This window comes from Caloenas nicobarica, chromosome 1 (assembly GCF_036013445.1).
Source record: "Caloenas nicobarica isolate bCalNic1 chromosome 1, bCalNic1.hap1, whole genome shotgun sequence".
In the NCBI taxonomy this organism is placed as follows: domain Eukaryota; kingdom Metazoa; phylum Chordata; class Aves; order Columbiformes; family Columbidae; genus Caloenas; species Caloenas nicobarica.
In genome coordinates this window covers 142,331,921-142,453,816 of record NC_088245.1, presented here as the reverse complement: position 1 = coordinate 142,453,816, position 121,896 = coordinate 142,331,921, and the positions used below count along the sequence as shown (strand labels likewise).

Sequence of the window (121,896 nt, the reverse complement as noted above, 5' to 3'; positions counted from 1 at the left end):
ACAGCCGGACAGCTGACTCCAGCTGACCCAAGGGATATTCCAGACCGTATGACATTATGCTCAGTGAGAAAAACTCAGAGAAAGGAGGAGGAAGAAGGGGGGATGTTCAGAGTTACAGTGTTTGTCTCCCCAAGTAACTGTTAGGTGTGCCAAGGCTCTGCTTGCCAGCAAGCGGCTGAACACCTGCGTGCCCATGGGAAGCAGTGAATGAACTCCTTACTTTGCTTTGCTTGCACATGCAGCTTTGCTTCATTTATTAAACTGCCTTTATATCAACCCAAGGTTTGTTCTTTTTTTTCTTTTTCCCTTTCAGTTCTCTCCCCCAGCCTGCTAGGGGGGAACGAACAACTGATTGGATGGGGGCTTGGCTGCCAGCAGGGCTCAACCCACCACAGTCCTTTTTGGTGCCCAACATGGGGCAGCAGGACTTCGAGATTAAAACATCTGATCAGAGTATGCTAGGCAGAGCTTTTAACTGCTAAGCTGTTAACTGTCAGAGTCATGTGCTTGCTTGCCTTACTGTGTATTAAAGTCTAGTGCTTGTTAGCGGCTGTTTTGGACTTTTGCTGTTTATTGTAGCACTTATCATCTTGCTCCACTGTGCCAGGGAACATTTTGTTAATGGCAATGGCCACATGCCCCCGCTGGCATAGGGCCCAGGCACTGCTGCTTTTCCTGTACTAGACATACTGGAATACCAGTATTATGGAGTTAATTTTCATCCAAGCAGCCCAGAGGGTGCTGTGGTTTGGATTTGTGGTTTAACTCTTAGTGTTTGCACAGCATCAAGGCCTTTTCTGTTTCCCACTCTGCCCCCGCAGTGAGCAGGCTGGGGTGGAGGAGAGGTTGGGAGAGGATGCACCAGGGCAGCTGACCCCAGCTGACCAAAGTCCTATCCATTAGCAAGCAGAAGCAGAATCTCCAACTTGTAAAATTGATGCAGATGTATTGAGCCATGCTCCTGCAATCAATTTTGCAGTTTTCTAACCTTTACACAGAATCACATACAGATATAATAAACTAGTTACTTACACAGAACCTTTAAAATCATGGCCTTCTTAAACATAAATTGATTAGCACTTATCACACAAAGCTGTGGTTCTGCTGAAGTCAGTGAACATTTATTATCTATTTTCTAGGCTAAAACCTGACTCCAAAGTTCACATTTTTTTTCTTTTTTTCAGTGAATAGGGCTTGTATTGCAACTTCATGGCTACAGCAAACAAAAATAAACTAAGCACCATTACAAAATATGAAGAAATTGATCTTTTAAGACGAAGCAATCATTCATATAATTTCACCATTTGAAATTAATTCTGATTAGCACTGAAAATTCCCATCAAACTGAAAATTTTACTTTCATAATGCAAAACTTTGCTAATTATTGCCAAAGAGGTACTACTGTTAAGGCAAATATACAAAATAGAGTGTCAATGTTTTTCATGCTACAATGTCTTTATTTTCCAGTGAAAAATGACAACAGTTTGTGACACAGTAAAAAAAAAAAAAGAAATTATTTGCTTAGTTTTTATACTTTTTTCACTCCCATTCTATACCTTCATTTTGAAATGCATGGTCCATTAGATATAAGAACTGAAAAACTACTGAAATAACTTGGATAACACCATATGACGTTCTACTTTGAAGAGTCCATCCTGCTTACGGATGCCTAGTATGAGAAGTGGAAGTACTGCAATTAAAAATGTACATGATAGAAGACAAAGACACTACTGAAAGCTTAGCTAAAGGTCTCCTAGAATAATGGGTTCACAGACTGTGTACATATCTTCAGTAGATTTAGTCATCCTGGGAAAAATACATGTATGCTCTATGCACAAGAGTAGTTCCATTAGTGAAAACACTGTGAGAGCTAAATGTTAAAGAAGATGCTGATGCTTCTGTTACCCAGTTTCATCTAACTCTCCTCTGCCACCACCAGGTTGTATTCTCACTGAACAGCTACAGTTCTCAATACCTTCCCCTTCAAGTGAGCTCCCCCTCCCCATAGTCCGAAAGTTTGTATGGGATTGAACGTCAGGAGTTCTGGATTCTCACTTTGGTTCTACTGTTGCTATTCTGTGACCTATCACAATCCAGGTTAAATCACTTCCCTCCTCATTTCTGGGAAATAAAGGTATTGCTGATCCCCTCTCCCCTTGCTGGGGCACTGAAGGTGAATTGTTATGGGAAATCCACAGCATTTCAGGTGTGCTGGGTATGTAAGAACCAAATCAGTAATGCGAAGCCACAATCTCCGAGACAGGGTTGCATATGCCTCAATGCTGGGATGCATTCTGCCTTTGTCATAGTGTAGATGAAAGATGTGTGGAGGCGAGGCCACCCCTACAATTATTTCTGACCAAGGTACTGCTGGAATGCAGCACCACAGCTCCATCTGTATCTGCACTGGTTCTCCCTCTCAGCCCTATGTATGGAGAACATCCAGCTGTAGCCTCCTCTTCCTCCTCTGTGCTGCAGAAGCATTATCAAATGGAAATAATTAGGGTTTAGGATTAAGGCCAGAATCTCCACCCCCAGGGATTTAGAACTTAAAATTAAGTAAAAACTAAGACAGAATAGCAGCTAGAATGAAGAAGTGACATGCAAATCAAAAGGGACTTCTGTTTCTTCCCAGAGAAAAGAAGCTGCTTTCTAAAGTGTGTATTCGTAGGAACAAAACATCTGCCAGAGAAATCTCTTTCAATTCTTGCTGGCAAAACATTAAGGTCCTTTGAGGAAGCACACATCCAAACTACTAAGTATGATTGTGAGTTTTTTTGTGTTGTTGTTTTTTTTGGGTTTTTTTTGTTTTTTGGGTTTTTTTTTAAATGTCGTTCTGCATGACAATTGCCAATAGGTTAAGAGCTCCCAGGCTTGTCAGTCCTTTTCACAGCCAGGTCCCCACCAAAATCACAGCCGTAGAGTTCTACCCGAAGGGCAATACCATTATACCATGTTCTTGGAACAATGCGGATAAACCTGGACAGGATGGGTGGATTAAAGAAATGCTTGACGTGCCCACTGCTGTTTTCATTACCCAAGAAAACCTGCAAGTATACAAACACACAGTTAAAAGGCAACACTTTAAAAAAAACCCCTGCTGCTTCCTTTTTAAATGGTTCCAAACTGTTGCATTAGCCATCCAGGGTAGATGGACTGGCTCATTTCTGATTTAACATAAGGCCACATCCAGTCTCTTCCTAAAATACTGAGCAAAGCTAGCTCAGGCCAGCAATATCTGAGTCTGAGTAAATGAAACAGCCTCTGTTTCCATCCACACCATGAAAATTGCTATTCTACTTTGGATGGACTGAAAAAAAACAGACTTCCCTTATTTTACCTGTACTGATAGCCCTTATGGGTAGGTTGGTATAAGGTGATACGTACAACAAATAACAATATAAAGAACTCTGTCCACTCTGTGGGTATCTGGAGCTCCAAAACTGTTCACTAGCATTGATTTTGCTTATAAAATCAAGGCAGAAATTAAAAAAAAAAAAAAAGCTGAGAAGCCGCCTTGGGAAATCCATTATTCTTTCAAATTAAATGTCCTTGTGCATTTGGGTTAAAAGTCCTCCTTTACGAACAGTGTCAGCTCCTTTTATCACAATGTTGACTGCACTCTCTACAGATTTGTTCTTCTTTCCTTTTATTACTGTTAATTACTCTGATCAAAATCGGATGGATATTATGAAATTATCTGTAATAACCCCAGCTCCGTATCATTTTAAAGTCCCATGAGAATATCTCTTTGGCTGGGTATTCTGCCTTTGGGCCTTGACTGTGCTGAGCATCTAAAAATCAAGCAATGATACAATTGTCTGAACCGAAGATGATACCTTTGCCGCCGAGCTTGAACCATCTGTATAGGATTTCCACTCTGAGCCTTGGTCGCTGTATTGAATAACATAGGTTTTCACAAAGTTTTCAGCAGTTATGGACTTAGTCCCCTGGGTAGCAATAGCAGTTATCTTCTTAATTGTGAGAAGGTCAATTTGCAGCCACTGTTGGCTGCTGTTCAACTGTAATAGATAAAAAGGGTTGTCTATTAGCAAACATGTCTATGTCTGTATTTGCCTAAGTGAAAAATCCTGTCTAAAGATAGTTAAAACTGCATCAAAATGCACCAAAACTCTATCAAAGTAGTACAGAAGAGTAAAGCTAAGACAAAAGTTACAAGCATTCTTGGCGGGCCATACAATTAATTTCTTCACTGCAGATGATATAATTGGTACCTTGAGATTTTCACATTAATTTCCAATACATAATGAAAAATACCACAGATTTATCTCTGGTATTAAAATGCAGCACACAATCCTACTACCAAATGCTAATACAGTCACTTCCAGAAAATCTCAAGGTGTTTCGTAAAGAAACGCAACTCAATTTTGAAGACACGAAACTTGCATGCCTTGCTGAAGGTCATCCAGCTACATTATCCATTAAGCTGCACTACCTATAAACCAACTCAGGAAGGGTTTCTTTAACCCCTTGGAGCCAGATATTCAACTTGTATTAATCTCCTGAAATTAAAAGGTCTATTTCTGCAAGGAAGTGATGCAGTCTCTGGCCCAGAGGACACCATCCATTTCTCAAAATATCATTTCATTGCTGTTGCCAGAAGTTCAACAAGTTTTCTACTGGAAGAGTTGAATGGGCTTCTCCTCGAAGGATGGCTAAAGAGCTGTGCAGTAACCCAGTCACTCTTGGCACTGGACACCATGTGCAGGAAGTACAGGAGTACACAGACATCGCAAATTTATTAACAGTAGCTGTCTTGCTGTTGTCCCTATTTTTCACTTGTTACCTTGGCTCGCCAGGCATTAATCTTTCCTTTCTGATTGAGACGAGCAAGTGAAGGGTCCCATGTGTTGAACCAGGATGTCTTAACAGATGAGGCTGTTATCTGGTTATTCTTGATCTCTCCATTTTCCATTCCAAGTGGCAAAGAGCAACCTGTTAAGAGAAGCACCGCATTATCTCCAGTTCATCCAAGTAGCCATAGCCTAAGCAACAATGTTGGAATTGAGAACACCCACAATTTCAACTTCATTTAACATATCAGTTCAAAGACTTGCCAGAAAGGAAGCATCAGCACACAGTCCATTCTTACCATCTACTTCACAGCCCAGAAGCTCCATGCGAAGAGTGGGCTTGTTGTAGGCCTCGGTTGGGTAGACTCTGATGTACCTAGCAATAATTGGGGGATCAATGATGTTCTCTTTTATCCCATAGGCATCAGAGTTACCTTCAAAAATCTGGAACAAAAAAAAAGAAAAATCCACATACAGTTAATTTAATGCAAACACAAGCTTGGATGCTGATGCCTGCCCTGTTACAAAAGCAGTCTTTTATACGCCATTAGCTCCATCCACAGTGATGGAGCGCTCTGTGCTGCAGGGCAACTTGAAATATATTTCATGGTCCCATCTTAGCATATTTGGAAATGCCTGAAGGCCTCATTTCAAATAAACAACCTATTTCTATGCACTATACAAGTCTATAAGATGACATTAGTAAAGAGGCAAAAGGAGATGTAAGAGACAACAGGTTTTCAATTTGAGAGATGTACCATAGGAACCCCGGGGTAAACTGAAGGGAGTGTTAACTGGTAGGGCTAGAGCAGCTGGGCATAAAAATAACCTCTGGCGGGGTACAACCACACTTACTACACAGGCTTTCTGCAGGCAATTCAGACAGTTTAACATTCAACTGTTGTGACAGCAGGAAGTGAGAGACAAGAAGGATCTAATCCCAAATGAAGTAGGGCCTGATTTTTAGTTCAGCTTCCTGTTTGCTTCAAAAAAGCTGACATGGGCTTCGGAAATAGAAGTAGGGAGAGATGCTTGTGAGAAGGCCAGACTCTACACGGTCAAAGTCACAGGGCCAATCTAAACCCCAGCCTAGGAGGTTCTTCACCTTCAAATTTGTCTTCTGGTCTGAATTTCACTAGATTGCAAACGCCCTTTGGGGCCTCAGGCTGTATTATTAAATCTCAGGAGGCAATAATTTTTCCACTATCTCTTAACATAAAACTGTCACCTCACTGCATCATCCAATGACACTAGCTAGGTTGTTGCAACCCCTATGGCATGTACAGACCTTTTGTGCTGGAGAACTGTCTCCTTTGAAGGTGCTCCACTTCCTTTTGTCTTTGCTGTAAACAAGAAAGAACTTCTGGATGTACAAGGACTTAAGAAACTGCTTGGCTCCCTGTGTCTGTATCCCAGTTAACAGAACTTGTCTTTGAAAGTCCACCTAGGAACAGCAAACCGTGTTTATTAAGCCAATAAAGCACAGTGAAATGCATTTCATTCTTTAGCATGTACACAATACCTTTGAGCCTTGGATTGTGAAACCCACAACACTAACACTCTCAGGAGGAAAAGAAGCAGATGCCAGAGTCCAAATTAATGCCGTCTCTCTCACTTCATTTGTGTATTTACTTGTGTGTGCACTAATTTCAGAGGCCATTTTACAGCGTTCTGCACAGAATCACAAAGACACCTCAAAAATATCTGTGTCTCCATGCTAGGCAAAACTCTGCAATCCTCATTTTACAGACAAGCAAAAGGAGTATAGAGAAACTCAAGGCTCACATGTTCATGAGCTGCCTCTAGTTTTGAATACCCAGGCTGAGAAAAGGGATATGGCGTTCTGAAGTGCTGAAAAGACACCACTCCTGCTGATATCAGATCCAAGCACTTAGCACATAAAAAAATCAGGAAGATGTTCCTATCAACAGTGAAACTCGTTCTTCGGGATTTGCCCTCCACATGCTTTACTGCAGTAACCTCAGCTACTCACTACCACACTCCCTATTAAATTCTTTCTCCTCCCAACACTATTTCCAGTTCCACATCAGATCTCCCAACTTTCTTGCCCTACTTCACCTCCACTGACTTACTAGCATGCCAAATGTTGGCAAGCCAGACACAACAGCCACCTGTTGAACTTACATTGAAACACTAGTTTGAGTCTTTTTTCTCCCAACTGCTAATTTTAATGAGATTTGTAAGAAATCAACTATCCTCCTTAAATTTGGGTGCAAATTTGCTGTCTGGTGCAAAAGTGATTGGGATGGAAGAAGTGAGGTGACTGAATGACATAGTGCTTGAAGCCGTAATTATAATCTTAATTTCCCTGTGAAGCCACACTGTGCTGTGTTAAGTTGGACATAGAAGCATCCAAATCAACTAAAACACCACCTGAGGCAATGCTTGGGAGTATTACACATTAAATGATCACCCAACAAACACATACATATAAATAGGTACTGATAGGTAGACAGAAGAAAAAACAAAAAGTAGTAGAAAGAATTACTCCATTTGCCTACAAAATGGTTACAGTCTCAATTGTGAGAGTAATTTTCCAGTCAATGGGCCTCAATAGCAGTAGAGACTGGGTTATTCCAGGGAAGGTAGACAGTTTATGGCATCTCCCAACTTGCTACATCTTTTCAGTTTTTCCCAGCAGTCTTTGCAGTGAGAACAAGAGCAGCCTGACCTGAAAACAAGTTGTAGGAAAATCACAATTCAATGACGGTCAAGCACATGCTGTATCAACCATACCTGGATCCAAGGGAGTTGCTCTTTTTCCATTGTAGTGCTCCAAGCATTGTATGTTCCAGAATTGTTTAATCGGGCTAACTTAGGTTCCCAATAATCTAGACAGAAAATATAAATAAAGCAAGAATTTAAAGAGAAGAAAAATGGAGGCTGTAACTAGCTACAGATGTTGAGTGCTTCAGTTCTTTCCTGATCTGGCTTGGGGAAACAAAAAGAAACCAACCAAGAGATTCTAAAACCATAATCTAGGATAATTTGGACATGGTCAGCAACTGAAAGTCAGCTGTTACTCTGCAAAGTTTTATAGTTGGCAGAATGACTTGAAAAATAACAGCCTTTTGTGCAATGTACCATCTGCTGATTTGGAACCAGGGTCCAGAGTTTGCTAAACACATTTTGGATGCCAGGAGGATCAGACATAAAATGTGCTCTACATTCATGGAAGAGAGCTCCCCTCTGCATGAGGAGGTGTCCATGTTAACAACTGATATGGAATATATGTATAACACCACAGCTTTCAAACCTTCATAACACTGTGGCAGGGTGTCCTGGGTCATTGAGGGGGGTCAACGAGAGGAGGTGGTCTGAGTCAGGTGACCACAAATTGACCAATGGGAGTATTCCATCCCATTCACGACCTCCTGGATTTAAAAGGTGGACCCGAAGGACTCTCTCTCTCTTCTGCTGGGTCTCCTGCTGCTTTGCTTCGTCTCTGCATTTTTCTGCTGTCCCTGCAAGCTGAGGCCTCGTGACAAACTGAATCTAGTTCTGGCTGGCTGAAGGATCCTGCCGAAGCAGCTGCTGGGAATTGCAAGACTGGTTCTATAATATTTGTTCTGCTTTATTTTTCTCTATGTTTATTTAGTAGCGTTAGTAAAATGTTTTCAAATTTTCCAGCTTTCTTCTCTGTTCTTCTTTTCCTTTCCTCTCAAAATCTCCTGTCCTTAGTGAAAAAGGGGGAAGAGAGGGGGGGCGGAAAATGGGAGGGGGGAAGAGGGTTAAGGAAAATACATCTGCCGTGGTTTTTGATTGTCTCCCCACGATCAAACCACGACACAGGAAATGAAAAAAGAAAGTGAAATCCACAGAGAAAAGTGTTTTCCAAAATAAAGAATTTGTTATTTCAAGGGAAAGGATGTGTGTTCCTGCATGAGTGTGTGTAACCTGTATACCCTGATTTGCCACTGTCCATGTAAAAATCCATCAGTTTCTCTAACAAATGATCCCACTTTTATACCAGGAATAGACTTGGTGAATTAAGGACTCTGTCATTGCTCTGGATGCCAGGTTCCCAAATCTTTCATAACAGATATACTTTGTCCTTTCACACCTCATACCACATGCAAATCTCAAAAGGTTTTTTGAATACTTGGTTTTCATTTTCAAGCAGGGAACCCAAAGGACAAAAAGATAAAGTTGGATATGTTCCAGGTCATCCAGCAGGCCACAGACAGACTGGCTCCCAAGCCTGTGATACTGACAGTAGACTTGTGACACTGTTAAAATGCAATGGTGCGAGTTACTTAATACAGCTCACTGTCTCCGCTTGCAGCATTGGAGAACTTTTTAACCTGACAGCTGATTCACTGCTAAAGTGATCTTGTAAGACGTATCATGAGATGCCAAAAGAATGTGGAATTGCTGGTGATATTCAGGAGCATGCCCGGACCTTTTCAAGTATTAACTTACCTACATGATCTGAAGCATCGATTTGCGAATCGAGTATAACTCCACTTGCTAGACCCATCGGAATTCTGCACTCTAAAGAGAGCACATAAGTTTGTTGTTAAAGAAAAGGAGAGTTTTTCCAAAATAGATATATTCTGGTGGAACCTTCTAAGACAACATCACTGAGAACAGTTTTTGTTAACACTGTAACATCACTGCACTCTTCCCAGACAAGGCCAAGTTAATCTCTGCAATTCTCTCAACAGATTAATCCACTGGTCACTGTGAGGAAACGTCAAATTCAAAGCTAGTATGCTAATGGAATAAAGGTAGTACACTAAATAATTCAGAGCTAGTATGCTGTAGGCTAAACTTTTTTTTTTTCTTCTAGAGCAAGTTCTCAGTAATCATTCTACCCCCTGCTTAAATGCACAGAGAATCTGCTTTGGGATTTTGCAGAACAATCTCCCAAATTTATTTTCAGTGATCCTGAAAGTGTAGAGATGACATTGTAGCTTGACCCCCCCAGCCAAAAAACACCTTAGTTCAGTACCTTTCTCTATAACCAAGTAGGATGCCTGCATTCCTGCTTGCTGATATTCCCCCACTTCAGTGTCTAGAAGCCACCAGCCAGGTCTCTGTGGTTTCATTTCAATTGTTCTGAATGAGCCTTGAAAAAAATTGAAGACAAACGTATTTGATATGTTAGCATTATAAGACTGATGTTAGTGAGGCCAGACGTTAAACCAAAGTTCTTCCTATGAGTTAATCCAGAAAAATTAGATAACACATTGCAAAGAGAGCAATAACTACCACCATCTCAATCATTTTTTTTCTTAGCAAGCAAGCTCCAGCTGGAGACTGAGATTGGAATTAACTGACCAGATCAAAATCTAACCTCTGCTGCTGGTGCAAAATACAAAACCTTGGATGCCTGTGTGTAACAACAGCTATCTGCACATAAAGTACAGTGCTGAGCCATGTAATGAACAGTGCCGTTAAGTTTATTACTGAATGTAGGGATGTTAATTTTGTGGTACGGATTATAGTTATTACTCCTGCTGCTCCAGTGTATCGTCCAAGTAATGTTAAGGATGGATGTAAACACGCCAAAAGTAGATGTGGCAGAATCAGATGTATTGGCCCTCCCCTCACTTTCTGCAGGCTCCAGGAGTGCCAAGGATAGAGCAGGAAGCAGATACGGTTTAGGCTGTTTGCTTCACTTCTTAGAAAGCACAGTACACGCTTCATTGCTTTTCTTATATTCCTAGTTAGTGCAGACATGATAATTCTGGTTCCCATTTAAATAAAAACATATGTAGAAGCCAGTGAAAAACATCACCTTAAAAAGCTTAAATAATGAATAAGCCACTTAATGTTCACTAAAATAAACTCCTTTTGTTCCAAGACAAACCCATTATTTTGATCTCCTTGTTGCCTGTTTTGTGTGTGTGCTTTTTTTTTTCCTTTAATCATTTGTAGCTGGCAATACAGGCTTCATAAATGCTATTATTGCACACTCGCCCTGCTGACAGCGATGGGAGAAAGGAGTATATCCTGTGGCCTAATGAATTCTTTTAGCCTATTTCCTTTCTCTCTGGACATAAGAATTCTCCTAGAGCTCACATTTGTTCTTTCTCTTCTGTATCACACTTATCTTGACATTACAGACATAAAACCTCACTATGCTGAGCGAGATACCAATAATATTTCTCAGAAGACGTCAATGAGATTTCAGTGATACTGAAGCCTGGGGACGCAGGAACGGGACTGCTGTGCTACTGCACATGTGTCACATCACAAGGAATTGGTGGCTGACACTATCCCACTGACTTCCAATAGCAACCTCTACTGTTGAACACCTTCCCAAGCCAAACCCAGCACTATAACCTGATTTGCAGATAGGAAGAGAGATGCAATAAAGTAGAGAAACCCACGCATGCTCACGTATCTGGTGAGTGGCAAGGAAAGTGCAAAACAGAAGGCAGTGCTACAGACCATACTGCTATTCATTTTCCATATGTATCCTTTCTCATCTGAGAGAAGACATTTGTCCAAGCACTTACATTTTGTCTGTAACTCTACTCATATTTCCAGTTTTAAAGGACAGCAATGTTATCTTTATCCCACCCTGCCTCCACCCCTAGTGTTAAGTGAGATGCAAAGCGGTCATTTTCCTTCTGACCATCATGGGCAAACGAACGTTTGGTGCTTTCAAACTCTTTATTACTCTGCCCAAAGCCAACTTCTGTTCACCTTCACCATTGGTATGATGATGACAGACTGCAACAATCACCTCTTCCAGACTTATTCTGCACTAACACTTACCTGGAAGGAGTGTGTATGTACCAAGCTGGTGCTTTGGCTCTCCTTGTTCTATGAAGGTCTGTCCATGAAAATGAACAACATGGATGTCTTTTGGCCCACCCATATTCAGCAAATGCCATCGGACCAGTTCGCCTTCATACATCCTCAAGCCTTGCAAATTGTAGGTAATCCCATTAATGGCTGAAAAAAAATATCGTTAGTAAGGAAAACCGCTCACAAAATAGGTCTCAAAGTCCTATAATGTAGTTATTAAAATGAGTAAATTATTAGTGAAGTAATGCATTTGGGAAAACCACAACTTTTCCCAATTCAAAGTGCTATGCAGTGTATTTACATCAATTCAGAAAATCCAGACACATCACCGGAGGATTTGAGCACAGTTTGCTGGCAACACGCAGCAGCCAGGAGAACAAGGAGGTGTAAGAGGTTATATGTTAGATGGCAATATCGAGCCCAAAAGACATGACAGCTATCCAAAACATGTTCTGCAGCTTACATTTCCACAGCCATACAGTTACAACTGACTGCTTTGATTAATAACTGATTTTATTACCAAATTTTCAAAAGGCAGATTCCACTTCTCAACATGCCTTTTTCAAACATGATCACTTGTAGCTTACAAGCATCAGATTGTCAAAGACAGAAATATAAGAGTTTCATTACTAGTCATTATTTCAAAGAGAAAAAAGGGCTACCTTTGAACAGTCAGCCACTTAACTCCACATGACTAAAAATCTCAGTATCCACAAAGAGATATTTGAAGGGCTGTCCTACATTTGCTTCAAATTCCTCAGTAGAACTACTTGGTTTGTCAAATTATGGTAATATTTTTAAATTTATTGCAAAATTTTTCAGGGTATTACCTTCTTACTGAAAAGAGGATGTGTGGGTTTTTTATTTGTTTGTGTTTTGGTGGTGTTTGGTATTTTTTTGGTTTTGTTTTGGTTTTGTTTTGAGTACAGGTTTATATATGAGAGTGTGAGAGAGCAGCTTTCTGTTGAAGGTTTCAGTCTAATATGTGCTTTCTTCGTTTTAATAACAAATTTCCAGTCAGTGCTAATGTTTGCATATAAAACTACGATTATTATAGGTACAATGGAGAACAAGAAAAAAACATGCACATAATTAACATGTAGGATTTAGGCATGTTCAAAGGCACAGTCAGCCGAGATACTCCCCTCAAGATCTTTCTCTGTACCCAAATAAACTGAATACTTGGCAAAAGGAAATAAGTACCATGGAATTTGTGGCACTGCTGCATTTCTTGGGTCTTTTCAGTACAAGACCTTCTGGAACGTTTGTCAAAGTACCAGCTTTTCTCTTCATCAAAGACCATAAAAAGCAAGAAAAAGTCTCGGGTCAATGCTCCGCTGTTGTATGATTTACTGAAGGTTCCTTTTTGACAGATCAGTATTGGCCCAATCAAACCAGAGTGAATATCTTTCTCCTAGAAGGTAATAAACTCACATTAGATGTAGAAGTGGATTTCCCAAAAGCTGTCAAAAACCATAGCATTCTATAGAAGTGCACCAGGCCCTGAAAATTTGAAACAGAGGCCAGAATTGCCATTGCGTTATATCTTTACTTTCCCCTGCTCAGTCTACCAAAGAGCTCCCCAATTTGAACTCTTCAACATCTTATATCCTCTTTTAACTGAGAGTAAGATATTAAATGTCAGATGGCAACGTCAGGCACAAAATAAAGGACAGCTATCCAAAATGTGTTCTGCAGCTTACATTTCTACAGCCATACAGTGTCATCATTTGGAGATATTCAAAACTGGACTGGACACGGTCCTGGACAACCTCTTCTAGCTCACCCTGCTTGAGTTGCAGGGCGGAGTGGAGGGGTGGACTAGATGATCTCTAGTGATTGATCCCTTCTGACAGAAATGTTTCTGTGATTCTGTGATCAACCCCAGCAATGCTACCACTACCATTGTGACTTCCTTACCAGATTTAAATCAGAGTAGTAGATCCAGGACCGACAAGCTGCTCCTGACTGCGCAGGTCCCGATCGCCTGTTTGCATACCATACGTATATATAGCTGTTATTTGGCTGAACTTCATCATCTTCCTTAAACCAAGCAGTAGATTCGTCATCATAAATACTTCCCTCAGAGGACTTTTCATAGAGGAGTCCATGAGCATGGACGGAATATGGTCTGGATGCCATATTCTTAAAATGAACCTAAAAAAAAATTTAAAAAAGAGAAGAGAGAGATTCTGTTCAGCAAAGTCAGGCCTAAACCAAAGTGCCCACACAATACGTTCCCATGACTTCAAACTAGGGTCAAGATTTATAGGATTACAGGCTACATTGTGCATGATAAAGCTGGCAGGGATAGCTTTTGCCACCTCCATGCAGAGTCACCCTCTGATGCAAGCAGTTAATTAAAAAGTAGAAATCATGAGTCTAACTCCCTGTCTCCCACCGAGTCTAGGTCCCTAGGACTTTTACGGCTGCACAGTCACACCTGGGTATGCTTAGTTACAGCAAGCAGGGAGATGGGGAGTGTCTACCTCTTATGCTTTGCTGCACAGTTGCACTGAAGAAGGGCACAAAATAGTAAGACTAGACCTCTGTATGCATCACTCTCACCAAAATCAGTCCTCCTCACTTGTTCCAGAGAAGCATGAGGACAGGGAGATTACATATTTACCTCTCCTTAGACAATGACACTCCCAAGCTAAAATAGCCTCTTTCTTCTCTTACTCATGCTTTTAAAGGTAGCTCAATGTGTTCCTGTTGCACAATACTCGTACTGAAATCAGCAGAAAGCAGTGAGATGTACTCTTCCCATTTAAGTCCATCCCTGTGTTTTGGAAGACTGGATGAAGAAGGATGAGAGAAAGGAAACTCTACAGCACTGTGCTTCCTAATGCAAATATCCCACTGTATCACCAGGCATACAGTTCCTTTCCATCCTTGTTGTTCATAGTAGAACCCATTTACAGCAAAAGTTTTCAAAGGAAAATACACTTTTTGGGCGAATATATATATATACATCTTGAATACAAATGTCCTAACTTCTTCTAAAAAAAAATTAAGAGGCTCCCTTTACATATAAAAAGTAATATTTTCAGTGCAATCTGGGTTTAAAAAACCTTGATTTTTTTTTAAAATGTTAGACTTAAATATCATTTTACATTAGACTGATAAACCAGTGTTTAATGCTAGGAAACAAGAAAAACAGAATTGAATTTACCATGGACAGGAGAGGAAAAGTGCGTTTCAGAGAAACACATCACATTGCTTGTATGTCTGCACTACAATTTCTAGTTATGAAAACTGTTTTCCCATCATCATCCTTTAAAATTTGTGGCATTTTTAGACCCTTTCTATATCACACCATAAGATCGCCATAAGAATCTTATCCTGCACACATATGTAAAATGTTGACCTACTAGGATAACATCGTCCACTTCAGCCCGGATAACTGGCCCCAGGATGCCAAGGTGTTCTGTATATTCATCTTCCTCCTGAAGAGTTGTAAAGGTACTGTCTGTATAGCTTTGGAAAATCACCTTGTACGTGGTGCCATCTTTACAGGTTTTGTCATTCATCATTGTACTGAAAGGAAATCTCCAATTAAAAACCCACACAGTGAATCGGAAATAATAGCTTTGATGAAATCTGAGAACTCATACAGCAGGAACATTTTAGAATATAAAGAATAAGTGCAAAAATAAATGTCAGATGATTCTGAAAATCACAATTGCAATGTTTAAGCAATTCTATTTCTACAGTTGTATATGACATCCTTCAAAGATTTGCTTGGCTATCACTGAAAAACTCCAACTAGTCTCTGAAGACACACCTGAGCTCTATTTTCCTTTTTTACCATTAGCCTCAATAAACTGAATCAGAGCTTAGCTTTGAGTGCAGTGATCCTACCACCTAAACCCTATTGTCTCACAGATGTAGCTTCTCTGGAAAGCTAACAGAATCACATTTTACATTTGATTACATCTGCATTTTGCCACACAGGGCTGGTAGGAAAAAAACCCCAACTTACTAGTCTTCAAATCTTGAATAGAAACATCAAAATGCTATTATTCTGATAAAATATACTGTCATTCCCTATAAGCTTTGCCTCATTATCAGTTCTGAAACAAACAAACAAAAAAAAGAAACTTAACCAAAGTCATCTAGTAGGAAGAAAGGCTGGCTTTCAGCTCTTCAACACACTGAGATGGTATATGCCCTGGGGTCAGTTTAATTTCACTGCAATGATGCACCTCACACCAGTTGAGGATGAACCTCACTGGGAAGATCTATATAGAGTTCTAGGCATAAAGATTTCTCTACTTTGCAAGCGCACAAAGAAATTGACTGTGGTTTCTGCCATTTTTGCGAGTACCATTTACATGGACTGAGACGAGGCAGGAGTAAACCTGAAGAATACTGAAAAAGCGTGTGTGTGTGTAAATATCAGTCAAATGAAATGGAAATTCAATTTGAAAAATAATATAAATGTTTGGAGCTGAATTTTGTATAATGAAAATTTTCTTCCTCCTGTTTTTGCTGCTTTTGCTAAAAACCTGAAGTTGTGGCTGTTTTGGTCTCGTTCATTTCGAGAGCCATAAAGTTCAACTTTTTGATGAAAAGTGATTAGGAACACTCCACACTGTAAGGTGAGCACTGATCCTAATTTGTATTAATCAAGACAATGTATTTTTTAGCACAGAGTTTCTCTCAAGGCAGCAGCCAGTCTTCCCTGTCGAAACATAGGAAAACCCCTCAGCATTAGGGTTTGTGATCTAGTCACCTTCTGATTTCTCTAAACAGTAGGAACAACAATGCAATAATTCATGCAGCTTTATTTTTACTTTAAGACAGTCACCTGTGTGGTTAATCACTTTGCATCTTTCATATACTTTTCAGGGCTGCAGCTTTGTAAGTTGGAAGGTGCTATTATCCCATTTTACAATAGAGAACTGAGACACCAGAACCACTTCTCGCTAGTGCTAGAAACTGTGATTTCATGCTGCCTATAAGCATATCCTGTCTATATTGGATCAGTCAGCACATGAAATTTCTGGAAAGGCTTTGTACAAGGAGGTCTCTATCCTGTCTCTGCTACAGACTCCAAGAACTCAAGGAAGAAGTAAAACAGGTTATTCAAGTATAACAGATCTAACTGGAAGTTTTCCTCTTGACCTCTTACAGTGGGTTTTTCAACTTCTGTTTAAAAGAGTATTTCTAGTGAGTCTACAAAAGACTTGTAGTTGCATTGCTCTTGATTATAATAAACTCTATGACATTCTAGGGGGCGGGTCCCAATCTCCCATGGAAAATTCTGAGGGTTCTGCAACTGAAATGCTGGAAATGACATTGCACAATACAAATGCTCTTAAATGTTTCAGCACATGAATCAAGATTCTGCTAGCGTGTGTAAGAATGGTGTGCAAAATGAAAGCAAATGATTTAGCCAAACCTTTTTTTATATCCTGCATAGTTCCAGCAGACCTCTTGAGCTGCAATATAGTATCTCCTCTCATTCCCTTTGCTACGCAGGTAGTGTTCAGCAATGTCGTCTGGGTTCCGTTGTGTGTTGATATTCACTTTTGGGTCTGTCATGTACGGGTCATCAAAGCTGACATAATGGTATTCGTATTCACTGCCTGACGTTTCCTCGCTGTAATATCCTTCCGTAGCATACTCATAGTCTCCATTTTCTTGGGGAAGCCCAATTGTGATCGATGGCCTAAGCTGTCGTGGCGTGAGTGTGTAATTTAGCGACTCTCCATGCCTGGCTCTACTTGGATCCACTCTATGGTTGGCCTCACTGGGTGCCCTTGTGGTGCAACATGGCAGTGCCGTGATGTTTGTCTCACCTGGAAACAATGTACGGCCGAACCCTGCCATAGAACTGGTGAATTTTTGGGGCTTTTTACTCCTTGGGTTTAGCAAGTGGGTCATTTTTGGATTTTCCTTTTTCCTTCGGATCTTGATGAAGGTTCCAGATGTACTCAAAGTATCATTCTTGTTCCTTTCCTTTCTTTTCAGAGGTGGATGCATGTGGCTCCCTTTCTGTTTTTCTCCCATTAGACGTGAGAACCCTTGATACTTCTTCACATGCTTCCTATTTATGAATTCTGTACCATTTCTGCCATGATGATCTAACTTACCACTAACAGATTTATCTAAATTTGACTCTAATCCAAGAATCCCCTTTGCAGACACCAAATTCCATTCCTCACTTGTCATTTTAGATGAATATTTCCCAGACCTGGGCAACGATACCTCTAGAAAGTTCTTCACTAGTGCAGGGCTGGAATTAGGGCTTATGTTGCCCAATGTATGATGTAAAGAAAAAGTGTCTGCTTGTTTATCTTTGGATAGCTTGGGTTCAGAGAGGGTGGATGCATTAGACCCATCTCCTACAACGAGGTCTGAAGCAAACGTCAAGTTAACTGCATGCACAGTGTTTTCTGTCTTTGTTTCCTCCTCCTCTTCCAGTTCATCATCATATTCATGTGGAAGCTGCCCAGTTCCCACCACGGCTGTATCAGATGTGTTCTCTGAATGATGCACAGAATGAGATGCACTTGTCTTGTCAGAAAATGAGGCATTTTTATTTCGTACATGATTTAAAAGGGCACTCATCTTTTGGATGGAGTAGAACTTCATGGCCAGTGAGTTTCGCTTTTTCCTTTTACTATTAATGTTATAATCTCCTCTTCCAGTGCTTTCCTCTTGATGATTTTCTGAAAAAAAATTACTGTTCTTCCCATCAGTTGGAAGCTCTTCTGCAACATTCGTTTGGCCGTCCCCATTGCTCAGCAAGTGTTCACCTGTGGACTTGTTACCATGATCTATTTCATAATTGCTTTCGTTTCTATTCTCAAATACCAAGTCAGCTTTTCCACCACTTGTGCTAGCTAAAAATAAGTCCTCTTCTGCTGTGACTGACGTGTGGTTTGGCTGGAATGTTTCAGCCTCGATTAGGGGAAGAGGAGTGATGTGAGTTTCTAAGAACTTATAGGTGTTTCTGGATTCACTGCTATTTATAGCTGTCAGACCTGAGCCAGCCGCCACCTCAGAACTCATGGCATTGGCGCCTTCATACTGTTCCCAGGCCAGTGCCGTCAGGTTTTGTTTTTCTTCATTGCCTGTTGCCTTCCTAAGGCTTCGGATGGAGTATAAAGCAGCCAGCTGATCCTGATAATCCAAATCCTCTTGATCTCCTTCTTCTTGTTGTGCATCTTCTTCAACTGAGGCAGAAACAGCCTTTTTATCAGTCTTGGTGTAAGTGAAATCCACAACATCAAACGTGTAATCTTCCTCATAGTCACATCTGGCATCTCTGAATCTCAGTCTCATGCCGTAACTCATCTCTGGGGTACCCCAGGATGCTAAAAGCCAAGTACCTGAAATTGGAAAAAAAGTGGTTTTCTAATAGGCACTAGTTAAGAGAGTGGACACTGTCCATCACATAAGTGGTCAGAGTAAGTTGCTGAGTTTGTTTCTACAGCACCTGCTACAGCAGAGTGCTAATCCTCACCTGGGTTTTCCGTGAGCTCTCATTGCAATGAAACATAATAAATAAATGTAAATAAATAATAGCACATATAAATAAATACATCTAAGAGCTGGAGCTCTTCTCCACAGATTAAGCTGTACCTAGGACCTGAGTACAAACATAACCCATGAAAGAAATGGATATTAAAAAGAAAGAAAGAAACAATTTAAAGGATCCTATGTTTAGATCAGGATCTAAGATTGGGATCTTTTGAGAGAAAGTTTTAATTTTGTCCTGTCCTTAGTGTTGTGTGCATTTCCCTACAGAGCATTCTGAACAAATATGTTCTGAGGCAATGTTGACAAACATCTGAAATACATAGTATTTTAAAAGTTTTTGAATGCAAAGGATGATCTTTAAAATAATGAAATAATTTGAATTTCCAATCTGGATGCAAACTCTTAAGCTGCCGATTTGAGGCATCTTAGATTAAAGCTTTTAAAAATTCCTCCAAAACTTAGTTCTCCATTTTGAAACTAGGATCTGCAGAGAAGAGAATAAAATCATTTTCCCTAAACAGCATCAAATCAAGTTCTTTGCTTGTTACAGCTTGCTTTTGGAACTAGCACATATGACAGAATAGGCAGAATTAACAGATCTTGAGAAAACAAGCCTTTTTTATAAAAAAGGTCATAGATAATTTTTCTGCATTTATCAAAGTTTGAGGTGACCTGCACAACTTGCTTTATTTCTAAACAACAGCAAATTTACAAAAAAACCCATGCCCTAGATGGAAGAACAGGCCACATACCAAAATCAAGCAAAAGTACAACTTCATTACCAGGGAGGTTTCCGTAAAGTCTGATGGAGTACTAATGATTCCCTAGCCTTGAATAATAAAAACCACTTAACATACATTTTTAAGGTCTTGATGCTGTGAAATCACTGAAAACAAGCTTTGAGGATGTAAATAATTTGTTATTTAAATAGATAGAAGATACTGAAAAACAAGGTATTTTAAATAGGAGAAGGATACCTAAACCTTGTGGCATTTTAGGATGATCACTGAATACAGCCTTCAATGAGGAAGAATCTCTATCCTTTTGGAGGTTAATTCTCAAAGTGTGGACTACATGGGTTCTAGTGTCACATTTCAAGATATGGTATTAATCCTAGTTAGATATGGAGATGTATTGATATACTAATGGACCAATGATCTGATTTAGTCAGGCAGACTTTACTGCTGCTAAATGACCACAAGCCCCAAAGGTGAGGTGTAGCCACTTCTAATAATGACTAACAAAATTTCACAGTCTTGGCCCATTTTAGTTAACTCAGGATGGACAAGTATGTGGCAAAATTGGGAATCACACTGTGGAGTTGATACTGGATTGTTTCCAAGAACAATCTTAGAATTGCCTTAAAACCATCACTGCTAACCCCAATACTAATTGCAAAGTGGAAAAAAGGAAGAAAAAAAACCACAACAAAAAACCCCCCTACAACCGACCAAAACCCAACAACACAAAAAACCCAAAACAAACAAATGAACCCCTTCCCCCCAAAAAACCCCAAAACAACAAAAAAAGAGCGCCTCAGCATAGCACAATTATGCTCTGTGCTAATTGTGTGTAGCCAACAAAACTCCACATGCATCAGTCACACTGGGGAAAATGATTCAACATTTTCCAGCACTGTGTTTATCCAAAAAGCTTTCTCTCCTATTTGAGTAAGTCTTTATATACTGGAATAAAAACCCAAAAAAGCAAAAACCCAAAAAAGCAAAAACCCAAAAAAGCAAAGCCTTAGAAGAACTGTCAAACACTATAGTTTCACCACTTACCAACATTGTCCATTTCTACTGTGACTGATTCTCCACTCATTGGGAAAAGGTTCAACACATCTTCATACTTCCTTCGATACAGAAAAGCATGCCCAGAAAGGCGAACAGAAACAATCTCATGAGTGCCAACACTGGAGAAGTGCCACTGAACCACGCTATCTTGGCAAAATCCAAGGATTTCACTGCTGTCAGACACATAGCCATTTATTGCTAAAAATAAAGCAAAATAAAAGTGGTCTCAATATTTTCTGATTAAGACTTTTGAAACTTCCTATTCTTTGATGTCAGTCCTCTGAACTGGACTCACATTTGCACCTGGAAAGAGACTGGCACAGGGCCGAAATCACAATAGCCTTGATGGAGATTCCAGCTCTGGAAATAGTATCTCTAAGGCAGCAGGGTGCTGCGTCAAATTTAAATAACCCTTGCCTTTGCTTAAGGGTCCAGAGTCAGCCTAAAATAGTGCATATATAGTACAATAGTATAGTGCTACCTGGCATGGTTAGAAGTTCACTGACTCTCTAGAGAATTCCCCAATTGCACTACATCTGAGAACAAGCAATCACTGAATGCTCAGGTTTCACATGAGCTTTCATAATACTCAGGTTGATATCCCACTCACTGTGCATTATATTCGAGTTATAGAACTTGGGATCATCCCTTTTAACACTGGCAGGGTTGCTGCAGTAGTCCTTGATGTTATCCTCTATGTACCAGCTCTTATTTTCATCAAACACAGCAAACATTGCCTGCTGCTCCCCATCTGCTTTTTTCTGAAAGACAATCAACACAGCAGTTACATTTTATGAGCAGAGGCACGTATTAGGGATTCAATCCTACAGTTTTTCTTACTTACAATGTAAGCAATATAAGCTTCCCTAGAGTTGTGGTAAGAATGATCCAAGGGCTAGTGAAAGGGAGTAGGGGGTCAAGACTTCAAGGTGACAATCCTACTACTGCAACCAGCCCGTGGTGGAGCACTGAGCAAGCTACTAGCACTGCTGAGACACGGATGGTGTATGACTGGTCTCTCTGTAAAAGGACCAGGCTCCTCGTTTGATCTGAGCACAAGCTTGTGACATTTTTGCAAAGAGAGCCACTCTCCCAGAACTCTCCCACGCTGCTTGGGTTGCTCTGGATTCAGTGATTCCCAAGATTGTCAGACCCTGTTGAATTACATCTGTTATAGAAAGGGACCAGCTCATATCTGAATGTTTTTAGAGTGTGAAGGTATAATAGCAGCAGGAAAGTTCATTATCAAATCTAGAAATAAACTTTCAAGTCAGGCTGACCTTTTGTTGAAACGCTGCTGTTGCTAAGAAAATCAGATTATAATTCCTCTACTGCTGTGGACAGTTAAAGGACTGTTTCTTCAAGTCACTTCTTCAGGACCCTATTGGTTTAATCGCTCTCTATAGGACAACTCTCTAAGGGGAGCACAACCAAATTCACTGTAGATCAAACAACATTATTTGAGCAAAATGTATCTCTAAGACATTGCCAAAGTTGTTACCTGCACACCCTTCTGTGTCAATGCTTCACTTTTACAAATCAGAAGTGGGCCAATCAGTCCAGAGGCTATATCTCTCTCGATATCTACAGCACTATGATATAGCCTTGTAATGCATTGTGCGTCCTGTGCAGTGGGTTGGTCCGTTTTAGCTATTGTCCATTCGTAAGTGTATGTCTTCCCTGGTTCAATTCCTCTACTCTGGGTGTCATTGCCTAAGAAAAAGTGAAGAACAGTAATGACAAAAGCGTAGAGACAGATCTTTATATAACATCAGAATGCACCTTTTAATGAAATTGCTCCAGTTACGCCATTTCAAGCTACCTCTAAGATAACTGAAGTTCAGCATGAACCTTTGTCTCTCTCTAAAATCACAAACGAGAACAGAAAACTAAGACATAACAAATGGTATTCGTCTACGCTTTGCAGGTAATACCTTGGTTCCTCTATAAGGCAACACAACAGGTCAGCAGAGGCAGAGCACAGAATTGAGGTCTCCCAGTCGTGCACATTCCTAGCCACAGCATCTCCTTCAAAGCAATGAAGCCCTCCACAACTGCTAGTGGCATGCGAAATGTAAATTCACAAATTTCTTACTTGTGGGATCCAGAGGATAATCAGCTCCTTCCGCATTCTTTGAAAGTGTGACTCCATGGAAGTAAATGCTGTAGGGTCGACTGGCCTTATTTTTGAATACAATCTATATTGATAGGCAAATGACAAAAAAATAGTTTAGTGTTCAGCAAATCCTTGTCTCACCACATAACAAAGTTTCAACTATAGTAGAATTTGCTCGGTTTCAGTCTGGGAAGCACTGGAAAGGCAAAGGGATGTCTTAAATACTGTCTGAATTTATGTTACTTACTTTGACTTTGTCATTAAGTTGAGCTCTGATAATAGGGCCCAAGATTCCAGTTTCCTTGGGACGAGGATTTTCCAGACGTTTAGTGAAGCTGGCATCGGTATATTGCCTAAAAATAGCCTTTTTATACTTTTTACCTATGAGATTTGCAAAGTTGTCCAAGTGCTGTGCTTTATAGTGTCTTAAAAATAAAGGAAAAAGACAAATGATCAACAAAACAGAATTAGTACTCAAGCAACTGGTAGAAACCACGCTGCTTGAAAAAAAATCCAAACCTTAGACTAACCTAATGCTCTTTACCCCAAATTCTAACGTAAATTAGGTAAGAAGAAGCTTGGAACATTGTTTGTGTTTTACTATTAGATATGACCAGTTTAACAGCTTATATATGGAAGACAGAAACAAACTGAACTAGCGGTTACATTTTCAAGATAAGACAGTAGAAATCCCTCTCCCCCTTTTACAAAGGCATAGTTGAGCAGAGAAAAATCAATTTGCTTACAGTAGCAAAGACTATAGGAGAGACAGAAATAGATAATCTTAATCCCAGTCAAGCACCATACAACACGCAGTGTTACATTCAGGTTTAAAAACATTAGAAGCATTAATGCTGAGAACCAAACTACGATAAATACTAGGAAGTAACACAGAGCAACATGTTTGTCCCAGTCACTTGCATTTCAAAAAGGGTTACTAAGCAGGGATAAACTCTCTAATTTTGAACGGAGAAGGAAAAATCAGAGCACTGAGGCAGTTAAGTAATGCCACATAACTAGTAGGGAAAGATAGAAAATTTTGCTCCATGCAGTCCAAGAGCAAAAAAGAAGGGAAGCAAATCATGCCAAAGAAGGAGGAATACTTAGAATTACGTGAACACTATATTCTAAGGAGGTATATGAAAGTATAACCCCATTTAAGGTAAAGACTTAGTCTTGTTTTGCTTAAATCCTTAAAGTTTCTTATGAACATCAGCTTGTAAAGGCATCAGTACTCTAGCAGTGGGGAACTGACAGACTGCAAATTTAACCTTACAGTGCATTGGCAGCATGGAGTACTATGACCTCATATGTGTTACAGAATTCCTTCTATTTACCTTAGATTGACCAAAATAGCCCAGTATGCTTACTTATCACGACGTTTACTACATCTACATTGGTACATGCAAAGGTCATTTACAGAGACATCTTTCTCCTATTCCCTAAACACTTTATTGCACTAAACTTTTAAAAACTTTTATTCTCCAGAAATATTTCCTCTCTCCCTTCCTCTTAAGGATTGTTTATTTCAGCAGAATTAATGTTGAAAAGTAATTTAGAAAACAGGCTTGTATGCTACTCAGGGCATTTCCTAAGTCATCTTCATATTTTGGGCTCCCTGTTAGAGGCAGAAGAGAAGGTCCACGTTTGGGGTCCTCAGTAAAGAAAGTCCTTGTCACACGGGTGAAAGTCCAGTGGAGGGCCACCACTGTGATTAGGGAACTAAAGCACATGACACAGAAGGCAAAATCTTAGTTTATTCAGTTGTGTGAAGACACAGCTAAGTGATTAACTTACTTTTATTTTCAACTATCAAATGGGAGATTATTGAGAAAACAATCAGATTCTTCTCAGAGTTGCATAGTGAAGAGATGAGACACAAGGTGCAATATGAGAAAATCTGATGAGCTATAAGGAAAAACTTTTTCACTGTGAGGTTGCAAAGGTGCCCAGAGAAGTTGAGGAGTCCTCATCCTTAAAGACAATGAAAACTCAACTGGATAAGGTCCTGTGCAGCTGCATCCAACTTTGCCATTGGATCCCCGCAGGTCCGCTCCACCCTGAATTATTCTGTGATTTCCTGTTAACATTCCATATTATATTGACAAAATATTATTTTACCTATCAAGGCTGGCTGGAATACTTGGGGCATAATCCCAAGTAACTTCTTCTGCAGCAATGAAATATTCCCAGCTTTTGACCATAAGACGTTCTTTAAAGGAGAGACGACTCTTCTTCACATCTTTGTCCCCACAGTCTCTTACAGTGAGGTAACCGTGCATTCCAGCTAATTGAGAAGAAACAGTTCCACAGTGACTTTTCCATTCTATGAACCCTTACCACTTCAACTGCATTTCTCAGGTAAGGCTGGCAGCACATGTTTTTTCATCTCATTGCCATCTTTTCAAGCTTGAAAAGACTGCATCTATGCAGACTATATGTGGGCTGGAGCCTTCCAAGGAGCCCATATTAATCAAATGGAATACAGAAGCTCTCTCAACTAGCCCTCTTTGAAAATACCAGCTGAACAGGTAAAACCTTTCTTTTTCTCTGCTGTTTTTTTTTGCTTGTCTGGCTTTGTTTTAAAATGTGTCTTCCAACTCTTGTGAGACATTTCTCTCATTTTTTAAAACACTATTCTGAGAGAGAGAGATACCCATTTTCAAATGATGAACAGCAAATATTTTCAGAGCAACCCTTAGCTGAAAGTGCTCTGTTTCTCAGGAAACAAGTGGTTCCTTAATCATTTTATAATAGTGCTTATGTGAACAGTGCACAGAGACTTAGATGTTGCAGTACTCATTCACTGTTGCTCTGTGATCTGCACACAGCAATAAAGCTGCAGATAAGAACATCTTTTAGTTCATCATGCATTTCTCCTTCCAGCAGAATGCCCTGTTCTCCAGTAATAGTCATTTCACTAAGAAACCATCTGAAACACAGTAACTGTACCATTGCAAAACAGTAGAAGCCATACTGGACAACTCTACAGGTGCCTAATGAATAGATGTTTCCTTGCCTTGCCGGTGCTTTTGGACAAGAGAAGATATCAGCCACCTTCCTTCCTGACTCACTGTCATGTTTACTGTGGCTGATGCTCCTCCCACTAGGTTAACAGTAGAAACTCGGCGATGTCTTTGCTCCATGGACTGGCCATTGATGTGAATGGAGAAAATTTCTGGCTTGGAACTCATTCCTATCAAATGCCAGCTAATGTTGTCATATGCACAAGCCTCTAAATCTGAAAGAGAAATGGAAGTAGGGTTCAGAATACAGGCCAATCATGCAAGTTCCCTGCGTACACTAGGTTTGAAGTGGATCTTCACTCAAAACGTTAAAGAATTTCTTACTCCCGTGATCAGTGTTTGCAACAATAGGAAGTTTCAGAAGCTTGTAAATGGAACAGATACAAAAATCCTGTACGTCAGTGGATGAGAGGTGTTTAAATCTTACATGCAAGTGACAACCTGACTTATAGTGAGCTAGAGAAGATGGAAGAAAACCAGTAGTCTCTTTTGGAATCTGGTGAGGGGGGAGGGGAAATGGCAAGGATCCAAGCTAAAGCATGAGGTTCTATCTAGTGAAAGTAATTTTTCAATATATGTTTAAAAAAATTCCACCTAAGACAGTCTTTTGTATTTACTCAATGGACTGGACAGAGATATGAAAGTAGTTCCTTAGGGGAACATGGGGAAAACGCTAGCAACAGAACAGCCCCATTACCACCTTCCTAGTCTTCCCACTCCATTGTCTAATTTAATGGTAACTGACTTTCCACTTCCACGATGTTCTGTATGCTGTAAAACCAGCAATTCATATAACCATATCACTCTGTCCCCATCAGCTGAGTCAAAAAAAAAGGAGGAACTTCTTATTTTTTAAGTTAGTAATCCTGTTCTTAGAGCAGAACTCTTCTTAGAAGTAAACTTGTTTTCAGCAATATGGCATGACTTCCTTCTAGCAGCACAGTTTCTCTGATAGAATTTGGATGCGCACAGACATGTTGTAAAAAAGGCTATATCCCACTCTTTCACATTCTTATTCTCTTGCATAAAAAACCAAAAGGTAATATTTAGTCTTCATCAATATTAATTTAATTTCACATAAGCCTGAATAGTACCTGGTAATGTTCCATCAGTATAGCCATTAATTGTGTACTTGAGTGATGCTGATCTTTGCCAACTCTTATTTTCATCAAACACACCAAACATCAGTACATGCTCCTTGTTGAAAAGTTTCTGTGACCCATCCTCATTTAAGCTTCCTGGGAAGAAGAAACAACAGGTCTTAATTTGAAGCAGAAGTGAAGCAGAAGTAAAGCAGTTTTCACACCAATGTAGTGACATTAATGTGTATTTAATGAGCTCGGTTCATCTGTCAGCATGTACTGGCTGAGCCTGACCAAAACAAGGATTTACGAATGCTCAAAGTTATTTTATTTCTGAAAGTACTTTTGGGTTGAGTAACCGCAAAATCAGAAGTCTGTAATATCCCAGAGGAGATTAAAAAACATGCAATGAATTGTCTCAGACAATTCCAGCACAGTGTTGTAAGGATTGCCTTAATGAATGGGAGCACCAAGCAGCCTTCTGTCCAAAATCAGCGCTGGCCTCTCTTTTGAGACTGCAAGACAGGGGGAAGAATGATGGTAGAGCCACCTGCAGTGTGAACGCTGCCTTTTCAAGCACTACACTGAGGTCATCAGCTCCTTTAAAAACCATGAAACCAACCACTCAAAGAACCTTTACATAGAAAAGACTTTGACAAATACTGCTGAATTAGATCAGTCATAAGAAACCATGTAGTTGCGTTTGTGAAATGGGTGCGACTTCTAATCCACAAGTAGAACTCACTCTTGACATGCCACACAGAACTTGTGCAATTCTACTGATTCCTTCTGTAGATCGCTCACAATAAAAACTTCCATTTGCTACTTTCAATACATAATCTAGGACTAAAACAGACATCCCTCTGGACGGCAGGAGCTAAAAATTTGGGAGCTTGCTGATTATTCTACTTAGGAGGAGACACTGGCAGTGGAAACAGTTATCCCTAATGTAATCCCTTTTATTTATGAGAGGCCACAAAGTCCTGTTTTCCTGCACAAAGGAAGTCCCGGATCAAGAGGGGAATTTATCTGCTTGTCACCCAAAGAACATTCAGTCAGTGCTTTAACTCTAAAGTCCATTTTTTACAACCTTCCCAGGTTATACCACCTGTGCTGCTCTTAATGACTCAAACTGTGGCGGGTTGACCCCAGCCAACAGCCAAGCACCCACACGGCCACTTCAATGTTTCCCTTCCCCCCACAGCAGGACAGGAGAGAGAACAGTAAGAAGAAAAGCAAGAAAACTTGTGGGTTGATAAAGATCATTCAACAGGTGAAGGGAAGAGGGGAGAAAACAAACAAACAAGATAAAGTCACTCATCATCTCCCACAAGCAGACTGATGCTCAGCCAGTCTCTCAAGAACAGTCACCTTGGAAGCCACCCCAATATCCCCGCTGTTTCTTCTTCCTCTGCCACCAGTTTTAATTGCTGAGAATGATGTTGCATCACAGGGAATATCCCTTTGGCCAATTCAGTTCAGCTGTCCACCTGTGTCCCCTCCCAGCCTACTTGCTGGGGAGGGCAGAGCGGTAAAAAGAGAAAGCCTTGACGCTGTTCAGCAATATCTAAAACGTGGGTGTATTATCAACACTATTCAGCCAGAAATCCAAAATGCAGCACCATATGAGCTGCTGTGAAGAAACTTTACTCCACACCAGAGAGACCAAGTACACAGGCATTTTCCACACCTACAGTATCTCATCTGACTTCCGTCTTCCTTGCGCATCACCCAGTCAAAGAAGCCTTGTCCAAAAACCTTAAAAATGTGATTAGTTAGCCATTTGTCTTTGCTCTAAGCTAGAAACATGCTCAAATTGTCTTGAAGGTAGTGCTCAAACCAACCCATCTCAAACTCATATGCAACTCAGGCAACAATACACGCATGAATTTAAGAAGCCTAAGAATGAAGAAAATCAAGTAATTCCACAGCATTTGTCCAGAATAACTCCACTAGTATGCCATAAAACGCGCGCATACACATGAACACACAGAAAGAAAACCCAAGAAAAGCAGGAAAACAACAAGTCCTAGATAATATTAAAAGTACTAATTCCCGGAAAACTTCAGGAGGAACATAACTAATATTAATGCTGCTCCTTGGGGGCAACATGAGCAGGTGTGCTCTGGAATTCAACAGATGTCTGTCAGTGAAAAGAGCGCCCTTGTACAACCCACACTGAACTAGCTTTATGTTTACTTTCACGAAAGCTTCAAGGTCCAAGTCCATGCAGTTTGCAGTCTATACAAAATCTTTGACTCAAACTGTCAGGCAAGATGATCAACCTAAATAACACACAGAGCTTTCACTAAAAGAAGGATATATAACTTTGAAAAATTTAGTATTTAAGGTATCAGCAAGTAGTTTAAGTAGCTTGTACAGTGGTATGTTTTTTTAAACTTCCCTTAAATCAGTGGCGTGTTATTTACAAGTCCGACTAGACAACAATTTACACTTAATGGAGATGGAATTCAATGACTCAAGTTGCTAAAATCTCAAGTCCTCGATCGCATGCAAATCAATTTCCAAAGACTTATGATCTGTTCAAATTTGGCCATATTTTCAGATGACTAGCATAAGACACGCTGCTCTGCTATTTCAAATCCTTGTTACAGAAGAGTGCTACAGTCTCTTGATCAGACAGCCTTTAAAAGGCACAAGGAAAATAATTGTTATTTCCTGTCCTACTCTTTGGAATGGCTGAACCATTTTGAATGAAGCTTTAAAACCTGTTTATTCTAAGACAGGAAATTTGAGGTTATATATTTAGCAGTTAAGCAACTGAAAATACAACCAATATAGGCAAGGGTATCTATTAATAGCACTCTATCCATCCTATAATTATAGGATGGATCTGCATAAAAGCTGGCATTTAAAACAACTTTGACATCTAAAAGAAAGTTGTTGAAAATAATTACTTTACACTGCATATAAAGTTGTGAAAAGGAAAATAATATATCTTCCCTCATTATCACACCACCCTAGCTTTATTTTAAAATGAAACTGTATTACTTTATAGTAGTATTAAACATTTCTTTACCTTTCTTGCAGATAAGCAGTGCTCCAATCAGACCAGAGTTAAAATCCATTGCCATGTTCTCATGAGAATAGTATGCATAAGTAAGACAAGGCAGGTCAGCTTCTCTTGGACCAACTTCTTCTGTTATATCCCAAACATAAGTGTAGACCTGGCCTGGAAGTACAGCATCATCTCGTTTTTCTACAGATGATGTTCTGTCATCATACAGGCAGCCTGCCAAGAAAAGTCAGTAGGGTGGCATGAAGACAAAGAGTAATTAAAGCATGTGGAATGTCCTCCTACAATCAACTCCAAAAGTTTGGTTTGTTTCTTGTCTATTTGATACTTAATCTTCAAAGAGATAACTCATGATTTTACTCCGATTGCTGATAGTAATGCAGGTGACATCCGCTATTCCACTGTCCTGTTCCTTACAGATTAAAAATTTCGTAGGACTGTCATCACTGCCAAAAGGTGGGGCTCTTCATCAGTCTGACTAGGGTTAGGAAGGCATGTAGCCTCAGCCTCTGCTCACTGATACTCTGTGGAGGAATACTACCTAATTTGTGAGCTTTCTAAGTGTCTGTCAAAGCTGTAGTGCAGGCTAGCATTGCCTTGCTGCCTTAGACCTTTTGTGCACTGCATACCCAGATGGCAGTGAAGACCCATATCTATGCCTACCATATCCAAGAAATCTGTAACATGACAAAGGGGAGCCAGAGAATCAAAATCCTAGGTGCAAGAGGCACATTAGTAAGACAGTCGGACTGAATTGCCTATCACTTTCAATAACATGTTCTGTCTAACTCCAAGAGATAGGGTTGCAAAACTCCTTTTGTACCCACACAACAAATAAAGCATTGAATAAATCTGTAAACTGCAGGTTGGAGCTCCGGCTCAGCACCCAGGGCACAGCAATTCAAGCAGCATGGGTAACCACCCAAACTCACTTTGCTAGTGCAGGCATTTAATTGTCAATTTGGACACACTCTATGATGTCTTTCTGCTAGTTTCAATAAGGGTTCCAAAACCACCACAAAGCTGAGCATGAAATGCTAAGTATCAGAACATGATCAGCACTTTCAACTGCCTTTACCAATAATGCCTTGATATATGCTATTGTAAGGACTTGTAAATGTGTTTTTGTGGTTTGTTTGTGTGAGGGTTTTTTTGTTTGTGGGGTTTTTTTGTTGTTTGTTTGGGGTTTTTTAACCTGTATTTAAGAATTTAAATGCCCTGACCATGAGCCAACAATGTGCCCTTGTGGCCAAGGCCAACGGTATCCTGGGGTGCATTAGGAAAACTGTGACCAGCACGTCACCAGCAGGTTAAGGTCCTCCCCCTCTACTCTGCCCTGGTGAGGCTGCATCTGAGTACTGCATCCAGTTCTGGGCTCCTCAGTTTATGAAGGACAAGGAATTACTAGAGAGAGTCCAGCAGAGGCTACAAAGATGATTAGGGGTCTGGAGCTTCTTTCTTATAAGGAAAGACTGAGAGAACTGGGTCTGTTCAGCCTGGAGAAGAGAAGGCTGAAAGAAGGCTGTTTATAAACATCTCAAGGGTGGGTGTCAAGAGGATGGGACCAGACTCTTTTCAGTGGTGCCCAACCATAGGATGAGGGGCAATGGGCACAGACTGAAGCACAGGAGGTTCCATCTAAACATGAGGAGAAACTTCTTTACTTTGAGGGTGCCACAGCGCTGGAACAGGCTGCCCAGAGAGGTTGTGGAGTCTCCTTCTCTGGAGACATTCAAAACCCACCTGGACACATTCCTGTGCAATCTGCTCTGGGTGAACCTGCTTTAGCAGGTGCATTGGACTAGATGATCTCCAGAGGTCCTTTCCAACCCCAACCATTCTGTGATTCCGTGAAACAGTATTAGCACACAGACAGCTGGTCAGGAGACTGCGCATATCAGATGACACTCGTATTCCTAATCTGACCCTGATGAACAAGAAAGGAGCTAACTACGGGTGTGAAGTTTTAATCCAGGATCAACAGATATTTGTGGCACACATATGTTCAAACATCAGTCTGGGTCCCTCTCTGTATTTCATGCAGTAGTCTACAAGTAAACAAACAACACATGGAGGTTTTTATAGTATTTACCTTCTGCATTTTTGGTATAAAGTATGCCTTGGGGATGAATACTGACCGGCTTGTCAGCCATATTCTTAAGGTGAACTACTAAAGTATCTCCTACTTCAGCACGCAGAGTTGGTCCCAGAAGTCCTGTAGTTGAATATTCAAGACAAAGACAGAGGGAAATGTGAGCAAAACATTATGTTTATTGAAACAAAGAGAACTCTCCCCATATTAGGGAATGTGAGCTCTCTTAAAGTACAAGTTGCAAAATTAACAAAGACAGAAAATATAGTACCACTGCAACAAAGATTTATCCACAAAAAAGCACAAGAGTATTGAAAAACTGCAGACTATAGTCAGGAATGTTATAAATTGTATGTCTGGAAACTAGCACTTAAAAATCTCAGGAAAATGGTAGATTTGGGGGGGGAAAAAAAGTTATTTCTGAGATACAGAAAATGTATTAAAAGATTCATGTTGAGGTTCACTGGAAACTTCTAGGGATTCTTCATATACAATTAAACAGTTTTAGGAAGGCAGACCTTTCATAGTTTAAGCATCCAGGCACATTTCTTTGTGCAGCACTCTCAATGCCAGAAGTCACAGAACAAAAAGATAACTTGATCCCAACATGCAATCTAAAGAAATAATCAGTTCCACGTTGCAAATTTTTTAAGACGCAGTTTGAAGAGGGGCTTGTGTCTACTCCCCATGTTGCAAAAATAAGCAATGGAAGAAGTCTGCTAAAATGACCTTTGGCCTCTCTTTCCTTGTAAACCGTTTTGTAAATTTATTTCTCTGAAGAGAAAGAAGCAGTTTCAAAAAAAACACAGGAGAACAAATAAAACTGGAAGAATCAGATCATAGACTAGACCTTTCAGGGAAACTTGTAGGAATTTTATATCACCAATCTCATGTACATTTACTTTGAAATCTAAATCTGAATATGTGAACATCTAATATCTTAAGTTACTTATCTATTAATATGAAGTGCAGGAAGACCTTAAAGTACTTTGCGTAAGTATCAGAACACAAGTACTTATGTATGGATTAAGTACAAGAACTTGCCTCCATCTATTTAACGCATCTTCAAGCACTAAGAGATGCAGAGGCAAGGAAACATCTTTCCTACTCAACCTCATAGTTTTTCTTTTCCTTTCCCCTGATCTATCGGAAACAGTCTCAGATCTTACTCTCCTTCCATGTTGAATTTATAGTGTCATCACTGTGACTGTGCTGTACAAGTCGAAATGTATATGGGAAATTTCATCAGATGCTGAAAACAAAGCAAACAACTTTGTACCATGCAATTAATCTGCAGGTAGCACTGAGCCCCAGCCTCTGAAAATCCAGCTTCTCTATGGCCTTCGAAAGCTTAGTACACTGTAGAGACCTCACCCCCTGTGCCTATTTGGTTTATATGCAAAACAATCAACAGGAAAATATAAGCTCGCTTAGCTTGTTACTGGCTTTATTACAAGCAAAAATACTCAGAACATTTCCTCCCTGTTTACCTGCAAATTTATTGGCTGGCTTTTCTTTTTTAAAATCCACTTCATATTCTCTGTAAGAAATTTTCTTAAACACAGGATCTGAATGTTCCAACCTGAAACCACAAGAGTTAAAAAAAATTTAAAAGACCAAGATTCCCAGAGATGCCACTGCTGTTTAACAGATATCTCAGAAAATGAATTCTGAAATTACATTAAATCACTTGCACATTTTGCTGAAGGCAGGGTGCATAGGCCAGTTCTTCTTACTGTCTTCCCCTCTCCCTCTTACTCTGTTGAACCTATGATGTTCTTGAGCTATGCAACTTCATATTAGACATTCAATTACAGTACCTAGCACAGTTTACCCCTGATTTTGCTGGTGGTTTCTATAGGTCCTTTTTATTCTGCAATGAAGATGTCTTTGTTTTCTCCATTTAAGACAGAAGAAAATGTCCTGATCATGCTGACCCAGAAAGCATCTGACAAAATACTGTGAAAGAAACCTGAATTTCTCCTTACTCTGCCTCACGCTTGAACTTCAATAAGACTCATCAGAAGGATTCTGCAACAGCATTAAAAGCAAGCTCTTGTAGTAGCAAGGACCTTGGAGGCAAGCACGAAACTGTTCCCTGACAACAACAGAGGAGCTCACAGCAAGTCAGAAAATTGCTTTCTGAGAAACACTGCAATTGTCTTTAGTCTTGTTATGTAAATGAATCAGGCACGCAGTAGACCAATGTTTTCTTAGGAAATATTTAGGCAAGCAGAAGGAAACCAGCACACAGCATCCTGGAACGTCAATCATGATGAGAAGGAAAGAGGGAGAATAGCCTGTATTGAGTTTCACATGTATCAGTTGATTTCTTAGTATGTATGGTGACTGGATCCAAGAGTAACTCCACTTGCTTTGCTTGTAAAGGCCTTTGAGGCACCTTTGGCAGTGGGGAGCTTATGGGCTGCTCATGCATGGAGAGGCTGGGCAGACAGAACACAGTGAGCTTGCTTCAGTGACATCCAGGGACCATAAGAGGGAGATCTCTTTTTGTAGAAATCTTGTGTAAATCCCTCTAGGACACAGAGTCAGGTAAAAGCAGTATATGTTTCAATTCCATCCTCTTCAAAGTGACTGCTAAAATTTTGTTTCACTCTTTAAGGAGAAGGACCCGATCCACAAACTTCATTGACAAGTGCTGCCCTACTGTGGCAATGTTCAACAGAATATGCACATAAGACTATGGGGTGGAATAGGAAATTTCTCAACACCAATTGTATAAGGTACAAGGAACAAAACACACAGCTTACTAACACTTCAGAAATCTCAAAACTATGCAAGTAGGTTTAGTCAAATAACTTTTGGGAACAGCAGCAGCAATGCTGCATGCACAGATAATACATTTTCACTTTGCTTTGAAGTATCTTATAAATACCACTTACACATGGTAACCAAGAAATCACTATTAAGTTGGCTGATGCTCCAAGAAGTTAAATGTCCTTTTATAGCCTGTATGATTGGAAAATTAAGGAAACAGTTCAAGAAGAACCCATTTTCTTCTCAGCTTGTCTTCAGTTATTTAGAACCAAAAGCAGCAAAGTATCAGATTCTCACACCGTATTTATATGTTCATTTCTATTGAAATCAGAGAAAGTTAGATACCCAAATGCCTTCGGGATCCAAGCCATTAGTTCTTCCTTAGTGAGTATCTCCATGTTTTTGTTTGTTTGTTTTTTGGTTAAATTTGTGTAAGCTCTACAAAGTTCATCAGACCCATTCAGGATGTGACTTGCTGTAAATACTCATGCAAGGTATCTCAACAGGCACTGCATATGAAAAACTCCTACCTAATCACAGGGTATTTCAGCTGAAGTTTGAGGCTGCCTGTGGGTCTCTACTGCATGAATACTACGTATCAGCAATGTGACACTTAACAAAACAGTAGTCGATTATTATATTGATGCATCCACTGCAGATGAGAATGAAGTTCTAACTACTAAATTCACATGCCCAGGTCAATACTTAAATGGTGTCTGGCTTCATATTCCTACATTTAAACCCTGTTTTCTTCTGTCTTGACAGTTTGACATTATGCTTATACCAACTTCCAAGGCAAGCTTGAGAAATCATAGAAACTTGGTTTGAATTAAGTCTTGAAAAAATAATAGTTAGAAAAATCTAAATTTGAACTGGAAATGTCATTTCCATATCATCCAGAAATGCAATATGTATTTTTTAAAAAAACAAAACAAACAAAAAAACCCCATCACAAACTAAACAAAGATAAAGAAAACAAGCCATCCACCAATATTAAAAAAATGCAGTAGTATCTAAATAGACCCTTAAATGTAGGAGAACAAGTAATTTTTACCATTTCACTCCACTTCACATCAAAATCTGTGTACGGTGACTATAGCAAACACAGCATAAGAATGAAGCCTAATTTAAACAGAATTCTACATAACATCCAAGTTTTGTCATCTGTAGCATTACACTTGGAGTGTTTATAATCCTAAGGATAATAGTGGAAATACAAATAAGATATTTTACATTCTTGATTGGTATATGCATGTAGGCTGGCCATCCTGCAATGCTATCAAAAAAAAAAAAAAAAGGCACGAAATTAGTATTTTCACTTGAAGTATGGCAATGCTTGATCCTACAACCTTCACTTGGCAGAACTCAGGATGGACATTTCACAAAAACTACTGAACAACTCAGAAACAACATAGTTAGTTCCAAAGTTCATCAGGCTCTGATTTAAGTGAAAGTGATAGTGTCCAAATTGGAACATCTTTATCCCTTCAGCAAATTCTAAAGTCTGAAAGTTTTCGAAATCTTACCAAACCATGGCTCAACTTAACATTGCTCAAAATCTACATACCTTAAATAATGAAATTAAAAACCAAACATCAACCACATAGAATAAAGGCAAGCCCTGGAACATATTAACAAAAGTGCTCTGAAAGCACAAAAATAATTCTATCCAATAATGAAGTAAATAAAAAGCTTTGAATACTTCACAGGCTCCACTTCAGATCATGCTGTTTAAAGTCACACAAGTTCCTCTGAATTCAACAGATCAGGCTCTGAAGTCCTCCTGGGCTCTAAAATTCCACAGGAGACGGGAGGCAGAAAACACTTTCAGTCACAAGATAGGACTAGTTTCATCCTGCTCCTTGTTACCTGGACTTTTCCTCAGGTTCCAGTTTGTAGGTCCAGCTAGTGATCTGAGCAGCTATATAGTGCTCCCAGACCTTCACAGCTCCCACCACATGCTTCTCCGAGTCTGGCCACCACGAACCAAGCAGAAGCAAGAGAAAAAGACGCATGCAGTGGAGTGTCATGGTACAGATGCCTGTTGATGCAGCTCTGGAAGACGAGGCAGAAACTGCTGCTTTTATTGCTGTTGCTGCTTCTAACTTCCCCTCAGAAATGAAATAATTGTGATGCAAGAGGGTAAAAACGTCTGCTAAGCTCAGGTCATTGCTCTTCACCTCCCCCTGCCCTTACTGACAGGGATCCAACAAAGATAAAAAACTGTTTAAACTACCTTCCTTCCCCTCCTCCACAGCACCTTCAGTGAGAGACAAGCACCAAGCAGCAGCTTCAGCCCCACTACGGGCTGTGGTTGGATCATTGTCTACTGAAGCAGCAGGACATCAGAGGCAGAAAACAATTACTTAGATTACTTACAATTACAGGATGTTTGACTTGCATGGTTAGGAAGAAGGGGGGGCATGTTTTCTATCTTCCCAGAAAACAGAAACCCAGCACACAGTTAGCACTGATGGAAATTTCCCAGTTAGATGCTACGTCTCCTAAGAAATAATTCCCACTTAGAGAGCAAAATGCTGAGGGATTAGGTGTGGGGACTAGAACTGGATGCAGAACTAAATCTAGTTCAGATCACCATATATTGCATACTCAGAACAGTAAGTCAGTGCCCTTTCCAAACCTGTTGTCAACTTCAGTTTGGTTCCCACTATACTCTCAAGTATCTCAGGTAATGGATAACAAATGGGCTTCTCAGTGGTAGCTAACAGGTCAGTCTGAAGACTTGCCCATAGTCAGAATGTTTCTATTTTCGTCTTGATTAGGATCTGTTAACATTTATCTAAAGAGAAATGATTAGGAAAATACCTTCTGATAAGCTAATAACTAACATCAACTATATCACCAAACACGGTTCCTTGCTTTTGCCAGTGCTAAGTTTGTCAAAACAACAAGAAAATTGAGTGTGTCTCCCATACACTGGGATTACTGGAAAAAGAAAAATCCCTACCTTTTTTTCTCATGGACAGAAGATCACAACAGCTTTTTCAGTAATGTTTTGCTAATGTTTTCATGAAAAAAATTACCTAAAACCCAAATCAAAAATAGTTCCATTCCAGATCCAGACAAAGGACAATATTTCCTCAGACTACTTCGAAAGAAAACCTGATCAATTTTAGGTTTGATACGTTGTTCAACAGCAGAATGATCTAACTGGCAGCTTGGTTAATTCTGTCCAAACTATATGGTACCCACATGGCCTCAAAAGAGACAGGAAGATGGTTAGAGAAAACCTGAAGACAGCCAATGGCTAAATGCTCCCTACCAAACTTCAGAATAGTTTGGTGCCTAAACCTGAACACAATCATGATCACTTGGACAGCATAAGACATCATGGAACAGTTTCAAGGCAGCAAATTGGACTTAAATTACCTCCTGCTGTATCTGCATGGAGTTAAGCACATGTTCCCATGAGATGCTTTGACACATACATTATGTATGAACAGGACTTAAAACACAGAATCCAGCAAAAATTAAGTTGGACCAGAATGCACACATTGGTATTGAAGAGAAAATCTTAGGTAAACACAGCCCAATAGTATTTCATCACTAATTAATTATTGTTTTGATTAAATAACTCACTATAATCCTTGGTGAACTACTTCAATAGTTTTTATGCAAAAAAAATTATAAAATCTCTTTTCTACACTCATCCCAAACTCATCTCTGACTCAGGATCTATTTCAATGCTGGTGCTTAAGAGTTTGATAGTTGGTGTGAAAATACCTATAATTTAGATTTTATAAAAGAAATCTCTGGGCAGATGGACAAATCCTTCTTCGATCCAGAACTGAGTGAAGCAGCTGGTGCTCAAGTACCCGGCACATTCTGTTAAACATAAACCATCTTCATTTTTAAGTTAGCCTGTCTTATCTCCAGGTCTTCAACATCCATACAGCAGCACACAAATTATCACGCATCTTTATCAGAACAGAAACTGGTTCATGTTTGAGTCCAATCTCCATCCACTGGGCTTTCCAACGCTGTTCCTAAAGCTCCTTCCCATACAGGGATTTGAAGACCTTCTTGTATTCATATATGAGTGGCTAAGGAGATGAAACTAAAATACACTTTAAACAAGTCTTCCTGTAATTCTGTTGAATTAACTAAGTGCTTGAAATTGGATTTTCCACTGTAGGTTTCTAATACTAAATTCTTCCCTGTAACAGAAGACAAAATATTACAGGCTAAAAATTAATACCCAGAAGACCTACATAGAGTTCCTCGCTTGGTGACTGTGAGCTGGGAATCAAAGCCGACATCAATTAGTTTCTTCTCTTTTATCCATTTTGATGAATTTGGGGGTGGTATTTTTCAAATTTCTCAGCCAATGAATTGTACAGTATCAATCAAATGGTAAAAGGAATTAAAAATACATTACATCAATGAAATTACTTTTACAAGGGTGGCTAATAATAAGAGTATCAAATTAGACAAGATATACTTTCCATTAAGCTGCACTGTTGAGCGCGTATTACCCTTCTTTAATCCTTTGAGAACAAAAAGTCCAATATTGGCTACTCCCTTATTTTCTTCTCTTCTTACACCTCTTAGGATCAATGTAAGACTGAGCTACCTGAAATTATCTGGGTCAGCCTGGGTTTTTTTGTCATCTTTTTGCTAGTTGGTTGTTTGTGGGGTTTTTTTGTTTTGTTTTTGGTTTGTGTGTGTGTGTGTTTGTTTGGTGGTTGATGTGTTGATTGCTTTTTGTTAGTGTTTTTTTCTTTTTTCTCTTCTTTAAGCTATTGCATCACATTGTCTCCTTTGGGAAGTTTCAGAGTGTTCTGAAAATCATTATTAATAATCTAAAGACCTTGCTCCCTTTTTTCTGACCATTAATTTCTAATATCTATATCCTCTGTCTGACATAGTGAAAGTCTAATCCATACACACAATTTTTAAATTTAGCACTGGTTGCCTGCAAGCTATCACTATTAGTAACGTGTCAAGCGACTACAGAATACCTTTTTCAGGCTGAAGCCTTCCCAGACGACGCAACTTTATTGTCTATTCATACATACAGCCATAATCTGAGCTGCTTCTACTTCACAAAACCGCACATGCAGCAAACTTTGTATTTTATCCTCATTGCTTAGAACATGTTCAAATGTAATTTACATTTGGCCACCAGCTACACCAAAAGATTTTGTGGGCAAAAGCCATGCATGGAGAAGCACAGGTCTAGTCCCTACTGGCAAAACAATCTCTTCAGCACAATGAATGAAGTTATTCCCAAAACAAAGCAGGACATTTTGAATGTACTGATAGTTAAATGCCAAATGAAAAAAAAAAAAAAGTATGAAAAGAGAAGCATAAGCAACACTTTATAACACTAAAAGCAGGTCTGCATCTTCTAACTGGGGAAGATTACCATCTGTTCTGACATTCAGTAATTATAGTCCTGATTCTTATTATGCTACATGTCGAAACATACTACAAGAGTGTACTGACAGTACTGCTCTAAGGCTGACCTTTAAAACTAACTGGGATTCCCAATTTTTCATCCAGAATAGCCTATGCTGAGTCTGAGCAATCAAGAACAGGTAACTCTTAAAAAGAGCTGTAAAGTGGTGACTTGCAACATTCTGCAAATTATAGATTAGGACCCACTATAAGGTAGGTTCTGCTTCATCACAAATGCTATCAGAAATGCCATCAGGTGGCCATATCCCAATGGCTGCCACCAGTTTTAACAATTGTATTACAGTGACTGAGGGGGAGCTAGTAGAGAGAAAAAGAAGTCGTAAACTAGTTATTGAATTGGTTGCTAGTAACGCCCTAATATAGATCCCTCTCTCTCTCATTCAAACACAAAAACTGATGCACAATGGTCCAGCACATATACTTTGTTTAGTGCAGGGTGAAAGGACTTTCATGGGCAAATAAGGAGTTAATTATTGATCAGCAGTGAACACATGGTTCTGAATGTAGGTAAGAGAGGGGGCACTTACCGAAGCTGTCAGGCACAACTGAGAACAGAAGCCATCAGATAAATATCTTCACTTCTAGAAGAAGCCACTGAAGCCAAGAAAGGTTAATCTGTGAAACAGCTCGTTAGAAGTTTAAAGTAGATGTACTATGTCAAAAACCACACAAGCAGGCAAAAAGAAAATATGTCAGGGCAACTTAGGCTTTCTTTCAGACAAGAACTTATTAAAAAAGAGATTATGTATGTGTTTTATATTTGATGGCAGCTCATATAAGAACACATTCAGCACAAATGTTAAAGGAAGGTCAGTCGTGTAACTTGTGGTGTCATACACACACAGCAAGGGAGTTAATGTAGAACAGCATTTCAGACTGCTCTGGTGCTAAAGGCTTCAGAAGATACATAATCATGTCGATCTAAACCTAAATACATTCACGTTTTAAACCTGTAATTTTCCTTAGGAGAAAAGCAAGTGTCCTTGATTAGAATTGGGTGTTTCTCCAGTCAATATGTTTGCCAAAACCAATTATTTAGCAGGACCCAAAACTATTAGCACAGAAACACTGAATAAACAGTTTCAAAGAAAAAAAAAAGTGAATTTTCTAAATATTGTCAAATCTGATTCCAAGGTTTAAAAAAATTAGGTCTACCACCACTGGCTTTTGGTCTGAAAAAAAAATTCATTTTAAGGAACAAAAAGAAAGAATATAGTAGCTTCCTCTCTTCAAAGACTACATTAATCTTTGACTCAAAATTTTGCACTCACCCAAAAGAAGCCTTTTTCCCCCCTGTGTGTGCTTAATTTTTGCCAGAAAGTTTTCAGTTTGGCTCCACAAAGAATTTTGCTTCTACTCTAAAACATGTTTGTGTTGCCCATGTTCCAGTTTGCCTTGTTTACTAAGAGATTTCTTTATTTGCCCAAGCTTACAAACGATATGCTGTATCAGACCAGCTGCCCTCATGCTAAAGCAGTCCAGCAGCATATTCAACTTGGCTTTCTTTCTGTAAAGAATAAAAGTAGTAAGAACGTCAGTGCCCACAACACAATGTAAACCAGGTGGTACAGGATTGGAAGAGCTTGCAAGTCAGAAGATTTGCATCTTTTTATCACAAATCCATGTTGGAACTGAAAGCGGATTACGAAGAAAGAAGACCTCTTATCATACACATACCTGCTTCCAACAACAGGTATGACGCTTTAGATGAATTAACTTTTTCTTCTTTCGTAAGATTGCATTTTCTATATCCGGGTTGTTGTTGGTGTTGTTTTGTTTTGTTTTTAAATAGGCTGAGAACAATTCTTAAATGTTACTAGCAGAGGTCACTTTCTAACAGGAAAGCAGATACTCCACTTCTCTAGCAATGGATCAGGCTGCTAGAAAGCTGGTTAGACAAGCTCCACTTTCCCACACCTAAAAATGCAGCCACAGAAGGACAAAGTTGAAATTGCCCTCATTCTTTAACACTATTTCCACCCTTCATCATTGCTAGTTTAGACTTTAATCAGACTTTTAGAAGACTAAATACAGAAGTGCACTTCCCATACATTGCTTGGAAGTTACTGCTTTGATTTTTTTTCTTCTATGTTTATTTTTTTTATTGGAAGCAGGAGTCTTTTTGGTATTTTAAAAATATTTCATGTAAATTGAGGACTAGGTGTCTTAAGTTTGACAACAAAGTTTGTGATGGTCATTATTTTAAATCTCTGCAAGGTTATTCCCTTTGCATTATAAACCATTTCCTGCACATAACTTTGGCTCAGATTCAGTGGAATCAAAATTCCACTCACATCTTCACTGCATGTAGCACCTGTAAACTACAATGTACTCAAAGTGCAAGATCAAGAGACAGAGATCTAGAAGGCAAGAGCCACAAGAACTACAAGACGTGCAGTAGGAAAGGGACCACAGCACAGCAGAACTTCTCAGGAGCTATTTTGATGAAGAGGAAAAATTCAGACAAATAATGACCATGTAGGATTTGCCAGAAGGTATAACTGCGGTTACTATGTTTGCACACGTTTATAGCAGTTCTTACAGCAGCAATCTTCACTTCTAACAGGAGTTTTTAATACTAGTCCTGAAAAGAAGGATTAACATACAGTACAACTGCTCCAAGTGTACCCAGGTCAAATTTGCTTGCTCATGTACAGCCACTTTGATATCCAGCCAGCAGAGCACCACATATTAGTCACCAAGCATCGGGGTTTGTGATACTAGGTATTTCTGTGCTACAGATGCCATAAGACATTAAATATTATGGCACTGATGGCAGACATCAGCAAGTTCTCTTCAGTTCTTCTGTTCCTCTGTTTTTCTGCTAGGGACCGAGAAAAAGGCCTTCATCAGTTTACACTTAAAAAAAAAAAAGTAGTCATGCCACTTACTTCTGCCAACAGCCTGAGAAAGAAGAACGTGATATTTGTTAACTCAACATACTGGAGACCAGTGAAAGACTAATTCACCTTCTTAAAAGAGGAGAATATACACTTTTTAGGGAGAAGGAAGTTTCAAAAGATTCTGACAGAGCAAAGGCAAATAAAATACATCACTGCTGGTTATTTTAAGTCATATTCCTTCTTTGCTCCCCTCCAAACCCCCTGTTTGTTGGGTGGAGGACAGCTACTTCCTTTGTTACCAAAAAGCCCAAAACATCTTTGAGACTAGTCTGACAGGGAAAATCCTTTGGCATGACTCAGTGGGTGTGGTTAAGTTTTAACAGGCTTCAGCTAGTGTTACTCTTCACTTAGAGACATTGCTTAAGATACTGTCCAAGAAAAAGGAAGCGAAGATAGACATCAAAAGAGGAAAACCAATTTAAGCACAGTACACAGAACTTGATTACAGACTCTCATGGAAGTAACAACATGGGACAGAGGACAGCCAAGCTAGGGACTAGTTGTGCCAGGACAGGGACCAACCATCCTACCCAAGAGTAAATTCAGTCAGTTGCAGACACTCAACTTCAGATTACCTTGCAGAATGGAAGTTGGACGTTTGGGTGACAAAGATGCTGTCCTGAAAGCTAAACAGAGTTTAAGTGTACATAATAAATATAAATACACACACACACATATGATGGTCCTTTCCTCCCATTTTCATTAACGAAAAACATTTTGCAGGGCAGAATGTGGCTGCTAAAGTCTGGATGCATCTGCAATATTTGAATTCATAAACGACTCCATGTATATCTACCTCAAAAAGGAAACCATGCTGTTAGACTACCAGTTAGTGTAGCTGAGGCAGACAAGTAATCACGATTGAACCTTGCTCAACCATAGCAATCCTCTCCCTTTACCCCAAGCTGTAATTTTGCCAATAAGATTGTTATTATTACAAGGACTACATACTAATATGCCTCCTTTTCTCCCCAAAATTTCCATCTCAAAACACTAGCCTTGCTCAAGTGTAAATCTAAATCACCTTTCAGAGACTGGTTAGTTGCAGCTATTTTACCTTAAGATGTAGTCAAACTTTCCTAACTTGATGATCACCTATTTTCTTTCATTTTCAAAATTCCCTTCCAGCTAGAGGAAACAACCATTCATAACTAGGAGGAAAAAACACAAACCACAAAACTCTGAAGTGAATTTAAATGGGGGGAAATCATCACATGTTCAGGAATCAGCAATGAAGCCAAACGCATTAGGCTTCTACGAGGAAAAGTAGATTTTAGCTTCCAATAGACAAAAAAAAGTCTTCTGTTGAAAGAAAATTGAATGAATTATAGAGGAAAAAAATCCCACCTCTTAGTGCAGTGTCTGTATAGGAATGAAAGTGATTTATTTATATTACACATAAAGATTTTTATTAAAAAGGCTGGCAATGGAACATTTTATTTTAAAGCATCAACTTCATAAAAGGTTAGTTACAGAAATTGTGTATAATGTTGTATAAGTCACATGGATGGGTTATTTAAAAAAAGACTTGACAATTAGAGGAGGACATCTCTTATTTTAGTTACATCGTAAAGTGCCTTGTGTAGTCATATTCTATCGTTGGAATGACAGCCTGTACAAATTTCAAGAAAATAAGAAGGTACCTGAGTTTCTTGTTAAGGAAAGTGCACAATAGCTAGAAATCCAGTAAAACAAAGCAGAAGGCACATTCAGTGGTCTGCTCAACAGTATTTCTTGCTAATAGGAAAATAACACCTTGTAATGATACAGTTAGATACTGGGAAATTCATACAGCAGAACTCCGGTAAGGACATCTGATGCTTCCCCAAACCTACAGACCTTGCCGTATTAAGTTAAAACAGGGAACCAGGAGTTACTTTCAATAAATCTTACAAACACCACACAAACATTACAATCGCACTTACATACTTAATATTTGTTATTAACAAATGCCAAGGTGAATTGCACCTAGCAAGGCTAACCCCTAGCTACCTTCCTGTAGTTGCAGGGAAAGCAGGTTCCTCCCTCAGTGTTTCAGTGGCTCAGAAAAAGAAATAAGTTCCCGTTTTGAACCATTCTTTGAAAGAGCTCCTTCCTGTTGATGAGGGAAAGTGGAGAGATTAGCTTTGCTAAACTGAGAAGTCTGCCATTGGAGAGGAGACCTTCCTTGTCTCCCTGTGTATATCACCTTCAAATGCACATTGGACCTGAATCTGCAGTCTAGAGCATATTGGATAATTATAAACTGAAGTGTCTGTCCACCTGGGACTGAGGCAGACAGCAAGTGGAAAAATTAAAATAAATCACTACTTTCAACTGACAATTAAGTACCGCACATAAGTAAAACCTACTATTTTGGTATGTCAGTCTCATGGACCATTTCTTGACAACCACAAACTACATAATAATGAGGGAATAAATTGCCTGCTAAAAATCCCTCAATTTGTTTAGCAATAGTGAAAAAAGTAATCAAAATCTTGAAAATACACTATTTCTAACTATTGAGAAATAGAAGAGTTGAACTACCTTGTCAGAAAAGTTACTGCCCACTTTAGTTTCATATGCTTGCTGCACAAATGGAACAAGTCCCAACTCATACGGTGAACAAAAATTTTACTCATTCAGGACCTATAAATGCCTGGTAATACCCCCTTGCTTGCCTTATGGCAGCAAAAGCACTCAGAACACTATTTTTGAAAGGACACACTTGTTTCTAACAAGGAGGTTACTTCAGTCAGAAAGCATAGTATCAATTACTACAAAGCATAACTAAGATCAGTCACCTCGCTAAAAGAAACTTCTAATTGTCAGGCATTTGATATTGATGTTTAGAACTGTTTCAGTAATTTTCATTGCTTTTTTGTCAGCTGAATGTTTTACCAAGATGTTGCTCACATGCAGAGCAGAGAATAACAAGACCTCTACATCTTTCAGAAATAAATCTCAGATCCAAATCTAACACAGAAACTGCTGAACCAAGAGGAGTGATTATACTCTGACCAGTCTATGAATCTCCAACCTCATCCTCCTAGACTAGAATTTCAGTTTCATACTCACAGCTACCTCCTTCACATCCCTACAAACAATGGCTCAAGCCTGTCCCTTCAATCCTACCTACATTCCTTGTTGCTCCTGCCACCTCCCCACTCCCCCGAGCCTTGTAACTGATTTAAGTTTGTTTGCTCAAAGGAGCTCATCCCAAAACTTTAGCAAGTGTTACCACAAACAGTTGTTTACTGCTTTCACACACAACTGCACTCCAGTTTAGGAACCTTGAGGTAACAGCTCCTTACACTGCAAGAAAACTCTAAGAGTACTATGTAGTAATGAAAAAGGATACATGTGAACTCCAAGTTCTCCCCCACCTTCTGCAACAGTCTCTATTATTTTCTTCATCACTTCTGCATGCCTGAAAAACAGACCAGAAACAGTGAAAATATTTTAAGGAAAAAGTAACTCCCTCTTCATCTCAATAAGATTAGGTTTTGTACAAATTAAATAGTTTTGGACTGTTAGCTTCAGAAACAGCAAGAGGAAACTTTGTTTACTAAGGAAAAAAATCCCAACAATAACTGAAATTTAATATTAAGGAATGAATGTAACATTATTTGACAGGTCCTTACATTCACAAGGGAAAAAGAAAGATGTTCTATGCTACAGTGTAGACTGAGTGCCATAACGAGAGTCGATACATATTGCTTGTCAGTAGTGTAATTTTTTATTGCTAAATGCCAAAAAAGCCACCAGGTAAGTCCCCAGAAAATAATCCGTACCAGCAACGAGCCACCAGGACTTCCCAGATAACCCCTGAAAAAGATGCCTAAAAATCGGTGCAATTTTTTTTAGCCGCCTCTGCTGCACTCTTGGATTTGTAGAACTTAAGATGAATCAAAAACTTAAACAATTCATAGCTTCCTAGGAACGGCAGGCTACACCAAGCCTGCATAAATTCAGAACTGTTGCTCTGAGACTGACTTTGGCTGGGTTCTATAGCAGCTTCTTTCCTCCTGTGACTTCTTATAAAGCACTACAGGAGAGGATAAACATTTCCTTGGGTCACTGTTTTTTGACGTTAAGCCATCGGTGACATTCCAGACCTACTATGAACCACACAAACATTTGTGTACAAAGCTGATCCTGGGAACATCACATTTAATCACAATATAGCTGAGATTGGAAGGGACTGGTCATTGCCTAGCCCAACCCTCCTTGCTCAATGAGCAGTAAACTGGAACAGATTGCTCAGGACCTTGTCTGGTCTGGTTTTGAAAATTTCCAATGACGAAGACTTCAAATCTTTTCACAACCAGTTCCAATTCAGAAGTAATGGACTTGTGTTCAGGATAGTTCTTATACCCCATGAACCAGGAGATGAAGAACACGTTAAATCAGAGGGGAGAACTACGGTATGGTTATTTTATGGTTTATTTATAAATTTTTAACACAAACTCTCACACTGTATAATTCATCTTACTTTTATCTATACTTCAACTTTTAAAGTCATGATTCTGTATGCAATCTTTATCAGTGAGGACATATAGGGCTATGGACATCCACATATATGATGCTGCAAGCTAGTGAACAGCAGTAGTTTAAAATACCTGTCCTGAAGCAACCTATGTGCCTACTGAGAACAAGGAAGAGTGGTAATCAGAGTTTTCATAACTTTCTAACCATGCTTTGATACCATTATGCAAATCTAAATTGCTCACCAGTAACTGGCATTTAGTAGTAACCTCCGAAGTTAATCATGTTGCCAGCGACTGCAAACAGAAGGAAGCTGTTGCAAAGTTACCAACACATGCTGTAAACAGGAACACGCAAGTCTGAGGAACTACGAAAGGTCAGCATTTGTCATTTGTTGTGCTGTTGGTCTTTGCAAATCAGCTAACTCTCACAGTTGATGCCAATTCTGGATCCTCACGATGCCCCTGCGGAACACATGCCACGTCGTGTGCCAAGGCCAGTTGCTTCTCTGTAGGAACCTGGCCACTGTCAAAACTTAAGCTTTGGTCTTGTCCATAACAGAGGACTATTTTTTGTACTGGCACAGAACACGGGTCACCCTACAGCTATTAGAGGTCTTTTACAGGATACTGGTTCAGCTTCATACATCTTAATGACATTTGTTCTTTTCTGTTTTCTAAGGACTAGTTAGATATCTGGAATTCCATAATGGCCACAGTAAGTCACTCTTATTGGTCATACAGTTACTCATGAAAAGCTTTGCAGTTGCTTTATAAACTCTCAAAAGTTTTTCCTGTTTTCATTTTCCTCCTATAAGAAAATGTTGAGGAATTAATATAAAGTACGCATATCCCACAATGGAAAGAAATAAGGTCACCTCGGGAGAAATGTTCTCTTTTTTTTTTTTTTTTTTAACTTCTGAATAAAAGTACCCCAGAAATAACTCTTAACTCAAGATGATTGAACACACTACATGCTCACTGATGCTTGTTCCAAGACCTGTTCGTAGATCACTTGAGCTATCAAATAGATCAGACATTTAAAATATCTACTAAAATCACCTAATTTACTTTCTGGTATATCAACCAGCTCTTGAGGTGGTTCAAGTAGTATAAGTTAGTTATTATTATTATTCATATTCCAAGTCAGAAATACTGCTGTTCCTATCAAACATAGAGATACACAGAGTTAAGACCGTACATTTAGAGGTTAAAAATGAGTCGAAATAAGCTGTTTTCTTAGATTGATTAGATGACCCTTTATGCTCTCATCACGAACACTGGCTTTCCAGCTGAAAAACCCCTCTCCTGCTCTGCAATTGATCAAAGCTGTCAGTCAAAGTACTTGTTATTAACTTCACACTGGAATTCAGCACAGCTGACAAACTAACATTGTCTGAGTATTAGCTAGAAGGGAAATACATACCATCAGACAGTAAAAGTAAACAATAAAAGCCTTCCTGACATATGGGGAAAAAAGCCCAAACAACACCAGAAATGATTCATTCCTCTCCCTACTCCTTGCAGTTCATAGAGATAAAAGGCCTTCCACGTGGCTTTCAGTGTAGTGGAAAACTATAAGCTTCCATAACAGAGGGTAAAATGCAAGACTTTCTAGGACAGTGTACTCTCAAGAAAAAAAACCTACCTATTAATTTGATTCAGTGTCTGTAACAGCTCACAAACAATGAGATGGGTGTGGAAAAACCCACAAACATCATAATTAGGAGAAACATTCAGAATCCACAACAGTCAGTTAACCTTAATATCTACAATTCCCTGATCCTTGCAGTTGCCTCTAGTCACTTCCCTGCAGGTATTTACAGTGCATAAGAAGAAAAGAGTTCAGAAACCTATTGCCATTTATTCTGAAATAGTGAAGATAAGCCTTTGGAATTACTGCAAGTAATTCAGATCTAATTGTAAATGTGTTTAGTAATTAACTAGTTTGATAGCTCCTTCATAACACTCACATAAAAAGCTGAGAATTGTGATTAAACCAGTTTGCGAAATTATTGAGGAAGTTGACTATGTTCCTCCCAGCATCAAAAAAATGCTGACAAGAAATACAACTTACAGCAGAGCTGCAGCATGAACAGTTTCAACTAACTACTCAAAATAGAAGCAATCTCAAGCAGCTGACAGCAGCACCAGACTGCCTTTTCTTTCCTTTCTCTGACGCATGACATAAGGAGACACGCGTCACAAGGAACAGCCAAGTAAGTTTAGGACCATCCAAATACCCTGCATTACAAAATTCCTGTAATGTGCAGGGAATCAACAGCAACAGAGCTAGCTAAACACTGGTATTTCCTAGCTAAATTAAGAACAAAACATTTTTGGCTATTATTTTTCATGCCAGAAGCCCAGACCTTGTTAGCTGTTAGCCTTACCAATTTAAGAAAATCGCTCACCTTGGAGAGTAAAAGAACATACTTAAAACCTCAATTTTAGATATGCTGTTTGCCTCTTTTTTTATAGTCTCAAGATAACCTTTTCAAACCTGATGTTAAGCAGTTGCTGGTCAACTAGATTGCTTTTTGAAAAGGACTAGCCAGCTCCCTCCGTATTTAAGACTACCAACAAACCTGTCTCACTGTCACATCAATAATCTCTCTCAAAAGACTAATAGGAAGAAGTTCCATGATGCAAACCATTTCTTCGAGTGTAGATGTGGATTACATAACAAAGGCACTGGCGCTTCACTGGCTTCAGAGGAAGAAGTGAAGACGTGTACACAGAGCTCTCATCCATGAAAACTCTCAACCCAAATTCACACATTAGCATTAAATTTGTTCTTACTCTGCAAAGGTGTTTGCAAAATTGAGCAGATTCCATCACAGTCACAGCCCAGTATAAAATGCACAGTTCTACCTAGTTAGTAAGGGTCGTCATGCCCAAATATCTGGTCATCTTTGTTTTGTCTGAGAGTGTCCTCCCAGCCTGCATCCATCAACAGGAGCTTCTTCTCAGTCAATTTGCAGGAGTTCCAACAATCACTAAATTAAGGCTTGGCTTCAGGGTTTTCTTCCTCCTTTTCTTCTATTAACCATCTCCCTAGTCAGTCTGCTAAGCCTTCCAACAGTCATCCCACCTGACACTCCTTCAAAAACACCAGTTGCACAAAAAGCTGCATCTATTTTTTTCATCCAAAACCCTGCAGACAGCTAACATTAAGCCAGTCAAAGTCACTAACAGACTGACATATTAAGACTGTTCATAAAAGGTACAAGGACATTTTATTGGATCAAACCAAAGGTCTACCTTGTCCTGCTTATTATCTTATAGCATGTGCTCAAGAAGAGAGACCAGAGCAAGCACCTAGTAATGCTTCCCCCAAAGTACTACTAGTTTCCAGCAGTGTGCAACCCAGGGACTTTCTAATTCTGGAGCATTCTGATAACTTCACTTTCAACAAGTTTTGACAAATGTTTCTTTCATTAACATCATATGGCTTAAATAAATGTTTAGTTTAGGTAGGCACTGTGTGCAGAGTTTAATCCTTTTTCTGCCTTTGAACACGCCAGCAGTGAGTAGCGTTCAATGCCACCAGTTTTATGATTAGAAAAAACCAAACACCTATTACTTCACCTTCTGTGCCAATCATGATGAAGGTCACTGAAATCATAACTTCCCACTGTCTCTCTCAGCTGCCTCTTCTAAATCTGAAGGGTCCCAAGACTAATCTTATAATCAAACAATTCCTAAACCAGAAACAAGAATGTTTTGAGTCTGCAAAAACTACCACAAGCTTGTCAACAGCAAGCTGAGTATTTGACACCTCAGCTAGTGACATGGATCCCTGAAGTGTTTAAGTCAAAAGAAATTACAAGACTTAAAGGGGCAATCTGGACTTTTTTTTAACCATATGCAATATTACAAAGAGCGTCTCTTTTTTTAGAATGAAGCAAAAGTTCAAACTCATTTCTCTTAGAATTTAATACTATCAAGAAGCTGAGGAGTTACACTGTTTAAGATATTGGCTCTGTATCACCAAGAAACCTAAAAGGATGTTGGGGCCTACATCTAAGATGAAAGGCACCTTTTGAAGACCTAGAAAAAAAAATACCTGTTCAGCTAGTCAAACTACAGACTCCCTATGTCTTGGGTAAGAAACGTGGAAAACGCAACCTGCACTTATGTTCAACAAACATTTCAGTGTGGCAATTAAAGGACGTCTATTTCTTAGTGTAAAATTTCAAAGACTTCTGGGGGAACAGAAGGTAGTTATTCCAAAATAAGGAGTTATTTCATGTTCAGCCAGCCTTTCCTGCTTACAAAGTATACATTTTACTTTCACCCTCACAAAAAAGCAGCAAATGCAAGTATAGAAGAATTTTGGTTTATAGAGTTCTAGTGGTCTGCCATCTTCTGGAGTCTGTAGGGAAGTGGAGAAAAAGCAAGTCGAGCAGAGAGAAGACAGCTCTAACTGCAGAATACACTTGCAGCAGTGAGCACTGGAATGACTCCAGAGAATCACTGATAGCTTCTGAGGTGGTATGAAAGGAAGATAACAGACCACTATGGCAGCCAAACGTGGAAATACACCTGGAAAATGTGAACCAAACCCTTAACCAGTGAAATGCCTTGTGTTTGCATGCTGAATCAGACCAGAAACAAAGACTTACCTGCATGGATGAACTGAGCACATGGGAGGTGGGGGAAGATGAGGATGGTTTTCAATGGTCACTGTTTTCTTGACATGATCTTGACTAATATCTTCATACATATGCTCTACTGTTAAAGGCTGCCGTTGCTATATGGGAAAAAGGAAAACAACAAAAGCATTACTAACAAAGAATCTTTTGCTCCTTCTCAGCAATTCTAACATCATTAACAGATGAAGCACCACAAATTATAAGCATCTAATATACAACAGTTCTGAAGGTACACTGAAAGAACTGAGTGCATTAAAATCCATATGGTGTTTTTGGTTTTAATATACCAGGTGAATGGTAAAGTCAATATATCTGAGAAACATTTAGGTTCCCATCTAGGTATTTAAGCCATAAGCCCTAATCAACTTTAACTCAAGAAACATGGTCATTACAGGGAAAAGGGATTTATCTAATCCTCTCCCTCTGAAGATCATGAAAACACATATCTGCTTACCTGACTGAGTTTACTGGGGTTATTATTAACTCTATAGAGCTAATAGAAACTCAAATGACAGAGCATGATTTCCTTCCTTCCAAATGTGCTCAGTGACCAAGTACAATTTACTGTGAAATTGTTCCTGCTTCCTGCAAGTACCATAAATCCTGTCTGCATCCCTGACTGTATAATGGTTTTCTCACTATTTTTGTTTAAACTTCTACTATGAATAAGCAACAAAATAGCCTTGCTATTTGACACACTGAGTCTAATTTCACAGAAGTGGGACAAAACCCAACATAGCTGTACCTCATCATATCCAAATAACCAGAGCCTTGGAGTTTGGTAGTATTTGTCATAAGTGATGTAGAGGTCATAAGTCCTAGTCTGTAGAATAGCATCTTCTCCTCCCACATCAACTTTAGCTTTGTTAGCTTCTACAATTTGTCTTGTATCAAGCGTTGCCTGGTTCAAGGTAAAAATGACATTAGTATTGTCTTGTTTGGCTTTCCTCTTTTCCCATCCTAAGAAATTATATAAAGCTGTAAAACTGAAATTAATGTTCTTAAGTAAGCATTACAAAAACATAGGCTTTTGGATTTTATCTTTAAATTAGGAGTATTAGTTTCTCTCCCACCAAGTGACTTTTGGTTTTACTTTTGGGGTGCTTTATGTGTTGGTTTTTTTTGTCTGTTTGTTTTATTATTCAAAAAAGTTCCAACTTCCTAAGGAAGCATGCAACTACATTGTCACATCCCCTTCCCTTCTTTCACCAATAACTTTTGAATGCTACAGACAATTCCAATGACGTTCAGAAAGCAGAGGTCCCAGTTTATGCAGGTTCATGAAGACCATAGCAGAGTACCACAAATAATGATGCCCTCTGTTTTCTCTCATGAAAAGCCCGGTGCACCAATCTATTGAACCTATAAAGCCACCCATCTTCTACATGTAAGCCTCAAAAACAACCACTGCACTTGTTACCCCTTGTGAATACAGCACTGTCTGTAAACAGACAAAAAAGGACCCGCAAACAAAGCAAAATTACTGTCATCAAAATCTTTGAGGATCTAAGAGTTAAGGTTATTGCAGTAGATTGGCAGGAAAGAAATCCATAGGAAACCAGGCTCAGTAATCCCACTGCGCCTAACAAGCTTGTTGTGTCATCTATTTGTTATCATTATTTTTACTTTGCTTGTGTTCATGTTGGTGATAAGCATTGTAACAGACAAGACAGAACTGTTCACTCACATCATCTGTCTCCAATAGCCCACTTTCTTCATACTCTGAAAAGAAGACCCATAAAATTCTGTGTTCAGCTTGTAGCTAGTCATCATATTCTCATTCACAAACAACTCCATTAAAACAAATCTATGTGTCCAAAGATGTTTTATTCAGGTAGACTTCCAAATCCCCAAACCAGACTATACCTTTTTTAATACAAGTTTGAGCAAGACTATCATAAGTACATGATAAGCAATCCTGAAGTCATTTTAAATTGACAGATTGAGTTTAAATGTAGGTATGAAGCAGGAAGGAAGCTGTGCCTAAATCCCTAATTTTTGCTCGCTTGGATCTGTTCTGCTACTCAAATTAATTTCCTAGCCATTAACATTCGCACAGGTTTCAGCACACAAGTTAGAGTAAACACGTAACACTAAGACCATACAAAAGATAAGAATCATATGCCTGATGAATTTTTCAGCATGCATTCCATGAAAAGGAAGAGCAGTGTTTTCTTACAGCATAATGCTTTAAAGGCCTGAAATAAAGCACATCGCACCCAATTTAAGGAAATACCTTCCATGTCTGCAGCTTCTCCTTCATCTTCATCATCATCATCTTCACAAGATGCTGAACATTCTGGTATTTTTATATTATCCTTTAGAAGTTAAATTGAAAAAAATGTTTTAAAGACTGCTGCATCTACACAGCCTAGCAGCCCCAGCAAATTTAAGCTATAAGTCTAGTCAACACATACAGAAAACAAGAAAAATAATTTCTGCAGCATTAAGGACTATACTGAACTATTTGCTTGTTAACCCAACTTAGTTTCAGAACCCTAGTATGATGTTATAAATCCACTAAAAACTTCTTCTTGGACTTTGTAATCTAGAGTGATTTAATTCCTAAGCAAAGGAGAATAAACACAGTGTTAAACAGTCAAAATTTATTTTCAAAAAACCCACCTATCTCAAATGAAAGGCAATGACAAACCAGCTATGATTAAACATGTAAGATAAGATTTTGTATTACCTAGCCCACAGTCAACTGTGCAACGGTTCCATAATTGTTTTTAAAACACAAGAGAGACCCCCAAAAATGCATCACATTTTGACATACTGTCCGAGGAAGCACAGTCCAACAGAAATGCATACAGCACAAGCCCTCAGCCAACGGTTTCTTCTTTTGGGCATTGTGGGCCTATGCATGGCATTTGAACCCAACGGACAACCCCAGAAAAAATTCAGAAGGGAAAGCTCTCAATTTCTGCAGGTTTTATAAAGACTTTATGGAGAACACTCCAAATAATGATTAGAATTAGAAGCTGCTATAGTTGTAAGCATCAGGTGGCTGGTTTCCTCATTGTAAACCACAAAACAGTAAAAAACCAAGTTGTGAAGTGCTTTGTCAAACAGAACATTAGTGGAAAAAAGAGTTGTCATTCTGGATTGGATGTGTGGCCCAAGAAATGACGTACTGTACAACAAGCAAGTTGTTCTACATACAATATATTAGAAGTGAAATCAAATTCATAGCACACAACAGCAGTTATAAATCACAATACAATTCCACAAGTATTGTGTTTCATAGCAACAGTGATCACCTTTAAATATTCCTTAGTGTTTCTTCCACCATTATGTTACTGACTTGTGAAAAAGCAGTTATTTTTTACTATGTTCAGCACTTGAAATACAGGCGCTTCACAGTTCATCATATCAATAGCACTTCGAGCTGTTTACAATTGTGCAGTAGCATGCGTCAGCCCATTCTCTTTGCCCCTCATTTTTAAAATCCAAAGTTTTGTCCTTGCAGGGTTCAACAAAGTCTCATAGCGCACAGGAGGACTCCACTTTAGCAACCAACCATAGAATAGTTTAGGTTGGAAGGGACCCTCAAAGCTCATCTAGTCCAATCTGCTGCAATGAGCAGGGACATCTTCAACTAGATCAGGTTGCTCAGAGCCCCGTCCAGCCTGGCCTTGAATGTTTCAGGGATGGGGCATCTACCACCTCTCTGGGCAACCTGTGCCAGTGTTTCACCACCCTCACTGTAAAAAATTCCTTCCTCATATCCAGCCTGAATCTCCTCTCCTTTAGTTTAAAACCATTTAAAAGTCTGTCCATATTTAAAACCATTTTGTGTCTCTGTAGCTTTCTCCACATTTCTTAATCATGTTACCTAACATATTTCCTTTTCAAGTACTTAAAACTGTTCTCAGTTTCCTAAGGACTTAAGCTTCAGATCTGGCTCCTGCTGCAGAGTGACTTTTTGGAAACATGTGCAGAAACTGATGACTTTATACGACATCTACATTTAAACAGTTTTAGAACTTCTAAACTTGAGGGTGCAAGCCTGTCAAACAGGACCAAATGTGTTAAAATTCTGCTTGCAGCAGTTACAGATTACGAAAAAATACTTCACACCCCTACATTATTTTTCCATATAAAAATTTATTTACACTGTATTTCTAAACATTAGTTTCTTGAGACACAAGGGTGCAGCATCACTGTAAACAGAATTTAATTTTCAGTTTGTAGAGGCCTGGCACAAAAGCACACTGGCTAAAGACATTCCAAAAATAACACTGTCTCAGTAAACACATAGTAAATAAGGAGATGTACATGCTTCGACTAATATCATGGGCACTGAAAGTCAGTGTATATCTGCAACACAACCAGTGACAAAGTATATTTTATTTTTTCACAGGAAGTACTGGATTGCTGCAGGTAAGACTTCTCTTACCTTTAGGTCCTGTAATAAAGAGGACAATTTAGAAACAAGTACCTTACTGTCTAGTGTGATCTCCTTAACTGCTTCTGTTGCTCCCACTATACCTGTTAATTGAACAAGAAATTTGCATTAAGGAAGCTTGTTTCTTTGTTGCAGAATACTACAGAAAGAGGTTGCGGAGACCTCAGAAAGCAGTATACGATCTTTCCAAGTTACGTCATACAACAATTTTGATATTTGAACGGTTGTTTATTTGGTATCGGTAGCATGCTTGGTGCTGGACATATATAAACAAGCCATACCAGTAACATGGAGCACAACAGCACAGCTCTTGCACATCATATAAATTTTGTTGATGGAACACTGCAAAGTAATTAGGGTTTTTATTTTAAGGAGTTTTTGCATAAAATGAGATCAGGATAGGCACTCATGTCACAATAATGGAACTCAGCTTCACGAGCAAGGCATGCATTTATGAATATTTCTGAGCACCTTGAAAGCAAGGTGTTCATGACAAAGCAAAAACAAAGCAGAAGACTCAATGCTTTTAACTGAGAGGAAATGGCAGTAAAAACCACCGCAAAAATCACAATAGTATCAACTCTTGGAAAGACAGAACTTCATTTACTCGTGATAGAACACAAAGAAACAGAATAAAACTAATAAAGCTAATAAAATTGCCAATTCTCAGAAAAGAACAAAAGGATTTATAAGAGGCTGATCTAGGAAGGCTAGTAAGATAGATCCATGTCAGCAGTAATTTTTAGACTTCTCTATAAACACGAGCTTATCTAAGGACTTACTGTAAAAAAGGATCATGTCCCACACTCCCCCGTATTTAACATTTCATTTCTTTTTAGTGGCCTCCCTTTCTCCCAGTGACCTCAGATACTAAAATAATAAATATTTTCTAATGATTCCCTCTTTTAGCTCAATCCAACAATTGAATAGAATGGAGACACCCAAATAACTAAGTCAGTTGAGGTCATCATTAAGGTAAAGATCTCAACGTGTTTCACATGCAGTCTTACTAAAAAAGAAATATTTGCATATTCTTCAAACAAAACGATTTAAATCGGCATACTTTTCAGAAGATCTTATTAAGGAACGAGCCACTACACAGCTCATTTTTTTCAATAACTTCCTAGAACTTTAAGAAAATACTGAAATAATTTATTATTGGCACCTCTAAAAAGTAGCCTGTTTCAGGAATATACAAGCATTCAGTTAAACACCTGAGCAGTCATACACCAATCAAGTGGGTAGCTGGTAACATAACCTATTTCTTCCAGATTAGATACTACATAAGAAAGATTTTACTTGCTAAGAGTGGAAACTGAAAATCTCTCAGTTTACCAAACACAAAGTCTGAAGCAAGACTTGGAATACCTGCATTGTGAAAAGTGTCTACCCATCCCCCATCACCATCATCTTCTTCTATAATTGCTTCCTGCTCATCTGAGTACTCCATCTGCTTACACCTTTTGTAGCACGGCACTGTAAAAAATTGCAAAGCAGAATTAATGCAGCCATTCCTATCCAAAACTAGATTGGAGCAAAAAGTTATCCTACAAGGCCTTCTGAAACGTGGTAGTCTCTTATATATCCTGATTTAAGGAATCCTAAAGCTATGTTTCAAACGCAAAAGCATGACCTTAAAAACATATGTTGATCTGCTGTACCAGATATTTTATGTATAGTATAAGATTTGCAGTGGCCTTAAAAATTCATTCTCTGTTACCCTTTAGAGCACACTCATCCAAACTCTTCAGAATTAGAAAAGAATTGACTTCTCATGTCTCCTGAGACTGCCTATTTGCTAACAACTAGAGACAACTTATTCCTTTTCTTCACATTGCTAAACAACTTTTAGTCTAAGTACAATTTTGCCTGGATTAGCAGCAGTTTACTGAACTGACTTGCCTTTAAAATTCTGCTAAAAGTTTACATCAGGTATTTATGTGATATATTAAGTATGTTTAATTATAAATTAACATCTAGAAGCTTAGAAGAGGTTAGAATTAATGTGTTATTTAGAATACCTTCAGTCATATGCATTGTAGAGCCATTCAAGTATGGATTTATATAAGATTTTCAGAAAATAGTCAAAGAAAGAATGCAGATCTGATTAATGCAGAATGGATATTTTCCAATATTATAAACAAGGACTATGTAAAAAATGCTCCTTTTTCTGCCAATGTGGAGAAAACAACCGCTGCATGAAGTGCGGCATTTGTAAATTGCTCTTAGACCTTTCAGAAAGGGAGAAGAAGGATGTGAAGAGAAGTCCTCCAAAGACTTCCAAAATGAGGCCTGTAGGATGGCTCCCGGCCTCACCTATGGCCCAAAATTTTACTTAGGCGGTAGGGCAGTGTGTCACCATCAGCAGGAAACATATTTTGAAATGTGATCTAGAAGAATCAGAGCAATGTGGGACCCTGGAAGTGGGGGGAAAAGAGAAACAAAGTAGATCACTTGGCCATCCAGCCATCAAGGCCATCTTAGGAAAGCCCTTCCAACACTACCATAAGCATTTCTCCATGATAGTACACAGCAAGTCTTCAAAAAACAGCAAGTGAAATCAAGGCATAAAATACAACCCAGTGCCACTAAAAATCTCCTCACGCTGTTTTTAGTACTGAAGGTATATCTTTTGAGAAAATGATTTCCCCATGGTTGTGTCAAGATGTTAGCTTTCTTATCCATTAAGGTAGTCACCACAAGTATTATATATACACAACTGTGAACCTGATCAAAATTTGATTTAAAATTCTATTTTAGAGTTATTGAAAGGGATAATTACATTAGTTACATATCTGAACTAGAAGTATCAGTGTCACTATAAAAGACGTTTCAAGAACACTTCAATAGCCCAAATTTTCCAAAAGAAAGAGGAAAATAAACATATTTACCATTTAGACATTGAATATGAGCTAAAGGACAGGATAAAGGACAGTCAGAAAAGGAGGTATATAACATCTAAGCTTCATTTCTCCTTCAGCAATGGCAAGCTGCATTACTTGTATAAAGCCCTACTAACAACTGGTCTAAGGAAAAGATTTCAGATATACAGAAAAAAAATTTAATATTGCGAAGCCAAAGCACCCAAATCACAAGATACTTGCTTCCCCTGACAATACAGACAATCAGTAGAGTTGACAGCACAGTCAATCATGCTATCAATCCTTCAAAAACTTAGATTTAAACTTTAGCCTTACCATTTTTAGTTACCAAAAACTGTTTGTCTGTTGGTAGATAAGCCTTGACTTTTAGTTCTTCTCCTGAAGCCCTGTAAAATGAAGTGTACCATATATGGTTGAGAATTTGATGATCTGCAAACAAAATAACCCTTTTATTTCCAATTTACATCAGAAACATTTTATATACTCTTCTTCACCTATTCTCAGAACCTGTTTGCTATGCCTTTACTTTTGACTATAAGACGACTTTGATATAGGTATGAGGTTAAAAAGTTTAGCCACCCTTAAACTACGGAGCTATTTTCTGCTTCAAAAATGACTTTCACTTTGAGATGGCCAAGCAAAGATGGGTTGACAGAACAATCTACGCTACGTGAAACTCCTAGGATTGGCAACAACCGTTCCAAACGTTTGTAGAAAGCAACTTCAGAAAAAAACCCAAGAAATAGGCCTCTACAAATACAAAAACTGCCCATAGTCACCAGAGCTCAAGTAATATTTACCAAGCTCACACTACTCAAGCATTTGCTTTCACCTTCAGAGGTTTTTGGTTTGAAGAATCTAACATTCTAAATAGTCTGTCTAAACTGCTGGCACATAGGCCAGACTCAACATCATGTCTTCTCTGAAGGAGACAGTGAAAAGGCAAGACACAATGACTGAAACAGTATAATTCCTCCTTCAGCTTTACACAGCCCAGTAGAGAGCCAAAGAACCTTGATGATACCAACTGCACAGAAACTGTCCATCTAGGAACTGACTGGTTAGTTTTATAATGCAAGACACCAGTAACACAAGAGGAAGCACCTTATTGTACATGAAAGATAAGGAATTTCCAAGGGCAAGCACTGCACAAAGTGATCTGATGTGGGCCAAAACTTGAACAAATGTAATTAACAAATACTTGTCTAAAATACACCAATTACAACTAGTTCTTAGCAATTCCAGTTGGACACGGCCTCTGCTTTTTCAATCACCAATACTAAGACAAGCTCAGGGAGACATACTGTTACTGCAGCTAAGCACTGAAAGCACAGTATGCACCAGCTTATTTCCTCTACAGCCTCAGGAAAACAAAACACAATAATCCCAAAACAAATCTTCATCTCAACTACTGCTACACAGAGCAATAAATAAGTTCTGCTCAATATAAAGACAGATTCATCACAAAAACAGCACAAGGTCTATTGCAAGAATCCATGTACTATTCTGAAGTGAGACAACTCTACAGTTGCATCCAATGGAAACAAAACACATCAAAGCATAGAAAGGAGTGCTAGCTTTCTATAATTCTTTTCATTTTACATACCATTGCCAAGTAGGACAGTGGTGAACTAGGTGATCTCCAGCCGCAACAAACTGTTAAGGCAGGAAAAAAAAATAAAGTTCTGTTAAACAAAGCGTAAGAAAACAATTCACAATTTTTCTCAATATTAATATTTCAGTTGTACATTCCTTTGATAGATTAACTATTTAACTAGTAACTGTTTCTATCAGTTTACTGTTTCTTTTAACTCCATTTCTCAGCTAACTGTGAAAACTAAAAGACTAAGTTGACTTCACCTGAAAAAAATGCATACTGAGCACAACAGCAAATTCAGATAGTTTGAAAAGCTCAGGTATTACCTATCAGTCTTGTAACACGCAAATAAGTTTCCGAGACCCAGTAACATTGTTTACTTTGTGATAAAGAAACTGTTTCTATTTGCCACTCTTCAAAGTTTTATAAAGACAATGAAGAGCTTAATGTAAAAAACCAACAAAACAACAACAAAAAAACCCCATAAACAACAAAACACACAACCAAAATACCCCACAAATAAACACCCCACCAAACCTCTTTTGGTTTTCGGAACAATTTTGAAGCAAGAAGAAAAGTGAGACTGTCATAAATTCATTGAACCAGTGACAGAACTGCAGTTTAAGTAATGACCATCACTATGACAGTTCTACCTCTGATGTTAACTAGGTATGGATAATCAAGTACTTAGTTATACATAAGTTTTTTAATGCACTTTGTTCTGAAGAAATAGCTTTTTAAAAACTTCACTTGTTCTTAGTATCAGAGTATCAGGCTTTTATAAAAATCACATCACTACATCAAATCATAGTCATGCTAGACTTGTGTACGAACTCAAAATTCACCCAGCAAAATCTAACCCCCTGGGCTTACTTTCTGTACACATAAATTGAGGAAGGCAAGCCTGCATTTAAGAAAAGTGATTTGTGTGGTCTTCGCACCAGTTACTTTTGAAAATGAGGTGCACATCTACTGCTCCAATTGCATTCTTGTCTTAAAATGCCAGTTTGTAACAAGATACTTCCTAGTTGACCAGAAGTTGTTGGAGCATGACACAATATGCTTGCAGCATGTCACCCATTTTCTCACTGTGTCCTCCACAACGAGCCATATCAGCCTAGTGGTAAACACCACAACATGCACTGCACACAGACTAACAGATTTAATCTCTGCAAAAGTGCTTTCTTTCACCCATTTTTCCAACAAAAGTCCCTAGCAAAAGTGAAATCTTCACTTTAAAGAAAACAGCAATCCCTCTCAACACACATGGAAATTTTTAAACTCATTAGCCTTTACATAATAATAATACATGAAACTCCAGAATGATTTAAAATTCTTTGTTTAAGGAACTGGAACACTCTTTGTAGCACCAATGTTAAAATACATTATTAAAGATGAAAAAAATTTCAAGTGTTGAAATTTCAGTTGCATTTTCTTCAGTTTAGGCAGTATAATTAATTTAGCTGGTTTCAGTTTCTATTTCTCAAGCACTAATACCATCTCATCCCTGAATCAATATTGCAAAAGTGGCAAGAGATCAATTTTAGGACACCATCTTATTTCTATTCCTGGAAAGGAAGATTTTAAAGATTTGCCTGTACTTACATATAAAATTAAACCAGGTGTTATCTTTCTGAGGTATTAACAAGTAAGAACCCGTGACAGGCAAAAATTTGTTGCAATTAAATCAAGTACAGATATATGAAAAGATAGAGTAGCTGTTGAGTTTGATTAACGAGTCATCCTTAGCCTTATCGCTAATTGATCCATCTTCAGAGGCAAGCCACAGGGATCCCACCAAGTCTATAAAACAGTCAGCATCTCAGACTCAAACACAGTTGAATTGAGATTCTCTACCCAAGAAATCCAAACTCATTCAAAGACAACATCCTAGATCATTACAGATGACTTTTGATTCTTCTTTAGCAATGATTACTATATAAAGACCAAAATCATCAGGGAAGAAAAAACACTATCAAAGGGACAATTGGCAGATCCATGCTATAGGCTCATCTAAATTTAACAAAAAATGAATCTTGCTGTATAAGTTTCCCTTTTGACTACTGCTTTGAAGGATCCAATCTATTAATCCTATCGGCATCTAACTTTATACAGAGGATACATACTATCTGCATTCTAACTGGTGTTTAAATGCTGTAAAGTGTTTAGTGCAACACAGCATGGTTCTTACAACCTTCTATAGAAAGTACCTTTTTTTTCAGTACTACAGCAAAGTTTCCTCCCATACATCAAGAAGGGATTATGCATTAGTGGAAAATTTGTCTGTTATATTTGTTTTATGTATAATATAGATTATAAATATATTACTATGCAATATATAAACATTTATATACACACATATGTACGGTTATCAGAACAACACAACGCACTGTTGCTAAGCCTGTTTTTCTAAGCAGTACTTTTCTGGATCATAGAAAGCACGAGTGCATACTCGCCATCCAATGCAGCAGAAAAATGCAAAGCACCAATGTTAGGAAAAATACTTCTGTCCACATTATCTACCTGCATCAGTCACTATTTGTCCCTTTTTTTTTTTTTCATCTCATCTTCACATTTGTGCATTCTGTCTCATTTTTCTTTCATTCTACCTAACAGTTAACATCATTTTCTTATACTTCTGTAAAGATAATGTATTTTCAGAATAGTAGCATTTTAATATGAGAAAAAGCAGAAGAGGAGTCAAAATAGCACTGCACAATCAGTGTTTTTAATATTCTAGAAAAAAATCCTGTTTGTTTCTCGTCAGAGCAGACTCCCTAAAAAACTACAGCTGCTTGGCAGTAATCCAAAACACAACCAGCCTGAAGCAGCCTATAGAGAGGAAGGGTGAAAAAATAATAATCATTGGATACTTGGTGTGGACAAGCATTTGTAATGATTTAGCCAGAGCCCTGGAAGGAACCAAAAGTGAGGTAAGCAGAGACTGTTCCTAGCCTACAAGTTCCCCTTTGAGTTGCCTATGGGAAACACCTCTGAAGTCAATATATTCCTGTTTTTGTCCTGAACAACCATGATGAATTGAGCTGTTGACCCAGCACAAGCTTTCTTACAAGTTTTTCACAACATAATACAGGAAAAAGCTTCCCACATTCGGAAATGAAGTGTCACCTCAAGAGGAATTCTGTTGATCTACTTCATCTGGAGAGTAAAAATGCCATTTAGAACTTCCACTTTGAGGAAACTGTTTCAAGAAGCAATAATTAGTTGTCAAAGACATGAGCTGTTTGAGATTAACATGGTCCTTTTGAATAAAATTTAAAGTATATTTTGGAAGTAATTATAAAGTTTCTAAATACTTACTTCTTCAGGTGTAATTACTCCAGTTTCTTTAAACTTAGACTCCTGCAATAAAGAAAATTTAAAAATTTTGAGCTCTGCTGACAAATCAAAGTACCTCACTTTACTGGTAAAGACAAATATCTGCTCTACTTCTGTCTTGGAACTAGCTCTGTCCACAGAGAACTGTCAATCCAGAGGCAACCTCTGCCAGGGCTGATAGGCAGCTTACTTCCACATCCTATGACGTAAGGCCCAACAAAATTACTTGTTGCAGAATGTGGGAGATTATGAAAAAAAAGATCACATATACAAAGTATTTTTTTGCTACAGCCAGTTAGGAAAAGATCTCCAGCACTCAAGAATACAGTTGCCAGTAAGAGATATAAAACCAGTTGGAATCAGCGATTCTAACAGTCAGTACTTTGAGACTTTTCTAGGCACTGAACAGCACTGGAATGCATCAATATGAGACTTTGCAGCTAAGAAAGGTCATGAAATAAATGACCAAACCAACTTTTCCCTGTGGTAGGAAAAGTTATGAACAAAGAATTAGTTACTAATTTTTTGTACCCATTTATGCGCCTTCATTATGTACCCTATGGAAACAGTTTTGAGTTTTGCATATTGTCACTTTTTTTTTAATGGAGGAAAGAACATGGCAAGCAGCAACATGATTTAGTTTAGCATGGAAAAACAAAGTACTATTGCATTAAAGATGACATTTATGAAGTTTAAAACATTTTTAGCATTTCAAATCTAGAGTAAGTATATTTTGTTTCAGACTTCTGTTTTGTTTTCTTCAGAAAAGTCTTAAGCACCAAGGAAACCTACTGTTCCCTGGCATTAGTGCTAAGAATGACTTTTGAAGAATAAAATTTCAACCATGGCATAGCTTACTTCTCAAGTTTTTGCATCATCAATTGCTGAACAACCTCTGGCCTTAAAATTTTCATTATTTTTTTAATTGAGACTAAAAACAGCAACTGAAAAGTACCTCACTTTTAGCTACAACTTCGCACTATTGAATCATTAAGAAATCACTGAAGAAAACCAGCCACTGCTAACTTATTCTTGATGCTTCACTCTGATGCATGCTATCACCTGTGCTATGTAAAATCAGCACACCCGTTTCATACAATACTGATTACTTCCTTTCTCCCTCATTTCTAAAAAGACATTCAAGAACAAGATTAAGATAAGCAAAACAGAGGTTGTACAAACACCATAACATCACTATATGCAGTTAAAAGAAACTGAAGAAACTCAGACAACCCTTATTTAGAAATTTGGATTGCTGTAAAACCGAGAATTCTCAATAACATGTTATGCAACACTACAGTGGAAACAACTTACTATTTAACCTCAAAATGAACTATAAGCAGCAGGCAACAAGAGCAAACTTGTGTTTCTGGAATTACATAAGTAAAATATGGAAAATATCCATCCTCTCTTCCCTGAGGATAAACAGTTTGCTTTTTCATCTCTGTACATTCTGTGGTATGTAAGGTAGTGAGAAAGACAGGTCTAGTTTCTTTCTAAAGTTTCTAAGTTGGAGTATTTATTTTAACCCGTTGTAAAAGGCACACATGCTCGTAATATGTATTATTACCCCCAATGTGTTGGAGGTTCTACTCCTGCCTCCTCTCAATAGTACACTTATGCACAAGAATTCCTCCTCTGTTACACCAGCTGTGCAACAGTAAATGTACCACAGTAAACAAGTCACTTCACCTTTCCACATAGCAACTTCTCTACAGCAAATTCTCTACAGGTAGGCAATTTGAGGTTCACTATCCAGGCACACTATATGCCACAGAGGAACAAATTCAATTAATAATTGAGTATCAGTCTTCTGCCTTAAGATCTAAGCTGCAGAGTACAAGGCATATACAAGGTCACACCATAAAGCCACAGGCAGAGAGGTTGCCATCATAAACAATTACAGTAAAAGTAATTTTTTCAAAAACATGGAAAAGCACGAAAATCAATAGTGAAAGAACTGCTGACAAGCTAAGCATTCACATACAAAGTTGAGTTTTACATCCAAAAGTATTTGTAAATAGCAGGCAGAAGATGGAATGTAGCTTAAAAACTGCAGAAAAACACTTATGTTTCTACCTAAATAAGCAGTAACAGATGTGCTGCCCGTCTTTACAATCAGACTGTTACAACGCACCCTTAACAACCAGTTCGTTGCTAGTATTTGCAGTCACTTTAGCACATAGAGACTTGTACCAATGTAGTAATGCCAACACAGAAAGAAGCTATGCTACATGACTTTATACCTGCTCATGTAATGGAGATGTGACTAGTTTTCTTCTATGCCAGCTGAAGAAGTTACACTCTTACCCAAAATAATAATTGCAACACATTCCTAAAACCATGCTTAAGTATCAGTATATGAGCATCTTTGAATTTCCATCCCTAGTGACACAAGCAATCGAAGTTTAGCCTCTTGAACATAAACCGGCAACAAATAGATTGTTCCTCGAGCAGTAGGGCCGGCAACACCCAGCCTTCAAAGGCCTGTACCTTCCAGGTGAATACTCCCACCCGTAATGGGATGTGAGCTCCAGCTCAGCGTCCCCGGTGCAGGATGAACGCCGAAGGCTTTGCCGCCCAAGGCTGCCCCAGCAGAGCGTCCCCCTGACAGCGCACCTGCTGGGGGCAGGCGTGAGGGAGCACCGCGCCCTCGGAGACTCTCCGCGGGTTGCATAAAGCCACCGCAACGACACAGAGCTCTGCGGGACCGAAGAACAAGAGAGGCCGCGGCCGCCGGGCGGCTGCCGGGGAGATGGAGCGACCCCCAGGCCGGGCAGACGCCCCGCACGACCCGCCAGTGCAGCAGGGAAAGGCCCGCGAAGGCAGGAGCCGCCATAAGGAGCCACCAGCGGGCGGGTAGCGGCCGCCCTGAGGCTGACACCACGGAGGGGAGGCCGGGGCTGCTACCCGCGACCCCGGCAGCTCCCGGCTCCGCGGCCACCCCGCCGTAAGACGGGGGGACGCGTCCCCTCCACCCCCCCCCAACGACACCAGCACCTCCGGGAGCGCGCGCCTCCCCTCACCCCGCCCCCCGCCAGGCTCCCGCGCCGACCGGCACCTTGAGCACGGGGGTGAGGTACTCGGCCACCTCCAGGGCCTTCCCCTTCACCGTGTTGATGACGTTCTGCATGGCGCTGCCGGCGGGACCCGCGAGGAGGACAGCCACCCCCTCCCCCACCCCTCGGCCAGCGATCTCCGCGGCGGCCCCGCCAGCACCGCCCCCCCCCGCCGGTCACGTGAAGCCCCGCCCTTCCCGGAGCGGTTCCCGCCCCCACCCACGCTCCATGTCGCGCACACGTGACGAGCGACCGGCGCTCAACCATGCGTCACGCCCGACCCAGCGGCGGTGCGCCTGCGCGGGGGAGGACGTGGGACGGCGGCGGCTCGACGCTCGCCTGCGCCGCAGCCGCCCCGCTCCCTGGAGTACGCGTGCGCAAGGCGGGAAGGTGCGGAGGGAGGAGAGGGGCGTGACGGGAAGCAGATAACCCCTCATGCGCATGCGCGCTCCGCAGTCAATGGGAAGGGGCGGGGGCTCGCGGGAGCTGGGGCGGAGTCTGGTTGCCCGCGGCGCTGCGGTCACGTGGCCGAAGCGGCCGGGAGGGGCGGGGCTGGTTGTCAACGGAGAATGTGGGTGCGCGCGCGCCCGCGTAGGGCGGCGGCAGAGGGAGAGCGGCCCGGGTGCGCGCGGTGCTGGGCGGGGGTGCAGCGCCTCGCCCCGCCCCGCCAGGTGCGGGGGGAGCCGGGCAGCGCACACGGCTGCGGCGCGGTGGGGGGAGCTTTGCGCGGGGCGCTGAAGGGCTGACTGTGCTCCCGCAGGCCTGGCGGCGGGCCGGGGAGCCTGGTGATGGGTGCTGGGGGCGTGCAGCGGGGGTGAGCGGGAGCGCGGTGCCGCGGCCTCCCGGGAGCCCGTGACACCGGGGTGCTTGGCCGCGGCGTGTGAACACCGGCAGCTGCCGCCTCGGAGCCCGGCCCGCCCTGCGCGGCCGCCGCCCCGCTTCCAGGCTGTAGCCGCGCGTCGACCTGAGGCAGAGACGTGGCAGACGGCGGTCGGCAGTACCAGACGAGTGTTGTTGCTGCAGCGCGGAGGAGCGGAGCGCTCGGCGGCGCTTACCGGCCGCGTTCTCGTCGCCGCCGCGAGGTGGGTGTTCGCCCCGTGTCGCCGCGGGCCCCGCGGAGCCGGCCCTCGGGGTCTGCTCCGAAGCCGCTCTCCCCGAAGCCGCTCTCCCCGCTGCCCCGGGCCCGCTGGGGTGGAGCGGCGCGAGCCGCGGCGGCCGTTAACGGACCTGCCGCCTGCAGCCGGCTCGAAGGGGCCTCCCCGTCTCCTGCCCCGGCATAAGGGCCGGTGCTGGCCGTCTCCTAACTGGCTTTTCAGGCCTGGGGGCCCGTTAACGGGTCGGCTCAGTAACCGCAGCCCCGGAGACGGAGAGCATGGGTACAGCTCAGGCTCTGCCGCCGGCCATCCGTGTTTCTCCCCTGCCTCCCGGGCACAAGCCGGTGCTGAGTAAGCCCCAGGTCATCTCTGCTATGTTGCTCTCGCTCCATAGCTGTAAAACTTGTCCTTGTTGGAATTAGCAACAAGAACACTTTAAAAAATATTAAAGAAAAATAACCATGTTAATTCTTTTAGTTAATCGGCATTCTACAGGTGTGCTTTTCTGACGAACTGGCCTCTTCGTGCCACTTCCCAAGTCACTGTGTAGACATTGTATGTACCCCTTTCCTGGTCTTCATAGCACGTCCTTCTCTCTGTCTTAATTCTTTTTAATTAAAAAAAAGTAAAAATATAACTGTAGAATGAGATCATGGCTTGTGATATAAGCATCTTTGTATAAGCAGTAAAAATACAAAGCAGTAAAATACACACATTTCACCTTGTTTAACCAGTTTCTGGAAGTACTATTCATAGTATGTTTTCATCTTGTCATCCAAAGGGCTCTGACAGCAAGACAACAGAATGAAGACCAAGTGCTGTGGTCGATTTGTATTTTGCTCCAAGACAACCACCTATACGTTTCTGCTTGGAGGAGTGTTTATTGCGTTGGGCTCAAGTCGAATCCTCCTGATGAAGTATTCTGCCAATGACGGTGCTGTTGGGCAATAAACATAACATACCTCAAATAAGAAAGAGTTGATGTTTGGGGCAAAATGGATACCCAAAAGCTTAGTTCTTGGCATAAACATTCTGATATATAAATAGTGACGTGTATTTCTGTACTTGGGGGAAAAAAAAAAAGTGATAAGTTGGGTTGCAAGGTTTTTGATCCACGTGGAGGTTCACCCTTAAAAGATAAGGCAGTGAATTATTTTATTGCTGATTTTCAAAGACTAAATTGTGTAAGCAGTATCAGTGGTGCATGTCTGGACTGAAATATTTGTCTCAGAACAGGCTTAGGAAAAAAAAAGTGGTATCATAGTGGGTGTGCTATAACCAACTAGTATTACTGCTTCTCCTTTTGCCAAATATTAGTAAAGTATGCTAACGAAGGAAAGATACAGTCCTAGAAGAAGGTTGTGTCATCCTGGAAGTTATTTTTTGTGAGGGGAAAAAACCCAGCATATTGCTGTTTGGGGAAAAAATACCCATTTTCACATTTTTTTTTAGGCAGCGATGTTCTTGAGTCCTTCCAAAAAGTTCTGCTGTAAACTTGGACCAAATGAGGAAAGGTTTCAGCCCAGAAAGGAGACTGTTTGGGAAGTTGTATATCATAGAAATTTGAATATTTATAATGAAAGTGCCGACATAGCCTTTTGCATTTATCGAAAGTGGCTATAATTCTGACTGGAGGGCTTAAAATAGTTTCTTGCTCTAATGATAACAGGAGGCAGAATCTGATTGTCTACTCTCTGATTTGCTGAATCCCACAGAGAATAAATATGACTACCTTCCTACAACAGTGAATATATGTTCTGAAGTAGTAAAACTGGCCCTGTGTGTGGTATTGGCACTATGGGTTAAGAAAAAAGGTAAGTATGTTTAAAATAACTAAAATATGTTGATTTTCCAAGATTTGCTGTACTTGAAATCCTTTTTTTTGGTAAATGATAGATGCACATGTAGTAGTATGGAGTAGGTCCTACTAGTAAAGTTCACCAGAATTGTGTATTCCATGCAGAATTATAGCTAAACCTTATTTTATAACTCTAATTTGTGCTGTGAATTCAGGTGTTCTTGAGTTGTGTGTATGGTAGCTGAAATGGGGACAGGTAGGCTGAACTACAAAGCATAATGAAGACACAGTTTAACATTTTCAGAATTTTGACACGGTGTCGTGCTAGGATAATGAGAGTCACCTCCCTGTGAGGTCATGAATTGAACAGAAGCTTAGAAATTGCACCAACTCAAGGATTGGTCTTTAAGTTCTGTTGTTCTGACCACTTCTATTTATAAGCACCACTGCCTTCCACTGAAGGGGCTTTATGTGTATGTAGTGGTATTTGAGTTAGAAGCAACATATCAGTGTTAAAATTCAAAGTAGATTTGTTGTGAAAACAAATCCTGAGGTTAAGGAAAAGCAGTGTCAGGCTTCACTAGCTCCTGGTTTTGTATTGCAGGATATGTTTCCTTTTTTTTTTTTTTTCCCCTTGGCTTTTCTGTCTTGATGTAAAAAGGATGAGGGGTTAATTTAATAGGATTTCAAAATGGTAGAGAACAGATATTCAAATTGGAAGAGAGTGTCAGGCACTGGAGACTCATGTTAAATTGAGTGCTAGTTTTGACCGCTTTTCTGTGTAGCAGTCATGGCTTTGGCAAGCTGATGAAATTTTTACCTCCACCATTTGGTACAGATATACGTAAGATAGTAAATATATTCAGTCAGTGTTTGCCATCATTGGCTACTGCTGACTACACATTTTTGTTTGTGTTGTGTTTTTTTTTCTCCCCCCCCCCTTTTTTTTCTTCCAGATGTCTGAATTTTGCTGAAATTATGTGTCAGTGGTTCAGAAAGGATTAAATGCCATTGTGTATTCTTAAAGCTGTGCTAACAAAGTCACCAACTCTAGAGTAGTCTAGAATATCAAAGTAAATGTTATTCTTTGTGTCTTGTCCTTTAGTACTTCCTTTTTCCTCTATGTTCTCTTTTTACCCAGATCACGCGCTGCGTGCCACAGATACTGAGTTCTGATTTATTTTGTATTTCTGACGTTAGTGGCTACCCTTTGGGTGCTATATGAACAGATCTATTGTCTGTGTCATTGTTTCAGTTATAGATTGGATTGATAATAATCAGAAAATTATACCCAGTAATGATGTAGCTATTGTGTGAGGACTTTGGGGTGCTTTTTGGCCCTCAAAGAATGGTTGATAATTTAATTTTTGCTCCCAATGGACAAATACTCTGATGGGGGTAAAAAGTTCCTTGATGTTTTCTCTGCTAAAGCAAGGAAGTGAATGCCCATAGACACAGGATTGCTGCTCTAGCTGTGTGTTCTGCTCTGGATCTGCCCTCCATGTTGAGAGAGGGCTGCGGTATCTTAGTTTTTTCAGTCCAACAATGTTCTGGAAAACAGAGCATGGTACCTATTTGGTTACAAGGGAATGTTTTTTTAATAATAAGAAAGATGTCTTTCTTACTGATTTAATTTCTTTTCAGAGGGTTGCTTGGATCATCCCTTTGAATGCCTTTCCTGGAAGAGTTTTTGTAATTCCATGAAATGGTCAATTCCTGCCTTTCTTTACTTTTTGGATAACTTGATTGTCTTCTATGTACTGTCCTACCTCCAGCCAGTAAGTATACGTATACTGAATAAAATATCTTCTGAAATCTTAGTCGTAGATAACATTGCCCTTAGACTATCTATGGTTGTAACACACTGGCAAGGCAAGATTTGCAGGTAAAAGAATGATCTGTTGCCTGACCAGCCAGACCTTCTTCTCATTCTTGGTGTTGTACAGCTTTCAGCAGAGGGAAGTCTCTGTGCATTTTCTCCATCTGAAGTGATTTAGAAATAGGCTGAATTGCTTAAGTACTAGGCAGGTTTTTGGTGCTTTTCTTCCTTTGGTTTCTTTAACTCCATATTTCTCTTTCAATGCATTTGCTCATCTTGCTGGTACTTGAGCCGTGCTTTTCTGTGCAGCTCTTACCTCTTTATGTATGTGACTTCACACAATGACTTTGACTCCAAAGAAAAGTGAGTAAATGTAATCCCACAAAGGGACTAAGTATAACAGGAACTGAGGAGGGGAGGAGGAAAATGGTTTGACTCTTAATTTTTGCATTTTTTTGTTATGTTTAAGCACAAAATTTAATTAGTGCTTCTGGCTACATTCAGCCTTTTGGATGAATCTGCATACACTCAGGAAATAGTACAGGTTTTGTGCTTTATTTTTGCACTAGGACACTTTTTGGTTTATAATCTATGTTTGAAGTTAGATGGAAACAGATAGTTAGTGCTTCCTATAAAATACCATGGCTGCCGCTGTTTGACATAAAAAGTAAATATAAATATTTCTATTCCTTCTCTTTCAGAATTTTTTATTAAAATATTGTCCTTTTAGGTGTACATTTCTGTCAGGAACAGACCAGAGTCTAGAATAGGACTTGGCTGGAAAAATCTAATTAAAATCAAGAGTCATTATCTTAAAATAGCATACACAGGTGTTTGGTTCCGTGGTTTGTTGTGTGGGATTTTTTGGTGTTGTTTGGGTTTTTTTCATATTTTCTTTTTTTCAACTTTAGGAAGGAAATTCAGCTATAATGTTTGCAATAGCAAAGCCTGATGTTTACAAGGTTACATAAACACTATTGCTTTCTTAAGCAATTTGATTTGGCTCAGTTAAGATCACCTTTTGTAAAATGCACAGCTTTTATATTTTACACACACCCTCACCTTTTGTCTCTTTCCCCTCAGAACATGTGCTCCACGATTCCTCTTTTTTTAGAACTCTTAGTATCTTATACCTTTTAACTAGATATATTTTATGAGGGTTAGCTGAAATTGTAACATTATAATGGTAAACAAGTATTAAAAGAGATAACTAAATACCTGTGAGATGGAATACCTTGACAGTATATAAGACCATGGAAGTGAAAAGGCGGAGGCAAGACGCTTGAAAGAAGGTGGCCATACCTGACTGCACTTGGTTTCATGTGACTTTAAAAACTAAGTAGGTTTGGGACTAGATAATACCTGGGTGAGCAGTTACTTGAAGTATAGAGTTGCTTTGGTGAGATTTTTTTGCCTGAAGCTTCAGCTATAACTATGATACTCTTTAGTGGCTAATATTTGCTAGTGATAAGACTTTTTAGAGGCTTTTTGTGACATGTAAGTTAGTGGCATGGTGATCTTTGGTAAATTATGTTTCTTATTCCTTCTCATTTAGAACAGAGGTCCCTTGAGGCCGCAGAGAACAAAGCGACTCAAAATTAATTCCTTGTAGCTGTCCTATTACGGATTTTCATCATATTATGTTACCAGAGATGTTGAGTGAGGAGCTTTGACTGTCAAGCAAAACTAGAGTGCACATGGAACACTTGTACATTTTATATTGAGCCTCTTTTTTCCAGAGTGGTTTCTGCTAGTTCCAGATTCTCTTGTTTATTCAATATTTTTCTCCTTTCACAGTGTTCACCTAACATGAATATTTATTGAGTTGAAATCTTTCAAAGTGGAAAATTAGGCTGTTGTTTCTTAGGCAGATGTCTTATGTGTCAGTCTTTGGCTTACTTGAGACTGTGTTGTGTGTTTCATGAGATTTATTATTCAGAAGATAGTATGTTGGAATAGGGTGGAACTAAGGTAATGGGAAAAGGGCTTGTGCTTTTCCTTTGGTAAATGAAAAAGGCTCTGCTATTACAAAATTGGGAATGTGGAAATGCAGTGGAGAAAGCTCAAGATAAAGTCTGCATTTTGCACTTCTGAATCTATGTACGCTTTTGTGTAAAATTGTCTGAAAAAAGTAATCTCAATCTAAGGCCGAATTGGAAGAAAGAGTTCAGATGCCTAGATTTTTCTACCTTTACTGACTACATAGAGTAGTCGTGAATAAAACACAATTTGGGAAACACCTCTATCACTTAAAAAAAACCCCTTTTTTCCCCACTGGTGCTGGTAAACTCTGATCTTTAATGGTAACTGCAGTACCTAGAAGAGCCTGTTCTTGGTCCAGCATCCCGGTATAGAGTGTCTAATGCAGAGACCAAAAAGACAAACCTTGTCACAAGGAGTTTGCAGCTTGGGATCATGGCTGTGTGCTTGTGCACTGTCGTCATCATTATTATACAGCTATTCCCAAATAAGACAGGAGCTTCAGGGTTGTCTTGAGTTGTACTGTGAAACAGGTGAATTTTTTAGTAGAATTGTAGTCTTGAAAATTCGAGCTGAGCACCTCCTTACCTTTGATAAATGGTGCAGCAAATGGACTTGACATACAAGAAGCTTACTTTTCGCAAGTGCCTTGCCCAAGTCTGAGATTTCATGAACGCTGCAAGCTGGCACTGCAGCCAGAAGCAGACCTGCTTTCCCTTATTCTTTTCTTATTTTCATTTTGGAGCAACTTCCTCCTTTGTGCTGACAGCTGTTTTTGCAGCTGACTGGTCAGCCTGGCTGGGGAACTGATCTGACAGAAAACTGAACTGTTTTCTCTTTTGTTAAGTAAGTTTTTCACTGGATGGGTTTCCTCACATGTTTGTTTCAGTACAGCTTTCCCCACTGCAATCAAACTTAGGCTCTGTGGTTTGCTTGAGATTTTGAAATTGGACTTGAACGATGTTATAGGGGTATGTAATTCTACCACTTGGATAAAGAAGAAAGTTCAGTACCAGGATGATGCTTTTCACTCTAGCATCTTGTAGAAAGGTGAACACTTGAAGTCAGTGGGCTTCTGATGTCCACATGACATCTGGAGTGTAACTTTGTTCGCCTTCTTTTCTTTCTAGGCAATGGCTGTACTATTCTCAAATTTTGTCATTATAACAACGGCTCTACTCTTCAGGATAGTGCTAAAGTAAGTAGTATTGGCTAAAATAAATGACATTTTATATCTTCCTAGCCTCGATGAAGAAGTTAAGCTACATGCTTTCTCTTTGTCTGATGTGAACAGTGATTCTGTTTTCTTGTGGCTATACCAACTTGGAGAGATGGCTTAGTTTTCTACACCTGAAGGTGTACAAAATAATGGCTTATTAGGAGTCCCTACATATTTCTACGCATTTGGTCAACTGTAATAGAGAACAACTGGCTATATAGTTGTTGGATTATCAGAATAAAGGTTTGGGTACTTTAGTTTGTACATTAAATCCCATATTTCGTGATTAGCAGTCCATCGTAGTTCTTAAATGAATGTAAATGCAATCTAACAAGAGGGGATGAGATATGTAAGAGTGAAAGATAGACTTGTCTTCAGTAATATTGTGCCAGCCTGTGTTCCTGGTCAAATGCATAGTATGTTTAAAGAAGTGATTACATGTCCCTTCTTCATTATTCTTGTGACAAAAGCCAGCTTCTTTGTCTTATGTGTTCCACTTCACCTGATTTGTGCTCTTTATGGTGTGATTTAGATTCAGAAGAGGCTGGGAGGGAAATGGATATTTACCAAAAAGTTGCTTGTGTTGAATGTGGAGCAAAGATGCCTTTTCTGCAGATGCTAATATATCAAAAGAGTGTCTGATAATCTGACTTGAAATGCTTTTTCTCAGCTGTTTAGTTTTTTATCTCTTGTGATGTCGAGTTAATCTTCCAAATTTCTGATTTTCCCCAAGATAAACAAGCTTTGCTTGAGTGATAAAACAGTATAAATAGCTCTAACAGTCTTATAAATGACATTCATATATTTATATGATATACCATTGTAAAATACTAGAAAATGCCACAAAATCATGTGGGAAAAGTGAAACGTAGTGAAGTCTGTCAAAGAGGGCAATTATTTGAATGTCTGTGATTTCTTTTTATCCATCAGACCTGTGTTTGTTGGAGGCAACAACTGATTTTAAGTTGTCAGGCAGTCAGTATCTAGAACTAACATGATCTTGAAAGACTCCTTAAATTATCTCTACAGAATACTGCATTTTGTGTTTCTGTGATTGCCAGGCTTGCCATAGAATAACATGCGATGTTTTATCATTTTACTGTCAATTCTGCAAAGCCAGTCTCTGTCTCCTTATCTGTGGCATGATGTCTTTTATGTGTTTTATTGAGCTTGTTCTCATGTCCTTTAATTTGTACCACTGTATTTCTAAAGTTCGTGGCTTTTTTTTGTCTACTCCTAGGCAAAGACTCTCTTGGGTACAATGGGCATCTCTGGTGATTTTGTTCCTGTCCATCGTTGCCCTGACTTTAGGAACTGGAGGCCATCAGCAAAGCTTGGCTGCACATGGATTCCATCACAATATGTTTTTTAGTCCATCTAACCACTGCCTTCTCTATGCCGAACCTGAAGAAGCATGCCTGGAAAAGGGCAACTGTGCAGCCACGAGTTTCCTTCCCAGCTTCCAGTGGAATGTCACCAGTGCCATGGCAGGAGCATTGAAACCTCTCCGCCTGAGCCTCGGCCATCTACTTATTCTAGTGCAGTGTTTCATTTCTGCCCTGGCTAACATATACAATGAAAAGATCTTGAAAGATGGGGATCAGCTTGCTGAAAGCATCTTCATGCAGAACAGCAAACTCTATGCCTTTGGGGTGCTGTTCAATGGGCTTATGCTGGCGCTGCGGGCTAAGGACCGGAGGCAGATAGAGAATTGTGGCTTCTTTTATGGGCACAACATCTTCTCAGTGGCTCTTATATTTGTCACAGCTTTCCTGGGGCTGTCTGTAGCCTTCATCTTGAAGTTCCGAGACAATATGTTCCATGTTATGACTGCTCAGATCACCACTGTCATCATCACCACAGTCTCTTTCATCATCTTTGACTTCAGGCCTTCTCTAGAGTTCTTTTTGGAAGCTCCGGTAGTGCTTCTCTCCATATTCATCTATAATGCCAGTAAACCAAGAGGCCTGGAATATGTTACTCTGCGGGAAAGGGGCAAACTTGTCAAAGGAGTTGCATGGGAGAGGTCAAGTGGGGTAAGGATTTTCAGTACTTGTCTCCTCTGGTTTCTGGTTTGTTTCACCTCCATTTATGCTATGGAACGTTTGGAAGATTAATCTTGCACGTGACTGGACTCATCCCTGAACTCAAACACCAAAACTCCGCAGTATTTCTTAAAATCTTTTAAATTCATTGGGTATTGCTTTGCATATTCCAATTTTTCAATTCATGAAGCCTAGGTAAGCATTGCATTCCTGCTGTGAGCATAGACAGTCCTGTGAGCAACTTCAGCTTTGTACAAATGCTTTCTTCTAACTTCTATAACCAAAATATTTTACTGGCCGTGAGCATCCAAAAATTGGAGTTGACACCTGGGAAATAATTGTACTTAAGTAGAACTGATAAATCTGTGTACCTGAGCCCACATCATGAAGAAGTTAATATATTTGATGTTAAGATTCTTTCTACCTTAACAGTCAAAGACACCTGGAGACATAAAGGTGATGTTTAAATACGGAGTTTTAACATGTTGGATTTTTTTTCTTACCAAACATTTTTTCCAGGCTCATTCGTGTTTTTCAATCTAGTTAACTAGAACGTGGCAGGCATGCTGTTAGATATGTCGTACAATTGGGCTGAGCAGTCAGTCAATGGAGGAAGGGTTAATGTCTGAGAGAGCTTTTAGTCTGCCTGTGCAGATCTGTGCTGTAATACAAGTTGCAACCAGCAGAGTGCTGTCTCCATTTAATTCTAAAAAACATTAAACTTGGGAGAGATGGCTTCCAGAAATTCCACATGGTACATTTTTAGGTTGTTGTTTAACAAGCAGTAAATAACACAAATTCATATTTTTGGTATACCAGGCATTATCTGTTTTAGTACTTACAATTGAGCAGCTGTGGTAAAAATAAATAGCACTGCATGAGCAGGCTTCCTAATGAAGTAATGAGCTACAAGCTGTTTCAGGGAGTGAGTCACTAAAAAGTGTTAAAGATACAGGGAGTGTTTTTTATGATCATATATATCCTAGAGCAAGATTATAACACATTGGTAAGAAATTTTATATAAGTGATACATTCAAAATAAACTTCACTCTAATTTTTTTCTTTTTCTTTTTTTTTCTTTTTTGTGTTAATAACAAGATAAATTTTGCTCATGTTGTTCTCTTTTGCTTCTGGTTACTGTAGGATGGAGAAGAATTTGAGAGATTGAACAAACCAAGCAGTGACATTGACACAGATGAAGATTCCCTCTAGCATGAGGCTGGCTCAGAGAAGTACTATTACTCATACAGAGAGAATGTCAGCTCGTTATTAACATAGAGAAGGGTCATTTTCCCCACTTGCAGAGCAACTGAGACTATTTTGGGGCTGAATGCCAGAGGTGGATAAAGAAAACATTCAAGCCATACATATGGAGAGTTGTAGTCCCTCTTCCTATCCATGTAAATCAGGAGTTCAAAATCTGCTGAAAGAAACAACATTTATAAGTAATTCAAACAAAAAAAGGCTTGGACCTTGGACTCATTGGTCTGGGTGGCATGTTCTGTATTGTGGAAGGCAGTCCTTGACTCTAACCGTGTGTCTTTCACTGCTTTGATTGACTGTCCTGAGTCACTGCAACTTCCTGTATGAATTCCTTGATTAGCAAAGCAGAGAGAAAACTGTTCTCTACCTTGCAGAAGTGATACGAGCGTTGATTAATGGTTTTCCTGCATCTTCCAATGTACAAATGTTCCATTAAGTTTTCTTTTCAGGACTTAAGGTGTTACTACTAACCTCATAAATAATGAGGCATTTTGACTATTCTAATTGTATTTTGGCAATTCAGATTGACGTATCCCTAGCAGAGTAAAAAAGCCCTTCTGAACCAACCTCATCAAAATTTCACTTGAGAATGTATAATAAATAATGTGGGCTAAGGATATCTTGGTCCTTCAAAGAGACAGATCTCTAGAGTGTGATTTGAGTTGGAATGGTCTTAATTCTGTCTTCATTCCTGTTTTTACATCAGTGTAACACTATACTGACTCCTGTGGAGTCCTTTCTTTCTGATTTTCTCTGATGTGACTGAGAGCAGTATAGATTTCACTGACTTCAGCCACTAGTTCTCCTCACATTTTCAGTGTGAGACTGTCGTGTGCCTGTCTCCCAGTGTCTGGGGAAATGGAAATCTGGAATGCCTTTGTAGCAGATTGTGAATTTTACATGTGATGTATGTGGCCTAACTTTGAAAGAGCTTGAATAAAACAGAAGTGTGTTAAACAGTATGAATGCGTCATAGGGTCTTTTTTGCGTTTAGAAAGGCTATATGTAGAGGTTTAGTTTACACTCAGGGCACTATCTGAAAACAAATGTTATGCAGCTACAGTGGTGCCCTTCAGCATCTGGAGCACTGGGCAAGAGGGTGCAGGTGGTAATATCATTTGGTGTTACTCCACCCTATCAGACTGATAAGGTCTTGCATTCATTTTGTAGAGAAATCATTCTGCAGCATGCCAAGCATAGTGATCTCAGAGTCACTGTTAAGGCATCTGCTGGATTGTATTTTGAGCGAGATGAAAAATAGGTTCCAAATAATTCAGAGAATTTTTAAAGGGAGACGGGAATAGGGATGCAGAGAAGAGATTCTTGGTATGTTCCTAAAGGCTCCTCTCTCAGAACAGTAGAAAAGATGTTGGTTTATAATTTCCTTCCTTCTAAAATGCATCTTTCATAGTTGAAAGATACTGTCAAAAGAATTTTTAAGAAGATAAGCAATGAGTGCAGTGTCAGAGCTTCATACCACAGTGTATAGTAATCAGTTAGCGATGCATTTCTCTGTGGACTGAAGACAGTCCTGTCTTTGTTCTCCTCTGCCATCCTGTTCCCAGGCTCTGTGTGTAACAGCTAACTTACGCGTACTGTATTGAGGGCTTGTTTCTATATTAACATACGTCTTGTCATTGATACATCAAGAGGGGCAGCCTGTTTCCACGTGTGGCCAACGACCATCAAGTTATAAATTATGAATCTAAAATTATTATTCTCATTTCTTACTTTTTTTTCCAGGAGCATTAAGTTTTTCCAGCATATATCAAGAATACCTGTACAAAATGGAATTACTGTTGTGCTTGAAAAATTTTTTACAGCTGATCTCATTGTGCTCATAGGCCATTTAAAGAAAAGGAATCCCAATTGTTTGCATCTGTACAGTTGTTTGCATCTGTACACCTGAAAGCATATTTCAATGTAAATTCCAGAAATATGTTTTTCGTTGGTTTATGATGTCCTGTTTTGGGAAATGAAACTTCAACACCTCCCCCCCAAAAAATAAAAAAAAAGCTCAAACTGTTAGAGACTTAGTTGCAATAAGACATTTTCATTTTTTTCCATTACATACAGCTTTGCAATATATACCTGCCTGAGTTCCTTGTCTTTTTTGATCATAGCTACCAACTTCAGCAAGTATTTCCAAGAAGAGTGAAAGTACTGTTAACTTTAGATTGCTTTGCATTTACATGAGCAGTAGCTTTTTACATGAACTTTTCCAGAGAGCTTTGCCTTGCGCTGAGTCAGAACATAGAAATCAGCCTCATACCTCTAACGACAGAGCATCAAACCAAAGGTGGATGTCTTAAAAACTACATGTTTGACCTTTCAGCCCAAAATATCTGCCTTAAGAGAAATGAGATATGGAAATGACTGATCTGAAGATTCTATAAAGTGCACTTAGTTCCTGCTTTCAATTCTTGTCCTGCTTAATGATCTTTCCCTCTAGAAATCTCACCAATGGTATCATACTTATTTGCCAAAGTCTTAGATTGCACAATCAAGTATATACCTGTTGATCCAAGCATTTACTTGCACTGTAGAGTTGGTCCTGTCTAACGTGTAGAAATCTTCACGGTCTTCGGGTTGGAATTCTCAGAGAGATTCTGTTGGATTGGCCAGGCAGGTTTCTTTTAATAATGGAGAACTGTATATCCCCTTTGTAGCAACAGGAATGTTAGTTGCTCTCTAAAAATGTAACAATTTGCATCAACTTGGCAATAAAATGTGTGTAAAGTAACCTGAAAGTATAACCATGCAATTCTCTGCAGCTGCACTATCTATAGATTGTTGAATTGAGTCCGTATGTGACATTTGTTAGAGGAAGTGCTGTAAACAATTGTCAGCTGGAGAGCAGCCCAGGTTAGCAAGAGGGAGCTATTCTATCTAGCTATATTTTTCAAATATATCATGTGAATCCCACTTGATTAAGTATTTCCACTGTATGGTTGTTGACCTACTCAGTGTTGGAAAGCTTACTATTTTTGTCCTCAAATGACAATTGGGAAATTTATGAGGAGATTTTTGGAGAGCAGCATTAGTTTGGCACGTAGTCTTTAATGAATACATTGGGCAGAGAGTTCTGATTTAGAGCCCAGATTCACAAATGTTTGAACTTAATTGCTGCTGAGGATGTTATGTTCCTTCCTCCAGGTTTAAGGAAATATTAATAGTTCACAAAACCTCTCAGGAAGAGAAATGTGTTCATGTTTCTCTTGTTTAGAACAAGCCAATTAAAGCAATATTTATTTAGTTCATGTCATCTACTTTGTCAGTCTAGCAACTGAGCCATTGGTATTTGAAAGACAGCCTGTGGATGAAAACAATCATCTTGGAGCTGAATCAAATCCCATAAATAAGTATAACAAAAAGGGGGTTTTTTATCATGTGGAATCTTCCCACTAAGGCCTGTAGAAATAGGACCTTAGTCTCAGTAAGCGTGTCCTCGGAGTGATACTGCAGGGACAGATCCAAGTGCTTTGGATTTGATTTGTGTTTTACAAAGTGAAGTCTTTATTTGGAGTATTGTAGCTCCAAATGCTTATAGTCTTCAAAATAACTATGTGTTATTGTTGAAAGGATTTTTTTGGCTTGGTGTTCCTTCAGGCTTTTCTTTTAATTTTCCAAAGGGGGAGATAGGTTGCAAAATCAAGTTTTTAAATCATTGCTAAAAGTTTCTGGTAATTTTGAGCCAGTTTTTAATGAAGGCAGGAATCTGCACCAGAATGTAGCATAATAGTGAGTCTTCCTCAAATCCAATGAATACTTCAATGTGTAGTTTTGGTGAAGAGCTCATCCCAGCCTCCCTTATAAATGAACAATTTGTTTGGAGTTGTCTTTTTAATACAACTCCCACAGAATGCCTAGGCTGGATTTGCACAACTTTGAATTCTGGAGAGGAAAAAAAGAAAATAATTTGGATCAGGTGGTGCACTCTCTTTTGTAAGTTAACTGTCTCCTCCTGCTCAGCACAGGACATTTAGTTTCCATTATTTGTAATGAGAGTTAAAAAGGGTTTCATTTAAAAACTTTACATGAAAAGCAAGATTACAGAACAATTGAAATGAACACCTGGAAGAGAACACCCCAAAGGTGTTTCTCTTTGTGTGTAGTAGGTAACTGTTAGACATCTGGTACACTTTCCTCTGCTTTTGCTTGGGGCAAAGTTAGGTAGCTGACCTTAATACACTGATGCAATAAACACTTGTTTTCTAAAACGGAGCTATGTGACCTCCTATTATCTTCTAAAAACCTTTCAGTTATTTGATTTTTCTTTTTTTTTAAACTCCTCTTTGGTTGTTTTAAATTCTTTGCACCGCTTTCAGCTGTGGAAGTACTGTAGTTAATGAGCTCTTGGAAGCGCTCTGCAGGCAGCAGTCCTCTCCAAATGGTTCTGTTGCTCTGTCAAGTGCCTACCTTAGCTCCAGTCACCAGAGAAAGGTAAGTCAGGAGCTCTACCCTGTGCTGACTAGACTTTGTATTACGGAGGGCAGCCTGCCCCAGAGGGTGACCAGGTTTGTAAAGCTAAGGAAGAAATGGTCAGGCCCTGTGACCTCTCCACATCTCTCTGCCTTGCTGACATTCAGAAGGGCAAGCAAGGTCTGACCTCTTGTGACTAATTTTCTAAAGAAATCATCTGTTTTTGAGTGAACTTGCTGCTGTATGCAGTTCTGGTTTTGTCTGGGCCAAAAAAAAAAAAAATCAGGAAAATGCTAAAACTCAAACTGTGGTGTATACTCTGCCCAGCTTAGAGCTGTAACTTCTCCCTATTCCTGTGCTACTGCTGAGATGGCAAAACCTGGTGAGAGTGGCCTGTTGCATGTATCTATACATGGCATGTGCACCCATGTCACAGATTACAAAAATACATATTGCTAGTCAGGCATGCCTTCAACATCAGAAGTGACTATTGTGCCACTATGAAGGCTTGATACCTTCAGGATGTTCCTAAATCTTCCTACTGGGCCTTTAGTGTTTAGAAATGACCCAAGTGATGTTGAAAGCATGGCTATGCATGCAGCGCCTCCCACTGATTTCAGTAGGAGTAGGGTGGTGCAGCAGATCCAATGCCCAAAGACACCAATGAAAAGGGAGAAGAACACCATTTCAGAGAGTGTGGCAAAAATAAGAGCTGGTTTAGTAGCAGATCAAATTATTCCCAAATAGTTTTATAAACATTTAGTCTAGATTATTTTTCATGGGGGAGGGTATGAGAAGAAGTGGTAGAAGGAAATTTAAAATTTAGAGCAATAGTTTAATTAAAAACATTATAGAGAGCTAGTTACAACTCATTTAAAATACAAGTGAATGAGAATTTGTTCCTTTTCTTTCTAATGAAAATAATGCTTTTCAGTTTTCTGTATTTCAGACAATGCTAACTAGGATTGGTGTTTCCACTTAGCTCTCATTAACTTGGATTTAACTGTCAGGTGGGCAGGACCTAAGAGAGCTGGGACCTCAATTAAAAGAACAAATGACCATACAGCAAGCTTTCTAATTAAGAACTTTACATTGTATTGTATTGGAACAACTGCTGCCACAACCATCAATTGATAAAGTCAGCTAATTACAGTGTTAATGCACTGTAGAAGGGATGCTGTCTTTTTAGACAAGGTACTTCAAAAGGATTTTATTATTGCTTTTATTATTAAAGAGCCTGCCCCATACTTCCTTTCTTAAATTTTCCTTTTCTGGGAAAGTCCTGAAGTGTGATTCTTTGCTTGTATTCATGAGCACAATGCAAAATTCCCACTTTCCAATAAATACACTTTTTTTCTCCTTACAAAGAAATACTAAAAAGAGCATTGCAATATTTTTTTGACAGTTTGTGTCCTTCCCTACAGTAGTGTCCATGGACTGGGGCTGTTGGCTGTTTTTGTTTGGTTTTAATACAAACAGCACCTGTTGCTGCCCGTTTTTTATAAAGGCTTAAAAATATAAAGGAGTCTTTATTGTTTAAAGCTTCAATGCTACTGGTTTGGATTATTTCACTGTAAAGGCTTCTGCGTTTTTAAGAAGGCAAATGATCAAAGTCCCATGATTGAACAGTGGAAGACGGAAGCATGGATATCTAGGTGGCCTAGGAAGACTCTCTGCAACTGGCCACCAATTGCTTGCATAGCTATTAGAAGACAGACACGGGGCAGTCGGAGGCTAAGTTGCTCTTTTCAGTATGGATAGCCATGATGGTAACTTCCGTGGTGACGGTAGTCGTCTTGGTAACCTTCCTGGTATCCCTGGTGATAGCTATGGTAACCATACCCACCATACTCATCATCTGGGCACTGCATGCCGAGCGATTGCTGAATTGTCATTTCCTGTCGCCGAAGCTGCATGGAATCAATTAGATCATACACAATCGCCATAGACCACATTGGAGAAGGATACCAAGATTTGACGTTTCCATCTTTCCCAACTAGAAGCATGGAGAAATATTCTGGGCTAATTTGGAAATAATTTCGGATGTCTTTCACCAAATTAGGTGGGATCTCTTCTCGGTCTACAGTAGAGCTTCCTAGAAAGTGATCACATAAAACCAGCATTGATATTTTGGTTAGGTGACGATGATGGTTTGTAGATAAGCGAGTTAGCAATGTGGGATAGGATACAGCCCAACAATTGGCAATGTAAGATTCTTGTCATGCACAAGCTCATATGTACAAGAATCATAGAACTCTGTGATTCTATGAAGCTCAGGATTTCCTTGTTCCAAAATGAAATTACTCCACTGTGAACTTGCAGGATGTATTTTTAACACTTTTGATAGGGTTAGTAAACTTGTCTTTACTCTCTAGGCTGAAGCTACTAGAGTGTGGCACACCTTTTTGTCACTCAGCACACGTGCACATCTTTAGCTTCTATGCAGCTTAGGTCACTGATTCACATATGTGAAAAACTGTCACAGTGAAAGAAATCACAAGAATTGAAGCATGAGAGTGTGAAGAATTGGAGGATGAATTTGCTGGGTCATTAATGGCAGGATAGAGCCTCACTCTTGAACTGTCGAGATATGTGAGATATGGGATATGGTAGATGTCATGTCCACATATATCTTCTAGTGCAAATCTAATGAACTCCAGGCTTGTAAGTGTGAAGTCTGTGCTGGTTAAACAAGTAGGAACTGTAAGACATCAGCGGATACCTGTGTATATGTATATATACGCACACATACATAATACATAGTTGGCTTGGCAACAGGACTCCTACAAAGTTGCATCTTGCCTAAAAATGTGTTGAGGTTCTCTGAAGTAGGTCAGCAAGCAGGTGGCTAAGGGTGGTCCAGCTGATAGAGGGTGTGTGGATTTCTAGAAGGCTTTAAAAGAAACTTTGATAGCTTGGTTGAAAGACAGAAACAAAGTGAGAGTGAAGGATCAGTTCCTAGAGTGGAGGGAGGTCACTAATGAAGTTCTGCGGCTGGTTGTGCTGGGACTGGTGTGCTGTTCAGCATATTTGTAGATGATGCACATAAGGTATAAGCGTAGAGGTAAGGAAGTGTACTGACGGTGTGGAGATACTCAGAGTAGTAAGGGCAGGGGATGATTGTGAAGCACTGCAGAACACCCTTGTAAGACTGTGTGACTCATTAATAAAATGATGGAAGAAATCCTATTCAGTTGAAATAAAATTATATGCATGGTGAAAATTTTGCTAACTCCACATAAGAAATGATGAAGTCTGAGCAATACCTCTTGGTGGTAAGATCTTAGGGCTACAAAAGAGTTTCATGAAAGGCTAGTTCAGTGCTCACTAATGGTCAAAAGCCAAAACAGATGTTATAAACTGTGAGGAAAATAAAAAACAAAACAGAGTATTATTATGCCACTACATAAACCTATTGTTTGTGTGCATCTTGAACACTGCATGCAATTCTGGTTCTCTCACTTGAAAAGAATATGGTAGAAAAAAGGAAAAAAGCCAGAAAGACAAGGTTGATCATAGGTTTGGAATAAGCTCTGTATGACAAATGACCAAGTAAGTAAAGACTGCAGTCTGTAAAACAAATGGCTTGGGGAGAGGTCTACAGGATTGTGAATGTCACTGCAGGGATGGATAGAGATTAAATATTCACCTTTTCCCCCACACAAGAGATGAGGAGTATCAAACAAAGCTATAGGGGCCGTGTTCAGGGCAAATAAAAGGTACTTTGCAAATCTGTGGAGGTTCTCATAGGAGGACACATGCTAGAAGTTAATGTGAATTCAAAGGGAGATTACATAAGTAAATTGAAAAGACATCTGTTGATCTTAACAAATAGGAACTATAACCAAGCTCGTGAAGTCCTTCAGTGAAAAGAAAGCAGAGGCTGCAGGAGTGTTGATTAAAGAAGTATGACATCTGCTTTCTCTCTTCTTATTCTTTCCTAGGCATGGACGTCTGTTAAAATACGGTAGAAGGACCAGGATGCTTTCATGTACAGAGCAGTAGGAACAGTGATGGGATAAATAAGCTCCTCCCTGTATTTGTTCCTCCACTGATGGAAGCAGTCATTTGGATTAGGTAGTAGAGGAACCTGTAGCATTTGAAATGTACCCTGACTGCGAGATCTAAGAATAGCTGCCTGAAGTAGCCTGTTGGGATGCAAGTAGAATACATAAAGGGAGCTTATAAGAAAGATGGAGAAAGACATTTTACCAGGGCTCATAGAGACAGGACAAAGGGTAATGTTTTTAGGCTGAAAGAGTGCAGATTTAAATTAGATATAAGGATGAGGTTTTTTAGGATGTGGGTGGTGTGACATGGGAACGGGTTGTACAGAGAAGTTGTGGATGCCCCAGCACTGCCAGGCTGGATGGGGCTTTGAGCAACCCCATGGCAGGGGGGCTGGACTAGATGATATTTGAAAGGTATTTTCCAGCCCAAACAGTTTTATGAAGATGAATGAGGGACCCATATAAGAGAATCTGCTTAGTCTGTGTGCTATTAGCCCTGCAAACTCTTGAGCATGTGAAAGGCACAGACAACCCTTTGTCTTTGGCAGCAAGGCAGGCAGCGGAGTGTACCTGGGACTGAATTTTTTAGGTGGAAGATAAATATGTAAGATGACTTCCACATTATATTTGGGCTTTTCTGTTCTGCAGAAGCTATATAAAGTTTAGCACAGGAATACCAAGAAAGCTTTTTGTTTGCTTTCGTGTGGTCTTGTTTCTTAAAAGAAACGAAAGAGAAAAAAACACAGTCATACCCATTCCTCTGAAGAAATTACAGCAAAGAAACACTCAGCACTATGCCCTTTATCAGTAGTACTGAAGAAACTAGAAACAGTCACTTACCATTAATTGGATACAACTCTAAGACACCTCCAATATCTTCCCCAAGTCCTAGCAATTTGAGGATAGTTATGTGGCGCAGACCTGTGGAGGAAATTAAGGAGGGTTTGAGTCAGACCAGATCTTTCTGCTCATTCTTGGGCAGATTTCAGTTTCATCAGCCAAATCTATGCATGCTAAATTAGGGGCCAGTCTTAGCCAGCCCTCTAGGAGGAAAAAATACTGATATCTGTGGAGTGTCTGCCAGCCGCATCACCTGTTCCAAACATGGAGATAAGCTAGAGTGTTAAATAAATGTGGTATCAGTTGCATAAAAGCTATTGCTAGTGTCCCAAGGACAAAAGGGCTTGGTGTGGTTCTGTAGCATAGGGATACCAGCATCAGACACGCCAGTAAATTGCAGAGGCCATTCCCCAAATTCAGAATGTTTCTGCACTGTTTTTTTCACTAGTAAAGCTCTTGTCATACACACAGTGACAAAGTATTTGAAGGCAATATAACCTATCACAGTTAACATCCAAATGACCCTGGGGGTGGCTTATGACAGGGATTCATGTCTTTCATTTGTTCTGGGCAGACGCTTGAACTGGTGCCTCTGATTTTAAGAAAGACCTTAAGAGCTGTAGAAACTGTTCATGTAATGTGAGTCTGTATGATCTACAAAATCTTTGATGTAACTGTTTTTACAACTTGGAGGTGAGATGCTTGGAAACTTGTCACTTACTTAAAATACCCGTTGAGAACAAATGCTTTAGGAGCTCGCTGGGTCTCCTTCAAGCTGTCCTTTGCAAAGGGTGGGGAGAATGAACTGTTTTGGTTACATTCAGTTCTTCAGAAAGCGTTTTACAGTGGTCCATGTCACAGTTTACTTTGGTAGTTACCAAATGAGATGATGCTGATGCTCTGAATGAAAGCCAGGTGATTATGAATAAACAGTGATACTGTGCAGATCTCCCTTCAGGCGTGATTGAAATGTATTGAAATGGTGGCTTTTCAATGGGACCTGTTAAATTCTGTTGTAGGAGTCAGGTCTGGCCCTGTATGGTATTTGCATTCCTAGGAATCTAAATTAAGGAGTAAGTCTCTCTGGGCTTCATAGTGGAAAGAGAGAAGAGCGTTTATGGGTCTTGCTCTTAAGTGCCTCGTGGAGGAGCCTATCTCCCTCCACTGACTATGTAGTTGGACCGTAAGTACCAGTTAGGGGGCTGGGAGGGCCCTTCTTGGGTTAAAGGGGCTTCCATTAACATTTTTACAGGTTTTGGCAATGAAGCAGGAAGAAAAAGAAAAAAAGCTGATGTCCGTACATCTCCCTGATACCTGGCCCAGCGCTGAGATGGGTATTAGAGGATCTGCCCTTCCCAAAGCATTGTACTTACGTCATTAATTTGTGCAGTAAGAAGAAGAAAATACTACCGGTCTTCAGAAGGACAAGCCTTAAGAGAAGCTTCGGAGTGCTAACTTTTTCTGCCTCATGCAGATGATTCCAGGGAACACTTTGTTTAGCTGTCTTAGCTGCCAGAGTGTCCTGTACTACCTGTTTAGCACAATCTTTTCCATTTGGATTTGGAGTAGCTATGGCAAACTTTTCAGTTGTCAGACTCCTCAGGCTGTCTACATTCAGGCTTGAGCAAAGGAATCCATCACATCACCAGGAAGGATGTGGTTTTGGGGAGCAAGAGTGTAATTTCTTTTGACTCACCAAAATTGCAGGCTTGACCACTGAGAGCAGCAAGCTGCTGGGAATAAGCCCAGTCCTCATCACTGGGAGCAGAGATCACCACCAGGCGCCTTCTCCATCGGAACCTGGAAAGAGAGGAGAATGTGACGGGGCACGGTCACTACACGCGACCCCAGTCCTCTCAGCATTTTTGTTCTCTGTAGGCTGAGGTATGTAATACCTCTCGCAACTTCTAAGTCACAGCTGGATGGGAGATCGTCCCAGTTCTATCCATCACTGACAGAGGATAAAGCCTGTTTTGAATCTTATAATTCCAAAACTCTCAAAGAAACATCTGCAGTTTCGCTGCTTTGCCAAACAAACACTACAAAGCTTACAATCTTTGCTCAATGCCCCCTTCAGTAGTTACAACAATGCTGAGAAGCATATATTCAATAGAAAGAAAGATTCCTGTAGAATTCCTCACTAGCCATTTAGCTTTTACGTCATTCACTAGTGCTGGAACTGCACAGTTATTTTGCAGTCCAAGGGCTGTCTGAGAATTAGGGTGTATCTTCATTTCAGACATAACTCATACTTCTGTGCAAATACTCACTGACCTCTTTTTATTCTATACCACACTCACTCAAAATACTTTAACATGGCTTTAAATCTGAGCTTGTTTGTCTGCATGCGGTTGTGTGAGCCCGTGGCTATATAAGGCATGCATGGGACAATAAGATAAATCTTGGATATTTCTTTAATATGAGATGCCACATCTAACCAAACTTGCACAAGGAGTGCCTTCTGTTGTCCTCTTAAGGAAAGGCAATGCCATAAGGACACTTGAAACCTTTAAAAATTCTAACTATGGGGGTTTTTAATACTCTCCAAACAACCTCTTTTTTGAATAAAGGTACTCCACTAAACCTGAATAAATCAGATTTATAGGAATTTGCAAAGCTGCAGGGATATTTTTATAGCAGGAAATGATCTTTTAAATGGATGCAGATGTTACTCTGTTATAATAATAACCTGCCTTTCTCCAGCACTATGTGAAGATCTCAAAATACAGGCTAATGCAATGGGTCAATGCTGTTTCACTTGAGAGAAGAAGAAGAAAATATGGTAAGACTTGATCAAAATCATGGAATAAGTTGCTGAAAGAGCAGGGGATGCTGATGTCTTTGCCTCATTGACTGACCAACGCTGCATGTATTTTTATAATTAAAAAAGTAAATCCTTGAAATGCAAAGCTCCCTAATTTTAATCTCGCCCAGGAGGAACAGCAAAGAGACATGGGTGTGTGTATACAGTTATGTAAACAGGAATGAGAAGCATTAAGAATCACATATGTGACATGAAAGAAAGGGAGGAAATTTCATGTTGTTACTCTGAAAACGGAGGAAAAAAAAATCTTTGAGATATTTTGTATAGCAAAAGTACCTGGCTACCTACAAGCAGTGACCGAGAATGGAAACATTGGTTCGTATTTTGCCTAAGGCATAAATCAGGATGGAATCTTACCTGTGAGCTGGTTTAAGATACTCTTAATTCCTTTCTAGTTTTTTTGAGTATCTGCTTTGGAGATGCACAGGGGTGAAAAGGGCTGAAGGCCACTCAAGCTGTTTATTCCCCTGCCCTAGGCAATCCCTATACTTGGTGTGCTTATCTGGGGCTATATCTTACTGAGAAAGTAATTCAGTTGGTCCTTCACAGCTGTTAGTTCAACAACACTATTGTACAGATTTATGCCCCTGTTTCTGACATCAGAAGCCGTAGGCTTCTGTCCTGACAAATCTGCCAGACCCTTCCCTATATGTATCCTTTCTTCCTCTTCTACTTATTTTGCAGCTCATTCTTGTTTGTGAGCCCAGAGAGCAGCACAGCTGGTGTCTCAGTGTTACAGAGGGGACTCCCCCCTACCAAACTTGAAGGTCATCTCCTGGTATATGTGGCTTTTAAGCCTTACTCAAGCCAGCTCTGGCTCTCATGGTCTCCTTTCACGCCAGCCAGGCTTGTTAAGAACAATGTTTGCATTATTATAACTGACCTCCCCAATAAGAAAAACCAGGGAGATGATGCCAGGACTCTTGTTCAGCTGGGAAGATAATCTCAGACAAAGCTGGAATGAATCTAGCTGGGAATCTGACCAGTTAATGTGGCTAGTGAAGTCCACCCAATATTTTAAGCCTGATGCTTGTTTCACAGACAACTAATGCATTCTGTGCAGCAGCAGTTCTGTTTATAGATGCAACAGTCTGCATTTTTCCTGCCTGTTTTTCTAATGTGTGTTTATTACTAGGGCTGTTTGCAAGCAAGGAAGGATTTGGGTCCTGTCTCTTTCCAACACACAAGCTCTTTCTTGTGTTGGTCAGCTGTTTCCAAACTGTGGTTCTGCTTGATGGTCTTGAGGATGAATCACTAAGACTTAAAGAGGAGGTGGTGAGGTGGGTGGATCTTGTTAAAGTTTGTCTTTCTGTTGAAGAGGCCATCAAATTTTAAAATGTTTATGAACCATCAATCTATTCATTTACCTGTTGCTCCTTTCCCCCTCAAGTCATAATCCATCATGCCACCTCTGTTATTTTTATAGCCATCTGGCATTAACAGTGTATTTCCATGGATTTTGGTAGCAGGTGAGAAGGACACAGTAGTAATAGGTAAAGGCCTAGAGTGATGTGGTAGCCCGAATTTCATGTAAATGATCCTGTAACAGAGAGGGCTAGAGCTGCACAGCTCTTCTATGCATCTGGATCCCCACAGTCCAGATGAATTTATTGCCTGGAATGCAGGTCTCACAGGTAGAGCAGTAAAATGGCATATGGAGATTGCATAAACAAAACTATCTCTCTGCAGAAGGCCTCTCAAACATTTTGCAAGAGACATCTGCAAGACCTTTAAGAATATGCATGACTAATACTGGCAAAGACCAACTGTTCTCTCAAGCGGGATAAGAAGGAAGTTACAGAGCATTAATTACTGATTTGAGCTACATGGAAGGGATTAGAATGGGATTAATAAGATTGTGATGGTTGATGACTGAAACACATAAACACTGTGCTTCATACATTCAAAACATTGAGCTAACATCTGTGAATTAATCCTTTTTCAGCCTTCTAATGCAAATCAGTGTTATTATCTCCATGTCATGATGGGGGAACTAAGGTACAGAAAGTTAGTGTCATGTGCAGTCAGTCAGGAAACACAACATGCACCTTGACTTCCAGTGCTCTGTAGAAGACTGCATTCAGCTATGGCTACATCTCTGTATTTGCTTAACACTGTAAATACTGATAAATCTGTATTAAAAAATCACAGAAATAGTAGGATGGGTGTTTTTCCAACAAGACAATAATTATTAGAACTAGCAGCAGATAAGAACAGAATGTAATACCTGGATAAGAAGCTCTCAAGGGATTGCTTCTTATCTTCTTTGCAGACAATGCCCTCTTTTTTCTGTCTTTCCATGTCTTTAATTCGTGACTGGAAGGTGTCAATCAAATCAAACACAGACTTCATTGCTATGGGTACTTCGTAGTATTGCTGTTAAGAAAAAAGAACAGATGGATAAAAGGGTGCACATATTAGCAGTCTTTCTTCATAGGTCCCAACACTGTAGGATATATAGAAATTCGAGTATTCCTATTTACACACAAGCAACAAGGCCTAAACCAGATTAGAAACCATGGAAAAATATTATTGTTTTTTGCAATCAGACTGCTCTTTGGAAGTGGCACATTTTCGGTATTTGCCCAATATGATGAGGCCAGGTCATTGAAGGCAAAAAATTGTCATTATTTTATTTTGTAAGGCCATTCAACTAGACCCTTGTCCATACGCAATGTGCTATCATCTCATTGAGCAGCCAAACTGTGTGTTTTAGAATGCCAGGTACTAAACTAAACCCCCTACCAGTGGGGGAGTCCTGTTCCTATGGTGTCAGCAGAAACCCACAATTCCTGAAATCCTCTAACTGCAGAAAGTGAAGATAGCTACCTAATTCCTGAAAATTTCTCTTACTGTCCTTTTTCTTATCCTCCAGCAATGACCAAGTTCTGCATCAGTCTCTTAGGTGCCTCACATGCAAGCCTGTAGTGTAATTTCCCAAAATTTTTAAATTTTTTTCATATTTTTCAAATGCCTTTTCTTTCAATGAGTCAAAACCCTCACCTTGACCTTCATGTCAGTGTCCGTCAGCACCATGAAGAAGTCATTGTAGGTCATCCCATACTCTTTCCTCAACTCACTGATGAGCTGCTGGTCCACAAGATCTTCATCCTCTATCACTTTCATGGGCTTTTCATTATCTTAATGTGAGACAAAGGAGAAATAAAAGTAGTCATGGAATCACACAGCACTCTACCTTTAATTTCACACTGAAAGAATGGGGGAAATTCATTTCCCAGAAGCCCTCTTCCTGCTGCATAGGCAATCTATTAAAAAACATCGGTATGGTACTATGGCTTTTAACTGTCCAATTTTCAATCCCAATATTTTTTGAAAATTAGTCTATCCTAGGGACACGCACTTCAGTATTCAACATTTCTACTTGCTTTTTAAAAATATTGGTTGCCTGCTCTTTCCTGGAAAGATCTTTCAGATTTTTTCAATATGCTTGTACATGTGTATGTATGTACTAGTAATTTCACCAGCTTCTGAAACGCAGCCACTTCTGGAATAGAAAATAGAAACTGTTCAACAATTTAGGACAGGAGCTGGAAAGCACCACATCCAAATGAAACAGCATAGTGAATTTGGGTCAGTAAAATATAGCTAGAACAGCTTGAGGTTGGCCAGGACACTAGACCTAACCTTTACAGTCTTAAAAAATTACATGTGAGGTTTAGTGACTACAAGAAACCAGAAACTGTTTAATGTGTCTTGAATACTGCAGTGGTAGCTCTTCAGCTCTCTCCATATACCTTGCTGTGGCACTCCTCCTCCACCTGCTTGCTGATGTTCATTTCCCATTTTAGCCCCCTTGACAGGAAAAAACTTAATTTGGAGAATGATTTAGTACCTACTCACTGCTTTACCCTGAGAACACATTCAGAAATGCTTGAGGAGCAAAAGACTCCTGAAGACAGAGATTGGAAACTTGCATGAGAGAAACCTGTGGAGGTCCTGAGGTTCCCTGCTTCCCTGGGAACCAAGGTGTATTATGCCCAAGTCCTGAAAGCCCCTGTGCCATCAGCTGAGCCTCAGCTGTAGCACCCAGCGCAGCGCTGCACAGCTGCACGAGGCTGGGACAGGCCTTGGTACACAGCTGTGGGCCTGGAAAGCTAAACCACAGGCTAAACCACACACTAAGTGAGATGCCACCTGGGCACCAAAGAGCTCTCTGCAAACGTTAGTTGCTTATGGCCTGTGACAGCACTATGAATATAAGTAAATATTCATATCCTTGCTTAGCAATCCCAGCCATCGCTTAAGTGACCTGCCTGAAGTCAAATTGAGACGCAACAGATGATCAGGAGCTAGAATCCAGAGATACAACTTTCCAGTCCCCTGCTCCAAAGCTATTCAACAGCAAATACAGAGAAGATGAATTGATCTGAGTTGAGCACACAGCAATAGAAAAGATTTGATTCATTATGCAATAAGGCATTTTAAGTAATTTTCTAAACTTCCATAGCTTTTAAGGAGCATCCTGATCTGATTCAAATTTCGCAGTATTTCCAATCTGTGTAACAGACTGAATAAAACTTCTGAATTAGAACTTTGAGAAAATATCTGAATCGGAACTTGACCTTTAGGTTTCACACCTTGGGCCCACTTCCTACAGAAAACAAAAACAAAAAAAACCCCAGCAAATGTTAAAATTTGGTGATACTAATCAAGTTATAGATGTAATTTATATGGTTTTATATGGTTATATGTACCTCAGTTGAAAGTTTTGTAAAAAATTATAGGCAACGTTACAAATTCCTCATTGGATGGGTTGCTGGATGTGCTCATTGATTATTCACTTTGTAAACATATGTATGCTTCATAAGTGAGATTTGCATGTTTCTAATGGCATGCATGACCATTAAAACATAGACCAAAAATTCATGCTTATGCCTGCAAACAATTCCCTACAAAAGAACAGACTATCTCATTGGTCTATATGGAGATAGAATGATGCAAAAGGTATTAGCGTGAAATGTGATGGAAAATAGCTGTATGGTGCAATACCTTAGACCAACTGACCCACGGCACTGTTCCACTTTAAAGACTATAGATATCAACATGAAGATAGCACTTCAGAATTTAGCTCTTAGGAGATTTTCTTTCAAAACTTACAATGTAAAGAAGAAAATTAAATGACAAGAGTGATACAGAAAAATGTTTCAAGGGGGAAAATATAATGCCACAAAGGCTGCCCTGCCTTTTGAACTTGGAATTGATTTCTTGGGAGAAAAAAAAAAAAAAAAAGTTGTTAATCTAATTGCGTCTTTCCAGTTCACCACTTGTCTCTGGCCTCCACCTGATAAAGGACATCTGGGATCAGCATGAAGAACAGGAGTTGAGACTGCCTGCTGCCACCTGCAAAGTCCTCCCTCTCTGCTCTTCTAGAAAGGTCACTGAAAGAGTGTGGAAACTTTTCTCTGTACATCTTTAGCAGCTAGACAGGCTGGGAAGCTGAGTTACTCTTTACAAATAATTCAAATGAGGTTGCAAAAAGTCCAGGCGTTTGTTGTAGCAGTACTGTGGCCTAATAGATTAGGTACTGGCTTTGATTGAAAGGCAGGTAGCCTGGCACTGGTGTTTAGTTGACTAAAGACCTGTTCCCATGAGTTGGGGAAAAGAGATCACATGGCTAACTCAGTGTGAAGAGAAGACCTCCGCAGCGACACTCAGCTTTTCTGTCGTTCCAGTGGGAAACTGGGAAACACTCCTTGGTTTCACTATGAGCTGATCTTGGCCAAACAGTGTTATTGAGCTCTCTTTCATTCACTACTGCTAAATATGTTTGAAAATTCAAGTGAAAAGTCTTTTCTGTGAACCTTTCTGTTGTTGTCATTCTCATCTCAGTCCCAAGATGCTGCACTACAAGTAGACCTCATCATGCTGGGTGCTAAGGCTTCTCGCTATAGCATAAATACTGTGAATAAAACGTTTCTTAGGAGCTTTTGCTGCCTCTGGTGCTGACAGAGATTGAGCCATGAAGAGGCCATGCAAGCAGGAAGGCTAGAGGAGAAGGGGAGATAGAATAGGAAGACATTTGCGTTATTGAAACTTTTGAAAGTTCAGGATCTGGTGTTTTAAGCTAAAATGTAAGGTGAACTTCATGTAAGGTTTAGCTTACACCCTTCTAAGTCTCCTGCTTTTCTTGAAGAAGGTAATTCCTCCTGTGAGAATTAAGCTGTTATACATGTGTGGTTTGGGGAAAGTTTGAGTGTAGGTTAAGTTTGGAACAGGCTGGAAGAATATGGTCTATGTCAGAGTGAATGTCTGTTTATTAGCCAGACTGAAGCTAAATATAATCCTAAACAGTTCACTGACAAGCAGATGGGTCTAGGTACACAAAAAGTAACCTTGAGTAACCTTGGCCTGATGTGGAAAATCCTATACTGCTCCAGATATGTCAAGAAGGTGCACGAATGGACAGTCTGGCAGGATTTGTGACTCGCTGTCATTCAGGGACACAAGGCTCCTGGTCCTTCACTTTGTCTTCTCTCTCTGAGAGTAAGAGAGGCTGGGCTGGAAGCCAGATGTAAATTTGTGATCTTCTGGCCTGTTGTATGCCAGACCTGAAATACCCTGGAGCTGGTGTGGTCCTGAGCTTTCTGTTCCATCACACATCTCTTCCCAAGGTCTGGTAAAACCAGGTGAACTTCCAGAGGAAAGATGCAGTGAATTTATAAGCAAAACTAGCAGCTTTTACACTATTTCTTTGCCTTCGTCCAGTGAAGCATTTACACTGGTGTTAACCTTTAGACGCAGACAGCAATGAGATTGTTTACATGATTCTAGAGACACCTAAGCTTAAGTGCTTTGCTGGACTGAGACCTGAAGTCTTTGTCCAAACCCTACTGTTAAAAAAGGAAAGGTTGTCACTGGCTTTGGTGAGCGCTTCCCAGGACCTGAACACTGACACGAGTTGTTTTAAAGCAACGAGAGATGGATGCACATTGTCACCTGTCTATATGGGAGCTCTGTATGTAAAGAAGGTGGTACTGAATACGGCTGAATGAGTTATTTTTCTGATTTATAGCACTTCCAAAAACTCTGGCCTCAGTGAGATGAACCTCTTTACAATAGCCAGCAATAAGCAGTCACATTGATGGGTAACTTGCTTTATGAGTAAAGAGAGGTAACAGGGCTTCAAATGGTTTTAATATCAGGTATGCTGCTGCAAATTTGTAATATTTTCCATACCTAGAGGCTATGACTGAAATCTTCTAAATTAATATCTGTCTACCAGTACCAGAGGGAAAAATGCGCCTGGACCTGTGGAGGAGAATACTCACTTTGTGAACATACCAAAATCAGCTCTTAAACCTAGGAAAGCTGATCCTGGGAAGGAAAGGAACTTGCAGGAAGGTGTCTAACTGGCACGCTTCTCTCTGTCCTGGGTTTAGCCAGTGTATGCCCCTGAAAAATGAAACTTTTTCCATGACCTTGTGAGGAGTGCAAAGCTATGAGAAAATGTTATATGGCAGAGCGGGGAGATAATGATGTTGAACGTCAAAACAAGATTAACTTGGGTCAAGTTTTGAATGTAATCTCAAACAGTTCCCATCAGCATTTCCTGCCCCCAGTCTCCTCTCCTTCATGACAACAGCCAGTTTCTTCAAGCGGTGTTCGAATCATGCTAGCCAGTATCTAGCCACCTATGGCTGATGTCCTGCAAAAACCAAGGGCGAGCGGGGCATTGTGTTAGGGCAGCTGTTTGGTTAGACAGTGAGGTTGTTATTCAAGATATTGGTAGAGCTCAGCCTAATTTCCTCTTTCTGTCCCATGCCCTCATCACATTTTTCTGACTTTTCACTCTGTCACTGTTTTACCGGCTTTAAGAATTCCCACAAATTTACAGGACTGGAAGTGTAAACATGAAAAATACCAGAGACGCTTATGTAAATACAAAAGGGGCGTAGCTGGCATGGAAGGAGGATGAATGGGTTTGAAAGTGCAACTGGACCACCATAAATGATCTTGCTTAGATCTTGACTGAAGCTGGGAAATTTCTCCCTTTGCTCTCTGTATTGGGCCCATGAGATGGAAAGAAACTATTAAAAAAACCCCCAAAGAACCTAGCTGGAAGTGGTCAATTTTCATGCTGCTGTTGTTCATGGTGCCAAAAATCGTGATGACTGAGATCTTCCTCGTTGCCATCTTGCAGAAGCTTTCCAGATATTCATCCCGCTGCTGTACATACATGGTGTTGTCCGCCTTAGGGGTCGTGATCAGCTGGTTGGTGGCAGAGACAAAAGAGCTTGTTTAGTATAAGGAATGAAGCTGATGAGTATTTTACTGACGGAGAACTAGTCACTATCTGCAAACTGGGCTTTTCCATAGAGCTGTTGACAGCTCTGTAGCGTTATTTTATATACTTGTGTTTGGAGTGTACCTTTAGGCCCAGGCCTGACCTGAAGGTGTTTAACTAGCCCCAAGAAAACCTTAGGAAGCATGGCCAGCTGGTGGCACCAGCTTCTTCACTGCCTCTCCATGGTGCTGCTAGAAGAATTTTCACTGGATTTTACAGCAAACCGTGTACTCTCCTAGTATCCCTTGCCCTGCCAGTCCCACCAGGTCTCCCTCTCAGCCTCCAGTGAAGCCATGAATCTAGGATTCCCCCTCCTCACTCACAGTGGGAGCACTAGGAACATGGCAGCTGCTCTGGCCTCATCCCATGGTCCAGGCAGGGCTCCCAGGGGCTGCTTTGACTGTCAAGAGGCTTCTAAGCCACTTAGATGTCTTATGTGACTTATATTTGCTGAGAAGGCATGGCTATGGGAGAAGAGCAGGAGGAAGAACTATTACGATAACAAAAGTATAAAAGTATCTACAGTTTATAGTAATTATTTCAAAGCCTCTTAACAATTGAAAAGATTTAAGTTTTAAAAAGTTTAAAGCACAAAACTTAGATCGTTTATCAGTGGCTGAGATGCAAATATACCAGGGAAGGTGTGTGTGTAACAACATGCAGTGGTCCTCTGCAGTAGTTTCCAGCGGAAGGTGGAGAGGAATGCCACTGCCCTAGCAATATAATCATTTTAACTGGCAGCAGTGAACTGCAATCAAGCACCTGCCACCAATCCCCTGAACACAAAGAGAGTTGGAGTCTGGATCCAAACCTTATGGTTTAAGGTCATAAATAATCACCAGAATCCTTCAATGGCAAACTTATGCTTTAGTCTGTAACAGGCGCCATCATCTTCTAGCTGCCTTCTTAAGCTTGCAGGGCCCAGAGGCTAATTTTTTATGATATACGCCTTATAAATCCAGTTCATCAATGTACTGAAATGTAAGAGGCATTTCTAGGCTTATAAGATCTGACTCTCATTTATACAAAGGCCCCCTGGCATGACTACAGCATTGGGACATGAAGGTGAATGAGAGTCAGACACAAAGAGGATTTAATTTCTGGGCCATAACATGTAACATGCTTTTAAATTGCATAGAAATGCTTCAAATGAAAAAAGGATCACGAAAAGGATTTGAGGACTGAGATCAAAACCAGACCATTGGTTTGTATTGTCCTCTGAGTTTCAGAGGCCATAAGCAGGAACGCATAGTCGAGCCCGAATTTGATCTGCTTCATGAAACCTTGTAGAACAAAGCAGGGAACATTTTACAGACAAAGCAAATTTCAAATCAAAGCTTTGTGCTAGGACTGTTTTAACCCAGGCAGTACGTACACTGTATGTATCTGCATTCACATGCATGTGTGTGTATGTGCATGTGCCTACATATGGATGAGAGTATAAATGGAGTGTTGTATATAAACTGTCAGTCTGCATTTCATTACCACAGAGAAGTAAACAAAAAACCCAAACTCACTAAGCCAAAACTTCTCAACATTAGTAAGACTGCAATAAAAGCCTCACTATTGAGAGGACGTTTCTTCAGTTTCTGCAGCTGGGTCTTATATTTGTCATTAATTAGACAACCCAGAATAGCCTTCAAAATTCTGGATGTTTGAAATTCAAACTGAAATCTGCAACCTGAAATCCTTAGTGATGTGTAGGGCTTAAAAATCCACATGTCTCTCAAAAGACTTTTGAGAGGGGACTGAAATGATATCTTTGGGAGCCAGTCTGTTAAAGCGGCTGAAAGACAAAAGTACAGCAAATCAATGGGGAATAACTCAGGTAGAACCACTTCTACAGCAGCATGGGCTGATACTTTAGAAAGGGAGTTTGAAGGCTCATGAATGACAAAGTTCATCCAGCTGGAAGGACTGACCCTAAGGGAATTGAACAGTTTGATAGGAAGGGATGCAAATAAGCACATATGGATTAATAGAAGCTTGAAAAGTTCTTTGTTTTTCACATGTACGGTGCGTGGCAAAGAGATAGGAGACTTCAGCCACTGCTTTTACTGATGACCACATCAAACCTGTTCTCTGAGAAACTTCAGAAGAAGCAGATTGAGGATGGTATTAGATACTAGAAAAGTAACGTGCAGAATGGCATAATTTGTCTTCAGTGAGTTTTGGCCTGACAAGCTGAGATTGGGCAATTCTCTTCTTGGAGATCCAGCTGAGAGGTGGCCTAGTATCAGAACGTTCAAATTTCAGACCAGCCTTTAAGTTGCCAGGACTGTCTTGGTGTAATGACTTAGCAGCCTGACATCTGTGAGCAATGTTTTTGGCTCTTTTTTGAAATTTGTTTTTATTTGTCCTGATGCTGCACATACTTTGGAAGCCACAACAATGAGATACATGGCCAAGTTTCAAAGATCCTAAACTTTTGTGGAGTTTTTTTCTCTGAGCTTTTGATTTTGTTAACTATTAGTTAACTAATAGGCATTTTTTGCAAAATTCAGTCAAGTTAAAAATTTTCAACTATACGGCTTTTTTCCATTTCCATCATGTTGGGCAATGCAAGTGTACTTGCTCTGCACAGCCCTTACAGCTGAAGGAATGGGGAAGGGGAGAAGAAAGTTGGCTTCTACTCAGGTCTGTGAATCATCAGCAGAGTGATTAATTAAATTCCAATGGTTGAAATCTTAGCTTGGCATCTTAGCTATTTGTATTGGAATATGGGGCATGAAAGTCATAGCTATGTTTGTGACACTGACTATTGGACAATAACTGTGAAACAGGCCAGCTTGCAGTGGAATAATTGCAAGAAACTGGCTCCTACTATAATATTTTTAAAAAGTGTTTTTCAAAGTGTACCTTTCAGGGTACATGCCATCTGCCAGAAAAAACATTTGTACTACAGCTAAAACTGTTTCCTATCCCAGGTGAAGTGTTTTTTTAGATAAGTAGTTAGAAAAACATACAACACTACTAAACCCTGGGACAAGTAACTCCAGACCATGCTGAGCTTCTCAGACTTTAAAACTTACCATTGTGTCATAGTTTAATAAAAACAGCAGGGGAAAAAACCAAAACAAAATAAAGTTTGCACAGGATCTCTGAAGATGTCTAGAAGATTTGGATGCCAAATTCCCATCAGAAAGAATAGCAAATGTAACAATCCTACCTCAGGGCATCTGATCATACGTCTTTCTGCGTATCTTCAGTCAGACATGCACTAGTACTGCCAAGCTGCATGGCTTGCTTCCAGTTTTAGGACACTAGCACCAATATAAAACAGGTGTGCCAACTGGCAGGACATGCTGAGCATCGCAATGTGGTAACATCGGCGACTACCCCAAAGAGATGAATGGATGTAATCCATACTGCAACTTCGTTTTTTCGATCGTAACTATATAGATCCTGACACCTATATGTCCACTGAAAACAAAATGATCTGATGGCTATGTGGTGGCTCATGGAAGCAAGTGGGAAGAGGTTTTAGCCTAATTCCTGGCTACCTGATGTTCATACTGCATGTAAGAATTCCAACATGAGGCTGTGAAACCTTCCCTGTTGGAAGTGATCGTTTGGGTCTAGAAATTTTCTCTCTTAAACGAAAGCACCGAAAAAGAATAATATAAAAGCACCACAAACTTTCTGTTCCACATATTCCTACTAGGAGGGAGATATGACTTCATTTATGTAATAAGATTCAGATGAACAAGTTACTTACAATGAGCCGCCTTTTGCCTTCAAAATATTCCAGGAGGTCGGTCACTGATTTCCTGGGAGGCTGCATGAAAGGTTTCTTGTTGGGCTTGGGGAAATCCTCATTCTCAGTCCTGCTCCCCTTCTTGTTCTTCTTGCTACGGTCTTTGTCCTGCTTGCTCTTTTTCTCAGCTTTGTCCTTCTTGGACTTCTTCTCACTCTTCTGCAGCTTGTCAGGCCTGTCCTTCTTCTTCTTCTTCTCAGGTTTATCCATTCGCTCATGTTTCTTTGATTCTTTTCCTTTCTTTGGGGGAATATTTCCAACTGCAATTTCTTCCTCTAAATGGGAACTAGCAGGCTTGCTTGGGTCATATTTATCTTCATATTCATTGCTCAGTATCTTTTCTTGGTCCTTCTTTTTTGGTGGTTTGGTCTTAGTTGGTTTGTGTTGCCCTGGTGTGACATTCAGGTCTCTGTGGTTATAGTCCTTCCTGTCTGTTCGGTTATCTTTAAATCTACCCACATTCGACTTTGTATAGTGCACTGAGGCAGCTGTTGGGACTTCTGTGAAAGTGTCATAGCGAGCAGCTTTGCTTGGTTTCCGTGTGGCCACCGGGTGTTTCTCTGGGTGGCTGCGCTGCCGGTCCCTGCGGTTTGCCTTCCATGCAGGAGAGTAGAAATCTTCAGAAGCTGTGACTCGTGGTGTGGTGGCATCGGGGACTACTGGCAACCTGTGGTACTCTGTGGTGGAGTGTGATTTTGTGGTCCAGGCCCTCTGTGTGGTAGGGAGGGGTGTCATTGTTGTCGTAGACCGGCTTGCTGTTGTCACTGCGCGGGTGGTGGCATGGGTAGTTGTAGTGGTGGGAGGGAGCGTAGTGGTCCTTACCGTAGGCAGAGGAGTGGCCGCCGTGGTTGTCATTGGTTTCCTCACTGTTTTGGTCCTTGTTGGTTGACTATTGCTCCTCCTTGGCTCCTCCTTCCTTGCTGACACCTGGACTTGTCCACCACCAAGGGTAGGCTGGGTGCTGACCCCGTTATTGCCTTCCTCAATGACTTGTCCCTCCACCCCAGCTGCTTTGCAAGTCTGGATGAAGCCCTTCTGCCTCATCTTCTCGATTTTTCTGATGGGGCTCTGGTCAATAACTTCATACATGGCCTCTAGCCTGACTGGATAAGGATACCTTTCCTCCACCTGCAGAGTTTTCTTCAACAACACCATGCCGAATTTCCCCTTCTCCAGTTTCAGAAAGCTCATGAGCTTAGGTATGAGGGCAGGATCTAGTGGCTGCTCCAGGATTTTTCCTTCGTTGGTTATCCTTCTGACTTTTCCCCCTTCTTCCCCTTCTTCATGGAACAACACAATCTGCTGGATGTGCCTCTCAGCCAGTTCGCAGTAAACATCATTTTTCAGCAGGCTCATCATGAGCCGGTAGTAGCCCTCAGAGGCATGTGGTGCAGAAATGACCCACACCCGATTTTTCCCAGCAAAGCTGGCCAGGACATTGGGAGAACTTGTCCCCGAAGGGAAACGTACCACTCGTGACTGTGAGGCAGAGGGTATCCCTTCGTCCTTAATCATCTCGGACTTGGAGTATTTGGCTGCAGCTGTGAGTCTCTGTACCTTTCTCATTGTGGTCCCCATGCCCCTGGCCCGGGAACGTGCTTCCCCTTGCAGGAGACTGGCAGGTGCCTTTGGAGATGCTGAAGAATCCCTTTTGGTGACAGGGTGCTGGGGATTCAGGCTCGAATTCCTGAGGGATGCTCCAGACCTTCTCAGGAAGCTGCTTGGAGCCCTGTAAGCCAGGGGCACTTTCCGAACGCCATGGCTCCCTCTTTCTGCTAGCCTTCCTGTCTTCTCTGAGCCGCACACTAGCCACGCTGCCCACAGCAGGGCTAAGCTGAGAGCTGGCCTCCAGTTCATTGTGCAATCGGCTTGCAGGGAGGAGTAGAAAGAGAAAAAGTTAGATGTTGACAGTATGAGGATGTCTTGCACAAGGGATTAAAAAAAAGCAGACCACAGGCTGGCTAGCTTTTGTGATTTAAAAGTGCTGATTACACCTCAGTCCTGCCCTGGTGGCTTTGTACAGTTTACAGTTATTTTTGGAGAAGCACAAAGTGGATCATTTTATGCAAAAATGAAATCATCCATCTGTAACATGACTCTGTCTATCCAAAAGACACTGATCTGCATCCTTCTCTCTCTCTCTCTCTCTCTCTCTCTCTCGTGCTCTCACATACAAACACACAAACAAGCACAGCAAAAGGGTCCAGTACATAGAGCAGAAAGCCAAGAATTTGACTTGAGACTTACACTCTCAGGGAAGTTCCCCTTCCAGCGTCAAGGTTTCACGTCTTTTTCCTTTAAAAGGAGACCAATGCCATACAGCTTTGCTGCTGCCCAGTGATTTATCCTTACACAAACCAACAGGTCCCAGAGCCTGTCTGTCTCCTCGTGTATCTTTTAACTTTCTTCTTCACCTTCTTGACAAGCAGGATGAGGTTAGTGGAAATTTCCTTTGGGATTTCTGCTTCTCCATTTACCTGCAGGTCTGGCTTTTTGCTCTACCAGTTACCCACACAGGCAGGGATTTCATTTAAGAAAAGGGAAATCCCAGCTCCTCTGAGTCTCTCTCTTTTAGACTTCCCAAGCCTCCTTCTCACTTCTTGCTTCCTCAGTCCCGTTTAGCTCCTTTGTTTCCAGAGAGGAAAGGACTAGCATTGATATATTTTCCAGGCTGAAGAGAAACACAGGAATGTGATGCTGAAAAGAGCAGGACGCTTCCCTTTCCTCTTTCTCCACACTTCAACAAAAGCAAATTGTAAAAGACTTGTCTTTTCTTCTCTTCCCCGTCTTGTCTGGCCGCGGTCCCAGAAATGTCAGGGTAACCCCAGCCCTGATCTGAACCAGCCTCGGACAACGATGGCCACTGGAAATGGGGGAAAACTTCAGTCAGGATTTAACAGCTCAGCAGAACCCGCCTCCTCCCCACTCTGACACTGAGAGGGAGGAGGAGGAGGAAGGCTCTGGGGGCTGAAACACTGCACAGCATCACAGAGCACTTCGGAGAGGGTGACTCCAGCCTTAACTCTTTCCTTCGCGCGTCCCAGCTCCCTGGCACTCTCCAGCCTTGGCGTTCTCTTCCCTCCCATTAAAAGGCCACTGTCTGGATAAAAAATAGTCCTGTGAGAAGTGCATTCCCCCACTGCTGTCAGTAACATCTCTGATGTTTAAGAGTTATTGTTTTTTAACCCCACTATTTCTGCCTCCTTTCCCCCTTTTCTTTCTTTGTTTGCTTTCTGGGAGTTCTCCAGCGAAAACAAATTTCTCTTCACTTTCCAACCAGTTACTTTACCAGGTCCTCATGTATGTTATTATAGTCTTTTCTGCAAACACCATACAGGCGTGGCTGTTAATTTGTAGTTTTAAAGAGATCAGGATGTTTACTTCATTATTGTATTAAAATTAGAACAACTTATATTTCCCATGAATGTGCACTAGTATTAAAAAAGGAGGAAAAAAAAAGAAAAAAGAAAGAGAAAAGGTGCAAAAATGCCTAGAGACACAGGTAAAGGCAAGTTCATGTCCTTTGGTCTCCCTTCATGGTGTAAATGACACCATTCTATTGAGCTGATGTAAACTGGCACAGCTACACACAGCTACGTTGTGCTGGTCTTTAACTGATTCGTGCTGGCTTCGGTGTGTCATGCACCGTCAGTGGAAAGCACACTTAATTGTAGTTGATTGTTAACACCTGAAAACACCCAAGCCCTTACTACTACTTTTACTGTTTTCCAAGATTTCACTTATTTACTGAGATGCTGTTAAGTTTCTGTGACAACATGCTGGATTTGACCTCAGTTATCTTGGGGACGAGGGGACAGTGTACCTTCAACCTCTCTTGAAATTAATATTTCAAGGATAAAACCTTTCTTTTCTTTCTCTCTTTCCTTATTTGCTTCATTTTTACTTTAGGCTGTCCAGTGCGTGACAAATATTCATAGTGGTTTTGCTAATATGTGTCCAGAGTTTGCGTTCTGTGGCCAGTGGTTGGCCCTGGAGGCAGGGGAAGATGCTGAATGGCTGTACTCACATTAACATGAGTGCAAAAATGCACAGAATATCATATCCGACATCAGCTGGGAAGTAAGAGGACTGTACCTCTCACAAGGACCACAAAATTGGAGCTCCATGGGGCAACGGTGGGTAACATTTTCCACTTAAATTAGTGGCAGGTCTGCTGGTTTATTAACCCTGACAAGGAAAAAAAAAGGAGTCTCTAAACATTATACTTTTCAATGTGACCTTTTAAAGAAAATGTTATTCAAAATGATGTTTTCATTTAAGTGTTTCCTCCTGTTTTGTTACAAAGATTTAAAAAAAGAAGCGACCCCACAAAGCTGAAGCCAAGTATTTAATTTGGGGTAAATTAATTTTTTAAGCAAACTAATTTACCTCAATTTTCTTGTTGTTGGTGATAGTTTGAAACCACACAGAAGCAAAGCATCATTTATCTGCATAGGTCTAATGAAGCCAAGAAAAACACACTCAGTACATGACAACAAAGGAAAGAAACAGATTTCCTTATTATCCCTGCTGCCTATTCTGTCCAATTCACTAAAGAATTTCTGTGAGGACTTTGCTCTCCCAAATTGATTAAAAAGGTAGCATGCTACATAATCTTTCTTAAATGTAGCAGAGGGTGGCAGATCAGTGAAGATAAACTGTAAAGCAGCTGTATGGAGGGACTAGCACACAACAAGACGTGGAGGCACAGAGATTATTTCCAAGGCTGATGCTTCTTAGTATCTTTATCTGAGGTGAGGAACAAACTTGAAATGACTGCTGGAAATATTTGTCTTTGGAATTTCTTAGAAAATAAACCATTTATACAGGACAACATGGGACTTCTGGTAAAGAGAACAGGTATTTTAAAGGGCTGATGCGAGGTCAAACAGCAAGAAGCAAAAAAAAAAAAGCATGAAACGCATAAGAAAAAGATATTCTGTAAGGGACTTAAAAGTCATAGCGTAGAAGGCACTGGAAAGAAGGATTTGGTGTGATATTGCTGTAAGCAGAAAGTCTGTCAGCATGTCAATGACAAGTTAGGATGTCATATGTAGTAGCAATAAGGTGATTACTGCCATGCACATCAAGCTTTTCAAAAGGATTGTAAAGGGTTCAGAAAGTGACCTGATGTTTGGATGTGATCCCATTGAACTGATGGTGGGAAAATAACTATGTGGAGGGCACAGCCACGCCTTGGTTTAGATCTTCTCCTGCATACACAGGAAAGAGACTTCTGAAAGCAAGTCACTTTTTAATCCAGCAGAGGAAGGCAGAAGGATAGCTAATGATTAGGAATTAAATCCTGACAAATGCAGACGTGAAGTAATTGCCATTACTTGCATTTTTTTAGTAACAATCTCAGTTAACCCCTGGGATGACTTCCCCAAGAATGTGGTGGTTTTCTGCTGCTTAGTCTTCAAATCAAGCCTCTAAGAGACCTTCTTGGTTGGACTGGAAGTCCTGGCAAAAAGATGGAATCAGATCCCCATGGACACCTCTATATTAGAAATTTGAGATCACCCCTGAAGAGTGCAGCTCTCTGGAGGCTTATGGAAATGAATTCTCCAGCCCACCAAACTGACATGAGCAATTTGAAAAAGGTGAAATGCAGCCTACAAACCCTGTAGCCCTCAGAGTGGTTTTAATAAGGAACTGAAAGTTAATGCTGTGCCCACAAAGGGAAAAAATATATATGTTTAAAGATGGCAATACTGTGAGACTATATTCTGCTTTAGGTATCAGACTTAAAAACATGCATATATACCAAGTGCGTCAAAGGGTGTGTGCACAACTACATTATTTCAGCTGCTCAGGGATTAAGTGGGAAGTCAGCCACCTCCTGCATGAGGATTCTTTCTCAGTTCTACAAAACCTGGAGAAATAAGGTAGCGGCAAGAAGGAGACAGCCGGAGGTGTCAGTGTGAAGAACTTTCTTTTTTGATAGGCTTCCAGGCAATCCTCCAGAGAACAGGGAGGAGAAACTGATTGCAGGGAAGGTGAGAGGAGACGAGGGGCTGGCAAAACTGGCATCACCTGCTTTGTATGGTGCTGGGGAGCTGGGAGGCAGATAAGCAGGTACGGGTTCCCCTGCTGATGCTGGTGAGGGGTTACGAGAGTAACTGAGCCTGAACCCTGTGAAGCCAGATGTTGATGCTCTAAGAAGGGACAGGTTTCTTGCACCCTGCTGGCTCCTGGCGTTCCTGAGAGGGGGAGAGGCTATTCTTAGTGATCTGACTGGGGTCATAACCCAGCCAGCAGCTGGGGAAATAACAACTAATAGTGTAAACAGGGGGACTGTGCTGCAGCCCCCTGTGTGTAAGCAGGAGAAGGAGTCGGTAGAGAGGCTTGCAAAAGCAGTGACCCATAATAAAAAGAGCAGTGCCTGGTTAGTCGGATCAAGCTCCTAAAATAGAAGGGCACTTTTGATAAACAGGTTGGCCTCATTTGAGTCTTCACTTTTTAAATGTACATTTTTTTCTGTGGAGTCCCCAGGAATGTTGCTTGGAAACTGGTGATGCAACGTGACACTTCAGGCTTTAAAAATAAATATAAAAAACTTTTAAATTAAAGGTTTTAAACTTAGGCTGAGCCTCCTAGGTACTGGCAGGGTTGCAGCCCCAAAGGTTCAGGCTATATTTGAGACGCAGTGAGATTCTGATGTCTGGGTGTTATTATTGGCCTGTGCTTGAGCTGACCTTGAATTTAGCACCTCTCCTTGTCTGATTTACAGAGCTTCCTGGTGAGAGGAAGGCTCTCACATAGAGCCATTTCTTGTTCTACATCTGGTTGACATCTGGGATGGAAATATCAGCCAGGGAGAACAAAACACCTTCTGCCCAGGATTGACACAAGTTCTACCCCAAACTGACTGATGCAACTGGTGTAATGTACACTAAAATGAATGTGTTATACATGAGAGCAAATGAATACAAAGATTGCCATCTGCCAGCCTTGTAAACAGTGTTACCTGGTCACAAGCTGGTGGGAGTGATAAAGCCATGGCAGTGTACTGAAAATGGTTTCTTGACCATACAGCTGCTGAGGCATAGCATCCAAAAACCCACAGAAATAGTTCTCAAGATGATTGGGAAAAGGAGACTTCATTAGCTTCAATCCTCAGTGAGTGAGGCCAACATCCCTCTCTTACAGCAGTATAACCCCGCAGGGAAGCTGTACTACTGGCTTCTCATAATGCTGATGTTCAACATTGTCCCACTAAGTGCTGTTAGTTACCTCTCCCAAATGACATGCTCTCATGGCTAAATGAATTTGGCCATAACGATGAACTCACCAGCTGCAAGGGCCTGGATTCTCATCTCACTTCTGGACCTCTGCACCGAAGGGCTTTAAGCTAGCATAGGTCCAAACACTGATCCATGCCACCTCCTTTCTGTGGCATGCTTTCTTTGTCCTTCTCCCTTCCTTTGTCTAGGGGACTGCCAGCCAATGTCGAGCCCTTCTGAACAGAGGGGGAATTCTCTCTTGGGTCTCGCAGCCCCATTCTGTGGTACAAAGCAAATTCGAGCAGGATGGAAGCTGGTGCTTTTGCAACTTCTCTCTTCGCACAAATGCCAGGACTTGGATTCTTAATGCAGAGCTCCCAGGTCTGATATCTTTGACAACTGTTTTGTCCAAATACAATCACTTATGGCTTTGCACACTTGGAAGAAGATCAAATAGAAATTGTCCTGCAATACCATCAGCTCTTTCACTTACCAGGGAAGATTCAGCTCTCCTCTGCACTGGTAGAGGAACTTCAATGAGATTCTGCCAGAAAACAGAGTCCACTGATTCAGAGACGGTTGTTCCTTACATATTTGTGGGCCTCATTATCTGTCCTAAAATATTCTGTCTTACAAATATTTTTCTTGCACTGTGTAATTTAAATTAAAAAAAAATGTGGTTTGATTTTTTTAAAGGCTTGCTTTGATTATGAAATTGAAGGGGTAGGAGTGGAGAAGTATCATGTTTAAAAACCAGACTGTGCTACGGTTCGGCAACAGAAGAGCCTTCCAAAAAAGGTCTGTGCTCAGTGATTACATGTCAGAATGCTTTGAGGATTAATATAAAAAAATGCTAGTTACATGGCTGCACACATTCTTGTCCTAACATTCACTACCAGTCAATGGGGAAGATTCAAATCCTCTGATGGTTCTAAGTCAGAAAAGCACTTATGCATATCCTGAAGCTTTGCTTTACTTTGGTGTTTGCATGGCTCTATGGAGGTAAGGCAAGGCAAAACAAGGCGAAAGACTGAAGCAGAATGAGAATTTAATGTTTGTGTCCATTCGCTTCAGGTCAGACTGAAGACAGATCGAGCCTGAAAGCGATGGCTGGAAATGTTATCATGTGCAGATAAGGCACCACTCTTCTTGTGAGGCTATTTATGCTCAGTTGCAGGCATTAGTGGCCCTTGTCTTTATTTACATGCTACCAGACACATCTCAGCATTTAATCTTCAGTGGAGTCACTCTTTTCTCTGTCCGTCGTGCAAACAGGCACTCCTGTGTCTCGCTCAGTGGCAACCTGTGCCTCTAGCTCGTCTCCTTTAGGCTGAACTAGATCTTCTCTGCCAGATGCTTTTGGAGTCTTTCCTTGGTGGGTGACAGAGGAGAGGGACACCTATTGTGGTGGGTGCTCTGGCTGTCAAGTCCTCCACAGGCCAGGGGTCTGTAGGTAGGGTCATGAAATAGGAAAAAGGAGTAAAAGTAGTTGGAAAGACAGGGCTCTTAAGTTCTTTCCTTGAACTAGTTTTCAGATCCAGTGTCTACTACCCAAACCTTGGAGAGGCACACTGGGAGACAGAGAAGAAATGGGCAAATATCTGCTTAAACTCAAGTATTTAGAAAATTGAGTCAAAATCTATGGAATCATGTAGAGTGGGATGGAGATCCACAGCCTCCTTTGAGGGGTTTAATTTGCTTTGGGACAGCCCATACCAGCCTCCTGAATATGCTGTCTGTCTGGTGAATACAGCTGTTCCTGTTTCGTTGCAGAATTTTGTTTCCCTTCTGTGGCTGTGTAGGAGCAGAACCTACTTGCCTGGGAGAGGAGGCAAATCTGGTTAATCTCATCATCCCACCAGGCTACAGTGACCTTCCTGTGCTGCTTCTGGAAACAGAAGTATGCACAGAATGATGTAGGCAGCTGGTTCACAAACCATAATTCATGAGATGATGACGAGTGGTCAGGAGCTGGCAATAGAACAATGCTGACTACTCTGGCGCTTTCAACTGAAAGCATATGAAGAAGGTGCAGAATAGCGTGAGAAGTCTCAAGCCATGACATTAGTCCAAAGGGTTTGGGAACTAGAGGTTTTGTTGTTTGATTGTTTGGGTTTTTTGTCTGTTTGGTTGGTTTTTTAAGGTCTGTGACCCAATCTCAGCTCAGGTCAGAACCAAACCCAAATTGGTGCCATATGGATGGGTTTCCACCGGGCCAAAAACTAGCAACACAGTTGAATCCTAACGGTTTCACTAGCAGAAAAAGCAAAGAATAAAAAAGCATCCTGGTCCTTGATATAGTATCTCACATTGAGGAGATGTACTTATGCGTCTCTTTCCCGTTGAGTAATACTGGTACTAATTTTTAATCAAACAATAATAGAAAATCTGGGGTTTTGAGGTTGCTGAGTCTATTTCACAGGCAATAAATTAACATAAACAACATTGGTGTAGAAGGGATTAGGATGTACAGCAGAGGTAGGGAGTGGTCTCTGCCATGCACAATCAGAGCCAGTATTTTCATTCAGGATAAAAAATACTTTTTAAGGGTGGAAGAACTTATGCACATAAATTCCACAGCTCTGTTTTGTAATGCAGGGTGAGAGACATTTTTCACAGTTATTGACAAAGGACATTCCAGCAACTAGTGAGATCTGGATTTCATTATATATTTTGGGCTACAGTGCAAAACTAGTCAGAAAAAATGTGGTCAAAGCATGTTTTGTTAATATATTGCTGCTGTTCTTGGAATATACCCTTGCAGAGGCTCACATCTGAAATGACACATCTGATAGGCTATATATTGGATAGCATTTCAAGGTTCATTTTTTGGATGTGATTCCCTTACGATATACAGAGACCACATATATTCCTATTTTTCAGCACTCAGGGATAAACTGTCACTGTCTTTCTCCAGTAGATTGTCACTGCAAGCTCTTTAGAGAGCACTTTAGTGTCCATGTACTAGAAGCACTAGTATTACTATAGTGCAGCAAGTTCTTACCATTGAGTTTGGTACCTCTGTATGTACTGTATGACTAGGGAATGACCTCCCTTCAGTCTAAATACGTGAGATAAAGCAGTCCATTCTTGTCAACATTTCTATGCAATGAATGGGTTGAGTCACTGGAGAAACAGTGGCAGGATGCCTGTGCTGAGCAGACCTGGAAGACCAAAAGAAATGCATTTGTTTCCCTGTCACCTCCCTCACAGTGCTATATTAGTCGTAAAATCTCCCTGACTATTCATGATTTCCAAAATGAACAAAAAAGAGAGGGAAATCTGTGTAACAGGTTTCTTCAGAGAAATACACAGTAAGGACCGGTATTTCCACTGTTGGTTTTGCTTTCTTATCTTCATGTTAAAGGCAGCCTTGTATGTAAAGCCACATGTGTTCCTGGTATATGAACACAGCTGCCTTGGAGTTAATGGCAAAATTCCTGCCCTAGTGAAGACTCCTGGATTTTGCTCATATTTATAGGATACAATTAAGCTGGAAACTTAAGGGAGATCACAGCCTTCCAAAAATTAAAGAGGAGAGAGAAAGAAATGAGAAAGAAAATATGTCGTGAAAGAGATCCCAGGTGAAATACTTTGTCCAAGTTTTCATGTCTGGATGTTGTTATTTTTTCCATAATTACTATAGCAAGCTCCTGCTTCCACTGAGGGGAGGTGATCTGGGATTTTTCCAGTAGCAATGAAAATTTAACACACAAATGACCAGAACTGCTAAAGCTGCTTTACTCATGTGTGTCACCACTGGGAGAATCAAGATATAGCTGACATTGTTTAGTGAAATACAAAATGTTGTGAGTGTATATGTGTGTCCATGCACTCAAAATGAAGAGCAAGGAACTGAAAACCGCTGTCTACTAAGAAGAGAATGTCTTAAATACCAAGTATTGTACAGTGACGTAGGCATGGGTAAAACACAATCTAGATATCTTATTTCTTGCCAATATCTTAGAAGGTCATGTTGTTGGAGTAAGAAAGTCTAATTTACACTGATACCACCTTCGGCTGTGAAAGTATCTGGCACAATACATCTACTGCTGTTGGAAATGCCACTGTATTTGGACCTCTAGTTCTCTTCAGTGTCCTTTCTACAGAGGTGGATGATATGAATTGGTCTCATGATGCAGATGTTTATAAAACAATCAACTCAATTCACCTCCCATTGTGAGGGATTTTCTAATCTCCAGAAGCATGAGGCCACATATCCACACTGTCCAAAACCATTTGGAGTCTATCATATCTCTGTAGGATACAAAGGAGATTACTAGATACCTAGTCCATTTCATTCATTCTCCACAGACTCTATTTTCTGATTTTCATCTTCGTTACCGGTATTATAGTTGCTACACCTCCCAGACGAAAAAAACCAAACCAAACCAAAATAAAACAAAAAAGCTCCACCAAAACAAACTGAGAAAGCAACTCAATCCTATTATGGACTAACAACATTGCAATTTATTAAAAACTACCTACTGAAATGTACTGCTTTCATACCTTCACTAATGCTCCCCCTCCTGAAAACTGTCTACAAATATCTATTGCTAATAGTTGTCCAATAGTAAAACTGTGACCAACACTCCAAGACCATCTGTCCTTAATCTCACCCTTGGAAATACATCTGATAAAACCTTATTCTTGTTAGCTGTTAAGAATTCATTTAAGGTGTAATGTTTTGTGATTTCATCCATGGTGGTTATTAGTAGCCTGGCTGTGGCCAGGATGCTATTGTACCTGCAATCAAAACTCTGCAACGTCAAGAAAATATCTTCTTCAGGGAGGTTATAATCTCTGTAGAAGAAAATAGGGGGACAGATGGATGCAAGAGCTCAAGGGGCAGTGAGAGAATGGAGGCAGGAGTGCCAGGCCATAGTGGTAGCCCACCAGTAGCCAAGGTTATGTACATTAACTCAGTGGCAGTGGTATGAGGGCGCCTTAGGAAAGAGGAGGTTTTAGGGATTTTTAAGGAACAATATGAAGGAGAAGAATTAGTATTTTTATCCCAAATGTAAGTGGCAAAATGTGATTTTATTCATCAACAGTGAGAAGCAAAGGGAAGGCAGCACAGAACTAACCTTTCATCACTTTGTTCACTTAAGGCAAGATCTCAAGTTTTTGTGTTAGAGAAATATGTCTTTATTGCTGTGCTGGTAGCCAAAAATGTTTGACATCTGTATGACTAACATCTGCATGCCATCATGCACAGCAGATGGCGGGCTATAAAATGTCAAGAAGTTTTGGTAATGGAAAGATCAGCAGCGGACTGGAACACCAACCAGGACTATTTATAGAGGAAGAGGTTTAATTCTCTTTGAGAAGAACAACACAAATGATTGAGAAGCTGAGAGACTGACTTATGAGGAGATAATGAAAGAAGTAGGTACGTTAAACTTGGGCAAACAATAAGCTACCAGGCTGTGATATGAAGAATCGGAGAGCATGAGATTTTTTACGAGGAAAGCTGGGGCGATGGGATCACCAGACAAAGGCAAGTCTAGGGTGAGGCTTTTGAGGCTGTGGAGCAGGTGGATTAAAACTTTGCAAGTAACTTCCCAAGGGAGACGGCAAGTGCTCATGGTGCCTCAATTACTTAAATCTGAGCAGGACAAAGTGCTAGAGGATATCTTGTTGGCAGGGGAATAAGTCCTAGATGACTGTATTAGCCTTTTGCTTCTTCTCCATCTCATTCTGGACTTCCAGTACTGGGTTGTATTGGACACATACATGCATTCTGTGCAAAAAGAAGAAAGAAAATAGGAAGCGCCCACCCGAGCTTCAGGTGTGACTTGACCCTATGTAAACATGAGCCTGCTGGCTCTTCAGGACGGGCACAGCTCTCATCGTCAGCAAACTCGTTAACCGAACAGTGAAGGCGTGGCCAAATTGTCCTTCCCTCTCGTACCTGCCAATTCTAATACCACCAGTGCAGCTACACAGCTGCGATGGAAGGCAGACCTGAGGACAAGTGGCAGAGCAGTTGCTGTTTGGAGCTAAACTCCGCTGACAGCCCTGGTCCAGGTGAAGTGGGAGATGGGATACCGGCTTGATTCGCAGAGCTCCCAGCAGTGTGGCAAGCTAACTCCTAGCTTTTATTTTTTTAAAACTGCTAAGGTTCGATGAGCTGATCTTAAGCATTAATAGACATACCATGTCCCTGTATAATTTTCAGAAAATCAGCTACATCACAATCTTTAAGGGAAGGCAGTGAGCCAGTCATCTGCTTGATAGTAGAAATGTGGCTGACAGATTTTCCAAGTCAGGGCCATATTCAGTACGGAAACAGCCCTCACTTTGCCACTGCCCCTGGTTTCAGTGGAGTGGCTTGGTATGTACGAGTGTGCGGCTTCATTTGCTGGAGAAGCATGTAGGGGCTTTTGTAGAGAAAGAATAGCGATTATTTCTATGCGTTGATTCTTTCGGTCTATTCACATGTGAGTGAAACAAGCTTAAAAGAGATGGTGGCTGGTACCCAAGCCTGTTCTGGTGGCCATTTAGGCATAAGCACGTTTTGCCGGGCGTTACAGGGAAACACAGCAACCTACCTTGCACAACCTTCACAGCCTTGTGATTTGCCATTAAACTATACCATAACTGTTTTGCAACGCCATCTAGTGACACACACGGATGCCTCAAACGCACCCAAACCCTTGCTTTTGTCTGATTCTATTACACTGAATCGAACAGCCAACAGTTTTGCAAGGAAAATAAATGTTTACGTTTAACAGCAATGACAACTGGACGAACAGATGGGAGAGGAGTATTTGATTCATAGGATCTGAACTGTTATTTTATTCTAAATGAAAAATAAAACAATCTACGGAAGCAACAACCTGGTCCCAGGCAGTATTGAAGTTGGGTTTTCACTCGCATCCCTACCCCAGCTTCAGGTCTTGGTGTGATGCCTCATGATGCACAAATGACCCTCTGCTTTTAATATCAGTAAAAAACCACTTCCATTTATGTTTCATTGAAAAATAACCCCCAAATAAACATAGTATGCAAATTATACTGGTGTTCTTCTTTTAGAGCTAATTAAAATATCCTTCCTTTAATCAGAGGCCTATTAAAATGGAAGCCTTGCTGAGAAGTTACTGATATAGTAAGCTTCCAAGATTTATAAATCTGTGAGGAACGAAAGGGAAAAAGAGTGACACAGAGTCACGGAAAAGCCCATAACTTCATTCTATAATCTTTAGCTGTCTAGAAAGGCACAAATCACTTTTTCCCAATACTTTTTCAAACTTCAATATTTTGGAAAGTGTTGAATTATTGCTGGATTTTTTTTTTTTCTACTTTGGAACTGGTACTTTTTTCTCTACTCAAAAAAAATTAATGAAAACCTTGTGTTTGAAAAATTTAATAATTCTGAGGAATAGCAAAGCCCTTATTATCCTGTGGCAAGCTCGTAACTTAATTCCCACCCTTTGTTTCTAATGACCATTCTTACTCTGTTTCGCCCATTTGCCATCCTTGGGCAGTTCATAACAAGAAATTATTTTGCATCTACTGTATTCTTCCCATCCCATCCCTTTTGAAGGATTTTTGCCATTTCACAGCATAAACATTTGGTTTTGTGTTTTTTGCATCGAACAGAAAGTTTTGGAACAATCCCTTAACCTGAAGCAGACATCTATTCCCTCATCCCCCTCTCTAGCTGACTCTACAGCCAGAGGATTGTGTGATTAAGGGATACGCTCTTCTCCCAGCAGCACCCAGCACAAGCCAAACTCATTTATAGGGTGAAAAAATGGTACTTAAAAACTTTTCACTCCATGTGTATGTGGGGAAAAGATGAACACATTCAGACAGGGGAATTCTCCATCACCCGTGCTAAATGCTGCATGCTCTCTAGAAGGCAGCCTGTAGTTTGAATGCCAGCTATGAGGGTGCGATGCAGCGATAACTAGAAGCCCTGTTTGTGCAATGAGCCTGTTTTAGTCATAAAATCTCTGACCATAGATCCATTTCTGTAGAAGGTAACTTCCTTTTCTGTTATTCCAGGAAGCAAGTGTAATAACACACTATCTAGCAGGTCAGAAATACATGTGGCTGGGCATTGCTCAGTGTTTTTATTAGAATAAAGTGGGACAATGCAGAACAATGCCATGGTGCCTTCATTTAGTACATTCACTGACCCATCTCAGGCCAGTGTTTATACATGGATCTGTACAGACTCATACAAATAGAAGCCTCAGTCCCTGTCGCGCCATTCACAAAGGACCTGTTATGGCAATGACATTTTTTTTCCTGTTTCACACATTGTGCCTACCTTAGAGGATAATATTGTCTACATCTATTATTTCCTATTTGAGATCCTAGAACTGAAGACTGACATTCAGCAATATCCAAGCCTCTGCAAGGCACTTTTGAAATACAGCCTATGCCTCATGGCAGCCTTTATGTCAGTCACAGTTTGCAAACGCGGAAACAAAGGCATAGGAAATTTCAGTGGCTTGATCTGTCACTCCTTCTGTGGGCAACACAATTCAATAATGTCAGATCCCCTTCCCTTTCTGTCTTCACATGACACAGACTCAGACCTGCTGTTCTTGAAAGTGGGTTTATCTCTTATCTGCTCTTCTACTCCATCAAACAGTGGACTATGCAGAAAGGGGAAAAAGTACATGAAAAAACATTTGAGTGATCCTGCATTCTTGTGTATTACCTTGAAAAGCTTCCCAAGGAAACAACACAAGTTCTGTCATTTTAATTCTAAAATGTATGGCCTATAAATGCCCATAATGTCTTGTTAAAAGCAGCCAGTCTTAGAACACTGCCTATTTTGAACCCTAGAATGTATGATTCATTTGTAAAAACATATTTTTCCTGTTGCTGCTACTAGTGGGCCTCTCATCACCTCATCTGTGTATTTCTGTCTTTCCTGTCCTTAGCCACAAAAGATAGGATTCCCATTGATGCAGTTTTTCCATCCCATAGAATACTACAGCATTAGCTGTGGGTTTGTCTGTTGAAAAAGCCAGAAGTGTCCTGCTCCCATTTACTGAGCATGTTGCGTGGGTAGCAATGACTCTGCAGCCCTGACGCCAGGGAAGGTTTTTAGAGTTTAGCAAGCCTGTCAGGCAGCTGTGCATAGAAAAGGAAAACAAAAAAGAACAAAGATCTAAGATCGCACTAGGAAAGCTGCAGGGAGAGCAGAGGGCAGGCTTCAAAGCTAGATGCCAGCTTTTAGACTCAGCTAGGAAAAGTGGACTGAAAGAGCATGGCTTTGCCTAGAATATAATGATACCATAATTTGGGTTGGAAAGGACCTTCAAAGGTCATCTAGTCCAACACCCTTGCACTGAGCAGGGGCATCTCCAAATAGATCAGGTTGCTCAGAGCCTACCACAGCTTAAAGGCACTGACTGATGAATGGGCAGTTGATGGCAGGATGGAGGACACGAACTGCAACTCACCACTAAACCTTCCCTTCTCAGCCCTTCTACCTTGGCCACAGCTGGGAAGGTTTCCCTCTTCCTCTGCTTTCAAAGTAGCTCTAAATGCACTACTGTTCTAACTCTCCACACATCACTGTTTCTGAATGTGTCGGCAGCTCTCCCTTACTTTTGTGGGATATAACCACCTCTCCCTCTCTCTCTCTCCCTCTCCCCTGGCTGGAAGATTGGAGTTTAAACTTGCTTCTGAAAGACTGCATTGCTGCTTCTACCTTTGTGATATTTAAAACTAGCATCCACTGTCTTGATTTTAGATCAGAAATGTAAGCAGCTACTTTATTTGAGAAGGTGTAGATGTAAACAGCCTTATTAGGATGTGTTTGTATGACCAGTCAGTGAATTGCTTTTCTTGCCTATTTCGGCTCCACTTCTAAAATGGCCACAACTTAAACCACTCCCATCTGAGATGGCAATGACAGTGCCAGATGTTAGAAGCCTGACCCTCCAAGTCCAGAGCTTGAGTCCCAGCTGTTAATAAATTAGAATTTCTGATGAGGAAGAGAAGAAGGAGCATGTTGGAGAGCTGGCCTAAACAATTGACTTCGGAGAGAGCTTGTCTTTGTTTGGACTGGGTTTGCAAACTGCGGAAGTACTTTGGGTATGGTTGCCTCATTCATTTACTGTACAGGAAGCATATTATCAAAGATATCTGACAGATAAAACTGGGAATCTATTACTTTTTGGGAAGCCAGGCCCCTTAGGATGGCATCTCTAATCAGGTATCCAAAGTTTCTGGCAATTAATGATATTCTTCCTTATGTAAAACTCAGTCTTGCTCTTTCAGTCAAATGCAGAATCTCAAAAAACATATTGAGGACATAGGGTCATATTACGGGTAAAAGTGCCCATTCTGAATCACGCCTTGGAGTCTGCATTGATGCTTATGGAGATTATATAAATCAAGAGAAGGATTAGTCAGTGGTGAGGACAAGGGCTGTGTACTGTACTATGTGAATTCTGGATGTAAGTGAAGACTCTGCGCTCACAGCCATTCTCTGGAGCTCAAACATCCCAGGCCTCCTCCTACAGAGCGGGCATGGCATCCTGCATTGCTGGTGTCCCCTCTATAGCAACAGCTTGTGATGTTTTCCTTGGTTTCTGGACATTGTGCAGACAGCTGTGTGAGGGAACACTTCCCCCAAGGGAATGCCGTGATATATGTATGATACTGGGATGGGTGGGTGCTGGCAATGTCTGTGGAGCTTTGTGATCTCAGATGATTTGAGAGAGCAGAGAATTTTGTTTTGTCCCCAAAACCAGAACAGGAAGAAGGAATTTGTAGGTATGTTATGTTAAAATATGCAGCCTTGGTGGCCACAGATAGCTCTTCAGACATGGTGATTCTTTAATTAAAGGCAGGGTGGTTTGAGGAATGTGTGATTCCAGCTTACTTAAAAGACTGTGAGAGAGCAAAGCTAACCATACAAAATGCCCTAAAATATCAACATGAGCAGAACTGTTCAGGAGAGGGAGAAAACATGTAGTAGCTACTTGTGAGCAGCCACTGCACAGGTTCAAGCTGAAGGAAGTGAGTATTGGAGAAGTAAATGGAAAGCCTGCAAGGGATAGCCCTACACCTCTTGAAACTGTCAGAGTTCAATAGCAGCCTGCAAGCAGTGAGTAAAGTGAGGACCTTCATTGGTTCAACACTGAATCTGTGGCATAATCCACTACTGATGACAGAAGATAACAGCTACTTGATTTACCAGAAGCAAAAAAGTAAAACCCCTCTGTGGTGTTTTCACTGTGTTGAAACTGCCTCCCTCCGCTATTTGTAGATGCCAGTGAGAACAAACACCAACAGACGTAATCTCTCTCCTGTGCTCTTCCTGTGTCAGCCAAACCAGGTGCTAGAGAGATTGCTAAGCATTCATAAGACTTAGTGTTTATAAAAAAATTGCAAGAGGCAAATGGGAAGGCTACAGAATGCCAGTAACTCATAATCCAAGAAGATTCATTGTCTCCTCTTTGGAGAAATAATGTGAGAACTTCTCTTTGGAGGAGCCACTGAAGATATATACTCACAGCCCAAATCTCCTAGGTTGGGACAGT

At 40.3% G+C, this 121,896-nt stretch overlaps 4 protein-coding genes across 5 annotated transcripts; 1 reads left to right on the top strand and 3 right to left on the bottom strand.

Moving 5' to 3' along the window:
* Positions 1-1,414: 1,414 nt before the first annotated feature.
* On the bottom strand, positions 1,415-37,060 carry F5 (coagulation factor V). The gene is made up of 25 exons (XM_065647137.1): positions 36,888-37,060; positions 33,731-33,822; positions 32,241-32,363; positions 30,152-30,364; positions 27,124-27,267; positions 26,023-26,244; positions 25,125-25,290; positions 23,251-23,428; positions 22,983-23,085; positions 22,389-22,600; positions 21,498-21,648; positions 20,876-21,085; positions 17,005-18,940; positions 14,972-15,137; positions 13,518-13,754; positions 12,801-13,011; positions 11,565-11,744; positions 9,790-9,906; positions 9,258-9,329; positions 7,572-7,666; positions 6,103-6,258; positions 5,114-5,258; positions 4,808-4,956; positions 3,840-4,022; positions 1,415-3,047 (listed from the first exon to the last, which is right to left on the bottom strand). Exons 1-25 carry the CDS (start codon positions 37,046-37,048, stop codon positions 2,859-2,861), a joined length of 5,811 nt encoding a protein of 1,936 aa, XP_065503209.1. The 5' UTR covers positions 37,049-37,060; the 3' UTR covers positions 1,415-2,858.
* A 7,662-nt stretch (positions 37,061-44,722) lies between these two features.
* On the bottom strand, positions 44,723-67,919 carry ATG3 (autophagy related 3). Of its 2 annotated transcripts, XM_065639563.1 has the most exons (12): positions 67,778-67,919; positions 64,699-64,740; positions 61,387-61,436; positions 60,096-60,166; positions 58,267-58,374; positions 56,932-56,981; positions 54,724-54,805; positions 54,175-54,209; positions 53,233-53,388; positions 52,458-52,585; positions 46,704-46,772; positions 44,723-45,006 (listed from the first exon to the last, which is right to left on the bottom strand). In XM_065639563.1, the coding sequence occupies exons 1-12, from the start codon at positions 67,847-67,849 to the stop codon at positions 44,925-44,927; spliced, it is 945 nt and encodes a 314-aa protein (XP_065495635.1). In that variant the 5' UTR covers positions 67,850-67,919; the 3' UTR covers positions 44,723-44,924. The 2 variants fall into 2 exon arrangements, with proteins under 2 accessions (XP_065495635.1, XP_065495641.1); XM_065639569.1 differs by lacking the exon at positions 64,699-64,740.
* Positions 67,920-68,378: 459 nt separating this feature from the next.
* On the top strand, positions 68,379-79,948 carry SLC35A5 (solute carrier family 35 member A5). The gene is made up of 7 exons (XM_065626665.1): positions 68,379-68,857; positions 69,651-69,803; positions 70,585-70,683; positions 72,312-72,445; positions 75,597-75,664; positions 76,926-77,721; positions 78,874-79,948. Exons 2-7 carry the CDS (start codon positions 69,674-69,676, stop codon positions 78,940-78,942), a joined length of 1,296 nt encoding a protein of 431 aa, XP_065482737.1. The 5' UTR covers positions 68,379-68,857; positions 69,651-69,673; the 3' UTR covers positions 78,943-79,948.
* Positions 79,949-84,229: 4,281 nt separating this feature from the next.
* Positions 84,230-106,049, bottom strand: CCDC80 (coiled-coil domain containing 80). Its single transcript, XM_065651118.1, has 8 exons — positions 105,399-106,049; positions 103,113-105,019; positions 99,162-99,318; positions 94,093-94,229; positions 93,317-93,465; positions 89,962-90,065; positions 88,266-88,346; positions 84,230-85,510 (listed from the first exon to the last, which is right to left on the bottom strand). The coding sequence occupies exons 2-8, from the start codon at positions 105,006-105,008 to the stop codon at positions 85,164-85,166; spliced, it is 2,871 nt and encodes a 956-aa protein (XP_065507190.1). The 5' UTR covers positions 105,009-105,019; positions 105,399-106,049; the 3' UTR covers positions 84,230-85,163.
* Between the last annotated feature and the right edge of the window lie 15,847 nt (positions 106,050-121,896).

What these genes read in the sequence shown, in the direction of transcription:
- F5 (XM_065647137.1), bottom strand. Translation starts at nt 37,048, where the DNA reads ATGACACTCCACTGCATGCGTCTTTTTCTCTTGCTTCTGCTTGGTTCG. An exon ending in GCCAGCCAATAAATTTGCAG is followed by an intron (nt 32,364 to 33,730) that starts GTAAACAGGGAG and finishes ATTCAACTACAG; the next exon opens with GACTTCTGGGACCAACTCTG. An exon ending in GTTCAAGCTCGGCGGCAAAG is followed by an intron (nt 3,048 to 3,839) that starts GTATCATCTTCG and finishes GTATACTTGCAG; the next exon opens with GTTTTCTTGGGTAATGAAAA.
- ATG3 (XM_065639563.1), bottom strand. Translation starts at nt 67,849, where the DNA reads ATGCAGAACGTCATCAACACGGTGAAGGGGAAGGCCCTGGAGGTGGCC. An exon ending in CACTGTCCTACTTGGCAATG is followed by an intron (nt 60,167 to 61,386) that starts GTATGTAAAATG and finishes TTCATTTTACAG; the next exon opens with GGCTTCAGGAGAAGAACTAA. An exon ending in AGATCACACTAGACAGTAAG is followed by an intron (nt 54,806 to 56,931) that starts GTACTTGTTTCT and finishes TAACTTCTAAAG; the next exon opens with GATAATATAAAAATACCAGA.
- SLC35A5 (XM_065626665.1), top strand. Translation starts at nt 69,674, where the DNA reads ATGAAGACCAAGTGCTGTGGTCGATTTGTATTTTGCTCCAAGACAACC. An exon ending in GAAGTATTCTGCCAATGACG is followed by an intron (nt 69,804 to 70,584) that starts GTGCTGTTGGGC and finishes TGAATCCCACAG; the next exon opens with AGAATAAATATGACTACCTT. An exon ending in CATGGGAGAGGTCAAGTGGG is followed by an intron (nt 77,722 to 78,873) that starts GTAAGGATTTTC and finishes TGGTTACTGTAG; the next exon opens with GATGGAGAAGAATTTGAGAG.
- CCDC80 (XM_065651118.1), bottom strand. Translation starts at nt 105,008, where the DNA reads ATGAACTGGAGGCCAGCTCTCAGCTTAGCCCTGCTGTGGGCAGCGTGG. An exon ending in AATTGACCACTTCCAGCTAG is followed by an intron (nt 94,230 to 99,161) that starts GTTCTTTGGGGG and finishes TCTCACATTAAG; the next exon opens with ATAATGAAAAGCCCATGAAA. An exon ending in TGGTCAAGCCTGCAATTTTG is followed by an intron (nt 88,347 to 89,961) that starts GTGAGTCAAAAG and finishes TTTCCTCCACAG; the next exon opens with GTCTGCGCCACATAACTATC.